This window comes from Uloborus diversus, chromosome 9 (assembly GCF_026930045.1).
Source record: "Uloborus diversus isolate 005 chromosome 9, Udiv.v.3.1, whole genome shotgun sequence".
Classification (NCBI taxonomy): Eukaryota; Metazoa; Arthropoda; class Arachnida; order Araneae; family Uloboridae; genus Uloborus; species Uloborus diversus.
In genome coordinates, this window is record NC_072739.1 from 24,879,536 (window position 1) to 25,023,714 (window position 144,179).

A 144,179-nucleotide genomic window follows, 5' to 3' on the forward strand; every position below is an offset into this window, starting at 1 on the left:
TGAAAGTGACAAGCGAATGCAGGAAAATAGTACCATTACGGTATGAGCAAACTAACTATCCTTCCACTGCAGCGCCCAAATGGGACAAAAAGAATAATTGCGCGTAAATTTTAGAGAAGCGCGTAATTTTAGAGAATTGCGCGTAAATTTCAACTCATTACTAATGAGTTGAAAAGAAGATTTAATCAAAACAGTTTTGATTCACTCATAAAGATAGAATCCATATTTACGGACACAGCTTTAACAGATCTGAAAGAAAAGCTTGAGGTTCATGTTGAAGATTTTGATTTAACAAAAATTTCTGCTCAATTGACACTTTTACCTACACTTATTCCGGATGGCAGAGACAGAAAAGCATTGTCTGTCGCTAGCAAAATCATGTCGTCGGATGAATTGGCGAAGAAACTATTTTCTGAAGTTTAGGTAACTTTCGGTCGAATTCATTTTGGCGATTCCGGTGTCAGTGCTGACAGCTGAAAGATCGTTTAGCACTCTTCGATGACGTAAAACACACCTTTGGACGACAATGAGCCAACAGAGATGGATTCTGCTGCATATTTCTAAAGAGGAAGCATTTAAAATTGATTTGGAGACATATGTGAGGAATTTGTAAGCAAAACAACAGAAAGAACTTGAATTTTTGAAAATGCAGGGTTCCTGCGAGTCGTTGAAAGTGCTTTATTTCAATGACATGTTACAAAGGGACCTTTTTAGCAAACTTTTTGGAGCAAAAAATTTTAATTACTTTGACAAGGAGAATTATTCTTACTTTTTTAAGTAAGTGCTTTAAAAAATGAAGCATTGTGCTTTTTAGCCTTTTTCACCCCCCCCCCCCCCCCAATCTCTCTCTTCTTGATTTCAAAGCCCATTTTTTATTTCTTTCACCCAAACTTTAAATTTCAAAGAAATACTAAGTAAAACTGACCATACAGCTCAATATTTTGAATTTTTTCTATTTTCCCAAAAATAATATTCATTAATGACTTTTAAAGATCTTCCCTTCTCCCGTTTTCTGCGCCTTTTTTTTTAACTTCCTAGAAATCATTATATACTTTACGTGTTCCAGAAAATCACTCTGACTTCGTTCATGTTTGAGTTTGATTGAACAATTATTTCGATAATTGCGCTCTCACCAGTTTTTACACATTAGCAAGCAAGCCAACTACTCCACATATTACATTTTCTCTAAAATAGCAGTAACTCTGCAAGGAATTGAGTTTGCTTCGCATTTCTCTCCAAAATTCATCACATGAGCATTTTCAAGCAATCAATGCAGATAAATACCCTAATTTTCTGATGTGATGTTTCTCTGTCACAATTTTTTCTGATGCACATATTCTTCTTTTTGGATCCCTTAAAATATTACAATTGAAAAAAAAAATTAAAAGTTTTAAAACTTTAACTAACTTCAAAACGTTTAATATTCCTCAGTCTTTTCTATTTTTATTAAATTTTCTTAATTAATCATTTTAATGACATATGTGTAGATATGGGAAATCAAAGTTGCACTCAGAGTTGTTTATACTTAGTTTCATTCATGTTTTATTAATTAAATACTAACAGTTACATCCATGCTAGTGTTTTCAGTTATTATCAAACCACAAACATAAAACTCAGGTAAATGGTTTTGGTTTTTTAAAATGATTTATATGCAGTGTTGAAAGCCATTCTGTAATATCATAAAATGCTCATCAAAAAAACGTAGATGGTTCTAAAATCACTTGTTTAAGGTTTGCAATCCAACGTTAAGCTTAAATTTTGTATTTTTGATCTTAATATGCGTTTATGCTGCAGCCCTAGTTTTTTTTTTTTTTTTTATTACAATTTATATTTTTGTTTTTTTTTTTGCCCCTTCGTTACTGGGATGGATCTCTAGGAATCAGGTATAATACGTTAAATATGAAAATCTTATGCTGTTCCATGAACCTTAAGAAAATAAAACAGTTGGAAAAAAAATGAAATGAGTGCTTTAAAGTATTTTATTTTGATATTTATTTTGAAGCGAGAACCTTTAAATTGGAGCAGGAGCAGCTTTTAAACTTTAATATTTAGTTTGAAATTGTCCACAAATCAAGTTTTTATGTGTCAAATCTATGTTTTATCTTCACGAGAGTAATTGATTCTCATTTAATATGATTCTATTTTAGATCATTGTTGATAAAATGTGAGGGAATTCTCTAAAATTAATGAAGTAACATTACAAATGAATGAGCACTCTTATTTTAGCAGTTTGCATATCCTACCTTGCTTTGTACTTTCTGCAAGTTTTGGTTAATTGCCATAATTCTTTTATGGTGGTGCAATTTTCACAAACATTAGCATATAATTAGAATCAAAACTTAGTTTAAATTTTATCAAAGATTTTTAAAGCTGTGTTCAGAAATTTTTAGAGACGGTCATTATTATAGATGATGTTTTGAATTTTTTAGAGACCCACCATGGGCTTTAGCCTTTTGATCCCAGACACTTTCTATGATGAGCCCCAGCTCCCCTGCTTTTATGAAGTTCCTACGCCTCTGTAGTAATATGATCTAAATCCTCCTGAAGCTGTTTTACTTGTTCCTCATTTTCTACAATCCCCATAACTTTGACGCCATCAGCAATACAATTCATGTTTCTGGAAATGTTTTCATGAATATTACTCATAAATATAATTAACAAAAGAGGTCCTAAAACTGATCACTGGGAAACCCCACGCCAAACATCACTCCTTTTAGAATGGTTTCCCCCTTCTCTGTTTCCTTCCAGTCTGCCAATTCCCTAACCCGAAGTAATATTTTCCCCCCTATTCTTATATCAGCTAATTTGTTGAGAAGAGCAACATGTGGTACCTTACTAAAAGTTTTTTGCAAATCAATATAAACAACATCTACAAACTTTTTGTTATAGAAAGCCATAGTAACTTAGTAGCACACGATTTACCTTTCCTGAAACCATACTGCAAACTGGTCAGTATCGACAAATATAAATAAACAACACAGAGACTAATCATTCAGAAACTATTAGTCTCCGAAAAATTCATTATCTTGAGATTTTGATTAAAGTTTTGAAAATTTTACAAACTACTGAAGTCAGACTTGCAGGTCTATAATTACCTGCATTTTACAGTTAGACCTTTTCTTGAAGAGTGGCTTTATGTTAGCCAGCTTCCAGTTCTCTGGCATTGTCCCTGAGTTGTAAGAAGCAATGAAAATATTTAAAATGGTATCCACTAATTCTTCTGCACATTCAACTAAAATTTTTGGATAAATATTATCAGGCTCCAGGAGCTTTAGCAGCTTATTTTTTTTTTTTTCAAATGAAATAAAACATTCTTCCTGGAAACACAAAAACTTCAAGCTGTATAATTGCATGTGTTTGCTAGTGTCAACTGTTGAAATACAGTTATCGTCAAAAACAATGGAAAAACGTGGCCTTGGTGGCCAAGCGGTATTGCTCAGCAACTGCTTGCAAGCAGAGAGGCATGGGTTCAATTCCCCCCTACTGCCCTGGGTGTTCTTCTGATTTCCTTGTAATTGTAATAAAGCTGATTTGTGGTTTCTGTCTTATGTGTCTGAGCAAAAGTCAGACTTCCACCTAAATGGGGCTTAGTCAAACGGAAGTCGCTAATATTAGCCTCAAAAAAATAGATTAACGCCTTCATTATTCATCACCTTGAATGCTCCAAGGGGTATCAGGAACAACAACAATAATGGAAAAACAGTTATTAAGAACATTTGCAATATTCCTATCCTTTTGAATTAAAGTTCCATGCTTATCCACCAAAGGCCCAATTTGATTATTTCGAACTTTTGCAGAATTAGCGTACGCAAAATATTCCTGTCAATGTAATCTGCTAGCCTATCCTACAATTCCCTATAGTGAATCTGTACCAATTACTTAAAATTACACCTCTCTTTACAATGCTGAAGCCCATCTGCACGCACCCCAGGTAACACCTGATAACATGTGTCGATTACAAAATATTAAGACTCCTTTTATAATTTCCACCATGCTTTACAAACAGCACATCAGATTTAATTTGACTTGTTTATTTGTATTAATTTGTATTTATTTATATATCCAAAATAAACCAAAACTTTTTTTATATCCAATCTTTATCATGTCTCACATGGCATATTTTCCTGTGATAAAGCAAAATTTTTATTTCTATGACTAAATTTACTCCATTACTTTAATAGTTGATATGAAAATATGTAAGCGCACCAAAATTCGTCATGATATTTTAATATTGGGTAGTTGAAGTGGAACAAAAAACTTGTGATTTGTCGTGTCTGTTATATAATGGAATTAGCCAAATACAGTCGGACCTCAATACTTGGTCACCTCCATATAAGGTCACTTTCCTAAAGTCTTAGCACAGAATTCATATTCGATGAGCTATGGGTTATTGGATATATGGTCAGGTCTCAAATATCGTAATTGCTAATAAGGTCATTTTTGTCTGACTCTCTTTGACTGATTCAATGCCTCACTGGTTCAGTTTCAAGAATTTTCCCTAGTACATGATCTTTTACCGATAAAATGCCATCTGCCCAATGAATGTAGGGAAAACTTTTCAATGAAATCCTTTATCCCCTCAAACTGTAGGGAAAAGACACATAGAGACACTGGAATACTGTAGATAAAAGACGACTTGAGTCAGTAAGAGGGATAATTCACCCCCCTTAACACAAGTAAAAAGAGAGATTTTTGTTTCCTCTGGCTGCTAACCATTCATCCCTATTCATGCTTTGAGGATTGAGGGTGACACCTTTTGGAAAAGGGACAGGTCAGTCGAGATGGTCGTTAGCCATGTGTACAAATTTCAAAGGCAGGTCTTGCATGGTGTCATGTGTCCGTCGTAAACACATGTCCATTTTGACCTGCAAGTCACTGAAAGTTATTTCATTCCAGCTGTTTTTTCCCTTCTACCTTGCACACAATGTCGAAAAGAAAAGGCTGTCTTTGTCAGAGAAACAGAAAATCTTCAAAGTTTTGGAAAATCTTATGCATGGAAAGCATGTTTTGCAAAAGAGCGAGGAATACCTCAAACAAACCTCAACAATATTTTGTCCACGCATACTGTTGTCGAAACAGCAGGTAATGGAAAGAGAAAAAGGCAAAGGTTGGGTATGTATGAAAAAGTTGAGGAAGCCCTTTTTCAATGGATAATATTGCGAAAGGGATCTCTCACAGGCAATTGCGCAATCGCAGGGTCAAGGCCAGACATGCTGTGGCACCAGTGGTGAATTTATGGAAAAAAAATTTTCAGAGAATCAAAAGCCGGGTTCGTGATTTTTTTGATTTAAATCAGATTTTTTTGATGATTATTGAATATATAATTATTTATTACTTTACATTTACGAACATAATATATTTCATACAGTAGATGAATCTATTCTGCTTACTTTTCAAACTAAGATGAGTTCTCTAACTACTCAATACATTTTTAAGATTTATAAATACATTATAATACTTTGATAAGAAGTGATTTTGTTTTATGCTTTGCTTAAAAATATGGTTTCCATCATCACACACACATCAAGAGGGATCTATGTTGTTTTGCCTGTTGAAGTTAAGATTGTATAATGCAGTGTAGTTAAATTTAAAGCAACACATTCTAAAAATGTAGAATTAATTTATAAAAATATAATGAACTGATTTTAATTAAGGATTTTGATTTAAAAAAAAAATCAATTGAATCAAATCAATTGATTTGCAGCTAAAGGACATTCCCTCGGCATTTGCCACTAATAACTTTCCTCCAGCTGGTAGCTCTCTTCGCCAAAGGGAGTGGAGGAGATGAAGAGAAGTAAGCGGGTTGTTTTACTTTGGACTCAGAAGCCCAAGGTGTTCGCTGGACCTGGCACGAGATTGTGATGCGATGTTGTATTACACTGCTTCGATGTTCTTGGTTGGCGATTAACCTTTAATCCGTTTACCTAAGTTATATGACATGTAATAGTAATTTATTAAATATATTTAAGTTCAAATTGTAATCCTTGGACTACAACTACAGCGTTTACCCGAGACGTGATGAATGAGCAACCTAAAACCAGACAAGAATCCATCTACATCAGCTTCTGAGTTCTACTTCCTCACTCGAAATCACACGGAAAGAGGTTAGTGCAGTGTTCATTTCTCAGTCGTTGTTTAGGATTGCACCAGAGCCCTTTTTTTCATATTTTGTAACAGAAATTTTTGTACTTGGAGAAAATGGCAAGCGTACAAATCCCAAATTTTTGGAGCAAAGAAGCAGAACTGTACTTCACTAATGTCGAAGTGGTAGTTTTCGTGAACAAAACAAAGTTGACAAGGTCAAATTCTAATTAGTTATCAGCTCGTTATGCCCAGATGAGTTAAATTAGTGAAACATTTGCTTGATCCTGCTAGCGATCAGACATAAGATAACATAAAAGCCTTGATAACTGAACTCTCCCAATTGAAACAACAAAAAGGTGAGGGCATTGCTTTCACAATTAAAGTTAGATAATCAGCAACCGATGACACTTTTAAGTAAAATTAGGGAACTAGCCGATGGAGCTATCACCGATGATTTTTTGAAAACAATGTTTTTAACTCAACTTCCGCCACATGTACAAAGCATTTCAGCCATTTCAAACGAAGCACTTGATTCATTGGCTAAACAAGCAGACTCAATATCGAGTTTTTCAGCCTCCCATTACGAATCAGATGCAGTTTCTAGGTATAATAATTCTCCCATCGTCGCTCTGACGAATAAGATTGACGAGCTAACTCTCAAAGTCGATAGGCTATCGCGGGACCCAGTCTGACGAAATGGAAGTCAAAACAGAAATAGACGCTCAGTTACCCTTCGTCGCAGACAAAATGACTCAAAACTTTGTTATTATCACGAAAGATTTCAAGAAAAAGTAAGGAGATGCAAAAGTCCCTGTAATTTTAATTCGAGCTACAATAATAAAAAAAAAAAACGAATAAGCAGAGCAGTGGATGAGACACACTCTGCTCATTTAAACAACACTAAGAGTCGTCTGTTTGTTAAGGATACCTTAACGGAAACTTACTTTCTTGTGGATAGTGGAAGCCAAATAAGCGTCTTGTCACACCTCAATACCAGTAAAATTGTGAAACAAAACGATTTTAATTTATTTGCCACTAATGGAGAATCTGTTCCGAATGCAGGGACCAGTGTAATATCTATTGATTTAGGCCTCAGGCGAAAGTTTACCTGAACTTACATCCTTGCTAACACAAAGCATGCGATTATCGGCTCTGCTTTTTTGAGCTATTTCAAATAGTTAGTTGATTTTAGGAATCTCTGTATCACAGACCCTCTAACTGGTTTAAACAGTTCCCGCAAGTTACGGGACTCAGAAATAAACGTCATTTTTTCAATAATTCACACTGATAATTTTCATGACATACTAAAAAGTTTCCCCATCCCTTACGCGGCCTTTCAATCCTAATTTAGATCCACCAAAACACGATGTACAACATTATATTGAAACAGCAGACCATGCTCCTGTTCATAGCAAATCCCGCAGGTTAAACCCAGAACATTACTCTTTTGTAAAAAAGGAAATTGAGAATTTACTGGAATTATGCATTCTTAAGCCTAGCAACTCTGCATACAGCCCGCCAATTCATATTGTAAAAAACAAAAGTGGTACCTTCCGCATGACTGTGATTACAGAATGCTAAACAAAATTACAAAGCCACAGCTGTACCCATTCCCCCACATTCAAGATGTAAACAACCAAATTTAGGGGTGCAAATTTTTTTCTAAATTTGACATGACTAGAGCATACTTCCAAATCCCAATCTATGAATCCCATCAGCATAAAACTGCCATTGTTTGTCCCCTAGACAAATATGAATTTACTAGACTAAATTTTAGTATGCAGGGGGCAGCATTGTCCTATCAAATGCTTATTGACACAGTTCTTAGAGGTTTACCTTTCGTGTTCTGCTACCTTGATGATTTGCTGATTTACAGTAAATCCCAAACGGAGCATCAAGAACACTTACGGATAGTTTTTGAAATACTTACACGGTACGGCCTGATACTAAATGTTGGGAAGTCAATGCTAGGTGTAACTGAATTGCCATTCCTAGGGTACAAAATCACAACTAAACGGATCCAACCTTTAGAACAAAAACGTTGAAGCAGTTAAATCTTTCCCACCTCCTTAAACACTCGGACAATTTAAAAGATTCTTGGGCCTCATAATTTTTTACCGACGTTTTATTCCCCATTGTGCAGCTTTGATATCCCCCTTAAAAGCCTTGCTCAAGGGTAAATATCAACCATCTAAAGAAATCAACCTCACAGATGACGAACTAAAAGCATTTGAGGAAGTAAAGACTGCTTTACAAAATGCCACTCTATTGCATCATCCTTGTCCTAATTCTCATTTAGTCTTGTTGACTGATGCCAGTGCAACTCATGCCGGGGCATCACTTTGTGAATTAACTAATTCCGCAGACAAGGACAATTTTTCCCAACAAGACCCTAAAGACATTTTGGATAAATTAAAACCTTTAGCTTTTTACAGTACTGCTTTCAAAAAATCCCAAACAATTAAAAGTACCTATAAAAGAGAACTTTTGGCTATTTATTTATCAATAAAGTATTTTAGGTATTTCACTCAGGGACGCCAATTGACTGTGATCACTGATCTCAAACCTATAGCTAAAGCTTTCGACCAAAAACTAGAAAAAGCTTCACCCATAATACAAAGACATTTGTGCTATATTAGTGAATATACAACTGGCATCAGATATCTCCCAGGAATTTTAAACACACCAGCTGACACTCTCTCTAGGATTTATTCTGACTCTATCAGCTCCCCTGAAATAGACTTTGAATCCCTTGCTAAACAGCAAATTGATGACCCAGAATTACAGGATATGATGAACCATTCTGAAAGTAACAATGTAAACATTAAATTTATTCTTATACCAGATTTCCAGCTGAAACTCTACGCAGACACATCTCAGTCCAAACCAAGAGTCTACATACCCAAACCATTTCTAAAACATACTTTTTGATTCCTTGCACTCTTTATGCCACCCAGGGGTAAAAGCATCTGTTAAACTGCTGATAGAAAGATTTTTTTGGAAAAGTATAAAAAAAGATGTCTCAGATTTTGCACGCAGTTGCATCAAATGTCAGAATTGTAAGGTACACAAGCATATGCATTCCCCAATAGGGAAAAATGAGACACCCTCTGACACGTTTGCTCATATCCATATTGACCTCGTTAGCCCACTAGCATACTCCCAAGGTTTCAGTTACATTCTAACCATCATAGACAGGTTTACTAGATGGTTTGAAGCCATCCCAATTCCTGATCAGACTGCAGAGACTTGTGCACAGGCTATTTACACTGATTGGAATTCTCGTTATGATGTCCCTATCAAATTAACTTCAGATCAAGGTCCACACTTTGAATCCAACCTTTTTCATGTTTTTAATGCATTTTTCGGTATTAAAAATATACACACAACAGCATTTAATTCAAAAGGTAACGGCTTAATCGAACGACAACACAGGCAATTAAAACAGGCTCTGTGTGCATGCTTGACCGACGACTGGGTACGAAGCATGCCAGCTATCTTATTAGGCCTCCGCAGCTATTTACGCGAGGATATCCAAGCCACCACTGCCGAGATGATGTATGGGCCGACCCTGCGCCTTCCAAACGAGATCCTGACCAGCTCAACCGAGGAACCGCCAGGCGTATATGTCTGATGGTTGCAAGCTACAATAGCAGCTGTTAAGCCTACATCCACTTCCAGCCACGGACTCCAGCAAAATGTTTTCATCCCGCAAGTTATTGCCACCTGTAGCCACGTTTTCTTGCGCCACGATGCTACACGGAAGCCTTTGTAGCCGGTTTTACGATGCCCCCTTCCAGGTTCTTCAATGGGACGACAAAGTGTTCACCATCAACTACAAAGGAAAGCGCAAGGCTGTGGGGATTGAACGGATCAAGTCAATATACCTCCTCAACACCCAGCTGTTACAAGTGCAGGAGTTCCCTCTGCCTGAACCAGCTACAGCTGTTTTTCCCGTCCTTCCCATTCCATAACAACAGAGAGTAACATTTCGTCAACCGCCTGTTCAACCTGGCTACAGCACCCGTTCCGGCCACTCTGTCAGACCCCCTAACAGATTAGATTTGTGAAAACGACTCTGTCTCTCAGAAGGGGAGCCATGCAGCTAAAGGACATAGGACATTCCCTCAGCATAAGCAGGTTGTTTTACTTCGGACTCGGAAGCCCAATGTGTTCGCTGGACCTGGCACGTGATTGTGATGCAACGTTGTATTACACTGCTTTGATGTTCTAGGTTTGAGATTTAGTACAGTAAAATTAGGCCAAAAAATGACCAAACCCAAACATCCAAAAAAGAAGTGAAACCTGTTGAAAATTATTTCTTACCCTTCCATCAAGAAGGGGTAAAAAGTCCCAGCACTTTGTGCGTCGGGTTTTGGGGGAAAGGGGGGGGGGACGAAAAACTCCTCTTTTTAAATAAAAATAATTTCTATTACTTAAAAAAATACTCAAAAGTCTCAGAAACCACACACTATAATAGTAAAATAATAAACTTTCATAGAAAAAAATGCTAATTAAAAGGGGTGCATAGGAGGGGGGGGGGGCTGGGGGGGGGGGTCCATGGTGCAGATTGCGTGATTGGAATTTTTAAGGCAGTTTTTTTTCATTTTTTCAAGGGGTATTTATTTCTTTTTTTTTGAGGGCTTTTACTCTGGATGCGTACTCCGTCACACTTCAGGGGTGCACCATCGCTTGGGGGGGGGAACCATGAATTTGCATTTTAAAATCAACGATTGCAGTGAAATTCATGAAAAAAATTTCACAGATTTAAAACTTTTCCGAAGTACAAAATGCCACACAATGATATAGTAATGTCAGAAAGATAATTCTAAAAGATCTAAGCAAGCTCAGTAGCCAATTTAGCTGTGACTGGAGTTATTAAACTGTTTAGAGCCCTGGGATGATATCTAAAACAAAATCCCTGTGCAGCATAAAAAATAGTCCAAATTGACTGCAGTTTACCTCCTTCTTCTTAATTAATTTACTTCAACTTTTCTTTAATTTTTTGCCATTACCGGCAGGGGGATAAACCGAAATTGCCAACAGTGAGACGGGCAATTCTGCACCCTCCAAGTCAGTGAGGGTTCCCGTTTGCAAACACCTAGCCACCTCTCTTTTACGCAGCCGGTTATGTGAATTATGCTAAACATGCGAACATATACTTGCAACACTATCTGAAACTTTCGAGTACATTATGCAATTTTTAAAAAAAAATGATAAATATGTCACATCAGCTACCAAGCGATCCTACGCAATGACAAATTTAGGTGGTCTAGAACCTGTAGTGATTCAACAATGGAAGAAGTCTTGATGATAGCAATGAGCAATACAACAGTAGAATGCTAAATACTGCTCTTCCCTCCGTACGGGTATTGACTCAAGTTGGTAGTGATGTTGCTCGCCGATACTGGTCGTGTCGCTGATAATAAGGAGAGTTGCGATGTGGCCTTTAACGTTGTGGTAGTAACATAAAAGGATATGGAAGGCAAAAAATCAAGTTGCATTCCTTTGTAAAAGAGGTATGCAGTTATGTCTCTAGCTTCTGTTATGAGTGTAATTATTATCTGTAGACATATGTAAGCCCAAACCATCTTTTACACCAAATAGTACGAACAGTAAAAAAGATAGAACAACAAATTGCTAAAAACTTCTAGTATGAGTTGTGCGCTGATCCTCCATCAGTATTTGATGAATCTGGTTTCAGAAGTAAAGAAAACCTGTATGGTTAAGTGTTATTATCTGAAGCAAAATATCCATCCAAGCCACCATCACAAAATAAACAGTTGGTGTCGTATATTTTATAGATGGAAGATACCTTCTCGATCATGTTTTTTTCTTTTTCTTTTGGTAATGATCTGCAAGCCTCAAGGAAATATGCCAGCAATGCAGTGTATATGTCACTTGTAAGTATGGAAAAGCTAGTGCCATTTTTGATGGGTACAGAGAAGGAGAAAGCACCACAGAAATATCTGTGTCCTATTACAACAGCCAAGCCTTCCGCTCTAGAAGACTTTCTTCGCCTCATATCTTGTGCTTGCTCTGAGGGATTATTGGAAAAATGAATGCTTGATACGTCTGAAAGTGGACTGAAGTGCTCAACTATATGCGCAAACTGTGTTAGACATAGCTGCAACAATAACGATTTTGCCAAGGATCTGGATTCCAAAAGAGATCTTAATAACAAAAACTTTTTGCTACAAGCTTTGAAAACTCCAATTCTGATGGAGCTTTTATCTCAATCTGATGACGTATTTGAGGCATGCATGTTATAACGCAAACTAAAAATTTTGCTTTTAAGTACTGCAAAAAAGCAGTATAATAAAAGGGTAACAAAACCAGTTCAGCATAATTTTTCTGACCATTTAATCAAATGTGCCATCAGAGGGAGGGGGGACAATCTTTAAGTATATTATTTCGTTTTAGGAGGTGAGCTACTGTTCTTGTGGGGTGGACAGTGATTTAATGCATTTTAAATTTACATGAAATAATACTTCTACTTGAAATGGAAAGGGGGGGGGGATTGGCGTATTATTTTTTCGAGGGGGGGGGGGGAGAGATGCTGTAGCTTTGGGAGGAGGGGCACCATCGCACTTGGAGGATGGACACACTTGATTACTAACTTTAACTTTGCATAAAATAATATTTCCACTTGAAATGTATGGAGGGGGAACGGGGGTACTGCTTCGTTTTACGGGGATAGGGTGCTCTAGGTGGGTTGTGTCATCCCTCATCGGGGTAAACGCCTTTCTTTTCATGCTTTAAAATTTAGTATGACATAATATTCCCTCCTGAAAATTACTTTAAAAATTCCGAAAAAATGCTCAAACCAGCAATTTTTTGATGCCCCCCATTCCGAAACCCGACGCACAATGGAGTGGGACTTTTTACCTGTTCTTATTGGGAGGGTAATAAACAATTTGCACCAGGTTTAGCTTTTTTTTTTTTTTGGATGTTTGGGTCCGACCCCTATTTTTACTGTACTAATTAGCCTTTAATCCGTTTACCTAAATTGTATGACATGTAATAGTAGTTTATTAAATATCTTTAAGCCCAACTTGTAATCTTTGGACTACAACCACAGACAACTACAGATTTCAATCAATGATTTTTTTAAAAACAATCAATTGATTTAAATCAATGAACCCTGATTAAAAGGAACGCTCTAGTGCAGCGGCAAAATGTCTTGTCTGTAATAATTGTTTAGTTAAGTGTTGTGATTTCATTTGTAGTTGTGTGTTAGTTTGTGTGTTAATAGAATAAATTACTTTGTTAATTGGAGGCATTAGTGATTTACCACTATTACATAGCTGACATTTGGATTACCAAGTGTTGTTACAGAACAGTTTCAAAGGAGTTTCAAGTGCCCCGGAAAAAAAAAGAAGTTGGACGCAGGAATGAAAATGTGAGCTTTTGAATTTGAATTTGGTCCAGCAAAATTATGGCATTCCTTCTGGGATATGCTTGAATAAAATTTGAAATATATGAAATAATAATATTTATTACAAAATTGAATGATATATTTGAGGAACATTATTGAAAAACATACTTGGTAATTGATTATAACTCTGAAACGCAACAATGGCAGAAGGACTAGCTACATAAAAAAGTAAGAGTGGTGTTCTAAGGGCATCGGTTACGAAGTGCATAAACAAATTAGAAGCAGATCTTCGTCACAAGGACAGTCAATGAAAATGAAATAGAACTGCTCGAACAGTTAAATGATAAATGGGACTCTCTAAAAACAATAGATAATGAATTAGAAACTGTTTTCAGGAGTGAGGATTTTTAAAAGGAATTTCCAACAACTGGAGAATATCGAGAAAAAGAGTTCTTGTGGAAATTTAGAGCAAATATGTTTTTGTGCAATCTAAACAGTAACTCTAAAAACATGTCAAAAACAGAAATAGCACCTGTACATAACGAAGAATTTAGAACAGATTTTCGCTATCATGAAACTGTTAAGCTACCAAAAATTACTATACCGAAATTTTTTGGTGACGTAAGTCAATGGCTAACGTTTTGGAACTCTTTCGAAACCGCAATTCACACGAATGAACATTAGGACGAAATAGACAAATTTAAATACTTAAAGACCCATCTTGGGGAAACAGCATTAGGAACTATTGAAGGATTCTCTATTTCAGCAGAAAATTACGGTAAAGCTGTAAAATTGTTAAGTGATCGCTTCGCGCGAAAAGATATTTTGATAAATGCGCACATGAACAATCTTATGAATTTACCGTCCTTGAAGCACACCGACAATATGAAAGCTTTTCGAAAGCTGTACGATGATTTTCAAATCCAAATAAGAAGTTTAGAACCACTGAGAATTATAGTGCCATGATGTGCCCAATGCTTTTGAAATTATTTCTGCATGACCTAGTTTTTGATTTCTAGAAAAAATTTACTAGTAGCGATTACAAGATCAAAGACTTAACTGAATTTTTGGGAGAACAATTATGTGCGTTAGAAAGTGCAAATGCAAGCATGAGTCAGCCTGAAGCATCCGCTAATAACTTGGGTCTCAAAAGGGACTCTTTTACTTCTCATAACTGTATCGCAGGGGAATGGAGCAATAAATTAAGACAAGAAAAACCCAGATTCTCAACAGCTGCAGAATTAATTAATTCAGAAATGAAAACCCAAAACAAGCCATTGATTTGTGTTTTTTGCAGTAAAGAGCACGACCCTAATGATTGCAAATATGCTTATAATTTAGATTTTTGTGACTGGAAACGTATTTCATTGAAAAGAGGGTGTTGTTTTAAATGTTTTAAAGGATCACAGTTATCAAGGTTTTGCAAAGAAAAAATTGTGTGTTCATTTTGTAAAAAGCGACATTCATCGGTTATGTGTATTTATAAGAAGGCTAACGATGAAGTTAAAACAAAACATAATGTTCCTGATAAAATGGTTGAAAATAGTATGTTAGCGAATAATTCATGGTCGAAAGAAGTATATTTGCAAACTATAATCGTATGTGTTAATAACAGTAATAAAAGGTATTTTGTGAGAGCTATCTACGACACTGGTAGCCAAGAGCTATATCAGTAAATTTGTAGCGGAGTTAATACAATTAAAATGCTTGGGAACAGAAACCATTAAATGGCCTTTTCGGAGGAATAGAAAAAAAGTGAAAATCATAACGGATACTTCATCAAGTTAAGCAACTTCGATAAAAGCTTTGTTTACAAACTCGATGCATTCGATCAAGAGAAAAATTTTTCTTATATTCCTAAACTATCAGATTCAAGGTGTATTGAAGTAATTAAAAGATAGGGAATTTTTCTAAGTGACTTTTCATTGAATGAAAACATTTGTTTATTTAAAAGGGATCCGAATAAAATTCACATGCTATTAGGGGCAGATGTTGTAGGAAAGTTACTTACAGGAGAGATTAAATATTTATCAAAGGGGATAGTAGCAATGAACTTCAAATTAGGATGAACAATTATGTTAAAAACTGGAAAAAGGGAAACAAACAGTTCAAATACGGTTTCAACCTTGCATATTAATAGTTCAGATATTTCAAATTTGTGGAAACTTGATACGATCAGAATTCAAGATTCTGGGCAAACAAACATAAAGAAGGAACTAGAAGATGCTGCAAAGGAACATTTTCTCAATATTGTCAAATGTAATGATGAAGGTAGATGTATCGTTAGCCTACCTTGGATAAGAGACCATCCACGCTTACTGGATGGTAGGAGAACAGCTGAAAAAAGATTAGTAAACTGAGAAATCTTTGGAACGGAGTGGGAAGATAAATAACTATCAAAACGTCTTCGAAGCATGGCTTAGGGAAGACATAATAGAAGAAATAACTCCCTCATTGGAGTCTGACACAAAAGTACACTTCTTACCTCATCACCCTGTTTTTAAAGAAAATTCTACAACTAAAGTTAGGCCGGTTTTTGACGGTTCAGCGAAAGAAAAGAATTCTCCTTCCATTAACGACTGTCTCGAAAAGGGTCAAAATATTATCGAACTTTTTCCTTTGATAATGAATAAGTTTCGCATTGGAAAATTAGGGGTTGTCTCCAACATAAGAAAAGCATTTAAGCAGATCGCTCTTCAAGAAAAGGATAGGCCGTTTTTACGATTTCTATGGCTAGAAGACGGGAAACAAGAAAAGCTGAAGATTTTCCAGCACAAATGAGTGGTCTTTGGGATTTCCGCAAGTTCCTTTTTATTAGAATCTGTTTTACAGTTGCACTTAGGTAACGCCCCGGAGCATCTACAGAAACGGCCCAGAAGCTCATGATTTCACGTGGACAATTGTGTATGTAGTGTTAACAGTAAAGAGGAACTGGAAAAATTCATTTCTGAGGCTCAAGCCTCTTTGAGCAATGCCAAATTTGAGTTAAGTGGGTGGGAGCATACTTCTGCTGAATCTGCAGTTAATGAATGGACAAAAGATGAAATTGCAAAGATGGTGCCAGTTTTGGGTTTAAATTGGAAACCTAAGATTGATACATTGTCCATAGATGTTAAAGAAGCTTCAGAGGGACAAGGTAAACCAGTCACGAAAAGGAAAATTCTATCTACAGTACACCGTGTCTTCGATCCTATTGGATTCTCTTCTCCAGTGACTTTGGGTTCAAAAGTTATGTTGCAAGACTGTTGGAAACTTGGAATATCTTGGGATTCGGAACTGCCAGAATTGATATTAAAGAAGTTTAAAAAGTGGCAAAATCATTTGCATCATTTAAAAAAATCTTGAAATTTCACGCTGCTTGTCTGAAGACCTCCCGTTGAGTTCTGAGCTATCATTACAGTTTCTGCAACAGATTTTACAATGTCCTGCGATGCAAATAAAGTAGCCTATGCAACATGCATATTCTTGCGGTGTCAGCATAATCGGATCACAAAAGGCCAACTCATACCGTATTTTCCAGCATATAATCCGCGGATTATCTGTTAAAAAAGATGCAACTCTCGGGATATGGATTGTCCGCCGCCGCGGATTATAAAAATTTTTTTCATTTGAGCGCAAGGACAAAACTTTCCTTGGGGAATCACAGATGGCAGCACAAGTCCGAAAATTTAAGACAGCTTTTTTCAGTCGTCTCGTATGCGCACGCGCCAGTGCCGAGTTGGAAAGAGAATATTCGTTCCTACCCCATCCATCCACTCGGCTTAACTACCTCTACTTGCAAATTTGCGAAACGTTCTTTAACAAAATGGCGACGAAACGTGCTAGTTACACGGCCGAGTTTAAACTTCAGGCAGTTCAAAAAGCCGAAGAAATTGGAAATGGAAAGGCGGCTAGCCTTTTTAAAGTTGCTGAATCAAATGTGCGGCTGTGGAGAAAAAATAAGGAGAAGCTTCTTTCTATCAATAAAGACGGAGGTCCGACCGGCATGGGAAAACCACATGGCTGCTACTGGAGGAGCGGCTAAACCATTACGTACTAGATGAGAGGGAGCAAGGCCATCCTGTTTCTACTGTCAAAATACGTGTGAAGGCGTGCAGCATCGCTCAGGAGACGGACATAGAAAATTTCAGCGGAGGAGAAACATGGTGTCACCGTTTTATGAAAAAGTATAACCTAACAATGCAACATCGCACAACGGTTGGGCAGAAACTCCCCACCGATTGGGAGACAAAATCGGTGAACTTTATCAAGTTTTGTGAAAAGGCTATTGCCGAAAACGAATTCAAACTGTCGGAGGTTATCAATATGGACGAAGTGCCACTCTCCTTCTACTGCCCGCCAAATAGGACTGTCGATTCTCGTGGCGTTGTCTAGTGTACACGTTGTTACAACTGGCCACAAAAAAATCCAATTTTACGGTTGTTCTGCCCTGCGCCGCTGATGGCACCAAGTTTCTGTCCATGCTCATTTTCAAAAGGAAGACTCTTCCAAAGGAGAACTTCCCTAAAGGAGTTGAAATTAGAGCTAATGGGAAGGGGTGGATGAACTCCGAGCTAATGATATCGTGGCTCAACACGATATGGAGACGGCGGCCTGGCGTTTTTTTTCAGCCTGCAGCTCTCTTGATTATAGATTCTTTGCGGGCGCACTTGAAGGACGACGTCAAGAGTGCGATAAAAGTTGTGTCGGCGAAACCGGCAATTATCCCCGGAGGTCCGACGAAGAAATTGCAACCTTTGGATCTCGGGGTTAATCGCTCTTTTAAAAGCAAAGTCCGGGGCCATTGGGAGGGATGGATTTCGTCAGAATGCCACACACTTACAGCGGCCGGCAACATGAAAAGAGCATCGTATGCTGAAATCGTCGAGTGGGTCAACTCATCGTGGAATGACGTCACCTAATCCACAATAAGGAATTCGTTCTGCAAAGCAGGACTATTATGTTCCAATGAAAGTGACTCAAATGTTACATCAAATTTGGACTTAATGTCTGTCGACATTTTAGGACTTTTCGATTCTGAGTCAGATGGATACAGTTTTGATGGCTTCATGTAAATAAATGGTTAAATGTAATATTTCTGTCTTTTTTACAAACCTTTTTTTACAGATGTTAGAAGTTAAAGGTAGGTTCTATTTTATGTATTTCTGCTGCATTGTTTCATATGCGTTTTTTTGTTCACATATTTGTCAATAAGAAACAAGTGGAAACTTGGGTTTCATTTTAAACTTTAGTAAAGTAAAGTGTTTTTAGACGTTATATTCACGAATCCTGAACATGATTTAATCTAGTCTAATTATACAAGCTTTATATTAGCTAATTCTCAATTTTGTATTGTAAATAAGCTTTTGAACGGATGCGGATTATACACCGCTGCGTATTATGTGCTGCGTATTTTCATTTGGGGGAAAAAATCGTGATGTGAATTATACGCTGAAAAATACTGTACAAGCAAGCAGCAGAGTTGCACTTCTAAAGGCAATTTCTATTCCTAGACTAGAGCTGTTAGCTTGTTTGATAGGTGCCAGGTTGGCCCATGTCACGAAGTAGGATTTGAAGTTAGAAGATTTGGAAACCTTCTACTGGACGGACTCAGTTGATGTACTATACTGGATTGAGAAGAACGAAAATTAGGGAACTTTTGTTCATATACATTACAGAGTCAAGGAAATTCGAAGCTTGACAAAGGTAGAAAGCAGGAGACACATAAAATCCATCTTAAATTCAGCAGACCTTCCCTCACGAGGCTGCAATCCAGAAGAATTAGTAAAGTCTCGATAGTGGGAGGGACCCGCCTGGTTAAAACTCTTATACGCAGAATGGCCTACTTCTAACGCTTTTCCAGATCCAGAAATAATAAAATAAGAAAGACGAAAAACAATCATCTCAGCAACTAACATTGAAACCGAGAGGTTCGGATTTTTTCCCGAGATTTCAACATACAAGAAAATAGTAAGAAGTAGCTTGGGTAATCTGTTTACTGAAAATACAAGAAAAAAGAAAAATGAAAGATCATTTTCTGTATTGGAAATTGAAGAACTAGACAAAGCAGAGAAGATAATCTTGAAAGAAAATCAAAGAGACTGTTTTGAAACAAAAAGAAAATTTGATTTTAAGATATATCTGGATGTGGATGGACTCCTTCATGTTAAATTGAAAATTTCTGAAAGGCAAGACTTAGAGAATTTAAAATATCCGATATTACTACCGGCAAAACATCATTTGGTAACGAAGCTCATCATTGACAAACACACAGATTTTTGTCATGCTGGTGTCCAAGTAGTAATGTCCAACTTGAGAGAAAATTTTGGCTCATAAAGAGCAGAACGACCGTATGTCAAGTAATTAGAAACTGCATCAAGTGTAAAAGGTTCGCTGCTCATCCCTCATCCCCTTCAAGTCCACCGCTCCCCGAAGATCGTGTTCAAGATGCTCAAGTTTTTGAGATCATTGGAATAGACTTGTTTGGGCCATTTTATTTGAAAAATGGCTCCAAGTGTTGGGGTGTACTTTTTACGTGTGCTGTTGGGCTATTCATATTGAGCTGGTAAATTCTCTGTCCGCAGATTCCTTTATTCTGGCCCTCAGAAGGTTCATATCAAGAAGAGGAAGACCTAGTATCATTTACTCAGACAATGGCCTCAATTTCAGGGGAACTTTCAACAAATTAAAAAAGGTAAACTAGGAAAAGATTCAAGAATATGCATCAGTGAAAAAAATAACTTGAAAATTTAACCCACCGTCTGCCCCATGGTGGGGCGGGTTTTGGGAAAGATTAATAGGAATGGTAAAACAATACTTAGAAACAGACTTAGATAAAATGAAAAGCTTTCTGCGAACAAAAATTCTAGCTGGAAAATTTTCTGCAAGTAATTATTTTCCCTAACTCACCCTTGAATAAAGAATAAAATTTATATTCAAATATGAAAAAGGCCAAAAAAAAGTGCTTTAAATCATTTAATTTTTTTACAATAACATATAGTTTGCTTTTTTTCACCAACTGAAACCAACCAAAACCATTTTCTTTTCACACATGTGCTTTAAAAGGCTTTTGAAAAAAAAAAAGCTTCAACAGAAGTAAACTGGGTTTTTTAAAAAATAATTCCCTTAAGAATAATAATAATTATTATTATTTTAATTAACGTTAGCAGTTCGAAAAAAATTTCTGCAGAAGCAAAAATTTATTGCGAACGCCGTTCGCGTGTTCGTCTATATTATGCAAGACTGCTTAGAAAAATAATCGGCAAAGCAAATCTAAATCAAGAAGAATTGTCTACAGTTATCTGTGATGCAGAAGGCATTATCAATTCTAGACCCATGACGTATCTACATATCTTTCAGACGATGTAGCAGATTTCCCAGCACTTAGGCCCGCTATGTTCCTGAAAGAGATCACAGAAGATGGAACTCCTGACTTGGATTCAATCGATGCAGAGAAAATGAACAAATGATTCGCTTACAGACAAAAACTTAGTAATGACCTGCCTAATCGCTTCAGGAGTGAATATCTTGGTCAGTTGAGAGAATTGTACAAATTTGAAGAGAAATATCTGATTAAAGAAGGGGATCTCGTTTTAGTGAGTGATACTAATTCAAGACGACTTGACTGGGCATTGGCCGAAGTTCTCAAGTTTACCCTGGCAAGGATGGTGAAACTCGTGTAGTTGAGGTAAAGACTAGCTCAGGCTGGTTTCTTCGGCCAATTCAAAGACTGTTTCCACTCGAAGTTTGGCTGTCAGAGTTCCTTTCAAAACTAAAGGAAACCATTCCAAAAGTAAAGGAAATTATGGATTTACCTGCCTCCAGAGTAACCAGGGCAGGAAAAACAGTTAGGCCACCGCGCTGATTGCACATGGGCTTGTTGAGTTATTCAAACCAGTGATAACTCAAGGTGGGAGTATATTGCAAAAGGGATCTCTCACAGGCAATTGTGCAATCGCGGGGTCAAGGCCAGACAAGCTGTGGCACCAGCCGTGAACTTATGGAAAAAGAACTTTTAGAGAATCAATAGGAACTCTGTAGTGTAGCAGAAAAATGTCTTGTCTGTAATAATTGTTTAGTTAAGTGTTGTGATTTCATTTGTAGTTGTGTGCTAGTTTGTGTGTTAATAGAATAAATTACTTAGTTAATTGAAGGCATTAGTGATTTACCACTATTACATAGCTGACATTTGGATTACCAAGTTTTGTTACAAAACGTTTTCAAATGAGTTTCAAGCGCTCCGGGAACAAAAGAAAGTTGGACGCAGGAATAAAAAGGTGAACTTTTGCTTTTCCTTTTGAATTCGATCCGACAGATAAAATTGTTAGAGCGAGAATTGTGCCACTCTCGAGCTTCATACTGAAAGAAGAAGATAAAAACAGTAAGTGAATTTCAAGAGAATGATTTTATGACAAGCAATGGAGGGATTCTGAGATTTAAATCAAATTATGACTTAGTTTTTAAAACAGATGCGGTGAAGCTGGTGAAGTGGATAAGAGTGTTTAAAGTGATTGCAAAAAATACGCACGAAATGACCTCTCGATGCAGTATAGACGCAGTGATGTATTTAACATTGAAAAATGTGGACTTTTTAATTGAGTCTTGCCCAACAAAACTCTTACTTTCAAAAATGAAAAAAAATGTTGGGGCCTGGGAGGGGGGGGGGGGAGTAAAGAGAGACTGAGACTTTGTTTAGGAGCGAATATGGATGACTCTGAAAAACTGAAACTACTAGTTATTGGAAAATTTCACAAGCTACATTGTTTTTAAATTGTGAAATCTTCACTTTTGGATTATAATGTGAATAATATAACTGAGCATTAATGAGAGTAAATATAAAGAAAACCATACAGATTTTCGATAAACATATCTTAAAAAACGAAAGAAAAAGGTTTTAATTGCAGACAAATGTGCTGTTCATAGAAGCATCTCTCAGTGAAAGCAGCCAAACTGGTTTAATTACCCCGAAATGCCACCAGTGTGTTGCAGCCTTTGGATCAAGGAGTGATTCAAAATTAGACTTTCATCTTTCTGTGCTAGATGCCACTTTTTATACTGATAAAAGTTGGAATTTGGTATCAAACACACACTTTTTAAATTGCTTCAGACATGCTGAATTTCAAGATTTTACGAATAGCATTAGATGAAGTAAGAAATGAAGATGAGGAAGACGATGTTTTTTTGAGTGTGTTGATGCAAGGTCTCACAAAACGCAATTGTATAATAGAAGGTGCAAGAGATTATGCAAACCTTGACCATAAAATTTTCTAAAGTTATTTCTTAAGTTCTAAACACTAATAAGGTTGAAAGTGAATACAACTGACAGCAATGCAGAAACTGAAGCAGTAACAAAAGCAGAAGTTCTTAGAGCACTAAATGCCCCAAGATATTTTTTTGTGAGTCATGAAGCAGCTGAAGAATGTTTTCAAAAGGTACAATACAAAGTTTAAAAAACATTGTACAAAAATAAATCCAAAATTGAGAAAATATAGTATTCAGGGTTATTTTAAACAAGATAAGTTGCAAATCAGTGATTAGAGTTGTACTATAGTGAGCATATTTGTATACAATTGTATTCCAAATTGAATTTTTAACAAATAATTCCTAGCTAATTGTTTTTATTTTAATTGATTCAACTCAATTGAAGCATCGTAATTTATTCAAGTGACATAGTTTTTAAAGTATTAAATTTTGGAATTAGTTTTTTGACAAAAGCATAAGAATTGGTTATAAGGCCACATTCTCAAAATCCTGAGGGGTTACCTTATATCGAGGTCCGAATGTATGTGACAACAATAACATAAGTTCAGAACATATTACTATTTTAGTGCTATACTTATAAAATAAAACAATAACACAAACCTACCTTTTAAAGTTTGATTCAAGTTGTGATCACTAGGATGGGAAGGTTTAGTACAGGTAGGGGTTGTTTTAGTAGGGTCATTTGGTTGAGATACAACAGGAGGCATGCCTGGTTAATAAAACAAAAACACTGGTTAAACCATATTTGTAGGACAATATAGGTTTCACAGTTTTTTAAATAAAACGTACTTCTAAAATGATAAATTATTCAATAAGACTTTTCTGGGATTTTTAAAATGCTTTTGGCGTGTACTTTTGTGCAGTAGAGAACTTTGTATTTGAGATTCAGAAAACCAGCAAAATAAAACCATTTAGTTTGAGTTAATAATAATCAAGCAATTTTTGAAAAATTTCAAAAATACCTAAAATATATATATATTTTAGTACTCTATATATTCAGTATGATTTGTGAAATTTAGTACAAAAATGAGCTTCAGAGCTGAAGGATTATCTTAAACAGAGGGAAAAATTATTCCCCAACAGAACTTGAAAAGAACACATGAAAATCTGAAATTTTATTCTATCTTTTTTTTTCAACTGAACACTTGAGAAATACATACTGACGCATTTTAAGGTGATTTCTTGTAGTAGGGCTCAGTGGCGGTGACCTGCGTCCTAGGTAGGCTTTCATTGATTTTTTTTCTAAATCATGCTGTACAGCAGCATCTACCAGGGCTACTAGTATTATCTCTTGCCCCAAGACAGAGGAGGGGTTGACCTACCATTAGTGTACTGGTTATCTCCAAATTTTTAATTTTGCCACTTACTGTCTGTTTTTCACGAGAAAAGCTCCTGCCGTCAAGTCTGAGCCTGCGTACTGCCATAGAAACGGACTTAATTCATTTTCTGCAAGGGTTAGCAGGAAGATTTTTTTGTCGCCATTTTGCCACTTGTTTGCTCACCTTTGTGCAGTTGTACGGGTTTTTCCAAAATTAAGCTTCCCTTGGAAAAATGAGACGCACCTTGTTACTATAGCAGTACACAGACGTACACATTTCGGCGGTGGCTTTTCTCGTGATTGTCGGACAGTACATCTCTGTGCTTCTCACTGCCTCAAATGCCAAATGAAGATGATATTTCTGAGCTACCGGGGGAATAAGAGTGAGCATTCCAATATTTTCTGATTCCCAATAGACTTTCTAATCCATTTGACTTGCCGTTACTGTAGAAAGGATGTGTAAAGTAAAAGTAACCACATTGTTTACAGAAAATTCTTTTGCCCATCCAGATCGTGATGGACAGGAAACAAGCGTCCTTTCTTTGATGTAAATCCCGGTTTGTGCAACAAGCACAAATCTTTTCTGTACTAAAAGAAAGGCTTATGTTCTCTTCTACATGGGCTAGTATGTCACGTGCTTGATGTCTTTCACTCATTTTTAAGGCAATGTATCAATACAAAAGATGTCATGTAGTTTACAGATTATCTTAAACTGAAATATACTGCACTGGTATGTACATTTGGATGATAGGAATTGCTGCTGCTTTTCCAGCGAATTCAGAAGAATAGCTTCTTTTTGTTCATTGACAAAATAAAGAAGAAAGATCTTCTCTGAGCAATACCTTATGTTTTCAGAAATGGTTTCAAACTTAAAGCAAAGTTTTTTTTCTTATTTTAGGCTTTAATATTTCGGGAGACAGAAGATAAAAGCGATATATCCGAATGAGCGATGTAACAAGGGGCGATATAACGAAGGGCTACTGTATTCCCAGATAACATTTAACGCATTTTTTGATAACTTTAATCTGCATTAATTGTCTCATGAATATTCAATAACTGATTTAAATAAAGTAATTGTGTAGTAATGGTGAATGCTTATTGCTGTTTTTAAATAAAGATGATTTTTCAATTAAAATCAATTTAATGTGTTATATTGATCTTTAAAATACTTTTCACTCGACACACAACAGAGAATCAAATAGTTACAAAGTCTGATAGTATTTATCACTAAAATTATAATAAATATTGTTTGAGGTATGCGGTCTAACTTGCCCCACCATACCCCACCCATGGGGCACATTGGTCCACTTTACGAGGTTCTATAAAAAAAATTAATACAAAAAAAGTTTTATCAATTCAACATTTCCAAAAAAATCTGTGGTGTTGAGAAGTGTTTAGTGAAGCTTAATGTAGAAGATGGAACTGCTTATTAAATTTTTTTATGAGATAAAAAATAAGTAAAAAAGAGGACCAACGTGCCCCACCTCCCCTTACACTTTCAGACTCAATGACAAAGTTACTACAGCCAAACTCAATGATAAATTTAGAAATTGAAACATCCGGCAATTTAAAGGGTTTTTTTTTTTTTTTTTTTGGTTTCATTTTAAATATTTTTTTAATTTAAAGGGGGCAGCCTTCCTCCCTTACCCCCCTCTGAATACACGCAGTATAAAACGTACACTCTACATCGAAGATTAATTTAGATTATATATGCTAATGCAGGCAGAAAAATTGAATCACAAGAAAAAAAAGTAGTAAACAAACAAAACAAATGCTAATTTGTCTTTTCTATTTGTTATACTTATTTGAAAACTAAGCTATTTTGTATCAGTTTTTGCAATTCATAACTTACCAGGTGGAGAACTAACAGATCTCATAGTTTTCACGTGCTTCTGCTACATAAACGATAAAAGAGGAATTAGTACGCAACTTTTAATTTAAAAAAATGCAAAAAATACAGAAAACATACGAGCTTTTTACAGGACAGATAAATTAGAATGATAGCTTCGAAATGGAACTAATATGTTCTAAGTAAAGGGAACAATTCGAAAGGAAGAAATTTCAAACATTTAAAAATATAAAACAATATTTGCTAGAAATTCAATCGAAATAATCTATAAATTAAGCATTTTCATTATTCAACACTTACAGAGAGTTCCATTGAGATATTTTACAAGACCGTTTAAAATTGACTTATGTGCAATATATCATCGCAATCAAAAAATTAAAAATTCTATACTAAATTTTAATATTCTAAAGAACTTAAAAAGCTTAATTAGACAACTAATTCAATGAAATTTTACAACTTTAATTATAATTAGCACCGAACATCGAAACTGTTCTGTTGACAAACACTTAATATGCTAAAAGTTGAGAAAAACAATTCCTGCTTTTAATGATTGATAAACAATGTCGTACTATTATTTTTGCTTGCTTTTTCTTGCGTTTGAATTACTACAAAAAAAAAAAACCTTCTTCGTGGAGGCAGAAAAAGGTCGCAACTTTTCTATTCACCTAAACTATTGCTTTCGATACATTACACGTTGGTTGCGTTCGACAAACCTCACCGGTCCGGCATCATTAAATGTCACGTGATCAACTAACCGGTCGCTACCGGTCGTGCTCGTGGAACGTAAGCTATGAAGTTTGATTGAATTAGCTGTGCTTTACATTAACTAATAGGCATTGACCTAGGACATCATATGAGACTGCTATACCTCAATGTTCGACTGTATCATGTTGTACATTCATGCTAGAGTTGGCTCAACAGGGTACTTTAACCTCCATTAATTTGAGATTTTTCCAGTAATAAATGTTCATTTTATTTTCATTTTGTAATCAATGTTGCCATCAAGTATAAAATTTTGTTTCATTCTGACTGCACCTTCTTGGTGTCGCATTTTATGTAGCCCACAGTGTATATAATAATACCAATAATGAAAGTCACTATTTAGCCAATATTGGCGCTCGGCATGCAATAATGGCTCGAGTGTGATAGCAATATTAGCCAATATTGTTAAAATGTATCCCCTACGAGCTTCAGCCAATATTGGGTGCAAATTGTACTCCAACAACAGCCTACCAAGTACAATATTGCGCCAAGATTCAATGCTACTTGGGATGTTAGCAATACTACTTAGGGAATTTTCTTAATAAATCAGGAAGGTGCTAAGCTATTACATTATATCCACCTAAGTTTACTCTCAAGTTCCAGGAACACGACTGGCTTCAAATGGGAAGATTTCTGAATTTTTCAGGAAACTTCCGGGATAATTTCAGGAAGGTTACTGAATTTTTGCGGAAAACGTTCCTGGTTTTTGTCCGGTATCTTACTAGCAGAAATTGGGCACATCAGCTGCCCATTATTTTCCAGGAACGTTTCTGAAACGTTTTTACAGTGTAGCCGGACAAGGCAGTTCACTATAATCCTCTTCCATAACGTTACAATAGCTTCCTTATTTGGAGGATATTGGCACAATAATCTGATTGATACCTAAAATGTTCATCTACGGGACATTCTCTGCTGCGCGGTACTTCATTGCAGTTATCGCTTCTTCTTTTATTTCTAAGTCATGCTCTATTCAAGGCGAATATTGGGGTAATGAGAAAATTTCGATGCCTAACAAACAAATGGAGATAAACCGAATCTGTTTTGTGCAAGTTTTACTCGCGTAAGACTTGCACCAGTCAGATTCATTTGAAACCTCGTTTCTTTCTTTCTTTTCTTTTCTTCTTTTTTTTTTTTTTTTTTTTGAACCTTTAATTAAAAGTAGTTTACAGAAATCGCTACAAAATACTTTTTTTTTTGTATCGAACTACTCGCTACTCTAATTTTTTTTTTTAAAGTAGTACGCTACACTACAAACTACTAAAAAATGTACCTACTACAGTAGCGTCGCTACTTGTAGCGCATTACTTTCAACCACTGAGCTTATGCGTCAGAATAACACATAAGGTAGTTTTCAACCCATTATGGGGGTATATCCGGGCAAATTGGGCCCAATGTTCCCGGCACTCAATATGCTCGGCGCCCAGTGTTCCCGGCGCCCAAAATTCCCGGCATCTAAAAGGCCCGGCGCTCAATGTTCCCGGCGCCCAAAGTGCTCAGCGCCCAATGGTCCCGGCGCCCAATTTTCCCATTTCGACTGTGCAGCCGGGGCGGATTTAGGTGGACAGTGCTGCTGGTGGAGACGGTGTTCGGGGCGAAGGTCAACGGCAGGGCTTCAGAGGGAGACGGGTTAAAAGTGCAATCAAAGTACAGACGGACAATGTTTAAAGAATTGGAAAGTAATTTGGGATTATTATTTCCGCTCAGTAGGTTAGTTAAAAACTACTCCTTTCGGAAAAGTTTAAATACTATTTCGATTTCGATTCCGAGTCACAAATGACTACAACTGTATTTATGTCGAGGACTGCATACTAAGTGCCTTGCCTCCATTATTTTTTTTATATCGATAGATGGCAGCTCCATCACCGGATCGAACAGTTAATGAGAATTTAGAATTAGACCAGGAGCTAATAGCTACCTGGTGCTAGCACCCCCAGAGGTATCGTTTCACTTGGATGACATTGAGATCACGAGCATATTTAACGTCGCCCAGTCTCCCTTTAATGACGATGGTGGATCTTCGACCATCGAGGTTCGAACTCAGGACCCTCCGGCCCCGAATCCGACACTCTACCGATCGGGCTACCACGGCCCGTTTAAATACCGTTTGTCCATTTATTTGTAGAAACCACTTATTTGTAGAACGAATCAAAATATTTTTAAAATTTTTAATACAGTAAAACCTGTAAAGTTGACCACCCTTGTAAGTTGACCACCTGTCTATGTTGACCACTTTTGTCGGGAACGGAATTAGTCATATCTCATATAATGAAGGAAAACCTCTGTAACTTGACCACCTCTCTATCTTGACCACCTGTCTATGTTGACCACTAATGTAACGCAAATTTGGTTTGGAGTATTGTAAAAAGCTCTTTGTAAGTCGACCATTTGGTTTATTTTTTAAAACTTTCTTCAGAAAATTACTTTATTATTTATTTATTATTATTATTATTTTTATTATTTGATAGCTTTCTAAGAATGTTTTTAATGTTTTGATGACAGACTAGCATTTTACTAACCAAACAGCAGCATAAAGCTTATGTTGCTCTTTATTCTCCAAACTTGTTTTTCATTTGTTGTTCTATTTGAGATAGCTTTTTGTATTCTGTTCAATAAAAATAGGTGTCAGTATAAAAGTTCAAAATCTTTTCTTTCAGTTTTAATATGTTATGGCAACACAGGAATTGTGCAAAAAGAGCTGACCCGGCTATATATATATTTTGCCCCCCCCCCTCCCTGCAACAAAATATGTAGAGCCCCTCCCTAGTGGCCAGCAGTGTCTATTTTTAAAGTGCATAAGTCTTAGAGCTAGTTTTTTTTCTATTTTTTCTTCAATTTCTAGGGCCGTTAGCCCCTTGCACTGCGGGTACACAGATCTGGGCCTGCTAATGAGTAAATTTACATGTTTCTGGTGCAAGGGATTAAGAGATAGGACATTTTCATTTTGCCTTTATGAACTGGGAGAGTCGTGCTTATTGCTCTTGGTGCTATAAGTTGTACAAAAAAGGCTTGAAAACGAAACTTAGTTGAACTTGAGATTAATAAAAAGTATGGAATATTAAAATTAATTGAAAATGGTGAAAAACAGAAAATTAGTTGGCATATGTGGAATTTCTAAACCTACAGTGTCTAATATAGTTAAAAACAAGGAAAAAATAACAAAATTATTTGAATAGTATTTTTAATTATTGTTTTACTTTCAATAATGTTAAACACTGAAAGTGAGTTGAACAGAAAGAGTAAGGATGAATTCCTCAAAAAATGAATACATGCTGCAAGAAATGACAAAAAAAAAAAAAATATTACCGCCCTTTATAAGTTGACCACCTGTCTAAGTTGACCGCCAAAGTGCTGCACCGCGAGTGGTCAACTTACACAGGTTTCACTATGTGTTGTTTATTTACGAAAGATGATGCTTTTGAATCATCACGCTTTTGAATCGAACTAAAAAGAATTAAAAAAAAAAAAAACTCTCTAAGCCTTGTGTAGATTTAAAGCCCCATATTAGAGATTCAACATGCCTCACAGATTGCCCGAAAAGTTTGTGATTGCGAATTTTAATAGCGATCAAAATACTTGCAATATTTAAAAGGAAAAACATGGGGTGTACGCACTACATGACTATAAGAAGTATAAAGAGTACATACACACATATTTCCACGAAAATAAAGCTATCGGTGATTTCACGTTTTGAATATTTTGTGAATTTATTATGAACAGAATCAAAATTTGATTATCTTTACTAATATTATAAAGAGAGAGGGCGGATTTTTCTGTGTTTATATGTTCGAGGTAATCTCCGGAACCACTGCACTTCAAAAATTCTTTCACTATATGAAAGGTGCTTTCTTACTGAGTAACATAGGCTATAATTCGAAAAAAATCCGATAAATAGTTCTTTTTTTATTCAAATTTAGGCCCAAATTTCACGTAAATTGCCTATTATTGGCTATTAAAAGGGAGAAAAATTACTTGCACATATTAATATTATATATCGTTAAAAAGGGTAAAATTTTCTGCGTTCTAAACAATTTATTTCAATGCTCTAACTTAATTACGGCGGGAGTAATTTGCGTTTTTAGCTCGAGCTTTTTTAGGCTTAGCTGAAATTTAGGCAATATTTTCTTCATTAAATCTATCAATAAAAAGTGAAGGAATTGTCCCACTGTTTTCTTTTTGACAGCATTGGAAAAAGCAAGATTTTTTACTCCAGATCTCTCTCGACCTTTGGTCGAAAAAATTAGCTTCTATCTTCAAAGGAAAAAAAAAAGTTACAAGCGTTTTTAAATCAATTTCGAAATATGTCATTTTGATTCAGGTTGTCAACCATTTTATTTTCGCGTTTCCATGGTTACGCTTTTTGAATCCTTTGCATCTGACTTCTTAAACTTATTTTATTTCATGTTTCCATGGTTACGCTTTTAAAATCCATCTTTCGCATTTTAATTTCTTTGAAGTATTTTAATATCTGTCGTCATTGTTTAGAAGGGTAATTTTGCATGGTGTTTTTGAGAAACCACGATTGCTTATTGTTCTCACTTGACTGTTTTGATGTCCTATCAGTTTATTTTCCCACCGCCACCCTCAGCACCATCACCGTCGACCGGGTCCCCACGATGCTGCTCTATAGCGAAAGCCGTCTCCGGGTTGCATCCATGTCCTACACACACGCGCATACATACACAACTATACACACACGCACACACACACACAAACACACACATACATAAACACATACACACAACTACCCACACATTCATGCCTGCACACAGATTCATGCCTGCACAACCGTCTCCGGGTTGCATCCATGTCCTACACACACGCGCATACATAGACAACTATACACACACGCACACACACACACAAGCACACACATACATAAACACATGCATACAACTACCCACACATTCATGCCGCACACAGACTCTCAAACACATATGTCTACACACACATACACATACCCCCCCACACACACATTCATACACACAACTACCCACACACTTATGCCAGCACACAGACACAAACACGCATACCCCCTACAAACAAACACACATACCCCTCACACACAAACACACATACTCCCCACACACAAACACACAGGCCTACATACACACACTCGTGATTGCGAAAAACATAATTTGAATTCAAGATGTCAAAATTCAAATTGATTATTTTTTTTATTGAAGTTTTTCTTTAAGTCATTAAGTTATTCTTTTAATTAATTGTTTAATATATGTCACTTGACACAATTTTTGTTCTCAAGGTAGACCGGGCAAAGCCGGGCAACGCAGCTCTTAATATATAAAGATTTGAAAGCTACTGTTAATGTGATTTTATACCTTTTTGTTTGTTTGGCGAAACATTTATTATTGCCAAAGAAAAAACATCCGCTTCACTCGCAAAAAGGCTGGGTTCCGGTAGCGTGGTCGCATTGCATGTTAGGCGCTGAGCGGTTCAGTCTAGGACTATTGTTTTAAGGCAACAGTTAATGTAATTCATTGTTTTGGCGATTTATTTTGAAAGAAAAGAAACTTTTGATTTGTTTTTTTCCGAGTGAAATGTACGACATTTTCTTCTTTTTTCTGACGATGATTTTTGAATGTTCCATGGGATGTTTTTTTTTTCGTTAGACGGATGGATTATGATAGATATTTGTTGCGGGGCAAGTTTGGCGATAAACAATTGAGCTGCGGAATTATTTTTACATTTGAAAGATATCATTTGATGTCTTTTTTTGTTTATTTGGCGAAATAGTTAAAATTGCAGTAAAAACCGCATCACTCGCTAAATCGAGTTTTAAAGCAGCTGTAAATCTAATTTAATGATTTGACGAAAAGTTTTAAATTCCAAAGAAACTTAAATAGTTTTTCTGAGCAATCACGATTGCTTATTGCTTTCATTTGACTGTTTTTGGCGTGCTATCATTTTTCCCACCGGCACGGCGCCACCCTCTGCCAGCACCACCCGTCTTGTCGGCCGGCCTCACGATGCTGCTCCTCTAGCGAAAACCGTCTCCAGGTTGCGTCCATATCCTACACACACACTCATACATACACGCACCAACACACACGCACACACAAACACATACACAAACACCACCATACACACACATACCCCTACACACATACACAAATACATACACACAAACACGTACACACACGCATGCATACAGACACCTACACATACACACAAATACACACAACTGCCCACACATTCATGCCTGCACACAGACACAAACACATATGCTTACACACACATACCCCGCCCCCACGCACACAAACACTCATACACACAACTACCCACACACTCATGACTGCACACAGACACAAACAAACATGCCTACACACATATACATACCCCCCCCCACACATACAAACACACACTCGTGATTGCGAAAAACATAATTTGAATTCAAGATGACAAAATTCAAATTTTTTTTTTTTTTTGAAAAGGTGTGTACGCATTTTATACAAAGAAAAACGATCATTTCTCATCAGAGGGGGAAGGGGCGGCAATTTTTTTTTATTCAACGGACTTCCATTAAATTTTTAGCACGGGCATCGCTGTGCGGGCACTGCTAGTAATATAGAAAGTTGAAATATTTCGCGAGTCTTAAACTTTCTCTATTGCGACAGGCTCGTGAAAATTAAATCCTTGTAAAAATAAGTGCTTTTCAGTATTTAAACTAATTTTGGATAAATCACTAAAGTGGAGGAGGGCGGCAGCTTTCAAATCTGCCTAGGGGCGGCATGAAGCTAAATGCGGCCCTGTACCAATTATTTTACACATGTGAAAACATCCCTCAAATTGTTTAACCCATTTCCTATCTTCCTACTACCGAATTTAAACATGGAGAATTGAAATGTTACCGTGGTCTGTGTATAAACATAATAAAAGTCAATTATTAAATATTGTAAGTTTTTGAGGTTATTCGGTGAAATTGAAAAATGCTTTAATATTTTATCTGTGGCGTAAGAAAGGAGATGGTGTTTAGGTCCAGACCCCTAACTTGAAGTTTAAAGTCAATTAATTAATTCCTGCAAAATATAAGTTCCTATAAAATTAACTGATATAATGAAAATCAAAGCTTTTCTCTTTTGTTTACAAGATGTTTTTCATCATCTAAATCAATTTTATGTGCTTGTATGTCTATATAAAATCAAATCAAATTATGACTGCATCTATTTACATTTTCAAGTAGCCGAGTTACACTTCTTGAACGAAATATTCACTTTTAAGAGAGGAGTGAAATTTTTGAGGTTGAAATCCTTCAACTTTTAAATCCTTCTTGCAGCGAATATTCGTAAAAATCGGAAAAAAAAAAATTTGTAATGACAAATTGGCTCAGTAAACGAAAGAAAAAATTCTTAGTAATATTCCATTTTTAAATAATTCAATTTCTTAATCTAAATCAGTTTTTAAATTTTTTTCGTTCAATAGGGAAGTTGCAACCTATTAAATGTTCATATTTTGGCTATTGGATATTGTTAATTGACCCTCAAAACTAAAAAATTCACCATCGCCGAATTTTAAAACACCGTGGTTGATTTTAAATGAATTTTTAAAAATCCGCGCGCAAAAGTGTGCGTTTCTGAAACGTCACGAGCCTACGTCACAGGGCGCGAATGGGCAGCCTACCGCCGGAGATCCCTTGTTTTCGCTAGGAACATTTTGAGCGCGCTGATATTTTTATTTTTTAGAAATTCAATAATCCTTTTGAACACACTATGGAGGCCGGATTCGTTAAAGCACAATCTGAATAATCTTCCTCAAGTAACACCAATGAGATATTCGAATATTTTCGAGAGGATGAGAGGTTTAATGTTCCAGAAACGCGAGGAGTTAAATGCGAGGAGAAAGCCTTTTACGTTTCGTCTTCGAAGTCGAATGCGTGACCTTCGCTTCTCCCCTATCGGAAGAGGGAATGACGTCACTTCCTATGTCATTTGACGTCACAGGAGCTTGAACTTTAAAAAATAATTTAAAAAATACTACTTATCGTATCGCAAAAATTTTTTCACCTATGATGTTCATACATGTTACTCTATCATATAAAAATAAAATTGAAAAATCGAAAACTTCCCTATTCTCAAACGGTGTGTATGCTTTTTATTTGCTTACTTTTTAAAAAGTAGCGAAGTAGCGACTATTTTTCAAAAGTAGTTTGTAGTTGCTACATTTTGAAAAACAGTAGTTCTAGTTGTAATTAACTACATTTGTAATAAAGTACTTGTAATTGGCTACAAAAAAAATGTAGTTTTTCGAACTGCATAAGCTATATTATTGTAAAGTTTCATCAAAATCTATTCAGTAGTTTTTGCGTGAAAGAGTAACAAACATCCATCCATACAAACTTTTGCATGTATAATAGTAGTAAGATTTTTATCATTTTATTTAAATTTATCTTAAGGAAAATATTCATTTGGTTACCCTGCATTAGTCTTAGTTGTACGAAGCGTCTGCAAATTGCCACTTATTTAAATTTTTTTGCTAGTTTAGGACTTTTGTGGTTTATAAAGTTCTTTCCACTGTAGCACAACACACATTTGCACTGTAAAACAATCTTGGGCCATTTTTTTCCCACCAGTAAGGTTGTTGACAAGACAAAAATAAATATTTATGACCTTGCAACAAACCAACTAGTTTTAATTTGAAACATTCATTCTTCACTGGAACCTGTAAAACCAGTGGAATTCACATGCTAAATAATATTTAGAGATCAAAATGAATTCGATTTGATTGATAAAATTCAACATATGTGTCACGCGAAATAATAATAACACGATCATGAATATTTGATGAGGAATTCTTTGCACATAATAAAGCGCGGGAGATTAATTCAAAAAAAGAGATTAATTCCGCAAAAATTTATTCCGAACTTATCAAAATCAGATGCAATGCATGATATGCCTCGGACATACATCTCCTCGGTACATGAAGTTAAAAAATTCCATTAATAAACAATTTACTTTCCTTTAATCCATTGAACACCAAAGAAATGCACTTCAAGCTAATGCATTGCAGAATAATTTTTCATCATTAAACTTTAATTTCCAAAGATTTGTAAAGGCGATTTTTTTTATGAAGCGTTCGCAGACCGCGGAAAATGTGCTACCGCTGGGCATCGAGCAATAAGAACTAAGTACGTCACGTGATTTCAGCTTGTTTTCATGCTCACCGTAGTTTTTAAGTACATCTCCTTTTCTTCTATTCTCCTAAGCTCCATTCTTTTGAGTGGAGTTGCCATGGTGCCGGTGAAATTTCGAACTGCGTGCGAAAAAGTGGCGAAAAATTAATCCAATTGTTTTCTTGTGTATTTAAAAATTTTTAATGTTTTGAAAGATGATAGCGGTAAGCTTCCTTCTTATATCAATTTCCCATTAAAATGTGTTTGTTGCTATCGAAAGATTATGGCCATTCAATTGTATTGCTTACTATTTCATTCTCCAGTGCTTTTGTCATTATGTTGTGAATCGAAAAACAAAAGTTCATGTGTGATTGTTGAATTTTACCTGACAGCTAAATTTTACTGCAACTTCCTTTCCGTTATTTTAACATTCGTAGTCAATGGCCAGTGCTAAGGAAATATTATTTTTGACTGAGTGAAGTCAGCTCAACCGATGTATGTGAAGATAGGCTACAATGATGGAATGAAGCAAACTTTTCTCTTTTTTTCTTATCCATAATTTTGCACTTATGATTATTATCAATCCTAATTCCCCTCCCCCTTTTAAATATTTTTAAAAATTTGATTCTTATTCAGGTGTTTAATTTGGTTCGTAACAATCTGAAATTTGTTTTTGTCTGTGCCAAGTAATCATAATTTTTAAACTGTCAGAAACCGATGAAAACCCAAAAACCAAAGTGATGAGGCTTAAAAAAATCATTGACGATTAATTTTATTCTTAAAGTAAATTTTCAGCATAATATAAATTCTCATTAAATTTCACATTGTGTCAAAAGTAATTTTTTGAAAAAGGTCCTTTTGTAATTGACTTCATTGATAGTAATTTGTTAAGTGCAACTTATGAAAGTTGTAAAGTATTAGAATATGAAAAAACTTAATAAAATGTTATAAATTATAGCACTCAACTCTACAGCAAACGTACCAGCACAGCAGCAAATTTAAACTATGCATAGCATGCGCATATGAGCCTATATTATCTAGGCTTGCCAGATTTCTGAAATTTCCAACCAGGACCCTGAAATCCCCCCCTCCATGGTTAGTATTGTTAGTATTCAAAAGGGTATTATTCACCTGTGGCTAATTTTTGGAGTGTAGTTCAGTTTATTCTCAATGCTATGAAAATGTTTTAAACACAGACATAAAACAGAGGTAACAAAAAAATGACACAACCAGATAAAATTTGAACATTTCACTTCTTAGATGTAGTATATTTACAATTCATTTTCAGCAGAAAAAACACTTTGAATGAGGATTAAAAAATGTAATACTATTTAAATATACTTTTCATTCTACAGGACTCTTTTAGAGTCTTGTTTGGTTTAAATCTTATAAAAATCCTCACTAACTAATCCGCTTTTAATTGTATAAGTTAACCCTGGAAAAGTCGCATTTCTTTTTGTTACGCTAGTGCTCGCGCTTCGGTCTTTTCCCAGCCATAGCGATCCGTGAGACGAAAGCAGAAGAAAGGAAGTGCCGGTGAGAAAATGACACCCAACTAGGGTGGCACGCTATTGGTCGAAATGACCAACATACATTTCTAAAAGTCATGCAACCTTGAAATATCGAAGAAAATTCTCAGAACTTAGTGTGGGGCTGGGGAGAGTCTGACCTTCAGCTACACAGATGGGCCCCATTATTAGAATAAGGGGTGGTGGGATAGAGCGAAATATCTGACAACGGGCGGGGAGTTGACCGAAGTGCGACTTCTTTAGGGTTAATGTTGCAAATGATCAATTAATTATCCAAAATAATCCTTCATGCTTAGTTATTTTTCAACCTTTTTGGTCATTTGTAATCAAATTCATCTTTTTTCGGGATGAAAGGTAGACCGGCCCGGGCATGGAGATTTTGTCTGAAAGCTGGGACTGTCCCGGTCAAAGTGGGACATCTGGCAAGTCTAATATTATCTACCTTTGCTGGAAATGCAGTATTTTAATACTTAAATTTTATATGCCAGCCCTGAAAATATTGGCACCTGATATTTGTTTAGAAAAGTATAAGTTCTCTCTATTCTGTTTAAAAATAGGATACTTCCACTAAAGTACAAGATTTCAGGGATGTCACCCGAATCGAAAGGATTGGAGCGCATTCACATATCCGTGGTTTGGGTCTTGAGGATACATTAGACCCTCGTGCGGTAAGTTATGATTTACTTTTTAATTTTTGGATGAATATATTTTAAAGCGTAAAATTTATATATTATATTCTACTTTAAATGTTATTATTCAACATTTGACTTTAGCATACATGGCAAATACTCCGGATTCTCTGAAGTATTATGGTAAAATCCAAAAAATATTAATTAACTGCAAATTAAAAAAAGGCTTATTTTTTTCCAGAGAAAATAAAATATGTTTGCGATGTAAATTTTAAACTTTGGTGTGATTAAAAAACAAAAAAAAAATCTTCGACAACTGCCAGAATAAGTGATTGCTTATAATTGTGGTAGCTATAACATTGGACAATGGTAGATGGAGAATTTCTCCACAAGGAACAATATTAGTACTTTGCAGCAATCCTGTACTTACCGCAGGAAATTTCTTCATATGGTTGCTCTTGTTTGTTTACCAACAATTATTTTTGAAATTCTTCTCATCTCTGCTTTAAAATTAAGTCAAATTTTAGTAATTTAAAATGGCTTATTTGGTATTACTAAAATAAGAACAGTAAAACCCCTCCTAACGGACACCCCTATTATATAGACATTTTTTAGTTCCCCGAATTCCAGTGCAAAAACATTAAACCCCTGTCCTGCGGACACCCCTCTATTACGGACAACAAAATTTGTCCCGTTAGTGTCCGCATTAGAGGGGTTTTACTGTAATACCCAATTTTATGTGTGTAATTGTGTTGTTAAAGGACTGTTACACTTCAAACCCTGCTGCACTGATTTGAAAATTTGAAATCATTTGAATCCAAGTTGATTCAAGAGACTTATAAAAATTATCATTAGTTTTCAGTGTCTTAAGTTAATGAAGATTTTTGAAAATAAAATTGGTCTGAAGAATTAACTAAAAGGACGTTTAGAAGATTGATAAAATACAGAAATCGGTGAATTTTCTTGTAAAAATTTTTTAAAAGTCCGAAAATTTGGGAATTTTTTCAAAATTAGTAGCTTATCCAGAAATTTCGGCTCCGATAATGTCTCGAAAGATAATTATTAAGTACTTTAATTTAATGTTGTATTTTTTTTCTGATTATTTCTTTTAATTTATTGTAAAGTTAATTTTAATTATTAATAAATTGTTTGTTGCAGATTTTATAAAAAAACTACCGGCTTTTACGAAATAAGATTTAGATTCTTTGTTTGTAAAGTAAAATATTTATTTAAAAAAATTCAAAAAAAGAAAAAAAGCTTAAATGTTTTGCTGTTCACCAGTAGTTTTAGGTAATGATTGCTGCATGTTTGAAGCTTCTTTTATTTTGAAAAATAATTTTGCAATTCAAACTTTTTTTCAGTCCTTTTAGTGATTGAAAAATTATTGTGTATCATATCAGATTTTTCAGTGGAAAAATTCACCAGTAGCTTTATATCATTATTGCTGCATGTTTGAAGCTTCTTTTATTTTGAAAAATAATTTTTCAATTCAAACTTTTTTCAGTATTTTTAGTGATTGAAAAATTATTGTGTGTCACATCAGGTTTTTGGGTGGAAAAATAATAATTGTTTATGTGTAAATAATTTTAATACCTCTATAGAAATTTTTTATAACATTTAGTGGAATCCAAGAAATATTTAAAAAAAAAAATAGATTTATAAATGTAGGTCCTTGATAGCAAAATATCTAAGTTCAAACTCTAATTACAGTTGACTCTGTTTAACGAATATCAAAGGACCACAAAAATCATCCTTAAGTATAACGCGTCCTTAAACAGAATGCTTCTAAAATTGCAGTGGAGCCTCCGGAACTATGAAAAGTGCTCTTTAAAAGGAGAAAATCATTAAACATAGCGTTGTTAAACAGAGAACCTACTGTATTTTCATGTGTATCACTAGTCCCTGTTGTATAAATTGTTTTTTCGTTATGATAGTAGCTCAGTTCGTTACATTTCAATTTGAGTTTTTAGAAACACATACCTATGTCCAAAGCATGTAACAGATGATTTCAATTTAATTTTCACAAAACACCAATTCAAATGTTCTTGTAAAAAATTATTGTTTTTCCCCGGGAAAAATTACATCCCGTGTGTCATGGAAAGCTAGGAGCAGAAGTCATGGAAAGTCGGAGAAAGATTGTGGATTTCAAGACTCGAAATGTAGCAGATACCCTGCAAGTAACAGTTTATTTTGAAAAAAATAATGAATTTCTTATGTCTTGATCATTTATTATGATAAATTCAATTTGTTTATTTTGAAACAAAAATTTGGAACATTACTAAACACAAAAGCAATATTTTGTAAATGATTTTATATATTTATTTATCAAAATGTGTGTTTTATTTATTTATTATTATTATTTTTTTGGGACTACAAAAAGAAAAAAAAATGTTTTGGACACAATTTCGTAACGTCTTAGTGTAAGGTTGTAATTCGTGGAAACTACGTTTTTTTCATAGCTGTTGGCAGCTCTGATATTATAATCAAATCCTTTTTTTTTGGGGGGGGGGAGGAGAGCAAATTCCCCCCTTCCCCAAGTAAAGTACATGTTTTAGCTGAATTCTTTTTCTTTTCGGTGGGGGTGGGGGACATGTTCTTTGTTCAGTAGTTTTAAGTAGATTTTAATTCAATTCTCTGTCTTTAATTTTCGCATTTGACCAAATTTCTAATGTGTATTTTGATTGAAGTATTTTTTCTTCTAAATAGAATTGGGATTTTTATCTTACTCTAATTGCAAGATCTATTTTATTTTTCTATTTGGGAGAGAGGGGGGGGGTGTAATTGTAATGCAGATTTTAAATTCTTTTTGCTTTGAATATTGAATAGTTGCATCTGCATTTCTCTGATTCACTACATGAAAGTGTTATGTTAGTTGCTACGTTAGTTTTTTGATGAAAAAATATATTATGAATTACTAAAGATTCTTCACCATTTCAGGTATGATAGGAATAAATTATTGAAAGTTAACGACATGCTGTTTAATTTTATTTTCAATGGCTGTGCTGCGATGTATGGCTTAAAAACATAAACAACCTCTAAAAAGTGAAATTTTGCAAGGTTTTTATGCTGTCAAAGTTCTGCATTTTGTATTATACATAGCGATTTTTCCCTTAAGCAACACCTGTTTATATATTATGTTCAATTTCTAAGCAAAAAAGTATAATATTTTAGTCAGGGCTTCATTTGCAACCAAACTGAGCACATGTACTTCCTATTTTTATGCCGACTTTTATGGTTATAAGGAAAAATTCGGGCTCATAATGAAGACATCTTTCAATATTTTTTTTTTCTTGCTGAAACCCCTGTAATCCATGAATTGCTCTTCTCCAGTTATGTCACGTTTTATCAACATTCATGCCCTTCTTTTTAGTTGTATGCAGGGTTGGCTTTCTGCCAGCAGAAACTAGTTTTTGCCGAGCCATTGGCAGAAATTGGCAAAAACTTAAAAATGTCTTTAATAACTCAAGTAATTAGTAAATGATATTTGTTTAAGTAAACTAAAAAATTAAACATCATTTCATCATTTTAAAAAATAAAATCCCATGCGAGTGCCCTTGATTTAGTTCAGAAAGGGAACTTTCCTATTGCAGAGGCTCGTAGTATTTGGATTAATTTAACAAAGGATAAAAAATCTTACAGGGGTGCTTAGGAAAGATTAGTGATCTACAGAATTAAACAGGCATTACTGATTGTAATTTGCTCACTTATATGCTTCCTCTAAATTGCTTGTGATTGAAATTGCTTCAAGAAGAAAGTGCCAGAATTTTACTTGCCTAAATTTTGTACCTAATGTCTCAGCTTTGGTACAAAATTTAGGCAAGTAAAATTCTGGCACTTTTCTCAAAACTTATTTTTCCAGTCAAATTTTTACCACACCCTCAGTTACTACATGGTGAACCAGTTATACAATAGATGAGAGTTTCACGAACATTGCTTGCTCCTTGATGCATTGTCTGCTAGCTCTTCTGTTTTAAGAATATTCTAAAATTTCTCATTTGTGCATAGTAAATTGAGAACCTGTTTAGATTTTTGAAACCACCTTTTCTAAGAGACAATTGCAATGTCCAAACAATGTAACATTTGATTTTGAACTGTGATAATTTTGTAATAAAATTATAGTACTTTGGTAAACAATTATTTTTTCCATGCATTTTCTATTGTATATCAAGAATTAATTTTCATTTTGTGAGTTTTTGCCAGTTTCTGCCATGCTGGTTTTAACTGGTTTCTACCAGTGGTTTTAACCACCTCGGCAGGAACTTGCCAACCCTGGTTGTATGTTAAAAACACTTTGTATTTATAGGTGTCCCAAGGTATGGTGGGTCAGTTGCCTGCTAGGAAAGCTGCAGGCTTGTTACTTGAAATGATAAAAGAAGCAAAAATTGCCGGGAGAGCTGTCTTAATTGCTGGACAGCCTGGAACTGGAAAAACAGCAATTGCTATGGGTAATTATTATGTATAATGTATGTTTGTGTTCTTAAAGATTGATCAGAAAGCATTTTTTCTCCGCGTGCCTTTATACAAAACGAAGTATGTTCGTAAAAGTAGGGTTAATGTATTAAAGTTCAAGTTTCAGTATGAAAGTCAATGTAACTTTAATTTCCAACTAATTAATTTGAACACTTGCTTCAAACTTGGTCCAAAACAGTGTTCTTAGAATATCAAGAAGAAAGATTTTGAAATTTTTTGTCTTACAGCTCTGTTAAATTATGAGAATTTCTCAACTGTACTTGATTTAGCTCAATAACAATCAAATTGCAGAGATTCATAAATTCTCATGAGTTGAAACTCCCCTAGATTACTGCTTAGTTCTTGAAAAATCCAAGGAAATAGCCCAGCATGACATTAAAATTCAAAGAGCCTTTTTCTTTCTTTTTTTTTGGGAATACTTCCTCTGAACTTAGTTCAGGCATTTGAATGTACTCTGCTCCTGTTGTATTTTATGAACGTTTATTAAAAGCACAACATAAACAGTTACAATCCTGAGCAAGAATCTGCAGTTAAACCATAGGAGACACTATTTATAGATTACACACAAGCATCAAGTTGCAGTTAAACCTGATATGCAAATCACATAAAACACTTTCCTTTTTTAGAATTTAAACATTAAAACTATATACACAAACAAACTCAAGTATTTACAGTTCAAACTATTTTACCAGTGCAACATACCTATCTGGTGGTCTAACAGTTCTTCCATATTTTGTTAAATAATATGTTGAGTTAATTCTGGAGCAATTGTTTAAATTTTTAACACCCGAATCGATATTTGAATCACTTGTTACATTTTCAGCATTAATAAAACCATCCATATCACAATCAAATCTATAACTGGGCTCATTATAGGAAGATCTTAAATGGCACCTATTTCACCTTACTACACAATTATTTTCTTGTTTCACCCAGTAACTCCCAGACTCTTTATCTGTTCTAATTATTTTATCTCTTTCCCATTCATTACCATTACGAATTAACACGTTTTGACCCTTATGAAGATCCTCAAGATTTTTAGAAGATTTATCACAATATAACTTACTTATTTGTTGCTTATTAATAATTTTATCCTGAACGTTACATTGTAATTCAGGTTTTAACAATTCTATACTTATTGGCAGTTTAGTACGATTTCTTTTACTTATTAGGGCTTGGGATGGGGAAAAATCTAAGCCTTTAATGGGTGTATTTCTGTATTCCATGAGCGGGACATATATACAGGGGCCAATCCAGGATTTTTATCTTACTACAGTAGAATACCTTTATAACGCCGACCTATACAACGCAATTCTCTATAAACTGCACAACTTTTCAGAAGTAAACAATAGGTTTTTAAGTTTAAAAAATCCCTTTGGTTTGCCTTGTTAACATAAAAATTGTTAGAAAAATTAAATTTTGAAACAGTTTTTAATCTTTCCAGCTTAATTCAAAGATTTTAAATGAAAATTAATATTCACAGTAAAGAAAAAATATCAGATGAGTCTTGAAAATGCAGTGGTTATGCAAACTATGAAGCTGGCAAAGGTGCAGGATAATTCACTTTCTTTTAATTGTAAAGCATATTTATTTGTGGAATGATTAGTTGTATAATTAGTGTTTTAATACTCATTGCAGATAGAACTAATTCTGAAGTGCTAATATATATATATATTCTGAATATTAGTTTGAAAATTTGTGAAATGACCTATATAATGCCAAAACCTGTATAACGCAAAAGGCTCGGGTCCCAAGGTATGCGTTATTACGGTCTTCTACTGTACCTATTTTTGTGAATATATTTAAAAGTCATCCTATTTTTGTGAATATATTTGATTCATTATACTTTTGGGAATATATTTAATCGTCATCCTATTTTAATGAACAATATTCACTGTTCTTTTTTTTAAACAGTAGAAGTTAAGTTACTTGATTCAAACAAAAAAATCATGCCATCTTTGTACTATTAAGACGTAAAAGAACTTATGTTGTCAACAATAATTATAAATTACTAAAAATATGTGAAAAGACTAATACTCAACAAAAAGGATGTAGAATCAACATACCTGAGAAAATGTGAAGACTATTTTTTTCCTTTCATAATTGCAAACAGCTTTAAATTTTCTACTCAATAAAAAAGATGAAAGAAGTGTTCTAGTTCGTTCTTGTATTTTTTTTTTTTCAATTTTGCACCACTGAATAGCTTGGATAGGACTACTTTTCAAATGAGACAGTTGAAAGAATAAAAATGTAGGTAAAATTAATCCAAATGCTATTTAAATGAGTTGGATAAAAAATTGGTTCATAAGGGCATGGAACTAAGGGTATCCTAGTATTAACCCTAGATTTTTTTTTCATTCTTTTTTAATGGTCTTGCCTTTTTTTTTTAAAGATTCAAATGATAAATAAAATTAATGTATGAAAAAAATAATTATGATAAAGCTGAGAGATAAATTTTTTAATCTGTCAACAGTCAAGCTAAAAATAATCACACTTGTAGCAATTAAAAAAAAAAAAAAAAAAACTTCTCACATATGCACAATTATTCGAGCCATGAAAAAATAATTTTATTCAAAAGAGGATCAAATCAGCTAAGTTCTGCAAATTTATAACTATGATATGGCTAAAAAAAAAAAAACTTTAAAAAATGATACTGCAATTTTCAGAACATTAAAAAACATTAAGTATTAGAGCAGTTTGCGCATAAGTTAATTTTTCTGGACCATTGAGTATGATATTCAAATGCCAGTTTAATGATTTTTGCAAAAGACTACTCCTTTGTTTTGTGCATATTAAATTCATCCTTGAAAACAATCTTTCTACACATGCTGTAGAAGAGGGAATGATTACACATAGGGTTAGCAACTTCATCATATTTGGAAATTCGTCCCAAATAGTCTATTTTTTCTCCAAAATAGATAATAAATCTGAAGGTGTAATTTTTTCCCCAAGGATTAGATTCACCTTTTCTTTTTCATTTTTTCTTATAAATAGCTTTGCATTCTCCCTATTTTCAATGGAAAAAGTCAGCCTAGCTTCTTCTATCTCTATTTCAAAGTTCTTCAATTCCTTTTTTGCTACTATTTCATCAATAAATGGTGCTGATTCTAATACTTGCCCTTGGAATTCAGCAATTTGCTTCTGTCCATAGTAAGAAATTAGATCAACCCATTTCTTTTCCATCAATTCTTTATGAAATAAATCATCTTTAGATTCTTCTGTGAAAACATCAAACGACAATAATAGTGATCCATTATTTATTTTTAATGCTTCTCTTACTTCTTTTTTAAAATCTTCAAAAAATGGATTAATAAAAGTTACCTTAAAGTCTAAAAGAACATCATCTGCAATGGAAAACTTCTGAGTTTTTCGTAGTTTGCGACTTAAGACTGTTCTTTCTTCTGCAAAAAGCAAAAACTCTTTGCTCTTACTAAAGAAAGTTGCTTTCTGCAAGTTGTTACAGAGATCCTCTGCCTCCTTTACAATTGTTTCAACTTTGCTTTGGATGCAGCTGAAGTTTATTCTGTCTTTTTTGGAGCCATAAATTTAATTTATCCACAATGCTTAAACGATCAGCCAAAAACAAAATTGTCAAAAAGACATCTGAGCACAACAACTGTTCTCTGACCCCTTTAACTTCTGGTTCTTTATTCTTCTCGAATATAGCATCGAGAGTTTCAACTATCTCTTTATACCTTATCCTCTTTATACCTGATGCTATCCTCTGACAGGCATGTCCATTAGGGTGGGCCGAAAAAACTTTTTTTGGAAATCTGGTTTTGGATAGTGCGGAAAAGTTGTTATATGGGCCCGTTATTACCCATAAAAAATTTCGCTAAATTTGTTTAATATTTAGCCGGCGCTATTTGACCTTGAAAAACTGAAAAAAAGGGCAAAAATGCACTTTTTTCAAAAAAAAAAAAAGAAAATGGGGGGAGGGGGGTTAAAAATAAAAACTTGAAGCTAGTTTCAGCAAACATTAGAAGTATCTGTCAGTGAATTAGTTGAAATCCTCAAAGACTTTTATACATTTCGTAGAATATTTAGCTACGCTCCTTTAAGACTGACACATGGGAAAAATGAAAAAAAAAATTTTTTTTAAAAGTAGTTTCAAAATAAGTAAATACTGAAATGTTACGCAATACGTCACTTAGAAAAAACAGTGAAAATTCAATCAATTTTATGCGACATTTGTTCGCCAATTTTAAAAAATGCATACACTTAAATAAAAAATAGTTACATAAGATGCTAATTTTTTAATCTTCGGTTCCAATTGTTTCTCCTGGATAATAAACGGCGCTCAACTGCTTCTATTATTGCTAAGATTATGTTATAACTATTTTATATATGTTTGACAAATAGAGCCCTTGAGTATTAAAAAAATGTGAATCCTCGGAAGTCTTTTAAACGGGAGCCTGACATTTCGAATGTCATTGCATTATTATCTTTGTTTTGGTATACAACACGACTGTTATGTAGAAACGCGCGAAAAAGAAAGTATTGCGAGCAAGCACAAGTAGTCTCTATTTGGACCTGGAAGAGATTTGTCTCCTCCCGATGCTTTATTTCTTCCAACATATGAGGACATTATCAGATGTTATCAAATCACTAAGATGCAAATAAAGGGAGAAGGAAGTAAGCAACCATCTTCAGCAAGTGTGGCCGCTGTAGTTGCAAAAAAAGTTATTGATATTTGCGGGCGTGCTTCCCTTCCCCTTGTTTTGATAAGAAGAGTGATTGCCATGATTTTATCTTATTATTCTAAATATAATAGCGCAACAAAAAATGCTAAAAATATAAAGACGCAACTTTTACAATCAAAGCTAGGCAAATTTAAAGCAGAGGAAACGACTTTGTTTGACATTTGTGCCTGCAAATGTGCAGATTTATATTCGTGTAATTGCAGAAAAAAAGCAAAAGTCCCTGATAGAGAAAAACAATTTATAATTGATCAAAGGACAGTAAGAAAAATGGCTATTGGAAAAGTGAATAAGGTAACAAATAATGCATATTTCGCTCATCCTGAACAGCTACTGTTGACAATGTTGTTTGACTCAAGAAAATGCATTCGGGAATTAGCTGTCGGGTGCATTCTGAACTCTAGAAATAAGAAGACGAAGAGCTCGGATGGTTACGATTTTTTAAGCGTCCTAAACTCAATTTTAAAGTTATTGATTATGCTGATTTAGTCCATTGGGCAAACTGTGTTGCAGCAGAGCCACCTCTTACAATGCATCTAAAAGACCAACAATTGAAAGAAATGTACAAAGAGCAGCCTACAGCTGTTTCGAGAAATTTCCCTGTTACACGGAAGCTGTGAAACGTTGTGTGAAACTAATAAACGAAGCTGCAATATAAGTTCGTGGTGAAACTGCACGAGATGGATACATTCCTGCCAAACTTCAAGCTAGGAAAGAGCTTCCATCATTTGATAACAAGAGACAATATTATTCCAAAAAATAATATTCATTATGCATGAGGTATTATAAATCAAATTTGGATATTTCTTTTTCAAAATTTTACTATCTTTATATGTAATTCTAGGAAATGTATGATATTATTGCGTGATAATAATTACTATGATTAATAGTGCTATTTAATTAATTAGTCTATGATTTAATTTTGAAAAATAATTTTCACAATGGTTTTTAAAAAAATTCAATATTTTTTCATTTTTCTCATATTTTTTGATGTCCGAAAGGAGCGGTTAAATGCTCATTAAAATTAATGAAACATTTTATGGGCTCGAACTGGCTCATTATATAACATTTTCGGTGCATTCCATCAAAATATTTGGAATTTAGTTTTTTAAAAAAAATTTCGACAAAAATGCATTTTTCTCATTTTTTTTCGGTTTTTTAGTGTCGAATAGCGCCGGCTAGATATTTTTTAATATCCAAGAAATTTTTTGTGAGTGCTAACTAGCTCATCACGCAACTTTTGCGCACTATCCAAAAGTTGATTTCGAAAAAAAAAATTTGCGGCTTATTTCGGCCCACCCTAATGTCCATGTGACAACCATCTGGTTGTTGATACTTTCAAGGATTCTAAGTTCTAAATATTTTCTTGGATATTCAGTAAATTACCGTCCATTAGCCAGGGCTAAAGCAGAAATACGTGAAATACACCGCCAGCTCAGTCATTTCCAGCCGAGGACTGCAGTTTCGTGCTTATTAGCACTCATCAGCCCGGCACAGGAAAGTGACTGAGCTGGAGATGGAAAACCTCATAAGGAAGCCAAGAGTGCATTCCATCTCCAGCTCAGTCACTTTCCTATGCCGGGCTGATGACTGCTAATAAGCACGAAACTGCAGTCTTCGGCTGGAAATGACTGAGCTGGCGGTGTATTTCACGTATTTTCTTGGATGTTTTTTATTATTATGTGATATTTTTGTGGACTGTAGTGGAACATTTTCCGCAATGAAATCAAGAGAACATCCATACACTTTAAATTAGAATACTTTTTAACAAATGTGTAAATATAAGAGCTAAACGATGGGTCCGACAATTAAAGTAAATGCAATGGGGTGAATATCACCTTATTCGACACTGTAAAGCAGCTATTTCACCACTTATGACATTAGCGTCATCTAAAGAAATAAACAGACACTTATTTAGGTCAATCCCTTTTGCAACCGTAAACTGCTCAATTGTCTGCATTGAAAGCAATTGTTTCAGATAAAGCTAGAACTCCAAGGCATATTTCTCTAATTTCACCATTTGGAATTTTGAGTTTGGCAATTAAGGCAAACACTCTCTCTGAGCTTTGTCTTTGCTCTCATCTGCAAATAATGCATATGCATCACTAGCTTTTAACATTGCCAGTGAGCTTTCTTCAACATATTATGATATAAAACCTAATAAATTCTGCACAGAAAAACGAGAAAGGTATGTTGCATTTTTTGTACATGTATCTAAGTGTAACTTTATGTCTGCATCTCCCAGATCACAGCCTAAAAATCTAACTTCACTTTCAAAATTATCTGAAAGGGCCCATTACTTGTGTACCATAAAATAAATAACTCTAATAAACTTCGTCATTATACTTCACAGCAGACTTTCTTGTCCATACTACGTCACGAGGCGCGGAAGAAAAGCTGAGTGAACAGCTCTATTCAGGGTTGCCGGGAGGAGAAAGTAAAGAGACATACAAGAAAGAGCCACATTTGGCGACATTTATCACTCCATTTGGCACGTACATGTGAATGAGATCTTTTCCCATAATAACGGTTGCACCTTCAAACTTTATTTTTTTATTTGTTCTTTTTAAACACCTATTCTGATTTTAAAAAGTAAAAACGTCTTTATTTAATTTTAAATATTTTAGCCAATGCATACTAATATTGGGGAATGGTTAAAAAAATATCAGGTCTCTATTAAGGCATATAAACTACTTATGATAAAAGATAAAGCATAATTTAAATTTTCCACATAATTTTGCATTTTTATAAGAAACATAAATTATTAAAGGTGGATCTTCTTACACTGCAAAAATGTATCCGCAACTCCAACGAACTGTAGGGGGCGAAGCAGCAATACCTCTTACAAACATCACCAGAAACATGTCAAAGTGTAAAGAATGTTTTTCTAAGATTTTTTTTTAACAGAATAATTGCTCTTAAATTTATTAAAAAATAAATTCACCAAAATAATTTAACACACATTAAAAAAAATTGTGTCCAGATAGTTGAAGCCATTATGGGAGCTTCTGCCATATACAGGAAAATACTTACATGACATGACGCCACACCAACCAACCAACTTTTGGAAAATAATGATTGTAAAGTTAGAATGAAACTTTTCCTATGCATTACCTTTCACACAAATTTAGGTTTCATTCAGATATTTATTTAAATATGGAAACGAAAATGTAAATCAAAAGATGATCATATTGTAGCTTTTAAAAAAGTAGGTTAACCAACAAAAAAATATTAAAACTATCTTTCAAATAGAAGATTGTTTTTTAATTGCAAAATGGATTAAGCTTTAATAATTTTTGGATAATTTCACGTAAAACTTAATTCCTAATGGTATGATTGATCAAGGGATCTAATCAATTTTAAATAATTTTTAGAATACTTTTTCCGTGTTGTGAATGCGGAAATTATTCAAAAAGGAATTTCAATCCATCCGAGAACACCCGGATGAGAAATTACTATAGGAACACCTGGATAGAAAAAGTTACCGGGAACACCGGAATATGATTGAAAAAGACACCTGGGATACCGGAATGATTGGTAAATGCTGAATATACAAAATTAGAAATGTATTTGGGGAACTTAAAAATCATTAATTCATACTCTGCACTTGTGCAAGGACGGGCATATCAGCTAGTTATAAAAGTATATCATAATATCAATAAATAGCTATTAAATAGCTTAAGAAGAAACACATTTTCTTCATGGTAGTTTTTTCTAAGGGGATATGTTGAATAAAATTACCAAGAATTTGGCAACTGTACTCCAGTCCAAAAAGTATAACCATAGAAATTAACTATTTATATTTACGTCAGTCACACTAAAAATTAAAAAAATACAAATGGGTTACTTAACTAATTAGGGAAATTCCATAAAACGCGATGTTAAATTATGATTCCATAATATGTTATACAAAATTTTTCAGTGAAAGTTAGAATTTCTAACAGTTAAAATATTTAAAATGTGACTATTTTATCTGTGCATGAGCAATAAATAAAAAAAATTCTGAATGAAAACACTTTTTAAAAATATATCTCAATGACTGACATAAGTGAAAGAGAAACTGAAGTTTGAACATGTATTACTGAAACCTAAAATTCACTGTTTAAAACTATTTTCACAACTTAAATACTTAATTGGAATGGTTAATTAACAATAACTTCTCTGTTTTTATCAAATTAATTTAGTAAAAACTGTCTAAATAATTATGTAAGACACAACAGTGTCAAACATAAGTAAAATTACTTCATTACTTCATCATATTATCTAAATAAGAAACTTAAACTTAGTATAAGGAACTTTCAGATGAAAACAGACCAGTCATGAAATGTATCAGTATTGTATTGAAACTAACAGTCGAAGCATTTTCTAACAAATTTAGTTTTTTTACATTCTATTATTCTTAAAAAAATATTAACATTTTAAAATTCGGCCAAATAAATATTTTGAGATAGATCATCATTAGAAAACACTTTATCAAACTGTTATTAAATTAAACAATTGGGTAATAAGTTCCAATGCTTTTTGAATTAATGGCGAGATATTAAATAGTAAAAACCTCGGTGTTGAGCATTATATCACCATTTATATGAAAGATAATGCAATATATATAAATGGGATTTAAAAGAAAGATTGCTTTTGGAACCCCGATTTAAAGACAAATTTTCTGTAAAAATATCAGGTCTATTTTCCAATAAATAAGCATTTAAATAAGTTGGTGACAGAGAATTTTTAACAAAATAAGCTGAACAAAGTTATTTTTAAAAATATAATCATTTTTATTCTTATCTGTTTAATAGGAAATAAACTGTTTTATAGCAGCAAACACATAAAATATCAGTTTAAAATTTAAACAAGTTTCATGCGTTGAGTAAAAAGAAGTAAAACCTGATTATGTAAACTTAATTAATTATTAAACTCTACAAACTGAAAATTAATTTTCCAGATGTTTTTTAATAAATTTTCTAATGTATTGGACAATTGAATTAACAATACAAAAACATGTTAAATAAACAGCATGTTTAAATAATCAAGAACAATAGAAAAAACAAACTATCAAAAATCAGGATACTTCCTAATTTTAAGTTCATTTTTATGTTATTCAAATTAATAATGTTTTAAAATTTCAACAGAAATATTTTGAGAAATTATAATTATTAGAGGCTATTATTTTAAATAGGTATGCTAAATGAGAGGATGAATTACATATTTCTCGACACAAAACAATAATTGATCTTTTACACAATATATTTCAATACTAAAATTTTCTGCAAATGCTGTTCCCACATTTATGTATATTATGTTATGGCGTTATAATCGTCATCTCCATCACTAGTGTCTTCTGAAGCTGTATCAGTAGACTCGGGATCAAAGTTTATAGTTAAGTTTTCCACTGTGTGATCACACATGTTATCTAATTCCCACATGCGCTGTTCTTCTTTAAGAACATGGTTAACACAGTTTTTCCAAGTATCGGGAGAAATGTTGCCTATGGCTTCTTGAGTGAGCAGTTCCACATCCTTTTGCTTAAAGGTTTTATTTTTGGCTGCTACTTCTCCCTTTACTACATTCCAGATATAATCACTCCACTCAATCACATCCACTCAATGGGATTGAGTTCACAGTGATATGGTGGTAATCGTAAGACTGTGTGTCCATGAAGTTGCGCTATATTATCAACTCAATACTCCTGGTACTTGTGCCGTACATTGGACACAAGGCATAAAAGTTCTGCTTTTATCTTGTCCCCTGAGAAATTAATGTTTTTCGAAGTTAACCATTGTTGGATTGCTTCTTTTTTTGTTGAAGAGTTGAGAATGTTTTCAACAAAAACACTGTGGTAAGAAGCGGTGTCCATTACTATAATGCTGTTTCTTTCGAGGTTAGGTAGGAGCTTCTCGGTGAACCACTTTTCACAATGGTCACCGTTCATCTCATTGTGGTAGTCACCACTACCTTTCTTTCCGGTGAACACGTCTGCAGCACCTTCAACAAATCCTTTCTCCGATCCAGCATGGGTGATGATCAATCTGGATCCCTTACCTGAAGGGACTTTTAATCCAGTCGTGAGACCTGACATGAAGACATCTTTTGGCCACTTTATGAAAGTGTCTTGCCACACTGATTCTTTAGTGTGGCCAAAATTTATCCACGTCTCATCAGTGTAGTAAATTGGCCTTTCCTCCTTTCAGTAGTGCCGAATCTGTCGCAGAAACTTTCTTCTCCACACTTGAATATCATCTCTTTCAATAAGCATGGAATCACGGGATCTTTTCCTAAACACAAATCCCAGATCCTTCATAATTCGTCTGGTTGAATCCACGGACATATTTGGAAGATAATTGTCTTCATTGATGGTATGCATTATCTTAGCAACCGTGGGAATTTCATTTCTTTTGAAGAACATGTGGACTTTTCTTCTAATAGCAGACAAGGTAAATTCATCAAATTTCTGGAGTCGGGTCTCCCTTTACCTATTCTTGAAGGTCGCTTTTTCCCTGGCGTTGAGAAAGATCCAGCAACACGATATTCCTTCATCATACGGATGACACTTTTTGAAGAAACGCCGGTTAGGTCAGAAGTTTTACGAAGAACTTCATTGACGGAATCGCTGGGCATCCACTCCTTCAACTTGTGAAATACATTCATGATAATCACCTTTTGGGAGCTTTTTCAAAGCACTGCCTTGCTTGTGAGGCTGAAAGACAAAGTTCGAGTCCAACTTAGGTGTAGATTGCATGGTTCTCCGAAGCTAATGCAGAAAAGCGTACTATTATAAAGCAAAGATTGACTTCATGATTCAAGTACTAAACGATATTTAAACAAATTTTAAGATTAAATACAGTATATATAACAGAAGATCAGATAGAAGTAAGAATGAGTCGCAAATCGCATGTAAACAAAACGATTCTGAATTCGCTAAATGGCGCCAAACATCAATTCCCCAAAACGCCAACTGTTTGTGAGCTCTCATTGGCTGGTGCTTTCGATTCCGAAGTGTGATAATACTCCTCGTTATGCATTCGTAAAATTTAAAATTAACAACATTATTTGAAAATTAGGACTAGTTAAAGCTACAAGTGATTGGATAGAGGTATCCTATATAGCACTTTTTTAATGAAAATCAGTCTTTAATCTCGAAATTCAGGCACCGCACTGGGAACTACTTCCTCTCTATACTCACAGCATATTTCTCCATGGACAAGAAACATTGCCGTTGAGTATAGTATAGCATTCTGTTTTTTTTTTCTTTTTCTTTGCACTCTTTTTCTTTTAAATTCTGAAAAACAGACACCTTAGAAACTTTCATCAAACTCACTGAATTTTGGTGCATTCTGCTTTTTTTGTGGGATTTCATAGATCGAGTAAGATGCCCTTTAAAATTTACACCAACTGTTGCCCAAGGTCCTTCCTTTGCAGAAATAACGGAGCAAATTTTGCACAAAAATCCTCCAGCTGAAGGGCTATAATATTTCCAACTTTTAGTTTTCTCATATTTTAAGACATTTGTCATAACAGTTTCGTAAGAATTGGTTGTTTTTTGCTTATTGCTACTTTGATCATTTGGGATAGTCGCATCATCAACAACATCACATTCATTGATGGCATTTGCACATTTTTCTATGATTTCAGTATGAGCCCCATTGTCAATACTCTCTCCATTATTTTCAAAGGGTCTTGAATTTTATTCACTTGAAGTAGCATTAATATCATTGTCAATAGACTTTTCTTCATTGTTTTCCAAGGGTTTTGAATTTCCTTCACTTAAAGTAGCCTTGATAGCAGCGTCAATAGTATCTCCTTCATTAAAGGGTCTTGAATATTCTTCAGTTGACGTGGCACCAACTAAAGCTACTCCGTCAGCAGAATAGCTGTTATTAAAGCTAGCTGCACTTTCAGCGGTGTAAGTAGAAAAACTGTGATCAATTGCTGCTGCATTTGTTTTAACTGATTTAGTACTAACATCTATTTTATCAGTCTGGAAAAAGCTCTTGATTGAAATTATCTGTTGTCTGTCTTGCAGTCTCGAACGCTTTATGTAGTAATCTTTATTTCGGAGGTTTCCTGATCCAGTCACGAGTCGTCCTCTTTTCATAGTTATTACTCAATTATCAAAAATTTAGTTAAAAACAAGCTCGTATAACTCCAATTCAAAAATGAAATGCACGTGCTCCCTGGAAGGTAAACAATCCAACAATGGACGCTTTGGGCCTCACTTCATTTCAGTTCGTTCGACCTCTTCTTGAGAAATGACTTCACCTTCATTTCAACATTGGCTGCTTTCGCCGACCTCGACTGGCAGCTACAGGTCGCATGCTAAAGCATTCGAGCTGACGTCATTATTTGTCATGTGATCAACTGATTGGTAGCTACTGGTTGATAAACAAACGCAAGCTTCGCTAAAGCAGAAATGCCACTGGCAATGGTGGAAAGAAAAAGCAATCAAAGGGGAAATGCTCGGGAATAAATGAATTTTCGTCAAAATGCTTTTCTTTCCGTAAATTCCCCAGTTTATTTTTTTGAATGTTTTTGAAAGCGGCAATTTTTTTTAGTGCCTGTGAGACACCGATTTTTTTACATTAATTTTGTGAAGGTACCGATATACGGTAGTAAAATTGTCTCCACTTTCCGCTTGGCCATTAGATTTAGGATGACTTGGACTGCTATTGATTATTTCAAAATCCCAATCTAATGCAAATTTTTTAAATTCCGCAGAACCAAAATGCATATTGTCTGCAACAACGAATCTAGGAATGCCATGAGTACTAAATATAACTTTTAAGCTATTAATTACTTCAGTTGCTTGTTTATTAGTAATTGGAACAATTTCTAACCATTTTGTTAGATAATCCATTAGCACTAAGTAATCTTTTTTGCCAAATCCACAAAAGTCACGCCCTACTTTTTCAAAAGGTAATGACAAAATCTCATGAGATATGAGTGTTTCTTTACAATTACTTGACCTATATTTTTCACAAATAGAACATTTAGCAACTAAGTTTTCAATATCATTACTCATTCCTGGCTAATAAAAAATTTGTCTTGCTCTGGACTTACTTTTATTTATACCAAAATGTCCTTTGTGTATTTTCCTAAGCATTCCTTTTCAAAGCTCATTCGGAACAATAATTTTATTATTTAAAAGCACTATCCCGTCCTCCTCAAAAAGATCCTGCCTCAATTTGAAATAAAATCTAACTGCAAATGTCTAGTAGCTTTAACACAATGTACTATCTCTTTTATGAACTCATCATTATCAACAGGGTTAGAAATAAGAAATGTGTAGTCACTGGTCCATGGGACCAGTAACTAAAATATTTGACTGGTCCGAGCAAACTTTCACTGGTCCATTTACACATCCCAATTAAAAATTTGAAATTACAAAAAATTTAATGCCTATAATTTTGCATATTCTAATTGAAAAATATAATTTAAGCATCATTTAATTCAAAAATTTATTCCGAGATGTGTTAAAACATTTTTACATCATCATAAATAGAGAATCACAATAAAAAAAATTATGAAAATCAAATTGAATGAGGTATTAAAGACAAAATTTTAACAAAATGCAAGGAAGCAAGCTATTGGACAGCAGAAGCATACATTTTTCTTCTTTGTCCACTTTCTAGCCATAATGTCACTGCTGGTATTGGATTAAATAACTTAATGTCTACAGTATCCAAATTTATTCTCATTAAATCATTGAGATAGTCTGTAGACAAAGAGCTACGCCAGTCGGTTTTTATTTCCTTCATTACACTAAACCCTCTTTCACATTCTGACGATGTACTTGGAATACTTAGCAGCAGTCTAGCATAATATAGACGAACTTGCGAACGGCGTTCGCAGAAAATTTTTGACTCTGCAGAAATTTTTTTCAAACTGCTAACATTAATTTATAAAAAAAAAGGGAATTTTTTTAAAAAATCCCTTTTATTTCTGTTAAAGCCTTTTAAAGCACATGTGTGAAAAAAATAATTGTTTTTGCAGTTTTCTTCAGTTGCTTAAAAAAAAGCCCAAACTATGTTATTGTAAAATAAAAATTAAATGATTTAAAGCTTTTTTTTTTGGCCTCTTTCATATTTGAATATAAATTTAATTCTTTATTCAAGGGTGAGAAAGCAAAATAATTATTTGCAGGAAATTTTCAGTTAGGATTAGTGTTTGTAGAAAGCTTTCCATTTTATCTAAGTCTGCTTAGCAGTATATCAACTACTGCTAAGACTTGAGTATGCCCAATAATGATGTTGAACGTTAACTTCCTTTCAAGTTAGGGTATTTGGCTCCTCATTTCGAGAGTATAGCGCCTTTTTTAACGTCTTCCATTCCAGTAAGACCTCGGCTATCGGGATATCAAATTTTTTGAGAATTTCCTCAAAATTCCTTAATACAGCTTCAATTTCGGAATCCCCGAAATCTTTGGGGCAAGGCTTCAATGGCCATTCACTTAACGAGAGAAGTTTGCTCATTGAAAGCAAACTATTGTCAATGTCAACAAACCATTCTTTTAGCTGTTGAATGATAACCATTATGAAATGTTGGAAGTTGGAATTTCCTTCGACTTGTAGATTTCTCTTCTTCTTTTCTGAACATACTCATCTTGTGTTAAATTCCCTCAGCTTTGTGTTTAAGATCTTCCAAGGAATCTTCAACTACATCAACACATGCATATGCATGGAATAACGTTGAGTTACGATTTTGGAGTGTTAGTGACACTTTTGGTAACAAAGAAACAACTTCACTAAGTTCCTATGCTGCATAGACTAATGACGATGTAGTCAGCAACTTGAAAAGCCCGAGGGCTACAGCAGCTGTGTCAGTCTTTGATCTTAAAGAGCAATTTTCATTGCAGTTTTAATGTATCATATATTTCCCAAAAATTGTTAAGAGCCGTATTTAGATGGAAGACCCAACGTGTTCCTCCAACTCTGGTGGGAACCAGTTGTTTAACCCCCAGTGATATGCAGGCTTCCTTGAGCTCTATTCTGTTCAATGGACCAGGGGCGTAGCTAAGGGGGGGGTTTTGGGGACAAAACCCCCCCCGAAAAGTTAGTCTCAAAAAAAAAAGAGAAAAAGAAGAGAGAAGAGAAAGAAAAAAAAGGAAGAAGAGGAAAAAATTCCAAGCGATTATACATACATATATATATATATATATATATATATATATATATATATATATATATATATATATATATATATATATATATATATATATATATACACATATATATGTATATATATTTATATTTATATTTATATTATATATATATATATATATATATATATATATATATATATAAGAAGTAACCCCCCCCCCCGAAAGTCGGGTCTAGCTACGCCACTGCAATGGACTATTGTGGTAAACTTTATAGACTTTGAAATGCAAGGTTACCACATTCTGATATATTTTAAAATTCTTGAGAGTAACTATAAAAGCTAGCTCTAATCTATGTGCCATGTAGTGAAGTGTAATTACATCAGGATATTCATTTGTAATTCTGGTACTCACTCCCTTTCTACATCCCTGCATTAGAGCAGCACCATCTGCAACAAAGCGTAACAGCTTGTTAAATGGGTCTTCAGTAGTTGGAAATAATTCTTTGCAGGAATTTTGGAGAGCCAAAAGAATCGATTCAGCATCTGCTTTCTGCAGTGATACTATTTTCAAAAATTTTGTATGGGTTGTCCCCTTTTTGCAAAACACAACATCAATTAGAAGCTGTTCTATGACAGCACTGTCCGTAGACTCGTCACACATTAATGAAAAACATTTCACATCTTGTAGGTCATGAGATAGCTGCTGAAAACTAGCCTTTGATATATACTTCACAAACTCCCTACAAGTTTTATCATTTTGGTAGCTTTCACCAATATCAACATTTTTCATAACATCTAGCTTGCATTGCCACATCAGTAAACAGCCGTGCATGTTTTGCCAAGGCATGAGCAGTATGAAAAAGAAAGATAAGTCTGTCCTTTTGGCCCTTTTGTAAAGCTAGTAAAGCTCTGCTAGCTGGGGATGCACGTGGTGCTTCTTAGGACTTTTCTAACATGTCAGATATTTCGACATGCTGAATGCTAAAGGAATGAGACTTCAATGAATCTATCTTAAAGTTTGAACTCCCTGAAAAAAATGCAGATTCTTTATCAGCATATGTTGAGTTGCTGCAAATTTTGCAGAACATTTCATTTTTTTCACCATCAAACTCCAACGAAGGAAACATTTTCTACCAATGTTCTTGAAACTTTCTTTTTCTTCGGTCTTTGTTGCTTCCATCCTGATCGCTATTGACTGTAGTCTTTTTCTTTTTTGGAGGTGGTTCGTTGCCAATGCCGTAGCGCCACATTTTCAGTCACTATTTCATTTGAAATATGTTTTTTCAAAACTTCATTTGGTGCGGTAAAAAAAATTAAAATATTGGAGATCACAAGCAAAGAATTGATAAAAGTAAAAGATCTCTTGCAAAAAAAATAAATAATCACGAACGCTACTTCGATGAGTGCTACAATCCGGTTTTCTTTTGTTTTCTTTCCCTCCCCAGCTAGTCTGCTCCCACACCACAGAAAGCACACTTGTCAGTGTGGCTCAGTTTGCCTTTCCCATTGTGTGTGTTTGTTTCACCTCCCCTTATCATTCTCCTTTGCTAGATAACTCCTTGCCTGACGCATGCGCAGAAAGGGGAAGAAACAAATTTTCTCCCTCGTGAGGATCGAATCGTCCCGATCGCGATGGCAAGGGCCGGTGGACCAGTGATAATTATTTCTTGTAAATTTTGAGCCCTGATTATCAATCTCATTAATGTAGGATCTGGATAATAAATCGGCTACGTATAGATTTTTGCCTGGTACATATTTTGCATTAAGATGGAACCTAAGCAGTTTCAGTTTCATTCGTTGCAGTCTACATGATAATACATTAACAATATTTTTATTATGAATTGATACAAGAGGTTTATGATCATTATGCACAATTATTTTCCTACCATGTATAAAATTATTCAACTTTTTAGTCGCAAATGCTACTTAAGTACTCTTTTTCAATTTGAGCATAATTTTGTTCAGCGGTAGGCAAAGCCCTAGATGAAAAGCCAACAGGTTGACCATCCTGCATTAAAAAACACCCTAACCCACTTTTTGAACTGTCACACTGCAATACAATTGGTTTGGTAGAATCAAAATTTGGCAAGACAGGTTTCTTTACTAACTTTATTTTTCAGCTCATTAAGAGCTCTAGTGTGTATTGGTAACCAATCAAAATGTACATATGTTTTTAATAATTCTCTTAAAGGGGCAGTAGTTTCAGACATATTAGGAATAAATTTTCTTAAATAATTAATCATACCTAAAATTCACTGTAACTCTTTTATTAGTGGGTATTTGCAAATTCGATACAGCTTTTACCTGGTCGGGATCAGGTTTCATACCAGACTTATTAAACACATGTCCAAGGTATTTAATCTCATTTACTTTAAATTGCAATTTATTTTTATTAAATTTAATATTAAACTTTCTAGCTTTTTCAATAACTTTACTCAAAATCTCATCATGTTCTTTGTCATTTTCTGCATAAATTAACAAATCATCGAAATATATTCATACACCTTGAATGTCACCAAAGTTAATTTCATTTCACTTTTGAAACAGCTCGAGGGCTATGGAAATCCCGAAGGGTAATTGATTATATTTATAAACAACCAAGTGGAGCATTAAACTGACAAAGTTTACTAGATGTGCTTTCAAGTTTTATTTGATAAAACCCATCTTTTAAATCAAGTACACTATAAACAGCTTTGTTACACAACTTAGGTATTAATTCATCAACAGTCGGTATTAAATGATAATCTTTTTATTACTTTATTTAAGTCCTGAGGATTTAAACATACCCTAATAGTACCATCTGGTTTTTTGACAATTACTAAATTATTTACCCAACCATCTGGATTTTTTACTTTACTTATTGTACCATCTTTTTCAAGCATATTTAACTTATCTTTTAGCTTTAACTTAACTGATTCTGGAACTCTTCTTGGTGGTCTAGCTACAGGTTGTGCATTTTCATCTATTTTTATTGCACATGTTAAGTTAAATTTTCCTAAACCTTCAAAAACATCTTTATTTTTTTCAATAAAGGAATTTTTCCCCCCTTAATTCAATGGTACTAATATTATGTCTTTTAACAAAACCAAATTCCTCACAGCTGGACAACCCAAGTATTGTTCCAGAACTTCTTTCACAATTCACAATAGCAAACTCTAAACATTTAACAATATTTCCTACTTTACATTCTAAATTATTAATGCCTATTGGCGTAATTTGACTTCCACCAAATGCCTCAAACATTAAATTAGTAGGTCTAACATAATTAGTACAATTCAAGGAGTTAAAAACATTATTGTGGATGACGTTTACACTAGAACCTGTATCTAACTTACATATCAAAATTTTATTTCCTACCTCTATTTTATACATCCATCATGAATTACGAGCACCAACATTAAAATCAGCATCAACAATGAAATTCTCTTGAGTCAAATTCATAGCTTTTGACTTATATTTACAGCATATCGCAAAATGATTTAGTCCTTTACATAAATTGCACTGCTTCCCGTACGCAAAGCACTGTTCTTTTGAATGTTGCTTGCCACATTTCTTGCACAAATAACTAGAGTCACTCTTTTTACACAACAAGTGAGATTTTGCCGATTCGTTTATTTCGCAAGGCACTGAGGATTGAAATTTCGTATTTCTTCCTTTTTTTTCTGTACAGTCTTTTCTCATTAGGAGATTAATTTCTTCTTTCCGTTGTATAATATCAGACTGCTACTTGCTCAGTTCTGCATATCTCTATGGCTTTTTGCAGGGATAAATCAGTTTCTCGCAGCAATCTTTCCTGAATACTTCTATCAGCTATTCCCAAAACAATACGGTCGCGTAATGTACTGTCTGCTAAAGTTCGATATTTACAATGCTTGATTAATTTTCAGAAATCTGTTATAAATTCATCATATTACTCATCACGTTCTTGTTTATAACAATTGAAAATGTATCTTTCCACTGCAATGTTCTGTCTGGGGTTTGCATAATTCTCGAAGGCAGCTTAAAACATATTCATATTGTTACAAATCCTGTAAATAGTAATTATTGTAGTAACGTAACCTGTAAATAGTTTCCCGTAATGAATATACAACCCCTTTTCATATGGCTAAAGTATACGATCCCCCTATTTTCTTTTTGTTCATTGATAAAATTTGATAACGGTCTACTATTTTCCAGAAGCGTGTGGAATATTTGAGAGATTTCTTTTCGGTATGTATGTAAACCGTTACGCTGGATAAAGAGGGGAGTTTCAATTGAGATTTCGAACTGAGAGCGTATTTGCTCTGTTTATTGCGAGGCATTTCGCTGTGTTGTTTTCGTATTTGGAAGTAAATACGTGTGTAAACGTTGAGTTTACGGTGTTGTGTGATAATTGCTTAATTGCTGATAAATAATTCAGCAGTTGTTGACGATCTCTCTTGTACATAGTGTCAATAAAGCTCCTGTGTTTTTATCAAGAACTGTGTCTTCATTTCAAGAAAGTGGAAGTCACACCGAATCCGTTACAATATTTACTTTGTTGGGCGTCAGTAAGCTGAAATGTATTGAACAAGTCCACTGCTTCCTCACCAACGCAATTCATTAATATTGTGACTTTAACATCGTCACTTTTTTTCTCAGTATAGCCTGCGGCTTTCAGAAAAAATTCTAAGTTCTGACGAAACCTGTTCCATTCTTCGGCCAAGTTTCCAGTTAAGTATAAGCTTGGTGGTTTTATGGAAGACTCCATTGCTTCAATTTAAACAAATTAATTTGTTCTATGCTCGTAAGTTCAAATACAACTGCCCCATGTTGTGTTTCATGAACGTTTATTAAAAGCACAACATAAACAGTTACAAGCCTAAGCAAGAGTCTGCAGCATGGTTGCCACACTTCCGTCCAATGGACGGAATTCCGTCTTTTCAAAAATTTCGGCCATTGGATTTTTTTCTTTTTTTTCCATGTTCAAAATGATTTTTATAGATGAAAGAAATCTTTACTTTTGAATTTCTCACTCTCAAAAAAGGTCTTATTCTGAGGATAAAAAACTGGCCCATCTGCTAAAGTTAAAAAGATAAGCTGTTTTTTCTTCCCCCAAAAAATAATTAAATAAGTCACTCAATCTGTTGATTTCAACCATTCTTATCTTAATCTGGAATAATTTTATTAAAGTTTTTATCACAATGCATCTTATAGCCAAGAATCTCATACCTGATTTTTTTTTTTTTTTAATTACTATTTTTTTGTATGAAATGTGAACTATTTATGTAACATGAACTATAAAATCTGAAGCTTTTTTTCTGCAGTAGCAAATAGTAAGTTTTTTTTATTGTATTTTATTATTATTTTCTTTTTCTACTTTTACCTCCTAAAACTCTTAGACAATGATATGTTATTTTTTATTTAGGTTTTAATTTTTAATTTATTTTACACAATTTGGTTTAACTGTATAGTTACAGCATCAAAAATTAGCATTATATATATATATATGTCTAACATCAAACAAACTAAGCGCTAACATTTTGGTGCCGCGAAATGGAGCCACGCGCTTTTCAGTCCTGGCAAATTTTTAGAGTGGCACCCATGGTCTGCAGTTAAACCATAGGAGACACTATTTATAGATTATACACAAGCATCAAGTTGCAATTTCCTGATATGCAAATCACATAGAACAGCTCACCTGTGTATTTGATATAAAGATTTTTCATTTGATGTGTTTATGAATATCAAATGAAATGATGAATTAAATGGAAACTTTCATCTAGTTCTAGTGTCTGCTTTTACTTCAACTTGCAAAAAAAGGAATAAATTACAATTTTCGTTCCATTGTGCAATCAATATATCTGCCTTAATTTGTCTTTTTTTTAAAAAAAATATTTGTTAGTTAAAATCTGTTACTTTTTTTTGGATTGAAGTTTATTTGAAGATAATTTTTAAACGTTCAATCTATTATCTATTTTCAGGAATGGCACAAGCACTAGGTACTGATACGCCTTTTACTGTGATATCCGGAAGTGAAATATTTTCTTTAGAAATGTCCAAAACGGAAGCTCTAACACAAGCTTTCAGAAAATCAATTGGAGTTAGAATTCAGTATGTATGAAAAATTTACTTTTAGTTGTGTCAGTGTTCACCGATATATATCCGTTGATTTTCTTCCAATATTTATTTTGATAGTTTCATGATGTTTTCGATATTTATTTTTTGAAGTTCAACATTTGCAATATATATGTATTGATCCTATACATATTATTTAATTATTATTAAAGATAATCAAAAGTGATATGAGTCATTCTGAGAACTCTCAGATTTCCATTTTTTTTGTTATTTTTTTTTTTTAAAATCTTAAATATTGCTTTATATTAATTTATAAGGTTTCAACTTTAGGAAATAGATACTAGCTGAGCTTAATGTTTTGTAGTTAAAACAGAAAATATGTTTAAAATAACATAAGTGCGAGAATTTGTCTCTCTGGCACTGGACAAAATGTTGAATTTTATTATTTATAAAAGCAAGTGACAAGCGAAACCTTTTAATTTCTGAGTTAAAGTGATGTCCTAAACTAAATTAAAACTAAAAATTTATTTAAATATATTAAAGGAGGAGAGAAAAAAATAGAACTAAATAGTTCAAATTGCTAAGATGCTGTTTTAGACAGTAACTTTTCCACTAAATTAAAAATAGGAATAATATTCTAAAAATAATATTTACTCCTTGTCAAGACATTGATTAGGAATATAAATAATTTTATAGAATGCATAATAATCAATATGTTAATTTTTTAGAATTTTTTTTCTTCATGGTAACAGAGGTTACATGAGGTTACAAGAAGTAACAAATTACACTAGAACTGAATCTATTTTTTTTTCTTATTTTTTAAAAAGATTATCTAAGCACTATAGGGGGAAAAAACCCTTTTATTTCAAACTTAAACATATCTTTATCAAATTATTTTTCAAAAACATCAATTGCTTGAGGAAACTAGTGCATTATCTGATCACCTTTTTGCAAAAGAAAAGGTGTATGCAAATTTTTTTTTTTTTAATTTGGCTTAAACGATAATGTCTGAAACGTCATTTTCATCCAATTTGTACTAAGTTCCAGAATTGTCATTCACTTTTAAATACATGACCTGAACAAAGCCATCATCTAAATCTTCTTGTGCTATACCCACATATCTATGACAGTACGTTTTACAAGCTCCTCCCAAGAACTCCACTAATAAAAATTTTCGTTTTTAATTTCTAATGCTGTCACTTCAACGCGTATTGGCACATCTTCATACAAGGAATTTTTGGCCCTTGTCATTTCACCTTCCAATTCATCTTGCAAATCTCTTCAGTATCCACATCATCAATTTTAGAAACTGAGATGAATGCTTGTTTTCTTTTGTTGCTTTTACCTTTGAGAAATATATTCTCGTGCTTTAGGAAAAAGTCAGAATATAGAAAACAGTTGCAGAGTCCTCTTTTTGGAGGGCAAAAGCAACTTACATCACGGTATTTCAGTTGCCCTGAAAATTCAGTAAATAGCGGATGGACTTGCAGAGTTCCTTTTAAATCAGGTATTTTTTGAGCCAAGTGCAGACTCATCTTGTCGATTTCTTCTGTCGTAATGTAGAACATCTTTACTTTTGAACCGTCGGTCTTTAATGACTTGTATAACTGTTTTGCATTCATCAAGTCATTGTCACGAGTAATTAGCTTATCTGCTTTCCTTTACATTGCTGCCCCCATTGCATCTGCTGTTCCCTTTCCATGGCCAGCCTCAAAAAAGGACAGGTTCCTTGTTTATTTTCATAATCAAGCAAGCACTTGTTATGGGTTACAGGTTCATCTGAGAAAAAAATGTTGAGTATTAATTGCTCGCATTTTCTCTTTTATTAATCTTAACATAGGATCCAAATGTGCCCATATGGCTGCTGGGTTATGTCACTTGTTGGAAGAAACCAAGCAGAAGGAAATAGGTACTTTATTGTAAGCACTATAAGCTACACCTGTGTGAAGTGTCACTTGGTTCTGGAGCCGCCGAAGTGAAAACTTTGAATTTCGGCACTCATCTTCCACAAGTAGTTTTCCGAAAAATCTACCTGGAGTAACACTTTATTTTTCTTTAGATTATCACAACAATCTTTATAAGCATGATACTGTTGATGTATATTAAAAATGTGCTTGAACAGCATCTTCATTTCTTTCTGAAAGCTATTTACGAGTTCTTCTCTTGTACTTTCTTTTTGTACCTTCACAGTTTTCTTGCAGTTCCTGGTCTCTTGCTTTTCATTAACAATGATAATTTTCGTCGTCGAAGTTGTTGTCCACTCCCACCAAGTTGTTTGGGTGTCAGTGCTCTGTAGTAGTACACTGCAAGAGCTTACTGGGACTGCCATGTTCTTGCATTGCATGCATTTTCCATACATGCAATTTATGTTCTTTGCATCACAAACACAGGAATTTGCTAAATCAGTCAGGTTGCTGGAACCAGTTAATTTTATACTGTTTCAATTTATCAGCTTTAAATTGGACATTGGAATAAAGTTCACACATGCAGGTTTGTCTGTCCTTAACAGTAGGAATTACAACATGGATTGGTCAGCAAGGTACAAATGAAGAGTACAATATAGTGTTACCTTCATTTACATATTTTTTGTACAAGTTTTTCATGGAATTGCAAAGAAATAGTTTCTGTTACTTGATTTTACTTTTCGTGATAGTCTCTTTCTTTCCTGCTGTTAAGCGGCTATTATCATCCTTAAGATAAAATGGTTTCACTGAATTTTTTTTATTAATCTCGCTTAAATTTTTCACAAGCGGAACATATTTTCTTACTCCAGTTTCAATACCTAAAAATGATGCTAATGCAGAATGACCAATTCGATACTTTTTTCAACAAAGGGACAAGTGCTTTTTTGAGGGACTGTCAATGAATCTTAGATGCACAATGTTTCTTCATATTTGCTGCAGTAGTATTGTGTAAGAAAAAGCTACCTTGCAATTTTCTTTCTCATTGGCGTAAGTTTTCCAGGAAGGCATTCTTGAAATGCTTGGTTAACGATTTAGGAGGCATTTCTCTTTTAGGAACATTATTGAAAGATTCAGATCTTTTTTTTCATTAAACGCTCAGTGTTTCCTATACTTGCTTGCAGCTTTTAAAGCATCATCACGCTGTTTGCTTAGCCTAAGATTATCTTGATATAATTTTGACCTATCCCTTCTCACTTTGTCTTGAAACAGGTGCGATTGTTGAATAATTCGAGTTCGTTGTAGAAGGTGTTGATGGACTGTCTTCTGACTTTAACATATGCTGTTGCTATACTGCCTCCAGCTAATCAAGATATAAATATAACTTCTGTTGCCATTCTGTAACTTCCGTTACTATTCTATAACCCCTGTTACCATTGCATGGTAACAGAGGTTACATTTTTTCTCAAAATTTAAAATTTTGAGAAAAAATTTATTTTATTCATTTAACACCATATTTATCAGATAGTAGTACAAAATATATCTCATTTCAATCAGTCTTATTTATAAAAACTGTTTTAATGGTGTTTTAAAGTGGAAACATGTTAGAGAAAAAAATCTCGCCTCCAAAAAATGTAAGAAAGTTCACTACTGCTGATGTTTCTCTCTAACTTTCCAAAATGGCTTTTGAGACTTCTTCACTTACTAACTATGCTTTAATGAGGTGTTTCCATCTTTTGACAAGTAAAAAAAAAATGTTATACTTAGGAACAGAGGTTACAAAAACCCCGGACAACCTTTTTTTTTGCATATAATAACAGGGTTCTTATGGGTCATGGAAAATTGAAATTTTCGTTCGAAGTCATGGAAAATTATTTAAAGTCATGAAAAATTGTCCTGGGCACAGAGAAAGTAACAGTTGCTAAAAGAGCATCAGAAATATTGAATGATTTAACAGTCTTACATATTAAAACTGAAAAATTGAATGATTGCAAAAACAATTCTGAATTTTGAAATCTCATTACATCCACTTCTGTAGCAGCCGCTCATCTTTTTTTGGAATGTGATTTTACTGCTTGGACATCACTCGTTTTGCATTTACCATTATTTCCAAGACTTTTTATATTCTGTAGTAGCGAACTTGCACATTCTTGATTTTTGCCACGCCCACTTAAAAAATGCAATTCAATTGCATCCGAGTTTGTTTCCATCACTCGTAAAAACTTTATTACTAAATTTATCAGAGTTTATTTCAATTTGTTGAAAGTTTTAGAAAATGTAGATCTTTAGTTAGGTGATAAAACACAGAAATAGGAGAATTCTAATACTCTAAAACAGTACTGCCCAACATACGGCCCGCAGAACTAATCCATGCGAACCACTGCTACGTTCAATGTCGGGAATCAAACCCTATGTTCAGGAATTTCTGAACCTATTAATTTATATGCATTTGAAAATGTGCAAATAAGTAAACAAGTACATTTGAATAAGAAGATTTATTCGCTACTGAATGTTTTTCTTTCTTTTTTTAAATATAAATATTTGGTTTAGAAACGTGAATTAACTGAAGAATGGCTTTTCTTTAAGGAACCAAAGTACTGTCAAGCTATGTGAATGCTTAAATGCACTGCTGATGCTAAAAGGCAACCTTTGAAGCAAATTTATTAAAACTTAGTTTTAATGACTCATTCAACCTTTGTCCCATTCATTATCATTTTACCTGTTTATGAAGATTATTAGACATTTAAGCACCATTATATTCATTCACTGTAGTTTTACTTACTTTACTAAAAGTTATATGATGAAGACAAATAAGAATAGAGTTTAGTTTTTAGGTGTACACTGATATTTTTTCAATCTCAAGTAAGTTTTGATGAGGTAGAAGCATTCATGTAGAAGTTTCGCTAATGCTCATTTCCAAAAAATTTCCAGTTTGAAATTAAAGAGTACTATTCAGGGGTGATTGTGTTCCGGTATTTTACCGAATTTCCGGTATTTTCGGACGTATTTCCGGTATTTTTATGTCCGAAAATACCGGAATTATGTTTTTTTTTGTTATGCTTTTATCTTCCTACTTCCGCATTTTTTTTTTAAACTATATAATACTCATCAAATATACCTGCAAGAGCCTTAAGATGGACAAATGTCAGGATAATTTGTATAACACCACTCAAAAGTAACTTTGTAACTCATTAAAAATTTAATTAAATGTCCACACAATATTTTGACTCAGAACTATTTAATACTATAGCAAAGGTGCACTTAAGTAATAAGGGCCAAAGATTACACCCCCCCCCCTGTTCTAGCTTTGAAACTTTCAGGTATTTTTTGATGAACTCACAATCACCCCTGGTACTATTCTCATCATGTAACAAGGTCATGAAATTTTTTTATGAAGTCATGAAAAAGTCTTGGAAAAGTCATGGAATTTTTTAATCCGAATAGGGTATGAACCCTGTAATAATTAAAAACATTTTTTAAAAATATAAATTCAAGCTGTATTGTACAAAAAACTGATTTACTATCCCAAAGCAATTTTATGTGGTAGTAAAATTATTAGATAGCTACAAGAAAAGCAACTATTAAAGAAACTTCATTCCGGACAGCCAATAAATGCAGTTTTAACTTGTATAATAATTTCTTCTACCATTAGTTTTTTTGAAACTAAGGTTAAATATAGTTTCTTTATGAGCAAATAAGTCATATTAAAGCTCAGTAAAGTCACCAAGTCCAAACACTAATTACTTTTTCATCACTTTCCGGCTGCAAATCTGCGAGTAAATTTTGAAGACCCATATGCTACATTAAAATAGCATATTAATGTATCATTAATGTAACGTAAATAATATAATATTCCTTCTTTATTTCATATTCATAAAATTGTTTGTAACGTTTTATTATACAGTGGGTGTAATGTATATTTTAATATATTGGATTCGAAAGAAAAAATATATTTATAACATGTGCTAAACTAAGCCTAAAATAGTACTAATCAAAATATAAATATAATAAATAATGCAAATTTTAATATACAGTGGTAGTTAGCCCCTCAGTTTCGTTTAACACGAAACTGAGGGGACCAAAATATTTTTTCGTGCTAAAAGAATTTCGTGTTAAAAGATTTCTTATAAAAAAAAAATACTTACAAATAGTTTCAATGCCATTAAATTTTATTTGGAATTCCATTCAAACAACTAGTAGGTGACCTGCATTGGAACAAAATGCAAGTAAAAAATTATTGTGTTTTGGGGAACATGTTGGTTATCTTTTTTTGAATTGTCTTTTTCAGCGCCATATTCTCCACAAACTGCTCGATATCATCCATTGCCTTAGCCATCTCTCCATTTGAGTGCACATCTAAAAAACTGTGCACTTTTTATCATTTTTTGCTTTCTGAAGAAGAAGGAACAGGAACTGGATCGTTGGTTCTGTCAGATTTGTCGTCGGAATCTAGATTAGATCCAATACATTAATGGAAAAATCTTCCTTTGCTTCGATTGCGACTAAATATTTTAGAAGCAGTTGCTTTTGATAATTGAATTTCTGGTTCTGTATGATACCTTGATTACATGGTTGTAAAACACTTGTGGTGTTAGGTGGCAAAAATATAAGCTTCATAGCTTTAAATTCGGTATTATCAGAGTGCTGGACAGTTATCGATGATAAGTGCGATTATTCGCTTTTCTTGTAAAAATCGTGTTAGCTTTAAAAGCTATGCGCAGTATTTTTCCGTGGATCTTACGTCTAATAAGTAATAGACATGAACCAATTTTTTGAGTCAAGAGACGACCTCTATTTTATTTCAACATATATATAAAAAGGTAATTTACATAAAATTTAAATTAAGAGTAAAATAGTGTTGCCACTCTTTGGCTATATAACAAATGTAAATTAAATTAGGATGGAGCTGTGAAAATAGTTAGTGGTCTAACATATCCCCCTCATTTTCACAGATCCATACAAGAAAATGATAATTTTTAAACACCAAAACAAAACACTCTTTTACAGAAGTCCATTAACTGTTGCACAGTTAAACATTTTGTCAAGCAATCGGCTAAATTGTTCTTTCCATTAACATGAATTAACTCAAATTTCCCATCTTTTAAATTTTCTTTAACGAAAAAATATTTAATGTCTATATGTTTAGTTCTTTTATTTTCCACAAAATTCTTAGAAAAATAAGTAGCACTTTTGCTATCGCAATAAACTGTCGGCTTTTGAAAAATAACTCCTAAATTTCTACAATCTTTTAAGATTCGTGAAAGCCAGATTATTTCTTTTACTACATCTGAAATAGCAATAAATTCAGATTCCATGCTGGAAAGAGCAACTGTGGCTTGTTTTGACGATAACCAAGATATTGGAACTCCGTCTAACGTAACTAAAAACCCACTTACTGATTTTCGATCATCTCGATCTGAAGACCAACTTGCATCTACGTATGCTTCAACATTAGAATTACTAGCTTTAGATAAGTCCAAGCAATACTCTTAATTTAAAACTTGACACAACATTTTCCAGTGAATTTTGGAAGGAGATTTACAATACTTAGATAGTAAAGATACATGAAACATAATATCAGGCCTAGTTCTCGTGGCTAAAAACAAAAGACTACCAACTAAAGATCTATAAGGCACATTTTGAATTTCTTCCCCCTCTGCACATTTTTGTACAATTACACCGGGGTTTAACGGAACTTTTACATTTTCCTTTCGAAACTGATTGAAAACAGAATCTAACTTTTCAATGTAAGATTTCTGATGAATCAGTAAATGACCATCATCCATACATTCGAATTCAACCCCTAAGAATTTTGAAACTGCCCCTAAATTTTTTATATCAAACTTTGATTTTATTAAATCAATTGCACGATTCAATAAATCGTCATTTAAAGCAAATACCGCTAAATCATCGACATACAACAAAATTATAACTTTCCAATTTAAATGAAAAACACAATTACAACTCGACAGCTTTTCGAAATGTAATTCCGAAAATACTCTATTTAATTCATGAAACCACTCGCGCCCTGATTGATGTAGGCCATACAATGCCTTTTTAAGTTTCATAACATGATTTTCTTTACCCCTCGTTACAAAACCTTTTGGTTGTTCCAAATATATGGTTTCTGTTAAATTTCCGTACAGATACGCACATTTAATGTCCAGATGAGCATGTCTCCAACTTTTTAAGGCGACCAGAATTGTAAAGAAAAATCTAACTAATGTAAAGCTAATTACTGGTGAAAAAGTATCAAAAAAATTTATTCCTTCTGTTTGCCTAAAACCGAGTGCAACCAACCTTGAACGATATATCCTAATTGATTTATTAGTATCTGTTTTTAAATTGTACACCCATTTACAACCCAAAACTTTTGTGGCTTCCTTTCTCGGAACCAACTCGTAAACACCGCGAGATTTTAACATATTTATCTCTTCAATCATAGCTTTGAGCCATTCATTTCTTTCTGAACAGTTTTGAGATTCTTCAAATGTTAAAGGAAGTTTAACTTCCGCACAATGAATTTCAACCTCGCTATCACTCGAATGTTCAGCATTATCACTACTAAGAATTTCTTCATTTAAATCTTTCTTTGAAAAATCAAAATCTTTGGAATTAAAGGGAATGTCATTATTTTTGCAATAATTTTCGACTGCTTTTAGACTTCTAAGTCTAATTTTAGGCTCAGGATAGTAATAAATGTCTTTTCGACCTTCAGATTTACCTCTATTTCTAGTTTTTACTTTCCTTTCCCAGTTTATTCTTTTTATCCCACTAGTTTCACCTTTATCTGGAATATCCAAGGAAATTTGAGTTTCCTCATCCGAGAAATCACTTTCTGAATTTAAAATTGACGCTGTAATAACAGTTTCTTTTCGCTTAGATTCAGTTTCATATCTATGTTTACTTTCGTCAAATTTTACATGCTTAGTTTCAAATACATTTCGCGTACCTGGTTCCCATATCCTATATCCATATGTTTTTACTGCATAACCTACCAATACACCGATTCCAGCATTTGGTTCGAATTTACTTCGTTGTTCTTTTGGAATATGGTAATACGCGGTACTTCCTATAGTTTTCAAGTGTCTTACCGAGAACTTTTTATTGCCCCAAATGTTTAGTGGTGCTACATTTCCTAAACTTTTATGCGGAAACCTATTTTTCAAATAGTTTTGCGTATGAGCTAATTCAGCCCACAATGATTTTGGTAAATTAGTTTCACTTAACACTGCTCTAACACCTTCAATAATTGACCTGTTCAGACGTTCCGCTGTCCCGTTCATTTCTGCGGAATAAATATTAGTACGTTCAATTTTAATACCTTCCGACTTTAAATGATCTTCAAAATATTTAGCACAAAACTCAAGCCCATTATCAGTACTAATGCGCTTAATCCTTTTGTCAAACTGTCTTTCCGCTTCTGCTTGAAATATTTTAAAATATTTAAACGCTTCATTTTTATGCTTAAGGAAATAAATATTGGCATATCGAGAATAATCATCTACAATACTTAAAAAATAACGCGAACCTGCTAAAGATTTTACCGCAGTTGGGCCAAATAAATCTAAATGAAGTAGTTCCAAAACACTATTAGTAGTAATTTTATTTATACTTTTAAAACTAGCTCTAGTGGACTTTGAAATTTGACAAGTGTCACAAATTTCAATCTTACCACTTAAGTTTTCTAAACCATAAACATTTTCAGATTTACTGAAGCTCTTTAAAGCTTGAGCATTTTGATGCCCATATTTCTTATGCATTAACATAATTGAGTTTTTCTCAGTAATACAAATTTCAGAAGTTTTTACACTTGAATTTGCTTTTAAAATGTAAAAATTGTTTACCAAAGGTGCTTCTACGAAAAATTGACCGTTCGCTTTTCTTATTACAGCTTTACTGTTTTTAATTTTTAATGAAAAACCAGCTTTGTCAATTAATCTACCAGAAATCAAGTTTCGCGACATATTTGGAGTGTACATTACATTTTTCAGTAAAAGAGTTTTATTACCTGACTTTTGTATAATCTCCAAAGAAATGTCACCCGAACCACAAATATGTGTTGTTCCTTCCGCAATTATAGCTTTTGAGTTAGGAAAACTTTTAAAGTCTTGAAATAGTTCTAAATCAGCACAGAAATGTTCTGTTGCGGCAGAATCTACCGCGAATTCAACAGTTTTTGTATTTGCTGTCATTGCTCCGGCGAGAAAAGAACTTGCATCTCCGTCCTTCTTTCGGAAATTGGAATTTTGGACTTTCTTTAGTTTTCCGTGATTTTCCGTAACCATATCTTGTTGACCTTTACGTTGTTCACGCTTCCAGTTGTTGTAGTTAGAATTATTTTTCCTTTTCGGACAGTTCCTAGAGTAGTGCCCTTCTTCTCCGCAAGCGAAACACACATTTTTTCTGTGTCTGTCGAAAACAAATGCAGTTTGCGGGAATGTTGAAGTTTCTTTTGGATTCTCCCTATGCTGAAGTCTATCAAATTCAGATATTAAGGCTTTTCGCACATTTTCAGAGGTAAAACTTTCATCCCTCAGTTGATACAGTTGAATTACAACATTGTCATACTTCGGAGATAAATTACACAGCATCTGATACGCTATTTCGTCATCTTCCACTTTTCTTCCGGCAGATTCCAAGTCTTTTGCAGCTCGAAAAATGCGGCCGATAAAAACAGAAATATTTTCGTCTTCTTTTAAATTTAGTTTCGTGAATTCCGAACGCAAAGCGGCAATTCTAGCTCGAGTTGTAGGTTCGAACACTTTGCATAACGAGTCCCATGCTTCTTTTGCACTAGTCGAGTCTATGACCAAATTTTTCAGTTCCTCGTCCACAAGCAGGCAAATTGTTGACATTGCTTTAGAATCGCGTCTTTTCCAAGATTTCGTTTCTTTTTCGTCAGCACCTTTTGCCAGAGTCTCCGTACCGTCTACTACGCTAAACACATCATAGTTCGTTAATAACATCTTAACATTGAACTTCAAACTTTTATAGTTGTCTCTGTTTAGCTTCTGAAACTTAAATACGCCACTTTCCTCAGCGTGCGCCATTGTTACCCAGTAATGAATAGAAGTTATTTCTCACTGCGCTATTTCCAAACTCAAACATTTTAGGTTTAAACCACGCTCTGCTGCCATTTTGTTAGCTTTAAAAGCTATGCGCAGTATTTTTCCGTGGATCTTACGTCTAATAAGTAATAGACATGAACCAATTTTTTGAGTCAAGAGACGACCTCTATTTTATTTCAACATATACAGTAATTTCCGGAAGAAACGCCGCATCGCCGGAAGCGCCGCACCCCGCAAAAATCGCTTCGAAAAAAAAAGAAATGCTCAGAAGCGCCGCATCATCGTAAACGCCGCATACTAAAAATTGAATTTTCAATGGACTTACCTTTATACAAGCAAAAAAACAGCATAAATGATCAAGTAAATAAAATGCAGGGATTGAAAGAATTAAATTATATTTAGAAAAACAGAAAACACAATACAAGCAAATATATACATTTTGATGAAAATAACATTTTAACAAATTTTGATACGTGAACAAAATATATTACGGCAAAAATTCCAACTTAAAATCCATCAAAATCAGATTCTTCAGTGTGTGAAGTAAACAATTTTAACATGTCCTCATCAACGCAAGTGATGCGAGGTTCTGGCTCATCAAGATCATCAACCTCGTCGTTTTCATAGGAACAAATGCCGGATTGTTTGAATCCTGACACTATTGTTTTTTTTTGTTACACAGTTCCACGCAGTTGACACCCATTTAGCGACTTCTTCGTACGTGGCTCGGCGCATTTTCCCTCCTTTGGTGAAGGAATGCAGACCCTCAGTCATCCATTCCTCCCACTGTCGTCGCATTTCCGCCTTGAACGCCTTGTTTACGGATAAGTCCAACGGCTGTAAAACTTTTGTCATGCCGCCAGGAATTACGGCCAATGTGGCCGATAGAGCTTTGCACTTTAGTTTCACACTATCTAGCAGGTGGGAACGCATACTGTCCATCACAAGAAGTCCTTTGGGCTGGAAAAAGGCTCCTTTCCGGCGCCGCCAAACAGTCTCTAGCCACTCCATCATCACCGCCTCGTTCATCCATCCTTTCTCGTTCGCGGAGATGATTACGTCACTCGGGAAATTCCCTTTCGGAAGCGTTTTTCTTTTGAAGATCAGCAGAGGATTTAGCTTCGTTCCGTCCGCGGCGCAAGCCAACACGCAGGTGAACGATGTTTTCTCATGGCCGGTCGTGGTGATGGATACACTTTTCACGCCGGTCTGGTCCACGGTTCGGTTTGCCGGGCAGTCAAAGGTGAGCGGTGTTTCATCCATGTTGATGATTTGGGAATGGTTGAACTTCCCAGCCGCGATTGCTTCCTTAACAAAGTCCAGGAAGGCAGTTTTTTTTTCTTCCCAGTCCTTAGGCAACTGTTGGCTTATAGTCGTTTTGCAACGAACCGAGATTTTGTGACGGGCCATGAAGCGATAACACCAGCATGGCCCGCCTTTGAAGTCGTCAAAGCTCATCAACTGAGCCATTTTCTTGGCTTGCAGCCGAATTTTAATGGTGGACACTGGCACGCCTTTTTCCCGCTGTTCCTTTATCCACGCCGCAAGTTGGGTCTCAAGCTGGGGCCATTTCACCGTGCCACTTCGTCTAGCACGCTTCGTCTTACGCATGTTTTCCAAATTGTCCTTTTCGGAACGCCAGCGACGAACACATCTTTCGTCGACTTCGAATTCTCTTCCAGCCGCCCGATTACCAATTTCTGCAGCTCTATTTATCACTGTCAATTTGAAGCCGGCAGTGTAGCTGCGATTTCGCTTAGGAGCCATCGTTAAGAAAAAAATCGAACGAACGAGAGCAAAGAAAGATCGAAGATTTAGCGCAACAAGTAACGAGAAAGAACGAATGCAAATGACGTCGCGCGCTTTCTCCTAGCACGCCACCGCCGAAACAGGTGTGGATGAATCCATTTCGTTGAACAGGTGGGGTGTGGACAGGTCTATTTCACGGAATGAGTTGGAGGAGAACATTAAAAGTGGAGAGTGGAGGAAACCTTTTCCCTTCGCACGGAGGAAATCTTTTTTTTTTTCCCTCCCGTGCTTGCTTGTTCGGACTCGCGGCTCGAAAAATTTGTTTTCGCTCGTAAAGGCCGCATCGCTACAAGCGCCGCAGCTGAATAAAATTTTACTTTTAAACACGTATGCGCCGCGGCGTTTCTTCCGGAAATTACTGTATATAAAAAGGTAATTTACATAAAATTTAAATTAAGAGTAAAATAGTGTTGCCACTCTTTGGCTATATAACAAATGTAAATTAAATTAGGATGGAACTGTGAAAATAATTAGTGGTCTAACAAATCGTTTATCCAACTTGATAATCCAGTCATTGAATAAGGTGGCCACCATCCACGCTTTTTTATTGGGCGTGTATTCAACTGGCAAAGTCCTTACGTTCTTAAAACACCAGGGTTTTAAACTCTTCCCTATTACAAATAACGGTAATTTTCCAGAACCATCTGAATTACAGGAAACCAATACCGTGATTCTGTCTTTAGAAATTTTCCCTCCAGAACATGACTGTCCTTTAAATGCTAAAGTTTTGTTGGGTAAGCATCTATAAAATAACCCAGTTTCATCGGCGTTGAAGATATCTTTCGGGTCGTAGTCTTGAATTATGGAGGGAAACGTGGATTTCAACCATTCGTCGGTCATAGTGGGTAAAACATTGGTTCCCCGCAAACATTTTTCAGAACAATGCTCTTCCTTTTCTTAAAGCGCTCCAACCAGCCTGGATTTGCCGAGAACTCGATTTGCATTCCTTTCGCCATTTCATCAGCCTTTTCCAACAACAAAGGACCTGATATCGGAGCATTCTGTGACCTAGCTTGCTTGAACCAAATCAGCAAACCTTTTTCCAAATCTTCGTGTTTTGCAGTCCTCATCCGTTTTCTCGCCGTCTCAAACATACTGCACTCAAACATTGCCGAAATTTGATCCCTGTTCTTTATTATTGTTGATAGAGTAGAATTGGCTATGCCAAACTCTTTGCAAATTTCTGTATTACTCCTAAGTTTTTCATCCTCTGCATTAATTAAATCCATCTTCATTTTTAAAGAAATGGCCGTTTGCTTCCGTTTCTCAGCCATTGTGCCCGTAAAACACGAAAACAGAGTTCAGACAAGAACCACAGAGTTTAGATCTTTGCCAAAATTAATGTGAAATTTAAGTTTCAACAACCAACCTAACGAAAAAAAGAACAGTGCTAAATGCGTGTTAAAATGCTTGGGAATTTCTTATCCTCGAACTCTTGACATTTCTTTCTCTGTAGAAGATAAGGATTCTATTCATTAGAGAGGGAGTGAAAGATCCCTGTTGAATGGGGACAAAAGCATGGTCAAAAAAGGGGCTGTAAATGAAGAGGAACCGGCCCCAAAGCAGAATACTTTGTGATGTTCTGCAACGCAAAGTGATTTGCCCAAAATTGTTCTGCAAGTTAAATTCGTACTTTATGTATTTCCTTCAGAATGTTATCAAATACCGTTTTCTCATTTTTGCGCATAATCCATTGCAATTTAGAATTCAGTAAAATACAACCAAATTTTAAAACATAGAAACAAAGTTTAATGTATACTTGAGTACTTATATGTTGTCTTCCTTAAGTACATCAGCTTAATTTCTTCTGGATTGGAATGGAGAAACGTAAAATATTGCACTCCTACTAGCCTTTGACAAAAGGCTTAAATATCAGCAGAACAGAACAAGTTGTAATAGCCCCTCATCGTATAAAGGTCATGCCAGATTTACCCATAGACATTGGTTTGGCCCTGAACCAGCTCCTCGTAGCAACATATGTAAAATCAATCAGACAGTGTTGTATACCCTATCCATGCGTCCTCTCCGATTGTCCAAATTTCAATCGTATTTGTTTCAAATTCTTTAATCAATTTCATTCTTTGAAGGAATTGTTAGGGGGCACATCCCATTGAAAATTTCTCCTTTCCGTCAGGAGATTGGATTTCTGCTTTTAACTTAGTATTTACCTTCTGTTTTTGTTTTCATCTCTTATTTGTTTTGTTCTTCATGGTTTTCCTTTTTTTTTCAAAGGTGGTTTTTCTGTTTATTTTTCTGGTCTATTATTCAAAATTTGAAACTTCGTTCATGTGTTGATTTCGGCAAAAGTTTTCAAAATTTCAGATGCATGTTTCTTAAATTCCAATTTTTGACTTTTAAACAATCGTTTGGTGCAGCATAGCCTATTAAGGCTCTTGCATCCTGAAAACTCCATCAGTCAACTTAATTTTACTTAATACCATGGCAAAGGCATGGAATTCATTGTTTTGTGAATTACTTTTGATGTTAAGTATGTAGACATATTTCCTCTATGAACAAAATGCTTATGGAAAAATGGTCCATACATAGATATTAGTCCAGCTTTTAAAAGTTTTCTTAAAGAATTATGCCCAGTGGAGGGCCATTACATGAAATGAACATCCTTTGGTCTGTTGTACCAACATTAATTTCATTCCCATCATTTGTATTGGGTCGTTTAAAAAAAATTGTCGATTTTAGACCCCCATGTTTCACAGATAGCTTCTGAAATAGGAACAGAAAATGTATGAATAAAAAAATTAAGAAAGTTTGGGATCTGTAATTTCAGTTCCAATATTGACCTTTTTAAAATCATCTTTTCTTGAAAAATATCTCCATTTTCTTTGCATTGATTAATGTTGTCTAGCATCCAGTCAAAAAAGATTTTGTATTCAAAAAAAAAGTTGATTTTTTTCTTCATCAGGAGGAGGAACACATGGAAAAGATTTTATTGTTTCGACAAAATTGAAAAGATCCATAACTTTATTTTCAGTGTTTGAACTAGGGAAGATCAAATGGGAAAAATGAAAAAGGGATTTAGCTGCAGAAGTTATTATGTCTATTTGTTCTTTCTTTTCAAAGTACAAACAGCATTGGTGTAGTAGTGAATCAATGTATTTTATTATTTCTTTGAGATCATGGCAAAATTTAAAAATAAAAGAACAATCATGAGTTGATCGCAACTTTTTTGAGCTTATTGGGAGGTCTGGCATTGGAAAACCCTGAAATGTGCTCTCTTCTGAAAACATTGATGAGGAAAGCCTTGTATATTTAAAAAATGCATTAGGTAAGGATTCTATATATTTCTTAACTTTCAGGATCTAAGCAATCACAAAGGTTTGATAAATGATACTTAATTATGAGTAAATATTCTTTTAAATTATTTATGAAATTTATGTAATCCCAAGGAAGATGGTCACTCTGTTGGATGCATTTGGAAGTATCTGCTAATGTGCAAATAATGTCAGCAATAATCAATATGCTAAAAATATTTTTTTTTGAGATGAGTTTATCCCTTAAACTTTCATCTTCAATCCCTTCACTGGCTGAAACTAGTGCCTTATAGTCTTTCACAAAAGTTTTAATAACATTTGAAGAATGAGAAACAAATTTCATTGTTTTAAAGATCTTTGGTTTATAAAAAACATATCCAGTTCTTGAGCACACTTACTTGTTCAGGCATTCATAGGATGTGCCCCACATGAATTCCTTCATGCATGAATTTATAAATGACAAACAATCATGCATTAACCTATTACTAGAATGTACCTGCACTAATTCGAGTCTGTGCATGGGATCCCAAGATACTGAAATATCTTGACGAACTAGGACTTCTTTAAGATGATCTATCACACCTAATTGAATATATTGCCCGTCTACAGCAAGTCCCACTAAATGATCTCTACACTTCCGCGATTCTCTTGCGCAGAAACGTTGATTGTTTTCAACATGATTTTAATTACTGTAATTTGTACTGCAAGTTTCTTCCCTGAAGTTCTGCGGCCGAAATGTGGGGGAGGGGGGGGGACAGAACTTCTAGTAACGCCCGCTCTTCCGTGATTCTCTCCTGCAAAAACGAAAATTGTTTTCATCATGATTTTAATTACTGTAATTTGTACTGCAAGTTTCTTCCCTGAAGTTCTGCGGCCGAAAGGGGGGGGGGGGGCGCAGAACTTCTAGTGACGCCCGCTCTTCCGCGATCCTCTCCCGCAGAAATGTTAATTGTTTTCATCATGATTTTAATTACTGTAATTTGTACTTGCAGTACACTGCAAGTTTCTTCCCTGAAGTTCTGGGGCCCCTCAGAACTTCTAGTGAAGCTCGTGCATCCGCGATCTTCATTTTGTCTCTTCTATCCGAGGTGAACACAATCTCTTATGCGAGGCACTTACGCAGGTGCGATCGACATACCGCACTCCCGGCGCCTAAAAGCGTTGTCTAAGGCTCCCAGACATCGAAGCGATTCGGCGTAGCTTCGATCGGTCGGTTCACCTAAAAATAAAAACGGCAACCTTTTTTTTTTTTTTTTTGGTTCTCACTTTTTGAACAGAATTGTTCTGCAGCCTGGCTTTCTGTTCTGCGACGTACGTCGCAAATTTAGCAGTATTCTGCTTTGGGGGGAACTGGTTCCCGGAAATTCCACGAAACTGTTCCATGAAAAACTCTTCAGTGACTTGTAGCAAACTGGCCACTGAAGATCGAAAATGTAAAAAAAATTTTGTGTTAAGCGAATTTTGTTTCATGTTAAAAGAAAAGAAATGTATTAAATTGCTATGTACTCTGTCCGGACCGCGATATCATTTCGTATTAACCGATTTTTCATGTGAAGCGTTTTCGTGTTAAAAGTATTTCACGGTAGATTAAAAATGCCTAGTTGAAAGTTAAAAGTTGATCAGAAATAACAGAATTTTTAAAAAAATACTAAGCACTTTTCATGACGCACTCAAACGGACAAAATAACCTTTCTGGGTCAGAAAGGACAATTTAAGCATACCTGTTGTTTTCGAAAATTCCGAGAAAATGACATCACAAACGAAGGAAAGTGCGGCTCAAGTCATGAAAAGAATTTCTTTTCATTATCTGTGTTCAAATATGCATATTTTTCTTATTGGGAAAGTTTGTTTTAAAATGACTAGAACCGCACTTTTCTTCGTTTGTGGTGTCATTTTCTTGGAATGCAATGTATTGTGCTTTATTTCACTTGGCAACCCTGCAGCGGGCTGAGTAATAATTTTAAATTTGTGCAACAATTTATGAAATTTAGAACTGCCAGAGAAATAGTTTTTATTGCCGGTATCGAAGATTTTAAAGTACGACCATTTGAGGTTAGCGAGGTAAGTGGGTCAATAAGAGATTTTCGTTTAATGTCAGCAATTAGGCCATAGTTTTCCAAAAAATCAGCACCAATTATTGGTTTACTGACATCTACAACTATAAAATGCCATGTGAATTCCCTTCGTAACCCAAAATCTACCGCTAGCAATTTTGTGCTGTAAGTCTTAATATTTGAATTATTCACAGCGGAAAAAACAAGATTGCTTACTTTATGATTTTTAAAATGAAATCTAGGCATGCAGCTGACATCACTACCCGTATCGATTAGAAAACTTGAACCTGTATTTACGTCATTAATGAAAAGTCGGCGATTTAAATATTTCTGTACGGTTGACGCCGCATCAACTGACATCTTTACTTATTTTTTTCTGGTTATAACTACATGGGGGTCTACACTTTGTTGCATTCTCCAAAAAAGTCCTATGGTACCAGCAACAATTTTCAGAACTACCTGAGTTATAATTAAAACTTTTACTTCTTGACTGCAATTTAGAAAACCTCCCAATTTTGCTCCGGGATCTGCGAACAGATAATTTCTGAACCTGCTCAGTTAAACCCTCAATTAGGCTTTCCAAAAGAGAAATTCTAGAATTTTCAGCTTGAGAGGAGGGAGAATTCACTACGGATACTGACGGAAGAGTCACTACCTCAGAAATTTTATCAGCCATAAGAGCTAACTGCGATAAACTTTCAGCACTAATTGCGAGAATAGACTGCATATTTGAAGGAAGGTGACTTAACCGTAAATTTTTCAAAAAACTATCATCTAGTTTATGGTTACTTAATTCCCGTATATCATGCAATAGCTGTGAAGGTTTTTTATCCCCTAGAGTTAAGTCTTGTAACAAGGTTTTAATTTTCTTATTTTCAGAATGCTCAAACTGTTCAATTAATTTTTCTTTTAACTTAGTATACGGATTTTCCGCTGGCGGTGAATAAACTATTTCCGAAACATAAGTTAAATATTCAGAATCAATGGAAGCAATTAAATAACTATATTTCGTTTGCTCAGTCGTTATGCTTGCTATCGAAAAATTTGCTTCTAATTGAGCAAAATACAGTTTCACATTCAAAGGCGAAAAAATAGGCATTTTCATACCAATCCTATCAATGCTAGTCTCTACTTTGGATTCAGTCATTTTACTACTAGTAACCAAGACAAACAAAATGTAAAATCACTCACGTTGGTTGTCCGCATTCAGTCCTATAATAGGTCACCACTGTCGCGAGGTCCAATTGGCCGTGAACATGAGAACATATGAAAAATACTTGCATATTAAATAAAATTCTTTTATTTACAATTTAAAAATATAGACGTCGTACATCCTGCCACCAGTAGGCATGCAAGTGGGAGACAGAATCTAGCAAATAAGCGACTCACTTTATAAATAAATGTTTTAGCTGTTGCCACTCACTCGGTGGCTAAACTGTTCAGTATAAAGTAAAATTACATGCAAATTCAACTGAATATGCAAAAATAATAAGTCCTCCACAATTATATTTTATATTTATGATGTTTATATTTTTTTATGATGTTTTCCTGTGATTTTTAAAGGGCACATGTATATGTGATCAGAGCACATGAATATGAAAGTCAATATCCAATATAATAGCCTAGTTAGTACTGATATCTTTTTAAAAAATTTTCCTGAAATATATTGTTATTAAAATAATTAATTAACCAACGTTTTGAAGCACAAAAATTTTAAATTAATGCAGACACTTGTTTCGGTGTTACAAGGAACACCTTTTTCAATGCAAAGAAGTGTGCATCTTTTCTCGGGCGACTTTTCATCCAGAAGCTTACACTTTGCATTGAAAAAGGTGTTCCTTGTAACCCGAAACACCTGTCTGCAGTAATTTGCAATTTTTGTGCTTCAAAACGTTGGTTAACTGATTATTTTAATTTTCAGCACAAAGGTATTTATTCGTTATTATATTGGTCTTAATTTATTTTCTATAGGGAAGAAACAGAAATCATTGAAGGAGAGGTAGTAGAAATACAGATTGATCGACCAGTTTCTGGAACAGTAAGTAGTGAATTATTCTCTTTTGTCATTTTATTAGTATATAGTGATACTCATAATCTATTATAAGTTATTTCTTTTCAACATTATTGTCAGTGTAGTATAATTTTGTATGCAGTGTATATATATCACACAAAACTCAAAAATTAAGGTTTTCCTCGAACAATTGGAGATCTGGAAATGGTTTATCGACCAAAATCAAACTATACAAAGGTTATGAGGGTATAAACTGTTAAACTGTTATGTGCCCCCCCCCCCTCAAGGAAGAAAAAAAATAAGAAAGAAAAGGGAAGAACAGAAAAAAACAAAACTGTTTTCTAAAAATCAGTTAACTTTATTTTAAGTGCCACAACAGTAAATAAAAAAAGAGTAAATTTTACTTAATCTATGCATTTTCCCTTATTCAGACTTAATCTATGCATTTTCCCTTATGCTTTTCCCTTCTTTCTCCCCCCTCCCCCCAAGGCCCGAGCCCCTAGTTTCCGACTAGGCTGACATGGCCTCTCGTCGGGCCTGGGTAGACTGCTGCTGAGCTTGCAGGTTTTAATATTTGAGTTTTTTACAGTTTAAGCCATAGTACCATATAACTACCGAAAACCTTCTAGTCAAATGTGACAATAACTATCACAAACCTATTTTTGTATGAAAAGTTTTATTCATGAGCAACATTTAATTGTTAATTATAAAGGCTTGCATTTCTAAATATATGCTGGAAAGGAAGAAATATGATCTGTTTGGTGACTTTAAACTTGCTTAAGAAAATATGCTAAACCTCAAATCACCATTACACTGTTAACAAACTGCAAATCATAAGTGAGAGTGTTAGGTCACTAGAGAGGTCATAGGTAGAGTGAAAATTTCTCCAAAAGTCAAGGTCATGGACCAAAGAATATTGCCGGACTTAAGGCCACTGGAATTATGTATAAATGTTCTGCTTTCTATGACCAAAAATGCTAATGTTTCTTTTAGAAAACTTATTTGCAATGGTTAAAAATCATTTTTCTCCATACAAAATCATTCCTATTCATTTGAAATTTTGATTATCTTTTGTATCCATTTAAAAGTATTGTTTTTCAACTTAGTTTCTTATCCTTATTATAGGGCTCTAAAGTTGGTAAACTAACTTTAAAAAGTACAGATATGGAAACAACATATGACTTGGGACAGAAAATGATTGAAAGCTTGACGAAGGAGAAAGTTCAAGCTGGGTAAGAAAATAAAAAAATATCTATAATTGAGGTAAACTTGGCAGCAATGTGAAGACAACACAGATCCTAATACCAGCATCATGCAGGTGCCATGTTAGGTTTGCCCCAACTATAGCAGATTTTCTTCAAATTTTTACAAACAGGTTTAATTATGCTTCTATTAAAGGAATGTTTTAAGGCAAAACCTATAACTTAGCACTCAATACTGCAGACTTAAAGTACGCAAATTTTTTTTACAATTTTGGCATGGCTGGGTATTTTCATGATCCCTGCATCAGATTAAAGAGCGCTTATTAGAAGGGAGGAAATCTATTTTTGTAACATGCAGCACTGGGCAAAATCAGAAGGAAAAAGAGTGATTTCTTCAGGTACATGACATTGAACAATACGTTACGTTTGCTGTAGCAAAAAATTGGCGCACACATTTATGTACATCAATGTGTAAGTAACTTACACATTTTTTTGGTCAAATAATGTAGTTTATTAATTAAGAACATTAGTGCTTGCTCAAAGAAATAGAAAGGTACTTTCTTGTCCTTCCACTTCAATAATTTTCAAAACTAATCAAACTAAATGTTCATAATAGTTTTCGTCATCTTAGTAGCAATCATCGAAATTTAGTTTTTTAAAACCTGTAAGCCGGGGCTTATCTTTCAGAAAATACTGTAGTAATAACTTATTCTATGCTTGGCATGTTTTTTTTTTTTTTTTTTTTTTGTGAAGCAGGTACTTTTCCAAGAATATCACACTTTACAAACAGGAACTCCAAGTTAAAAAAAGGGGGAAAAAATGACGCAAGAAATTTTTTTTTTTTTAAATCCAGGTTTTGAGAAATCTTTTTAAAATCTTTAGCAGGTGAAATTTTTCCGCTCAAACTGTTTTTAAGAAGCCAACTTGAAAATTTTTGGCAGGAATATCATCATCACCAGGGTTGGCAAAAACCTGGGTTTTTTTTAAAAAGCCCATGGACCCAGGATTTTTTGGGTTTTTTAAATAAAACCCAAAAAAAAACCAAATAAAGCTGGGTTTTTTAAAAGAAATGTGGTTTTTTTTGTCTTTTTTTAGGGAAAATGTGGGTACCTGTTGCATATTGTAGCGTTAGAATATGAACAAAGCACAAAAATTGTCTTGGGGTAAAAAAAAGCTAGAAAATTCAGCGTTTTCTGAAGAAAAGTATAAAAGACGACGAAACCCAAGAATGGTGGACTTTTTGTTTCCATGATTACCAACAGTTAAGGCGAAAAGTTACTTCGCGAGTGATAAAATCTATTGTTCGTTTTTAATTACTACTTTTTTTTTAAATTTTACTTTATTGTTTTTCATTTTGTTACACAAAACTACTGTAAAACCTCAAGTAGTTTCAATCCTTTTTTACTAAATTCCAGCTTAATCAAGACATTTCTTTGAATTTTATGTTGCCTGTTTTTCTATTTCTGTGTACAGAGTAAAAAATATTAAACTGTTTCATAAGATAATGAAAATACTGTACATCCTATTCTGTTTTCTGTCCGACCATTTGTAACACCTGTTAATTTCGAAAAAATACACCTTGTTTATTCGAGATTTGTGACGTGTTGGTTCGCAGAAAATAATTCACATGAAAGCCTTTTAGCTAGAGTAGTTTCCTCTGTACAATCTACAAATATTGAGAAAATCAGACATGGCAGGACTTAGTCAAGATAATTCGAGTTATTTATTGACCAGTCAAAGAAAACAGTTAAATATATTTATTTAAAATCTTTGAAGTATTTTTTAAATGTCGTTAAAAGTTAAGAAATACTATTAAAGTTCAAAATTTATTTTTTATGTCCATTGTCTGTGGTGAAGAACAAATAAAAAAGAAGTTAAAATTGTGAAAATATTTAAATTAATTTTTTAAGAAACTTCTCAGAAAATTTAAAAAAAACCCAAAAGTGGGCTAAATAATGGGTTTTTTAAAATGGGTTTTTTCAAAATAACCCAGTTGGGTCCAATCCGGCCAACCCTGATCATCACACCTAAACAATCAGCCTTGGTCTGTTTTTGTTTGTCAGACCTATTGACTACAGTGTCATTTTGTAAGATAAAAGTTTTTTGGATTCAGATTTTTTTTTTCATTAAATTAAATGAAGTATTCATGTCATCTTCATCTGTTCATATACTGCATTGTGAGTTTTATCTTGTTAAACAATTCTTGGGGATTTTTCTTTCATATAATGTTTTTTTTTAAATTTTTTATTTAGAGACATAATTTGTATTGATAAAGCTACAGGAAAAATCACTAAACTTGGGCGATCATTTACAAGAGCCCGGGACTATGATGCAACTGGTCCTCAAACTAAATTTGTGCAATGTCCTGAAGGAGAACTTCAGAAAAGAAAAGAAGTTACACATACGGTGACTCTACATGAAATTGATGTTATGAACAGCCGGACTCAAGGGTTTTTAGCTTTGTTTTCAGGTATGTCATGTACATTTTTAATGCTGTATTTCAATTATAATAAATTACTTTTCTGTATAAAATAGTCCAGCACAAAAAATCTTGTTGTTCTTCAGGGATTTCAATGTATTTATTACATTAAAATTCCAACTTTTTTTTTTTGAGCAATCACAATTGCTTATTGCTTTCATTTGACTGTTTTGATGTGCTATCATTTTATTTTCCCACCAGCACCCTCTGCAGCATCACCGTCGACCGGCTCCTCACGATGCTGCTCCTATAGCGAAAGCCGTATCCAGGTTGCATCAATATCCTACACACATGCGCATACACACACACACATATACACACAGAAACACATACACACACATACATACAGACACCTACAAAACACATACACACACGCATACATACAGACACCTATACATACACACACACAAACATACACACAACTACCCACACATTCATGCCTGCATACAGACACAAACACATATGCCTACACACTTACACATACCCCCCCACACACATTCATACACACAACTACCTACACACTTATGCCAGACACAGACACACTCGTGATTACGAAAAACATAATTTGAATTCAAGATGTCAAAGTTCAAATTAATTTTTCTTTTCTTTTTTTTTAACAATCAAGTAAACATTATTAAAATTTCAAATTTGTAGTATATAATTTGATATTGCAGAAAATGTGTACTATAACCTGGACCGACGAGAGGCCATGTCAGCGTAGTCAGGAACTAGCGGCTCGGCCCCCGTTTTGAATTGGTGTAGGATAAAATTTTCTACTATCCTAAAGTTTTGTGAAGGGGGGTGGGGGGGGGGGTGATAAATCTGACAAGAGGCCCACCGTTGCTCTCGGTGGCCCTGACTATAACTTTTTTGCATTATCTTGGCATTTTCCACGTTCTCCCCTTGGGGAGTTCTATAAATAGTTAAGTGCCTTAAAGTCAAGCTCAGGTAAAAGTGTTGTATGTATGAAAAAAAAAAAAAAAAAAAAAAGAGGAAAACTTACAATTGTGAAAACAAACCTTTTGCTGTAATTGTGATTGCAAAAATGGACTGCTCTCGTATGTGATAAAAAAAGTGCATTTTTGATATTGAATTGTTCACTACATTTTATTTTCATTCTTTTCAATGTTTGTTTCCAATTTTAGTATCTATGTAGCAGAAATTAAAAGATTTTAATCTTGATTTTTCTTTTAAAAGATTAGTTGATGTCTCTAAAATATTGATGGTAAATAAATGGAAAGTTATTGTTCAATACAGTGATAATTTACAAGTTTGGGAGCTCATTGCAATGCACAATTGAGGCAGTAAGAAGCAAAGGGATGTAAGTGAACATTTTCAAGTTTTGAATAAAGCGACTTTAAAGATAACATCCTAGGTAGGCCTTCATGGATTTTTTTTCTTCTAAATCAGGCTTCACAGCAGCACTTACCAGGGCTACTAGTACAATCTCTTGCCCCAAGACAGAGGAGCGGTTCCCCCTACTATTTGTACTGGTTATCTCCATATTTTTAATTTTGCCATTTACATCTAGTGACGTAAAATCCCCGGGTATTTATTTTTTAGGGGTAATTACCCAGGATATACACCCGGGTAAGTATCCAAAATGGGTATGTGCCGGGTATTTATTCAAAAATTTATATTCAACTAAAATACTTTTCTGTATGTATTCCACTATGTATATATAGATATATAACCAACCGTATACAAAACATAAAAATTTGCCCAAAAATTGTATTTTGATCACATTTTTAAAGAATTAATGTGTGAAACAACTTGCTATCTAATATAATATTCACATTAAATGTGTTGGATATGCCTAATCAATGTTCATAGCCAAATTTCAGATATAAAAAGTCATTTTACAAAAAGTAAAAAGCTTAACTGGTTACAAAAAAAAAAAAAAAAAAAAAAGCAAACATCAATTTTTTAAGGTCCTAGTCTTTTATACTCAGTATTATGTCCCTGCATGACATCAAAATGTAACGAAATGTCGCTCAATTTATATCTACTTATATCTTTTGCATAATGTTTATGTGAAAACTGTTTCTATATTTGCCACGTTATCACTTAAACAGCAATAAAATATATAAATAACATCTTATAGTCTTAATAACTTCTTAGTTTATTCTTCCAAACATCCCTCATGCTTTTTTTTTCCATTTTGGATATGATTAATCAGATTGTGATTTTGAAATCCTGAAGTTCATCATTGAATTGCTTATACTTCTCAAATTATGTCATTGTCTTTGGTGCGACGATATGTTTTTTCATAATTTCATCAAGTGTTTCAATAAAAATATTATAAACTGTGTAATACTTATGTACAGTAAAACCTTGTTAAGTTGTCACTTGAGGGACCACAACATTTTGGCCAGGTTATGCAGAGTGACTACTTATGTGGAGTGGGAAATTAAGGAAGAAAAAAATGTCTTACAAATACTTTCATGAAAAGCTGAAGAATTCAGTGAGAAAAACCAAAAGCTTGTGTAATACATGTCTATAAATTAGTGGAAACTTAAAAAGAAGGGAAAAACACTCATAATACAGTGCAGAACCTTTTATCCGGGAACCAATAAACCGGGAAACCAGAAAACCGGCAACTTTTTCCCTACTTTCCCGTTATTTTTTTTTAAATAAGCAATTTTTGAAAAATTAAGCTTTTTTTTTTCTTTTTTTTGAAATACCAAAAAGAATATGAACGATTTCTTAATAAACAACATATTACACACGCATAACCCGAGAAAATGTTTGCAAACACTAACTTAAAATGGTTATCCTTTATGCGGGTCAAAATTTCCGAAATATTTTCTTGAACTAAAAAGTACATTCGTAAGTTTTGAAATTTTCGTGTTTTATTCTAATTGATAGCTAAGGAAATGAATATTGTCGCATAGAAAGCGAATTTTTTTTATACACCTAGTAGAAATTTGCAGATTTAGGTTCAAAAACTTATTTTTTGCCCTTCCCTTCATTTTCTTTCGTTTTAAAACATCGAAAAGTGGTGGATTTTTTTTTCTTTTCCAAACAGAATGTGAGGGTCTCATGTATTATGAATAACTTAAGTTTTTTAGTGTTTAAATTATTCTCACAATAATAGTTTTTTATATTTCGATATTCATAAGCATTTTTGAACTGTTTTTCTTCTTATTTTAATATGCTTAATTATTTATTATATAGTAATTTAAATTTTACAAACAATCGGCCAATAGCGCTTTTTAGCAATCCAGAAAACCGGGGAAATTCAGATATCCGGGATAGCGATGGTCCCGAACTTCCCGGATAATTGGTTCTCTACTGTAGTTACCTAGTTTTATTTTCTTTTACTTATACATTATTTATTAATAACTTATTTTGATGTACTTACTGTACATTAAAACTGTCCATCAATGTTGACTGATGAAGTTGTTGCTTACTGAAAATAACTCATCTTCTAACATACTTCAAACTTTAAATTCTGCTTCTGTTGTACCTTGAACGAATGTTAAATACTGACAAATGTTCTCCAGATATTAAATTCTGTCTGTCTTGCTGGATGGAGTTTGATTCATATGCTTGGTACTAGACAGAGTTGCAGCAAGAAGTATGCTTTGAATGACCAAAAGTGAGGAGCGAGATTTCAAGGAAAAATGACTATCACACAGCATTTCAACTAAGTCTAGCACTATTTTTGGTGACCAGTAAAAGAGGTATCACTTTACATTACTGTGAATTAGAGACGTACCGAGTAGCACTTTGGCCGAGTAGACGAGTACCGAGTACTCGGCCTTTCACTACTCGGCCGAGTTACCAAGTACCAATTATGTTTTAAGAAGAACCACCGACACATGTGATGAATTTTGAACTTATTGGAATAGTAGTATAGACCTCCTTGCCCATATAATAGTTTTTAAAACTAAATTCCTCCTGAAATTTAATTACGCATTATATAAACAATTTTGTTTGTGTCAAAAATTTTACAAAAAATGATTTTTAAAATTAAAAATAAATAAATAAAAGGTGATGATTAATCAAGTTGGAATTAAAACAAATTACAGTAAAATCCCTCTAATGCGGACACTAACAGGACAATATTTTTTGTCCGCAATAGAGAGGTGTCCGTAGGACAGGGGTTTAATAATGTTATTAGCTCTGGAACTGGGGAATTAAAAATTGTCCGCATAAGAGGGGTGTCCGCCTTTGACGGGTGTCCGTTTGGAGGAGTTTCACTGTATACCAATCAATTATAGTTCTAGTCCGCCAAACATAAATAATTTTTAAAAGCAGATAAAACAAATGTGCAGGAACACTGCAGACACGTGTTTCTGCCCCCCCCCCCCCCCCCCCCCCCCCCCCCGTTACAAAGAACATCTTTTTCAGTGCATAACATGTGAGCTAAAGAATGTAAAGACGTTTGACAAAAAAATCCGACTTTTGTCGGATGCTTTTAAATCCACGAGCTCCATTTTGTGCATTGAAAAAGGAATTCCTTGTAACGCCAAAAACACGTGCCTGCAGGGTTCCTGCACTTTGCTTTTAACGTTGTTTTATTTCCTTTTATTTTTTAAGCAAAGGTATTTTTTATATTTCTTATAACTAATTTTTGTTTGTAGCAACCACTTAAACGTTTGACTACTTATTGAGGGAGTGACCACTTAAACAGTTGACTACTTATTGAGGTTTTACTATATATCAGTTTTACCAATTATTTCATATTTAGCTTAAAAAAAAATTCCTGTTCACTTTTAGGATTTTTTTTGGAAAATACCCAGTTTTTGGGTATTTATCCAGGCCTTAGGTATTTACCCGATCCACATCACTATTTACATACCTTTGTTTCTCACTGATTCAATTGAGGAAAACATTGCCTATCACAGAACTATGTAAAACATTTATCATGCACATATTTGAACTCCAGTTAGGGCCTCCTATGGTCATGGGTGCCTCTCGCAACTGCGAATTTTGTTAAATTGTAAATCTGTCAATGTTTGGGGATTAGGCTCATCAGTTAAGTGCCATGCAAATTCTTTGTTCAAATAAATATTTATCAAAAATGTCCAAACAATAGGTTTATTGCATAAAAAAAAAAAAAAAAAATAGGTTAAAAGAAAAGGAAACCACTCCCACTTCAATTTGAATTTCTGTTGAAATTTTTTGTTATACTTACTGACTAGTATATGTTCAACTGAGCAGAAAACTTACGTAATGTATGTATGTTTATACTGGTATGTATTTGACTTGTGGGTTAACTTTAGTAATATTTTTTTAAATAGGTGATACTGGAGAAATAAAAGTTGAAGTCAGAGAGCAAATTAATTCTAAAGTAGCAGAGTGGAGAGAAGAAGGAAAAGCCCAGATCATACCAGGTGTTTTATTCATAGATGAAGTTCATATGTTAGATGTCGAATGTTTTTCCTTCCTAAACAGAGCACTTGAAACTGAACTCGCTCCAGTCCTCATCATGGCTTCCAATAGAGGCATTACTAAAATAAGAGGAACTCGATACCCTAGTCCGCACGGTGTGCCTCTCGATTTGCTGGATCGTTGTGTCATAATCTCAACTACACCCTACAAGGATGATGAAATAATGAAAATTTTAAAAATTAGGTAATGTAATATTTTACGTAATGTGTATGGTTAGCCTAGATTTTGTTCATTCAAACTTACTCTTTCAGAAGAGAGCCAGAAGTTTAGTAGTCAATAAAATCATTTTAGGGTTGCCACTGGCTACTAAAAACGCAACTTTTTTGACTATTTCTGGCCGTTGGCGATTATAACGACTTTTTTGATCAAAAAAGACCTAAAAGCGATTTTAAAATTTGGAGACTTGAAAAAATTTTAATCGACTTTTTTCATATTTTGTGATATTCTTTGGAAAAAAAAAAAAAAAACTGATGCACTTAACATGTGCATCGAGAAAAATAACTTTCTCTGTTTTAGATTTCAGTCCTTTTGCATCTTGTAAATGTATTGACAATTTGAAATTGTTTTGCCAAATGCTATCTTTGATTAACTTATTTTGTATTTTATTTTTATAAGTAATAAATAAATTTTTGGAAGCATGCCAAAATTCAAAACATACGTTGCAGATTATTCTTCCCATATTTGAGATTTCAACCCTTTTGCATCTTGTAAATATTTTTATATTTTTGACAATCAGGTGTTAATCTAAATCCAGCTATGCGTACACCCACGATTTTTTTTTTTTTTTTTTTTTTAAATTTGCGCTCATTGGTTGTTGAGATTTTTTGGGCTTAAGGGGAGGGGGGGGGGGGTCAAAAATGCTTAAAAAGAAATACATTATTTTTTAATGGATTTTTTTTTCCATTTTGTAATTTTTGCAAGCCAAAGGCAGGTTTCAACCTGCAGGAAGTTGGTTGGAGACCCCTGTAGCACATAATTATCCCTCTCCATTATTCAGAAGCTCTAACATTTTAAAGTTTTGTATTTGTTTGCAACCAGCACAGGTTCCCAGAGATAGCAGTCGAAAGTCTGGTGAGCTGTTGGTAAAGGCTTTAAACTTCTCTGATGTGGATTCTGCATCTGTAAAAGATGGAGAATACAGTAAAACCTGTAAAGTTGACCACCTTTGTAAGTTGACCACCTGTCTATGTTGACCTCTTTTGTCAGGAACGGAATTAGTCCTATGTTATATAATGAAGGAAAACCTCTGTAACTTGACCACCTCTCTATCTTGACCACCTGTCTATCTTGACCACTAATGGACACCAAATTTGGTTTGGAGCATTGTAAAAAACCCTTTGTAAGTTGACCACTTGGTTAATTTTTTAAATTTTTACTTAGCAAATTATTTTATTTCATTATTTTTTTTATAGCTTTCCAAGAACATTTTTGATACCAAACCAGCGTTTTACTAACTAAATGAAACAGTAGCATAACTAAACCTCCTATTGAGTTTAACCACATGGGAAAACTATTAAGAACCCTTTTATTCCCCAAACTTGTTTTTCTTTATGAAAACATGTGTCAATAGAAAAGTACAAAGTATTTTTTTCCAGTTGTAAAATTTTGTGACAACAATGGAATTGTGCTAAAGAGTAAAGTTACTTGCATTGCAGTATTTCTGGTGCAAGGGATTAAGAGATACGACATTTTCATTCTCAACTGCTTTTTTAGCCTACTTTCCCAGTAAAAATCAGAGAAAGAAGAAAAAAGCATGAAAGAAGGCTTAATACATCTTAAAAATATCCCGAAAAACAAAAAAAAGTCAAAAATAAATAAAATAGTTAGATAAATATTGAAAAATTAAAAATTGGAAAGTAGGGTATTGAGATGGGGGGAAATGTCTGTCGGTCTGTCTGTCTGTCTGTCGGAATGTCTGTCTGTCCCCCCCTAATAACTTTTGAATGAATAGTCCGATTCGAACAAATTTTTTTTGTTAGAAAGATCTCGGCGAGGACATCTCATTCCCATAATTCATTTTTTGATTTGAACAATTTTTCGTTCAATTTTGAACAGTTCAAAAAAACTTAACATTAGCGCCTACGGGGAAATTCAAATCAAAAATAAATCTTGAACTTAGAAGCGAAGTGGCTTCAAACAAACTTTGTAGGGAAAAACTTTAAATAAAAAACATGTATCGAAAATATCTTTTTGATTTGAACAAGTTTTCGTTCAATTTTGAACAGTTCATATCTCTTAACATTAGCGCCTAAGGGGAAACTGAAAGTCAATGTAGATTCCGAACTTGAAGGCAGATTTACTTCAAACAAACTTTGTTGGAAATAGCTCTTGACGACCTACTCCAGACTCCGAGAATTTAGGGGCACCTGACACCGACTCTGACTCCTGTTCCCGACAATTAATCGGACTCCGACTCCCCGACTTCGACTCTGACTTGGTAGCTTTGGCAAACATTTATACACGGAGGACAAATGACTGACTCCGATTCTTGGATATTCGACTCTGACTCTTTTATCCCAAAATGAGATTTACTCCGACTCCGCTGCTGTGGTTTTAACTGGGAAATAATTATTGTTGATATGATTTGTTTTTATTTTCACGCTAAAGTTTCAATTTAGGTATTTAGTTTTCGGTGAATAAACTCGAAAAATATGCGCAGACGATTATTTTATTTTATTTTTTTTGACAATGAAAATTATTTCTTTAAGTTGACATTTTATTGTTTTTTTTTTATTTTGGTAAGTGCATTAATTCGTTTAAAAAATTATTTTTGGCGACAGGGGAAAAAGAAACGATTTTTTTTATATGATGTATTTATTTTAATGAACTTATTATTATTATTTTTTCATTTTGAAAGCTGTTAAAAAATTTTTTTAATGGAAAGAAGTGTATTAGCTGCTTTGTTTAAAAGGTGCTGCTATTTCATTTGTTCGTTTTTTTGAAGAAAAGTAAGGAATATTTTATTCCTAGAAATCAGCTTAAAATATTAAAAAATATATGTTTGAAAAAATTTGCGATTTTAGCTATTTTTGAGAATATTGATCAGGTACTAGAAAGTAGTATGGGTATACGGGAAAGTAGGCTCGTCTAGTTCTAGACGGAACTTCTTGTTGAACTATGAGAGTCGAGCTTGTTGCTCTTTGTGGTATAGTTTTACATAAAATGGCTTCAAAAAGAAAATTAGTTGAACTTGAGATTGATAAAGTATGAAATATTAAAACTAATTGAAAAGAGAGAAAGCTAGAGAAAATTAGCTGACACATATGGAATTTCTAAAACTAGTGTCTAATAAGTGCGCCAAATTCAATAAGGAGTTATTTTGTTGAAAAATAGATCATCATGGGGTTATAAATGTATATGAAAAAAAATTTGCAATTTTTGAGAAGCTATGAATTTTTAGGAACTATTAATATCAAATGAGTAACTTTTCATAAACAATAAGTTTTTTTTTTTTGATCAATTTACTGAAATTTTAAATTTGCATGACACATTATACGTCATTCTGGGAAAATAATCTCTAAAAATATTTGAATAACATTTTAATTATTGTTTCAAAGTAATACTAAACAATGAAAGTGAGTTAAACAGAAAGAGTAAGTGTCACTCAATCAAAAAATGAATACATGGTGCAAGAAATGACAAAAAAAAAAAAAAAAATCATTACCTCCTCCATAAGTTGACCACCTGTCTAAGTTGACCACCAAAGGACAGCACCGCAAGTGGTCAACTTACACAGGTTTCACTGTACTACCAATCGGAAATTTCTTCTCCTTCTAATAATGGTCATCATGAAAGAATTGGTCATTTTTGGAAAGACGCACTGAAGAAAAAACTCTTCTGTCACAACTACAAAATCCTCTACTTAATAAGATTATCAAATTTAACAAATGTTTGTGTTATAGAAAAAGTTGTGGAAAGAGAATTCTCTTCATTTCTAAAGTAATCCTAGCTGTCTTAAATGTCTAAGCAAATGCTAAATGAAGACTAATTATGAGATACTTTTTAGCAAAATAACATGTTAGAAAGGTAAAAATAATAAAGGAACAATAAGAAATGTCATATGAGGCATACAAGTCATGTAAGAATTATCTGGAAGTACTAAAAAGGTTGATAGAACATAGTTTGAGGGAACACAAGAAATGTAAAAAGATGATTGTGAAAAAAAGAGAGAACATCAAATGTAAAACAATATCAACTGAACAACTCATAAGACAAGGCAAAGGTGATTGAGCAGAAAAGAAACCCCATCAGGAGACCCCATCAGGAGGCTCCAGATACTCTATTAAAATTCGCAAACCAATGACAAAAATAAATTCAGCTTTTGAGAAAAGTGATTTGTCCGAAATTATCGTAGCAAAAGGGATGATGGAAGGTGCAGAAAAGTTATGAGAAAGGGGAAGAACAGTAGAACAGAAAGAAGCAAAAGAAACTTATTGTTAACAAAAGAAAAACCAAGTTCCAAGACAGGTCTTAAGTTATAAGTTTTCCATTAAATGTTTAAAAATTTTAACTGTGCAGTAATTATATGTTTGTTTTAATCACATACAAACTCAATTTATAACTCCTTTATGTTTTTAAAAGACGTTATGTGAAAAGTAACTTACATTTTTAAAACAGTAATTCCATTGAAAAATGCTAAAAATGAACTAAGTAAATGTTGAAACAAATGTTAAGTCTGAAATGAAGTTTTGATTTTCTTGTGTTTACTAAATGTAGTTTTGTTTTAAGATGTTGTATTGTGTGGTTGTGTCCCGCAATGTAGTTTTTGAGTTAGCAAATTTAAAAAAAAATATCGTTAAAAGCAACTTCACAGATTCAAAACGCAACTCCACTGTTCCTTGGAGGAAACTATTTAGGCAACGATTTTTTAAAATTTCAGGCTACTAAAGCAACTATTTTCATGTCAAATTTTGATGGCACCCCAAATTGCATACAATTATTTGTTTTTAGATGTGAAGAAGAAGATGTCATGATGAGCAATGATGCGCTAATTGTGTTGACGAAAATAGGAACTGAATCGTCTCTTCGCTATGCCATTCAGCTTATCACAGCTGCAAACCTTGTTGCTCTGAAGCGTAAGGTAATTAATCACTGTATTTAATATCAGTTTGTCTTTTGGAAATTCAATCTCTAATGAGTAAAATATTCTCTTAAGTAAAATGGCTGCTACTGGATCAAATAAGAAAATTCCTTAAACTTTTCTTTCTAACCTTATTTATAAAAATCAACATGGAAAGTTGCACTCTAATGAGATAAAAACTAAGCTTATCAAAAAGAATATATATATACAGGGTGAGTTCGATCGGATCTGCCATACGAAAGGGGGTGATAGATGAGCCCAGGCGGAGCATAGAACCAACCATTATCGTGTCCAATCCTTAACCATAACAGAGTTATGGTAAATTTAAGTAAAATGAGTAAAAAAACAAAATTCTGTGAAAACGACCGATTTCTGAAATTCCTGTAAGACCTTCAAGGAAAATAAGTACATATTTAGAAATAGCAGACTAAATCCTATAAAATGTTACCTTTCGTATTAAGATAGTCGCATTTTACCAAGAACTACAAGCTTTGAAACATTGGACATACTCATAATTAAAATGGTGCCAACATTTTTAATCGACATTTTCAAAAACAACTGTAAGAGCTACAATCAGGCAAATCTACCAAAAACTAGCTGAAGCAGTAGGGAAACTAAGGAATTTAATTTCTCTAAGAGCAACGGTTGTTTCCGTTCGCAAAAAGGCAAGAGCGTGTATCAGGTGTGGCGGCGACCAATTTCAGCAGCTATTGTAAATTTTGAAGGTTTATTAAATGTACTAATTGAAGTTGGTGTAACATTTTTTGTTCTTGATTTTCCCTTCGTGAAAAGCATGGGAAAGTAATGCTTCTTTTATTTCTACGAATCGTTATCTCATGTGTTTTTTCTCTTTATTAAATTATTAAAACTATTATTTTTATATAAAAATATCATTTTCTCAAACAAAGAAAGCAATATGCTATCGTAACAGAAAATTCAAAACAGAAAAGTGCGACTCTTTGCTGGTTTTCCTTTTTTAATGAATGCGGATTTTTACACTGTTTCAAACAAAAGCCTGACTTTCAGCTGAACTTGAAGCCCGATATGATTTGTTGTTGTATCATCTGAAAGCTAATAAAATGGGCCAGTTTTTGGTAGATTTGCCCAATTGTAGCTCTTACGGTTGTTTTTGAAAATGCCGATTAAAAACGTTGGCACCATTTTAATTCTGAGTGGGTCCAATGTTTCAAAGTTTGCAGCTCTCGGTAAAATGTGATTATCTTAATGTGAAAGGTATCATTTTGTAAGATTTAGACTGCTCTTTCCAAATATGTACTTATTTTCCTTGTAGGTCTTACAGGAATTTCAGAAATTGGTCGTTTTCACAGAATTTTGTTTTTTACTCATTTTACTTAAATTTACCATAACTCGGTTACGGTTAAGGATTGGACAGATAATGGGTGGTTCTATGCTCCGCTTGGGCTCTTCTATCACCCCCTTTTGTATGGCAGATTCGATCGAACTCACCCTGTATATATACAGGGTCTATTATGAAAGTAATGAGCATTTACTGGCAAAATATATTTATTGATCGTAATTTGTACAAATGTTCAATATTCTTCAAAATACATTCCTCCTGCATCAATACACTTGCGGAGACGTGTTTGCTACGCCTGAAAGGCACCCTGAAACTCTTCCAAGGGAATGCCTCTCAGGAACGTTGTAACATGGTGTTGGATGTTTCCCAAGGTTCCCCAATGTTTTCCTTTCTTCTGTCTCTCTCTCTCTCTTGAGTCGCGGAAACAAAAAGAAGTCACATGAAGCTAAGTAGGGACTGTAAGGTGGTGAGGGATCACCGGGGGGGGGGGGGACATCCATAACGGGATTCGTCGGCGACCTCCTCCTGGCTCTCTTTGAATGCCTTGTGCCACTTCCCAGACTGTGATCTTGAAATGCAATCATCCTTGAAGGCTTCTTGCAGCATCTGGAATGTTTCGGTTGCATTTTTTCCAAACCTCACGCAAAACTTTATGGCGTATCATTGTTCAAGCGAACGCTCCATTGCGTTATGTTACAAAAGTTGAAAACATGCTTCAAGCGGAGGCACTTATCTCCGCTCACACTGCTCGAAAGCAACTGACGACTGGATGCATTGAAAGGGCATATCCCGCACCACATTTCCCAGCCGGTTTTACCGTGCTGCTATCTATCGTCGCGTCACAATAACATTATGCTCATTACTTTTATGATGGACCCTGTATATACAGTGAAACCTCGCTTAACGGACACCCCTTTAAAGCGGACACCTCTCTTTACGGACAGCTTCTTTTTTTCCCGTCGCTTTTCTATGGTTAAGCCATTAAAATTCCCCTCATTAAAGCGGACACTCACTTAACTGGACACGGACATAACATTTCTTGGAAAAAAGCTCTTTCTTCTCTCATTAAAGCTGACACCGACGGACAATTTCAGCAAATCTGACTCTTTCTCCTTGAAAGAAAAAAGAGAGAGATTTATTGAACATCCTAGATTGGGATTCACTTCCAATACAGGACTTGCTCAATAATTGACACAAAGAGAATCCGAGATAACAATGAGCAACACCTTTCCTCTTTCCACAATAAACCATAAAAGTTATTTACCCCATTGCGAAAATGCACAACCGGTTCAGAATCTGCCAGAAAAAAATCTGCTGAGGTGGAAAACGAATGTAGAACCCATTGTTTGGGGGTAGGGAGTACATTTTAGGCTCCTGGGGACAGCTCGGATTCCCATAAAGGCAATTGTTGGTTATTGAGTGCCGCTTAAGTGAACTAAACACATGGTACACTGGCCGAACACCTTATCTTTCCCAAGAGTCATTAAACTGTCCGCCATGTGGTCTTCAGAGTTTACAAAAGAATTGGTGATTCGTTTATATCTTTTTAAGTTTTATTACTGCGGCCTTTGCTGTTCTTCATCGGGGCCTTTTAATGGACGGGGCCGATGGTTGAGAAGTGATGCGTTCTTAATTCCAGTTATTGAGTTTATTTTAAAGGGAAAAAGAAAGCTGAAAATTTATGGATTGGAATAATGGGGGATCATTGTCAGAGAAAGGGGAGGTGGAGCAGCTTCCTTGGAAGGATTATTTCATTTTAAGAGTTTTTGGAATAAGTTTTGCGTTTGACCCTGTAGTCGAGTGTGTCCTTATTCGAATCGACGTTGGAAAAAATGCCTCGCAAAGCTTTGACTTTAAAAAATAAAATTGAGGTGCTCGAATATCACAAAAGTGAAAAATGGGGTGTAAGAAAATTAGCAAAGCTTTTTAACGTAGGGAAAACACAAGCGGCAGAAATTGTAAAAAATAGAGAAAAGTTAATGAAAGCTTGGTGCGAGAATGGAAACAGCAAGCAGTACAGAATGTCATCTGAAAAAGGACCTTCATATCAAATTGATAAATGCGTGTTCGAATGGTTTTGCCAAGTGCAAAGCAATCAAGTTCCCGTGTCAGGACCAATGCTGCAAACAAAAGCACTAGAAGCTGCGCAGAGCCTTGGAGTGAGGGATTTTAAAGTCTCAAATGGATGGCTTGAAAGATTTCAGAAGAGACATTCTGTTTCTTTTAATGCAATAAGTGGAGAGTCCGCTACTATAAATCCAGAAACGGTAAATGAATGGGTCGAGAAACTGTCATCCATAATTAAAGACTATGATCCCGAAAATATTTTAAATGCCGATGAAACAGGGCTTTTTTACCGTGCATTACCTGAAAAAACCACGTGCTTTAAAGGTGAAAAATGTCATGGTGGCAAAATGTCAAAAAAGCGTTTAACGGTCTTATTATGCTCTAGTATGGATGGTGTTAAAGAACAACCCTCAATTATAGGAAAAGCGGCAAAGCCAAGGTGCTTTAAAGGTATGAATCCGCAAAAACTTGGCTTTCAATGGAAAGCGAACAGAAAAGCCTGGATGAACATGGATTTAATGACTGAATGGCTAATGGAACTAAATAAAAAAATGAAACGTCAGAAGCGTAAAGTTTTTCTTTTTTCTGGACAATGCGACCTCTCATCCAAATGTGAAACTGAGCAATGTAAATATTGTTTTTTTCCCTCCAAATGTTACGTCTGTCTGCCAACCTTTGGATCAAGGTGTCATAAAAAACTTCAAAGTGTTTTATCAACAACTAATTTTAAAGCACATCGTTTCAGGTTTAGATGGAGGAAAATGTAGTGCAAGCTCGGTAAAAATCGATGTCTTACAGGCATCTTCATAGATAAATGCAGCGTGGCAAAAAGTCAAGGCGACTACAATTACCAGCTGTTTTCTAAAAGCTGGGTTCAAAAAAGGTCTACCTGTTGCTGAAGAAGGAACAGTAAATGACGAAGAACTCGTTAATGATTTAACAAAATTAATACACCTCAGTGGTGGAAATGTTTTGATTGGCAATGAATTTGCTGAAATTGATGGTGATGTTGAATGTGAAATCAATTCCTTAGAAATGGAGGAGATAGTTGAAAGCATAACACATAACGAAACCGAAAGTGAAGGAGAAGACGACGATCCTCAGATAGTGGTGGAAGTATCTTCTGAAGAGACGAAAATTAGAAGCTTACGTGATGCTCAAATATACATTGATTAACTAAGACATTTTTACACCGAAAGAAATGATGAAGTAGGGGTAAAATTAATGCAAGAACTTAAAATTTATCATGAAGATATGATGAGCAAAAACTACTCAAAACAAACTTCAATTACATCTTTTTTCACGAAAATGACATAGGTATGTTTTTGTATTTTCTCTGGGCGTGTTTTAAAGTAGTTTATTTCTTGAAAACCTTGAATTGAAGCATATGTAACACTTATTACATTTTGTTACTTTTCTGTAATTACAAGCATATAACTTTTGATCTCAGAATAAGTTTTCTTTTAAGAAGTGTTATTAATTATTTTGTAATAAGTAGGTTATTTAAAAACTTGTTTTTTTTTTTTACGTGTCCTTCGGGAAAGCGGACACCCCTTTAAACCGGACAATATTTATGTCCCCGTAGGTGTCCGTAATAGAGAGGTTTTACTGTATATATATAAAATATATTCATAGATCCTCATCCTTTGCCGAAATTGTAGCTTCACTGTCCCATGTATTTTCGCTTTCTTTAATATCTGTTAATAAAATTAGCAGAGACTCATGTATTTCTTCTACTACAGAGTGTTTCCCATGATTTCAGTTCAAATTTTTGAAGGAGCTTGCCACCTAATGCTGCATATTTTACTTGTGGCATTTTCTGTTTCTCTGAGCAGTTTATCCATGAAATACACCGCCAGCTCAGTCATTTCCAGCCGAGGACTGCAGTTTCGTGCTTATTAGCACTCATCAGCCCGGCATAGGAAAGTGACTGAGCTGGAGATGGAAAACCTCTCATGGAAGCCAAGAGGGCCAAACAAACTGGTAGCTAATGTAGAATTAGCACAGACCAGCCGAGTGACCGAAGCAATGGTTCGGTTCAACTGGCTGGAATGTATTTCTGCTTTAGCCCTGGCTAATGGGCGGTAATTTACTGAATTTATCCATGTTCAAGTCACTCTTAGGATTCAGGGTCGGGTTTTGGACTGTTCAAAATTGTTCTAGGACAGGAGAAGTTGTTTTTACCTTCCAAAGTTGTCTGAAAGCCGTGTTGCCAGATTGGGGGAAATTTCCCCATTTTGGGGAAGTCTGGTGCTCTCTGGGGAAATGGGTTTTGAGGGGAATTCTTTGGGGAAACATTTTTTTCTTGGGGAAAAGCTGGGGGGAAAAAAACCTCGGGGGAAAAATATTTTTTTTTCGTATTTAAATTCGCGTCAAGAAGTTGTTTGTATCAAACAGCGTTGGTTTAGCTTTGCTCAACTTAATGGAATTCGCATTTCGCATTATGTGGAATATTATGCTACGGAATTCGCATTAATGTTCTGCATGAGTAACTAGTTTTGATATGTGAATTAGTTAAAAATAAGTGATGAAGAACGTTCTTGGATAAATGTATACGAAAATCATAGTTTTTAAATGTACATACAGAAGCAGAGTAGTCAATGCAAGTAGAAAAAAAAAATATTTGGTTGTTTCTTGTCTTTCGGTCAGGCGCTTGTATTTATGACTAGTGGCACCTGCAAGGCTTTGCCCGTAGTAGAAAATTAAAAGGTCTTTTGTTTCCCCTGTATACTTACAAATAATGCGTGATGAATGTCTCGTCAATTGACTTGTCCACGTTACGGTTCCACGCTGTGATAACTTGGTAATTTACTCGTCCATTTTATCATAATTTTGCTCGGAAAAATGTTGTTAAAATTGGAATAGAAAAGAAACAAAATCGAATTTTCGAAAAATCGCTTAAAGGTGCACACCCCCATGCTACAAATTAATTCTTTGGCAAATTTCATGAAAATCGGCCGAACGGTCTAGGCACTATGCGCGTCACAGAGATTTTGACAGACATAGAGAGATCCAGACAGAGAGACTTTCAGCTTTATTATTAGTAAAGAAAGATAAAGATAAAGACAAAAAAAAAAAAAAAAAAAAGCAAAAATGTTAAAAAAAAAAAGTTGGGGAATTTTGTAAGGAAATTTAGCTATTTGGGGGAATTCTTTTTTTTTCAAGAGATGAAAATATTAGAGGAAGTCGATTCATTTTATGAAAACATTAGTGGAAAAATAATTTTTGAATTTGGGGAATTTTCATAGAAAACATCGCTTTTTGGGGAAAAGTTGGAAGGGAATTGGGGAAATCTGGATTTGACCGTCTGGCAACACTGTCTGAAAGTGTCTTAAACTGTCCAAAAGTATGCTAAAGCTAAAGGGGTGTAATCTAATCAATTCATATTTACTGTAATATTTCTTAATACAGAAATATAAGTATTAATAAGTTTTAATTAATGAGTATTTGATAATATTTTTCTCCGAAATGTTCTGTTTAAAAATATTTTACCCAAAAAAATTGTCAATAACTCTTCTACATAAAAACTTCTTTATGTGACAAATAGTAGAGTTATGTAAGGAATATCATAACACTACCAAGATAACTAATTTTAGTTCCATTTATAGGTGAAAGGAATGTTATTAAATTTGTAATATTCTAGTGCAAAAAAAAAAAAAAATATAATGGTTTTTGCATGTAAGTTTTACATGATGTTTTAACATTTTTAAAAAAATCATAGATTCAAGAAAAATAAATTGATTGAATTTGGGCACTTGGACTTTAAAACTTGTTTTTTTTTCTTTTTAATTTATATATTTTTTAAAAATTTACGTTTTAATACATAATATCTTCTTTAACTATAACAAATGGTCATTGCATTTAAGTCAAATATTGCATTATATTTTGAACACTTTCTTTCCACACATGCATGAATGTCAAAAAATTTGATTACTATTATGAGGGGGAGGGGGGAGCTCATGCGTACAAATTTAAATTTTTAATGAACACTTCAACTTCCAAGTAACTATTCTTTTAAGTTAATGTTTTCCTTACTTCATGTGCTTGAATAAGCACATTTATGTCCTTTGATATTTCAACCTCATCAGCCAAGTGACATGCTTGTGTATTTGTTCCCATTATGTTTTTGAGCAATCACGATTGCTTACTGTTCTCATTTGACTGTTTTGATGTGCTATCATTTTATTTTCCCACCAGCACCCTCTGCAGCATCACCGTCGACCGGTTCCTCACGATGCTGCTCCTATAGCGAAAGTCGTCTCCAGGTTGCATCCATATCCTAAACACATGCGCATACATACACAACTACACACACAAACACATCACACACGCATACGTACAGACACCTACACATACACGCACAAACACATACACACAACTACCCACACATTCATGCCTGCACACAGACACAATGCCTACCCCATACACTTCCCCCCCCACACACATTCATATACACAAGTACCCACACATTTATGCCTGCACACAGACACAAACACACATGCCTACACACATACACATACCCCCTACACACAAACACACACACTCGTGATTGCGAAAATCATAATTTGATTTCAAGATGTCAAAATTCAAATTAATTTTTTTTTCAAAGGAACATTTTCTTTAAAAAAAAACAAACAATCTTAACTTCTTCTCTAGAGCTTTTGTTTCACTTGTTTGGTTTTATTCCTTTACTTTCATTTTTTAAAGGCAGTGCATACTTTCCAACTATACTGGTTTTTCTACTAATTTTCTAGATTTTGAGCATTTCTCCCCTCTTCTGGATTTCTTAAATTTTTGAGAAAATACTTTTAGTTTTGAAATTTTGTGAAAAAAGAAATGTAAAATTGTATGTAAAAATTCTTCTGACATATGTACTCCTTGGTTTGAAAGCTCCCTGCAAAAATTCAACGTTATCAATGCTTATTAAGCTTGATCAGAAATTCATTTTGATTTTATATTAAGCATGATTTTAGCTTTTATTCTTTTGTTTAATGTTTCAATAAATTAATTTGCGTGTATATAGACCTACCAGCTCTCCCAATATTTGCCCATTTATCCCGGTTTTACTAGAGTTAATATAATTTTGTTGCTTACAATTATTACATTTATCCATTTTGTCCTGCAGGCAACTGAAGTAAGCATTGAGGATGTGAGAAGGGTGTATTCTCTATTTTTTGATGAAATTCGGTCAAGCCGATATTTAATGGAGTCTGAAGATGAATACATGTTCAATGAAGGTATGTAGTAATAATTTTCTAATTTAGTAAAATCGTTAAAAAGAAGGTTAAGGAAATAAACACCAATACTACCTTCTGGTAAATTATGTGTAAGAGGGAAGAGAAATTAAATGCAGGAGTTTAATAATTAAAGCTCTAGACTAGGATTTCTGAATGGTAGCCACCAGGACTGGGCGATATCAGAATTTTAATACTGCAATATATCGCTCTCCAAATATCGATATTTTCGATATATCGATATATTCTTGGAGGGGGGGGGGGTGCAAAGGATCGAAAAACAACAAAAAGCATTTCCAAATATATTATTTCTCTAATTCAAAACTTTCCTGGGAGGGGAGGGCGTACTCAATGGTATAACTCAATGCATGACAAAAGTGCTTTGCAACGAAAAAGTTTTAAATGTTAAATTCAATATTTTGTTTAAATCTTGCAATTTGAGCAGTCTTAATAATTTGAATGTACTTTGAACTATATTTCGTATTGATGTTTTCAATAGTTTGTTTTTAGTCATTTAATAGCTTTTGCTTTAAGACTTTTTACTTTTTAGTTGAGTAAGATTAAGTAAAATACTAATAATAAATCGTTAAAGAATGCAGCTATAAATGCACTGCAATTTGATATGTAACTTATATATTTTCAAGGGGAAAAAATTAAAATTAAAAAAATTATTTATTTTTAAAACTCTGAATATTATCAAAAAATGCAGTAAATTTCTTTTTTTGGCGTTTTTAAATAAATTTTAAGACATTTTTTTATTTCAATGAAATTGTTCATATTTTTTTAAAATGCACAAATTATGTATATTATTCATTTATGTTACATTAGTAAATAAAAAAAATGCTTAAATATTGTACTTTTTATCTTCATCCGACGGTCTTACAGAATCTTGGTAAACCATCTGATAAATGTCATCAATCGACAAGCTCAGCTTTTTCAATCATGGTACTTGTTACTCTTCCGAAAATGCGTAGAACTTTCACAAAGAACCCATCCCTGTGCATGGTAGAACTCAATTCTATCTTCATTAATGCGTACAACTTTCACAAACAACACTATGTCATCGCATTAACGTTAATGCGTACAAATTTCACGAAAAACACTATGTCAGCGCATTAACGGTGATGTCAGGGTTGCCGGCGATAAGGCTTTAAAATTGGATTACCAGTTCAGATTGTGCATCGTGTTATGAACGGAATAAAAATTTTCCCTCTTATTATCGAAGATAAAGCTATTTCCATTCAGCTGAAGATAAATCTATTTGCATTCAGCTATGAGTTGAGCTCCTTTTAGTGATACGACAGCTCGGATGGAAAATGATTGAGCTGGTTTATCATTAGGTTTTTTCGTTTTTCATTTCTTTTTTAATACAAACATTTCTGTTCAGTATATTTCGCAAACCTTTTATTCAGCGTAATGTCAATTGTTTACGTTTAATTAGAATTATGAACCGTGTTGATATCTCCACTGGTTAATTTTTATTTGTTGCATTAAGATGCTTTTTTACCATCACGCATTCACTTTTCAGGGCCCACAAGAGGCCATATCAGTTTTGTCAGAAACTAGGGGGGCGATCCTTAGAAGGGGCCCCTCTCTGGAAAACTTTTTAGAGGGATGGGATCTGGAGACCAATCTGACAATGGGTCCACCTTGACTTTCGGCGGCCCTGTTAATTTTCCCTTGTACTATAATTAAAAATAAAATAGCTGATTGAAGAATGCAGTCAATTTCTTGAAAGTACAAGCACTCATCCATCATACAGAACTATAAAAAGTTATGTATTTTTGAGTCAGTATTTCAATTTCTCCGTAATTATGTCCCATATTTCCGTTTCAACTGATATATCGGACAGATAGAAATCTAAATATTGTTACTGTGGTAATAGTTATATATCGATATATGATGATATATCGGTATATCACCCAGCCCTAGTAACCACTGGTGAACAAAGTTGCAAAAAATGGTAGCTGCTTTTGCACTTTTGAAAGCCATTTTTTATAAAGTAAGTCCAAAGCGTAAAAGGTGAATAACTCATTTGCTGTTCTTAATATTAATGTCGAATTTAGTGATTCGATTATAATACTCTACATTCCACAAAAACAACAAAATTTTTATGAATTTATTTTTTAACATAAAGATATAAACATCCAATGAAAAATAATGTTTTGCATATTTTTAAATAAAATACAAATTTAGGTCAGAACATTAATGGGCTTTTAGTCAGAAAATTTGTCTTTGTAAAATAAATAGCTAAGATGGGATTGGAAGGGTAGTTTTGTAGAGCGATATTGCTTTTTTTCAAGTAAACCAAAACATGATCACCCCTTTTGCGACTAGGACTTGATTTTTGTTAGCCATTTTCAATGAAATTGTCGCCAATTGGCGACTGGCAACTGCTAATCTAGAACTTTATCAACAATGTTAATATGATTTCTTCCATCATTGCTTTGGATAAACTTCACATATTTCTCAAAAATATCTCATGTATGAAAGACAATGCTTACCAGTACTTTTGAATTTGATAAAGGTTGAGTTATAGTTCACTGGTGTTGCGATTTATTGTATCACAGTTTTGCTTTACCTATGGAACTACGGAGTGCCTATTTTTGTAAAAAGTCTTTCGTTAAAATTAATAAATGTAGTTACTGAAAATTTTCTCTTAAAGATACGATAGCGATATCACCAAGTGTCGTGTTGCTTTGTTTTTTCCCAATATTGCCTTTGGCTGAATGCACTATAGGTACTGTAGAACCTTTTTAATCTGCACTGCTTAGGACAGTGGGAAAGGGGAGTCCAGACTATCAAATTGTTCAGATTATAGAATATATTAGGCTCTTCACATATCCTGTACATAACAATAGCTACATAAATAAATTGGATCATAAATATTACAGAAAAAAGAGAAATGCTTTGCAGTGTAAAATGTTAATTAATTAATAGTAACCTTAGAATATAAACAGTATTGCAGTTGAAAATATGTCAATTAACGTTTAATACACTACAGTACTATACTGCCATGTGCAGATAAAAGGCAGTAACTGCCAATTTTTCCTTATAACTTTTTTTTAAAAATTTTTGTCATCTATTGTACGTTAGCTTTAATGTACAAGCTCACTTATTTGGTTTCCGCTAAAAATGTCTAATTTTAACGTTTCCCTATTGTTAGTATTAAATCCACTTCACATTTCTTCAGATATCTCGAAAAATCATTTCAGCAGATACTGCCGTTTACCTGCACACAGCAGTATACTACAGTAGCCCCTCGTTATATCGCTCCTTGATATATCGTTCATTCGGGTATATCTGTTGGGCTTTTCTTCTGTCTCATGAAATAAAATATGCTTTAAACTTGAACTTTCATAAAAACATATGGCATTACGCAGAAAAGGTCTATTTCTTTATTTTGTCTATGAACAAGACAAAGATTCTTCTATATACTATGAATATCTTGCTAATTAGTCAAATTTTAAAACTATTTGCTTCAAACGCTCTCGTTGAGCAACTTTACTTGATTTACAATTTATATGTTTCATCTGGGCAGCATTCAGATTCGTGGATATATATATATATATATATACCCGGGGTCCAGAATAAAAAGTTTCTATTGTATTAATATTTTCTCTAATATTGATGCTCTTTATAAAGGGGGGGGGGGAGAATGGATCTCAGTCAATCTTTAGAGGGGAAGGAGGGTGATAAGAAAAAACTGGGACTATTGGTAACGAAATCAAGAGTAGTTATTTTGTGTATATGCTAAATAAATTTTTTCAGCTTCATGCAGTATAAATTAATTTTTTTTTTGACTTTTCTTTCAGGTAAAGAAAAGGCGACGATGGATACGTCTTAAATGTTATTGTTCCTGTAAATGTAATTTCAAATAGATTTTAAATAAACAATTTCAAAACAGTTTTTCAAAGATGTATTTTGTGAAGTAATCTTCTATTACTATTTTCTGTAGTTATAAATGAATTTAACTTTATTTATATTGAATTATTATTTAGTAAAAATTATGCCAATGTAATCTAAATATTTGAAATCTATAAAATCATTGCAAAATGGATACCGGATATTCTATGTAGAATGCAGTTCATTTAAAAAAAAATTGACAGTTTTACAGTTTGATAAAATTAATGCCATCTATATCTAGTAAATAAAAACCCCTGTGTAAAAATGTTACTTAGGTTTAGAGTAACGAAGAACCCTTTTTTCCGTGCAAAAAAATGTCAGCTTATTCATATCCTGTCAGAACACTGATGAGATCGAAAGAATTCCGACCATCCTGTTTACAGGCCGAAATGAACACATCTCCTCCCACAAACACAGTCGCATGAAAGAAGTTAAACACGCACATCAAATATTTACTTTTCTCCCTTATTCAATGCAAGTATGCGATGGGAGGAGGATTATTTATTTCCATGGCATCCTTTCGGCAGTTGTTCCAAGTTTAACAACTCGTCTTTACTGGATGTTTGCCAATTCCATAGTAACCGTGGGAAGAGTAAGCACATGGGACAGAACCATAAAGTTTAAGCAGTTTTTTTTTTTGCAAACAACCAAGAAGGATGCAAACTATGTTGAGAACATAAGTTATTCCAACTTTTGCTCTTGTTTTGCATTATTTCTGTGAAAAAACTTCTGCTCCTATTTTGTTCGATATTCTTATTGGTTTCTATTTTTCTAAGTAGTTTTTTGGTTAATTTTTATTTATTTAACTAGTGAATAGTTCCTCTTCATTGCTTTTGTCAGATGTATTTCTATCTGTAAGCTCACCTCTTTTTTGCATTGAAAAATGGATTTCTTGTAAGCTTGAAACACCTGTTTGTAGTTTTTGGTTAAGGCAATAGCAGGGTTTATATGGGAAATCTGTCCTTGGGACTTTTACAACTCAAGCTTGCAGGATAATTTTGGTGTCGAATAAAGAATTAGCCAAAATTTCAGTTCTCAAATGTGCAGAATGATCAGGTAAAGGATCACTGGGTAAAGTAGACAAAAATGCGTTTACTGAAATTGTTTCATATTGTGGCGCTTCTAAATACTTAAACTTGTTTTCTGTAACTGGCTTAAAATGATGCTTGATAGTCATGGTTTCGTTATTTGCTGAAACTATTTGGTCTAGCCAGCAATGTTTATCAAAAGTACAGCTATTCATTGTCCTTCTTCCAAAGAAATTTTGGGATTGGAGCCTGAAGAAGCCACCTGAGGTGATTTAAGGTTGCGTTCATACTTTGTTTGTGTTTTGGTAAGTAATGTGGCTTGATGTATTTTTTTAAAACTTGAAAATGGAGAATGAATGAAATCATTTTACCACTAGAGATCGCTACTGGTAAAAATCATGTGATGAGCTTGTTTATCTTTCTTTCTTCAATGATCATGAATGCTGATTTCAACGTGTTTTTTTTCTTAATGGCTGATTCAAGTTATTCAATTGTTGATCAACCACTATATTTAATTAATTTCAGTATGATGGATATTTTAAATTGCGGAGAAAAAAATTCTCAAGGTTATGGGGATGTGAAAAAGTGTTTCTGGCCACCTGTATGTGTGGATACCAACAAAAAAGGCATTGTGTTGTATTAAAAAAATTGTTTCGACAATTTGGTTTAAAAATCCTACTAAAGAAATTAATTTTTTTTAAATTGTAAATGCAGAAGTAAAAGTTGAAGTGCGGAAACAAGTGAACTACAATGTTGAAGTAAAATTTTTTCAAAATCTGGGAGAATTTTTTCTCCTTAACCCTTTTAGGACCGGTGAAGGAGATATGAAACTTTTCCCTCGGCCTGCATGCTTGGAAGGTATACGCCGAGAGATTTTCCCCACTAAGCCTAATTTCATATAAAATCTTTACTTTGTTTAAATTTGCTGAAATTTTCAGTGAATTGTTATTGAGAGCATCCACATATACTGCATTAAAATTTTAGAGATACATTGAAAAGCAATTACGAATTTGAAGGAAAATGTGTTCATTTTAAAATGTTATATATGTATATATAAAAGACAAAAAAGATTTCTTAGCATGGCAAACTGGTATTCAAAATGAAGATAAATTATTATAAAATCAATATAAAATGCTTAAGTGTATGAAACTAAATAATGTTTAAAATTTTTGTAGATTATGATACATTTCAAAACATTGCTCGGGACCAACCTTACATTGCATGTTTTGCGTTGGTAGTATGGTATCTTGCATTTCTTTTCTTTCAAAAAACTTTTTTTGCTCACTACACATTGTCGTCTTGACTTTTTACTGTTACTGTCGATATATAAACTTGGAAAATGGCACCAAGAGAGTCGTAAAGGATTGCCGACATGTGATGCAATTTGTGCTCTAACTGGTCTTACATCATTATATCTTTCGACCATTTGATGAACAACTTTTCTTCTTAATTTCAAAACTGAACTTTTCATGCCTTTTTGTTTACCAAATAAAATATTTGCATTTAATAGCGCAATGTCCAAAAAATCAAAAAATAATTTTTTGTACCATTTTTCTGTTTTTCTGAAAACCGGGTAGTGATGCTTGACAGAGCCTCCAGTATCAATACCACCCATATATTTACTGTAGTCCACTACACAATGTGTTCTTATTTCCTCTCCTGTTTTTCAGCTTTTTCTTTCCGGTATTAATTTGTTCGTTTCCGTGAAATCTTGAGATAACATGAGAACATCTTTCTTTCTGTCTTAGAATCCAAACACATTGATGTTCTTTTCGAAATGCAGTACAATTGTGCTGAAAATGACTGGGTAAGTCCTTTGGCATACCTTTTCTGTTTTTCTGCATCATTCCACAAACATTCATTTTTTTCCTGCAGAAGATGAGTGGCCAGCTCAGGAGAAAAAAACCTGTCAATGTATAGGTTGTAGCTCTTTCCTTGTAAATCGGCCAATAGAGTTTTCTTAACACATTCTCCATACAAAGCACCTGATTTCGCAAGCTCATTGTTCTTGCCTGTATAAACAAGGCAATTCCAGATATATCCAGATTTAGAGTCACAGAGTTTGTTCATTTTAATACGATACCGAGCTTGTTTAGAGGTGATATATTGGCGAAAACCAAGTCTTCCTTTCCAAGGAAAAAGACTTTCATCTACAGATACTTCTCTTTCTGGAACAAAAAGAGTTCTTAAATTTTCTATCAGTTTTTCTAAGACGGGACTAATTTTGTCAAGTTTCTTTGCATCTGTTTTGACGTAAAATGTAGGCATCTCATAATGTCTACGAACCTGTCCATTGGAGCCTGCAAAGAGTTTTTTTTCCCTAGCATAGAATAGTACATTGCTCTGTATTTTTATGTGACACTTTTTTTGAAAAATAATTAAAAACAAGAAGAGCTACAGAGATAAATTTACAAAAATATGTATACAGGGTGATTCTGAATTCATCATCAATATTTGGTGGGGAGGTAGGGAATAGGAAAAGAACACTATTTCACATAGGAAAGCATGGGCGCAGACGTCATGTAGTAGGGCAATATGAATCCGGTTAAATAATGGAAAGAAAACATAACAAGAAAGTGGTAAGAGAAAAAACATTTATTTGTGCATCTTTTGTACAGACTTACAAGAGGTGCTCGAAATTCTGACCATTTGCTAGATTACATGCCTCACAACGACGTTACATGGACAACCGAACTTTCTGGAATATGCCTGGCGTTTCCCGGATGTTTGCGGCGGCAACCGATATGCGTGCTACAAGGTCCATATCACTGGCAACAGGGGTCTCGTACACCATGGTTTTCATGGCATCCATACAAAGAAGTCTATTGGAGATAAATCCGGTGACCGTGGTGGCCAACAAACCGGTCCACCGCGACCAATCCATTGAGCTCCAAATTTTCTGGTCAGGTAACAACGCACATCATTTGCGAAATGTGCTGGAGCGCCGTCATGCTGGAACCACATTCGCCGGAGAATAACAGCAGGAACCTCGTTCATAAGACCCGGTAACACAGTCTGAAGAAATATGAGGTAGTTTGCGCAATCTAAACGGGATGGTAGTAAATACGGTCCCAGCAAACAGTCGCCGACGATCCCAGTCCACACATTGACGGCAAAGCGTTGTTGCGCAGCTCGAACTCTCGTACCGTGTGGATTCTGATTAGCCCACACATGCGAATTGTGTGTGTTGAAGACACCTTCACGAGTGAAGGACGCTTCATCTGTGAAAAGAACATACGTTGGGAAATTGGGATCAACGGCTGTTCTCTGCATGAACCACTGACAAAAAGTAACACGCTTGGGATAGTCCTCTGCTTCCAGTAACTGCACTGTGTGCAAATGAAAAGGATGTAAACGTTCCTCGTGTAGTATCCGCCACACTGACGATTGTGAAACTCCAAACTGGCGAGCAATACCTCGTGTGCTAGAACTTGGCTGTTCTTCGATAGACTGTAGGACAGCTTCCTCGACTGAAACTGTCCGTGTTGATCGGCGCCTGCCTCGATCAACATTAATACCAGCAAATGATCCAGTTTCGCACAGTTGTCGATGCACACGTGAAAACATTTGATGCTGTGGCACGCGCCGGTTGGGGTAGCGCTCTGCATACATTTGCCTAGCTCTAAGACAGCTTTCTCCTGCGGCACCGTAAGTTAGATGCATATCTGCAAGTTCTTGAAACGTGTACCGGTTCATGTTACTTCTGCGAAGTCACCTTGTCGAATGACGACTGGCTGCACACGGCAGACAACTATGCGCGTTCATGGGAGATGCGGACACACACCGCCCTCTACACCGTCATGCGTTCGTTTGTGCCCATGCTTTCCTATGTGAAATAGTGTTCTTTTCCTATTCCCTACCTCCCCACCAAATATTGATGATGAATTCAGAATCACCCTGTATATCGTCGGAATAGATGCCTTTTTTAGTTGTCACATGTTTGTGAAAGGTTGAAATTCAAAACAATCTGTCTCAAAGTGGACCATTCAGAATCTAGAATTTTCATTCGGTACAAATCTAAGCCTTGATTTTCCCAAGCTTTTAAAAGAATAGAATCTTTAAGAGGAAATTGAATTGCTGCATCCAACAGCAGCACAATGTTTTCCCACTTGGACCTTTAAAAAGGAATTCATAACAGCATAATGTCACTTTTAGTGCTTGGAAAATGAATGCTTCTGAAGGTAAACAAGTCCTTCAGATTACCCGTCACGTTGTTTGCATTGACTCCATTTAAGGAATATTCTACTGAGCTAGAAGTTATTGTTCAAACAAATGTAACAATCTTGTATTAGGTAGGGAGTTGCTTAAACTGAACAATTATTTTAACTTTAGTACCTCTCCCTCAATGGTTTCTTTGCTAATGAAAATTATCTCTATTGTACGCTCGCAAATTTTACAAGCCATATCATAAAAAGATTTAGCGTCAATTATGACTTCTTCTCCCTCGTGTACAGCTCTCCAAACTTTATTTTTTACAGAACCTCCTATGCCGTCAACAGCACCTATTCCATGTGCTGTTTTGAAAAATGACCGGTTGACCTCAATATTAAGTTCTTTATTATGATTAAAGTGAAAAATGACCGGTCGACCTCAATATTAAGTTCTTTATTATGATTAAAGAAATTAGCAAACATAAATCAGTTTTTAAATTGACTGGTGGTACCATCTGACCAGTATTTACCTTTTTTTTTTGGCTTTTCTTTTTCAATTGTGACAAATTTTCTTCATTAAAAATTTTACTGAATCCTTACTATGGGATAAATCATCTAAGATAATAGCATAAGACTGATGACTTAAAGAGTTATTTTGATCCTTAAAATATGTAATGCATGTATAGATTGTTACACTTTTAGATACCCAGTGAGAGCTCGGTATCTCCCGATCATGCTTTATAGCATAATTTTTAGCAAAATCTATATGCAATATACCTTCATTACTTGGAAGATTTCCTGACATTCACATAGAATTCCTCACATTTACATAGAATATCACATTCAAAATGCTGTTTTAAAACATTGTAAGTGTGCCTTGTAAATGGATGTAATTGAGCTCCAATTTCTTCTTTAGCACTTCCCAAATCTGTAACTATTTCTCTTTTAACTGCAAAGTTGAATTCATTCTGCGACCATTGATAATGTTTGACAGTGTATCTAACTTTTTTGTTGGTATTTTGTCATTTAGGTACTGTTCTAAACCACACACATGCAGTAAGTTCTAACTATGCAGCTAATATGGTTCTCATCAAAACCACAAACACTTAGCAATTGTTTCTGCATTTTTTGAGAGAATACTGCTATCCCCGAAAGAATCATTTCTATATTCTCATGGTATATACACATACAAACTTCTTGGTCTTTTTCTCTGCTGAGAAAACATATTTAGGACGAAGTTCGTGAAACCTGCTCTTACCAATGTTTAACTCGGGATTTTCACTTAAGAACTGCTCCATGTGCTTCTATATTGCTCAACACTAAGTAATGCTTTAAGATGTATTTAAACCTTCCTGTTAGTGTTTTTATGCATGTTACTTCTTTTTTACCCGGGCACAGGGCCGGATTTAGGGGAGGGCAGGTGGGGCTACAGCCCCGGGGCCACCACAACAAAGGGGCCCACCCACAATAAAATTTTTACAAAATATCCTAGTTTTCACGGTTCAAAAATATTGGATATATACATATATATCAAAATATTTGGATAAACATCAAAGTATCGGATATCTCCGAAAATTTGATCTTTTCGAACCCTGATGAGGGGCCTCCACACTTCCAAATCCGGCCCTGTTGGACACATATGACTAACATCATCTCTAATAAAAAAATTTGCTTTACTTTTGATTCCATTTCATCTGTTAATTTATTACTCCTCAACTTCTGATTAGTTTTTGAATCCATTCGTAAAACATGTGCTTCTTGTCTTTTATATTTGATTGAATCTTGTGTGGTGTTAATTCATTCAGAGCTCACACTTCGCAACTCTTCAGAGAATTTTGAAATATTTAAACCTCTAATATTACCTTCATCACTTTAGTCCATTAAATATTTAAAATTAAGATAACGCACTCGCTTATGCCCATTATGAATATCAACTATTTTGCTATTAGTGGTGTTATAGGATGGTGATCGTCATTTCTATCAGCAATTAAAACAACATTTTTGTTTGAATTCTTGATAATCTCACAGTTATTCTTGAAAGTCGCATAATAACCTCGATCACATAATCTTGAAACCGGTAATAAATTCATCTTCAATTTTGGAACCAACATTGTGTGTGACAGTTCTACATATTGAAATTTCTTGTTTACTTCTACTTTTATTGGTACTTATGCATTACCAGATACTTCTGTAGTCCCATGGTTTGCAAGGCTGACAGACTTAATTTCAGCGTCTTTTTAAGTTCAAAAAGTTTTAATTATTTTTTATGTCTCGTACAACCACTATCGAGACACCACCAATTTTCCATAATTTCGGTCAAAATTGTAAGTGCTTGAGTAGTACCAATAACACTTGTTAACACTAATCCAAAACTATTTTTCATATTATTCAGAGTGTCTTTTGTAACTTTCACACTGATTTTGACTTTAATTAGTAAAAGCCATTGATCTGGCTTGCCGTCTTAAAATATGTTCATAGTCATTTTTTGTACCTTTCCTCAAAGTTCTGCTGTTGCCATTTTTTGGTTTTAAACCAGACACAACTGCCTAAATGCCATCTAATATCATTCTATGTTTGGTTAAATTTCCATCACCACCGCTAGTTGTACATCTCATAAGATCTCGGAAGTTGCCATAGTTAAACTCAGGCTCTGTATTTACATCCAATGGCCGTGAGTCTGTGGCTACAAAGTGACAATCCCTGTCTGCCATATAAACTTACAGTTCCGATAATTGATTTTTTCCAATTTTCTGGCAATTTTCCTGTATTTTCTTTTTAGCAGCTGAATCTAGTAAAAAATGTATTGTCTACGCTTTCATTCTTGTAACATCTAATAAGTGTTCATCTTGCAGCACGTAATTTTTGTGGCAAGTGATGCTGTCATGATCCTTAAATACTTCAACAGCATTTTTGTACTTACTAACTGGAGTCTTTACCAGTTTCTGAAATGTCTGACTTCCGACTCCAGCTCCGTCAGGAGCAAACTGCACAAACTTTACAAAATGCTCCATTCTGAACTTTGCTATAAACTAACCATTTCCAACAAAGTATCCATTTGTGCTGAAATTAAAGGTTTCGTTTTCCTTGAGGAGAGAATACTTAATCTGGACTCAGCATCCACATTTCTTTTATCACTGTGAAAACCATCTACGTACAGGATTATTTAAAACGGAATGCATTGTTTAATAAATAAGTACATCATTAGATAAAGCACTTTGCAAAACTGATGTGAAAAAAAATTAACATGTCATGATGCGCGTGATTAATTTTGCAAAGTTATTCGAAAACCAAAAAGATAACGATTTTAGGCCGTGGAAGTGGAAGCATCGCAGCCGCGCATAACCTCAGATCAACGACTGCCTTGAATGCCAAAGAACAAAATTTAAAAGACTTACCCTGGGTTGCGTGTTTGTCGACAATAGTAAGGACAAAATTCATTACCGTACATTCTTTATTTTATGTTAAACTTCAGAGCAGACACGAAGACAAGAATTTTGCATGGTGATCACCAGAAAAACATTTCTCACTTGGTAAAAAAAAAAAAAAAATGCGAGGAATACAGACTTAAGAGTTCAAAAAAGTGGAGCTGGGGTTTGCAAAGTTCGTTAAAGATCAAAAAAACGGAGAGTTCATTCGGATGGTGGTGAAAAATTCAAATTAAAATGGACGGAGGACGGACAGTTCACTATGAAGATGGTGGGGTGTAATTCAGGGATAGATCATGATCAAAGATGTCAGTTGCAGACTGTAAAAAACTCGGTTAAAATTGGTGAGAAATAATGTAAAAAATTTGAAAAAAAAAAATGTTTAACTTGGATATTCCATTTGTTTACCATTTAACTTCATATTATTATCATTTGCGTTGTGAAGGTGACTACAAAATGATTGATAAATGTGTGACGAGCCATTTATTATAAATATTAAAAAAAACAATAAAATATCATAAAATGATAATTATTAACCTTCATTTAAAACACAATTTTAATGAAGGATAAGATCTTAAATCTCGAGACTAAATATAATTTCATAAAATATAAATCAATTACCATCAGTGAGCACATATTGACCGATAAACAGTTCCACCAATGTAGAGATGAATTTAAACTGAAAAAATACAAAGGGATGCGACGATCCCAACGTAATGAGCAATAAATTTCACTAAATTTCCTTTTTTATTATTACCCTAATGGGTTTTTACTTTGAGAAGATCAACGCTCCACTGACATGTAGGCTCGCTGGTAGAACCAACGTATTTCTCTGGGACGGTCAGTTCACGATTCGGTCGGAGATTATTCACAGGCACATCCAACACATTTTGCTGGGGCGGTCGGTTTATAGTTGATCATCTCACTAGGAGCGTCCAACACAATTTCTCAGGGGCGGTAGGTTCGCAGTTGATCATCTCACTAGGAGCTTTCAACACATTTCGCTGGGGCGGTTGGTTTGCAGTTGATTGTCACATACAGTTCAGGTAAAAGGATGACCCTTCCAAAGGATGACATTTCGTCTCACGTTTTCTCATGATGGCATTTATATATGGGGGTTATAATATACGATAATCACAATATTAAATTTGTTTCTAATTCTTTACCATTTTCAGATGTAAAGGGATATAAGCTTTTTTACGTTTTTTTCTAAAGGGCAAAAATAGCCCGCCAACTAACTCGCATCGACACATCATTGCAGCTTGAAGAGCACACACCAACTCACAAGATAAATCACGAAACGAAGATTGCAAAATGGCAAAGGACGCTGTCCTCTTTTGACGAATCCTAATCCTGGGATTTAAACTTGTGCAGGAATTCCGTCAAGGCCTAAGCATCACAAAAAAGTGTAAATTTGATTCCGTATAAAATTTCCCTAAAATGTTTAATAGACGAATAAATTGCAAAAAAATTCACGCCGTACGGAAGAATATTTTGACTCAGAAGGTGACAACTGCTTAGAAAAAAATACTATTGGAAAAAAATGGTCGTTGATTTTTTGCATAAGTATAGCTGAAATGGCAATTTTGCTAGCATCAGTAACTAAATACAAAGGAGCATCCTTCACAAAATTTTTTAGTGTTGACTTATTTAAAATTGCATCCTGTAATTTTTCAAAAGCATCCTGACACTCGTTTGACCATAGGAATGGTGTGTTCTTTTTAGTCAAATTAACAATAGGAGCAACAATTTCAGCATACTCAAACACAAGATGTCGGAAGTAATTAGTCATCCCTAAGAATGATTGTACTTCTTTGGTGTCTTTTGGGATGGGAAATTTATTTACCTTATTTATGTTATTCTCAGAAGGAGAATAGCCATTATGGTCAATGTTGAATCCTAAATAGGTTATTGAAGATTTACACAGCTGAAGTTTAGATGGGTCAAGAGTCAGGTTAAAAAGTTTCAGTCTATCAAAAACCTGTTGTAGAAGATTTGACAACTGGGACATGTCATCAGCTGCCAGAACTATATCATCAAGGAACCATTGTAAGTTAGGTCCTTTTAATCCCTTTAAACAATGTGATAAAAGAGCACAAAAGTAGCTTCCACTATTTCTAGCTCCAAAAGGAAGTCGTTTAGGCTGAAAATTTCCTAATTCAGAGCAAAAGGCCAACTTTTCCCTATCCTCGGGTCTTAATAAAATTTGGAAAAAAGCAGATTTTAAATCGAGCACACAATATAAATTTCTACCAGAAATATTCTGCACTATCTCTGAAATTTTTGGTAAACAAATTTTGAATGGTTCAGTAATGGCGTTTAAAAGGCGATAGTCAACTACCATTCTGAAATTTGGTTTTGCATTGGGATCATTTGATTTTGATGGTTTTTTTACAAAAATGCAAGGGAAAGAATAACTACTAGTGGAATGTTCAATAATTTCGGCCTCTAAAAGCTTATTAATCTCCTTTTCAGCAAATTGCTTAGCTATTCGAGGTAAAGGGTATGGTTTAGTGGATAGAGGAAAGTTGTGAAAAAGTTTAAACTCTGGTACAATGAAATCAGTAGAGCCAAGTGTTAAATAATTCTTTGAAAAACCTCATAGTTGTCCATTAACAATTTTGTCATTTTGATTTTGTCATTGTCATTAAGGTGATCTAAGCAAAAATCATTAGGAGAAAGTTCTTTCTTTCTTAACTCCTTAATTTCCTGCATTGTTAAATTGTTTAGATGAGCGGTTTGAGAATCAGAAGGTTGTTCAAAATCATCTTCAGAAATTTCCTGAACAGTACCTAAGCATTGATTTTTTTGAATGATAAATTCAGTGTTCGAATTGTTGTCAACAATGATGTACATTCCCTCAGCATTTTTGGCAGAATGTAGAGAAAAATTGATGTTACATTTATCCTGAATCTTGCCAGGTGAAAAAAGCAATAGGTTGGAATCTCTAAGTTCCTTAGGAATACACATTTTTACGATTTCAAAAGAATTAGGAGAAATTTTAACATTAAGAGCAGATTTCACTTTGAAATAATTAGTTGAAAGTTCCTGAACATCATTACTAATGGTATCATTGGTTGCAGTAATAGCATTAGCCTGCTTAATTTGCTCATTAGGCGAAATGATAATGAAGTCTAATTTAGTTTTGTCAGTGATTATTCTCTTATTTACAGTGTCGAGAATAATTTTGTTACGTTGGAAAAAATCATATCCCAAAATAAATTGATAATTAGTATTCCAAGAAAAATTTGTGGTGAAAAAAAGATTTGAAAACCATTTTCCCTGAATTTTGAATTTTAAATCTACAGCTGACCTACAACTTATACTTTCGTTATTCACGGTTTTAATTTTCACTCCCCTTGACACATAGTTTAATTTTGAGATCTCTTTAATCTTTTCTAAAACAGAACCTTGACAGATTGAGATGTTCGCACCGGTGTCCATGAGTGCATAGCATTTAAAATCCTTAAAAGTAATTTCAATGACAGGTAATGCATTATCAGAGTTGGTGCAAGACATTAGTACCTTATTAGTAAAATTCTGTAATTCATTATCATTTTGATTGTGAGTATCAAATTTTTGTAAGGTTCCCATCTCCTGCACATGTTTCACATCATCCCTATAAAAAATATCATTGATCTCATTTGAAATTTTTTTATCTCCTTTAAGGTTTGGATCCTGCCATCCTTCAGTCACTTTGACATGATTATGGGGTTCCGAATTCTGATGGCTAGCATAACCTCGAATACCCCCTTCTAGTTTAAATTTCCTCTATTTGCATTTCCTCTATTGTATGGCCTGAAATTCCTAGCTCTCTGCCGGTTGTGATAACCTCTATGGCCTGAGCGGTTCCTTTGGGAAAAATTGTTTTGATTGTGACCCCTGGAATTACCTGGAAAGTACCAACATTTAGTGGTCCAGTGATTACGGCCACAAATATGACATTGAACATTTTCAAAATAGGTTTGATTTTGTGAAGTTGATGGACCCTGATTAAAATTTTTATCTTGAAAATTATTTGGTCTATTCACCTGAAGAGAATTTACATCATAATTAAAAGTTGCAGCATTCTCATTTATTCCTTTTGAACTTTTTAAATTGTTAACAGACTCTGTCAAAATGGAAATTTTTCGATTAGTTTCCTCCTGGCTTTGTAACAAAATATTAATTTCCAGTTGGGGGTTACTGAAATTCCCAGAACTGTTAAGGGCATTTTCTACATGCTTCGCAATTTTAAGTGCCTGTTTGAAAGTGTTGGGACCCTGCTTCTGAACCTCAATTCTGATGTCGGGCCTTAGAGCATCAATAAATTTGGAAAATTTTGATTTATCCACTAAATCCAAAAGATCCTTCTCTGCGTTGTTATTTGGGTTTAAAAATCTATCAGCGGCTTTAACAACACATTCACTTAAATCCGTTACGGATTGCCCCTGCTTCTGTGATATACCCCAGAAATCTTTTTGAGCAGATTCAAAAGAAATTGTGTAAGAATATTTTCTCTTTAACTCTTGAGAAAGCTCGGAAAATGTAGCATCGGCATTTCTTTTTAAGATTTCGGAAATAAATTCCTGTGCTTTGTCTCGTAATCTCAATTTTAAGATTATTATTTTCTTTGCAGCTGACCATTTTTCGAGTTCAGCAATTTCACAAATGTTATCCAGAAATGCATGCACATTCTCGGAATTTTCTCCAGAAAATGTTGGGATGAGGGGTAACAATGAATTTGCCATGATATAAATTTTAGTACTTATTCAAAATATATGTATGCAACTCAAAAAAAATATATGCATTCATGAAAAAATGACACATAAATATTCAACATAATAATAAAAATCATCAAATACAATAAATTATATAATGCAATCCAGAGTGGTCCCCAAATTTTCATTGAAAATCAATAACCCCTGTTCGGCACACACGGCACCATAAAATGTAAAAAACTCGGTTAAAATTGGTGAGACATAATGTAAAAAATTTAAAAAAAAAATGTTAAACTTGGATACTCCATTTGTTTACCATTTAACTTCATATTATTATCATTTGCGTTGTGAAGGTGACTACAAAATGATTGATAAATGTGTGACGAGCCATTTATTATAAATATAAAAAAAAAACAATAAAATATCATAAAATGATAATTATTAACCTTCATTTAAAACACAATTTTAATGAAGGATAAGATCTTAAATCTCGAGACTAAATATAATTTCATAAAATATAAATTAATTACCATCAGTGAGCACATATTGACCGATAAACAGTTCCACCAATGTAGAGATGAATTTAAACTGAAAAAATACGAAGGGATGCGACGATCCCAACGTAATGAGCAATAAATTTCACTAAATTTCCTTTTTTATTATTACCCTAATGGGTTTTTACTTTGAGAAGATCAACGCTCCACTGACATGTAGGCTCGCTGGTAGAACCAACGTATTTCTCTGGGACGGTCAGTTCACGATTCGGTCGGAGATTATTCACAGGCACATCCAACACATTTTGCTGGGGCGGTCGGTTTATAGTTGATCATCTCACTAGGAGCGTCCAACACAATTTCTCTGGGGCGGTCGGTTCGCAGTTGATCATCTCACTAGGAGCTTTCAACACATTTCGCTGGGGCGGTCGGTTTGCAGTTGATTGTCACATACAGTTCAGGTAAAAGGATGACCCTTCCAAAGGATGACATTTCGTCTCACGTTTTCTCATGATGGCATTTGAAAAAAAATAATTGACTGATGGTTTTCTGGGTTATAATATACGATAATCACAATATTAAATTTGTTTCTAATTCTTTACCATTTTCAGATGTAAAGGGATATAAGCTTTTTTACGTTTTTTTCTAAAGGGCAAAAATAGCCCGCCAACTAACTCGCATCGACACATCATTGCAGCTTGAAGAGCACACACCAACTCACAAGATAAATCACGAAACGAAGATTGCAAAATGGCAAAGGACGCTGTCCTCTTTTGACGAATCCTAATCCTGGGATTTAAACTTGACGTTTACCACGCCTTTGAATTTGACGTCATTATGTAACAGGTTCGGAAAAACTTTCGTCGAATATAAGTAATGCCCTCTTGCGTGTGATCATGTTGTTAAAGTGAATAAAAAATACAATTCAACAATGAACTTTAACACAGACCAGTGTACGTTGAAAAAAAAATGGCGCGTATGTTGGTAATCTCCATGGTGACAATGTTGAGATCATCACACGATTAAAAATGAATCAGGGTAATTTTCGGGGTAATCGCGGCTCCATATCATCACCCCATGCTATGTTGATCATCAAAAAGGGTAGGGTCTGGTGGGGTAAAGTGGTCATAAAATCGTAGGTTTTCAACTTAGGTGGATAATAAATACAATAAATTCTTTAAATATTTCAACTTTGTTTGTTATTATTTTACATTGCATTATTAAAGAACACATACATTGAATTTCAGGAAAAAAAATATTGATTTAAGTAGTTTTATAACATTTTCATTTCACTTTGTATTTATGACCACTTTACCCCATGGGGTGGGGGAAAGTGGTCATAGCATGGGGTAAAGTGGTCATAGTTAAAAACAGCTGCAAAACTGTTACAAATAACCCTATTATTTGTATATTTCGGTTATTTTTATAGTTACATGTATATGTACGAGTATATGCGGTATGCACGAGTATATACGTGTCGTGTAAACAATAGTAAACATGTTCATATATGAATAAATACATGTATACATCACATACATGCATTCATGTGACTACTCAAGTATATTCGTGTATACATGAGCATATTAGCATGTATACGTGATTGCCTACAGGAGTGTATACGTGTCTACACGAGTATATACAAGTCACGTGTATATGCGAGTATATACGCGCAAAACGAACATCATTTGCGTGTTTGCACATGTATCTCGAGCATATACGTTCATACCTGAGTTTCTGAGTATATACGTGTATAGTCGACGTATATACGCATATATAAGTGTAGATAGATACACTACTGGCCATTAAAATTGCTACACAAAGAAGAAATTGCCAGAATGAAGCTAAATTTTACACACGTGATAATAAAATTGACATTAGAAAGTGATTACAAAATTAAAGCAAATTGATCATTTATGGTTGGAAAAATCTCGAATTAATGGAGGTTTAAGTACCCTGTTAAGCCACCTCTAGTGTGAATGTACGATATACTTGAAGCGAAACAATCGGGCATTGAGAGATAACAGTCTCCTACGATATCCTGCGTCATCTCGTACCACAGTTGCTGTAAACGTGCCACTCATTCGATCAAACTCATATCTGTTAGCACTCACTACGGGGCTCCCAGGAACCATTTTTTAACATGACAATGCTCGGTCACACACAGCAAGGGTGTAAAGGGATTTCCTCTTCCGCATTATCACTTTCTCTGGTCTGCATGATGCTCTGGTCTGCGATTTGTGACTTGTCACAAATTGAGCATATCTGGGATCACTTGAGACGGTAAATTGGACAGCCTGTATGTTTGATCAAATTAGTGGCGCGTTTACAGCAACTGTGGTACGAGAAGACGTAAGACATCGTACGAAACTGCTGTACCTCAATGCTCGACCGTATCGGTTTTTACATTCCAGCTAGAGGTGGCGCAACAGGGTACTTAAACCTCCATTCATGTGAGATTTTTCCAGTAATAAATGATCATTTTGCTTTCATTTTGTAATCGTTTTCTAGTGTCAATGTTGTCATCACGTGTGCAAAATTTTGTTTTATTCAGACTATTCCTTCTTGGTGTAGCAATTTTAACGGCCAGTTGTGTACTTACATACATATACGGGTATACACGAGTTAATTCGTGGATATATCCAGTGCGTGTTTGGTACGTGTCTACTCACGTATATATATGTGGAAGCAAGAGTATATACGTATGCTTACGTGTAAACACGATTCTATACTTGTTAGACGTATATACGTACATTTACGTATAAACACCAGTACATGTATCCACATATATCTACGAGTATATCCGCTAATATACATGTATGCTTACATAGTGAATCCAGGATCTTGGGCAAAATCTAAGTGGTGTGAAAGAGTAGGATAAGAAGTAAAGAATTATAAGGAACTTATGGTCATTGACGTCATACATGCACACAAAGCCAGAAATCGATGGAATGAAAACAGGTCACAAATTTGTTACACAAAGATGATTTTACCCGACATTTTAGTACTTAAGAAATATTTAGAGCACTTGTTAAAAGTTACGGCCCGTAGTAGTTCTAATACACGCATCGCAACAAAGGCTCGCAACAACCCTCCTCTCTAACACCTTTTAAAAATTTCCCCGAGAGCTTAAACTCACACTGCATACATGTATATCATATCCTAGTATGTGAGTGTCAGCTCGAGTACGTACGCGTATATACGTCGTGTCTACCTGAGTATATAAGTGTTCGTATTTGTACGAGTATAAGCGGGTATATACGTGTATAGTCGAATGTATATCTGTATAGATAAAAAATACTACGAGATACCCAAATACGTGTTTATTGGTGCATTTATGTGAATACGTATATATACGTGCCTACACGAGTATATGCGTATGCACTCGCATATACTCATATATTTAACCTTGTTTACTGTAAAAACAATACATATTAAGTTAAAATAATATTTAATTTATATCTGCCTTATACTTAAAGATTAAGTGATTTTAAAAGAACAATATTCGTTAAGCCTAATATTATGACCACTTTACCCCATCTTACTAAAATTGTTCTAAAAAATTATTCAAAATAGATTCAGCTAACTTCTAATGAGTATGAGTTCTTGAGACATGTAGGAAGCTTTCTGTGCAGTCAATCTGTTCATAATTCTAACAAACAAAGTTTGCCAAGGAAGTTAAAATAGGTGTTTATATTTTTGAAAAAATTCATAATCACACAAAATATTTTTTTTTACCAAATAAAATTTTGCCAGTTGTAAAATTTTGTATTCAAAATGTAGTTTCTAACTGCACTACTCTAAAATAAAATTTTCACATTCATTCGAACATTTATTTCTAAGGTAAAGCCATTTATTTGAATTATGACCACTTTACCCCATTGACCACTTTCCCCCACCAGACCCTAGTTAATTAAGGGCACGATTCCGGTACATTCTGCGTGCCGCCATCGGACGCCTTCATACCCACAGGTGATGCATTTCCTATGCTCTCATCTTCAGCTGCGACGAAGTATAACGATCTTGATTACATGATTACGTAACAGAAATAAAAAATAAGAAACTTTCACCTCATTTTGAGGTCTTAACCATATTGCGGAGAGCCACGGCCGTCCCATGACGCCGCGCCCTGATGCTTCTTCATCGCCATCGTTGGATAGCAACGGAGCCGCGCGAAGCACGTCCGATTGCACTGGAAGCAGCAAGCAGAGTGAAGTGGGGTGGAAAAATGAATCGGCAAATGAGCGATCAGATCCGGGTACGCGGCGATGTGCGGGAACCAATGAGTGCGTTTGGCGCCCAAACTACGAAGGGAAGGGGACGCTACACCATTTTAATAGCCGACAAGAAGATGCAAAAAAAATCGGATTGACGCTTGAAAAAAATGTCAACAAGCTAAACGATGGGAAAAGTGAATAAGTCACATATTTGATATCATAAAGTGCGCGAAATTCAACGGGGAACGCGGGGAAAACGTGGAATGCACAAGAAAATAAAGAAACAACAAAATGGGGAAGAAAACGATTAAAATGACCGAAAACATGGGAAAAATATAAATGGGTAAAAAATGTGATATGCATTATCACATGCACTGGCAAAGCAAAAGAGAAAAAAAAAGAATTTTAAGTCCAGCTCCAATTAACCAAAACTTTACACAACAAATTCATACATCATATATATTCAAATGCATAAAGAGTTGTAACATCCAAAAAAACATGAGATACAGTTTTATACTATCGTCAAGGTAGAAAATGGGTAAGTCAAAGAAAATGAACTGTTTGCATTTTCTTTTTGCATGTCATGATTGCACCCTGCTCACAAAACAATTTTCCACACATGACCAACCAAAAGGACAAAAAAAGTACACCCAGTTGTGATTACATGCACAACACATAGCATACCAAGAGTTAAAAAAATAAACATTCAAAAAAAAAAAAAAAAAAAAACTACACAACTACCCAACACATGTAGAAGGTATGAATACAAAAAATGCAATAACCCTCAAATATGACCATTCTCGATATGCATTAAATTATACAGAAACACCTTAATTAAAAAAAGGCGAAAAAAAAAAACATTACAATCATTATCTTGACTATCTACGTCAAGTGTTACACATTAGGGTAACATAAGTAAAAAAATTTCAGGCAGAATTTTTTTTTTTATAAACAGTTCATATTCATAAAGAGTTCCACAGCGTAGTGCACCAGATTACCAAGAGCACACTCAGTAGTAAATTTGTATTTTTTTTTTTTTTTTTTTGAAAAAAAAATTTTGAATGTTGAAGACACATTAAGATTGAGACGGACAAATTAATAAGCATGAAGAGTAAGACATAATAAGGAAAACCGGTTGTAGATATTAGGACATAATCGAGAGATTGACATTATTTTGTGGAGGAAAAATTGTTACGCACATGTTGACATACATATGTTGGTACCAACAGCAAAAAATATGACAGCGTCCTGTCATACGTAAAAATCAAAAAAACACACATAAGAATACATTTCCAAAAAATAGAAAAAATGAGATCGACTTGCCGTGTATCTTACTAATATTATATATGCGAAAGTTTGTCTGTATGGATGTATGGATGGATGTATGGATGTTTGTTACTCTTTCACGCAAAAACTACTGAACGGATTTTGATGAAACTTTACAATAATATAGCTTATGCATCAGAATAACACATAGAGTAGTTTTTGTCCCGTTATGGGGGGCAAAACCCCCTTAGGGGGGCAATAAAACACAATTTTTGTATAAATTCTCTAATATTGGGATGAAAAAATACTTGCACATATTTACATTAGATGTCCATCGAAAGCTCTGATTTTTCTGCTGAAGATGGCACCTGTTCGAAATTTCTAAGTAGAATAAAAAACGAGTTATGAGCTTTTTAGATCCATGTTCGAAGGCTTTCCTCAACTCAATACAGTATTTAGTGTATCATCTCAACTCCCTGTCGATAGCGACAATTGTTGTATTGTTGATTTTCTTTGCTTTTCGTGATTGTTCAAGGCTTTTCTCAAGTCAAATCTTGAAGTAAGATTTTTGCACAAGATTGACAATTAATACATGATTTGGCTGATGATTTTCCATTTAAACGGAACTTTAATGTAATTAATGGTTTTTATTATTATTTATGCTGATTGAACACTTACTCATTATCCAAACAACCAGCAGATCGGCAAAATTTTTGCAGAAAGATTTCCGTAGCTGATGCATTTGGCAGTTTTTTCAACGTTGCTGTTTTTGAAGCCGAAGACTACGTCATAATGTTTCTTAGCTTTCACCATGTAAACAAAATATCGCCAATCAAAGAATTTTCAAAAGACTTTTTTTACTGTGTTAAATAATCCTGCAACTAAATTAGGCAAATCCATAAACAGCACAAAAACTTCCATTAATTTTCCTTTTTGCACAATTTCAAACAATCACCAAATTTTATTACTTATTTTGGTAACATTTCGGATGAAACTGTTTAGCGCCATTTTATGGCAGACTTGCCAACCTAGACAAATGAAAAATCCTGCAATTTTATTTATCAACGTACCGACATATCAAAATCGCAATAATATCTTACTTTCAGAACAGAAAAGTTTTAATCATAATATGCTAAGATTAAAATGATGGCATTGTGTTATAAACGAATTTTTTTACACAGAAAATATGGATTTTATACACAGAAATAAAACAATTTGAAGTTTAATTATTCTTTTATTAATAGAACTAGTAATTAACTGTTGAGGTATAATAGCAAAATGAATACTATTAATCTAAAGCATTTCTAAACAATTAATAAGCATATACTTGTCAAGATATTACATTTGATAAGAAAATTTTGCTTTAAAAAAAATATTTTATGATTTTAAAGAATTAAAAGTGCAAGATTTTGCCTTTTTTAAAAATAAATCATCAAACTTTTTTTCGAAGCAAGGAGCTTTCATTTTGGACTTGACTGTCAGCAAGCTTTCTAAATTTTCATTTGATAACTGAGAACGAAACTGAGTGTGGGTTTTGGTTACCATGCTAAAAATTCTCTCGCATTCTGCATTACTGTGTGGTAAAGTAAGCAGAGAGAGCATAAATTTACATAGCAGATCATATTTTTTTTCAGTATAATTACTCAGTTTCGCCCACTTCACATCCATTCTTTTTTCAGTTACAATATCCTCAGGCAAAGCTTCTACTTGGAGAGAGCAAAACTGAACTTGCAGTTCATCTAGTAATGCATCAGAACTTTGATATTTTAGAAGCTTTGTCAACACTGGAAATTTTTGGCAGAAGAACTGTACACTAGAAAATGAAGATGTCTCTAACTTATTCAAGTTCAATACTTGAGCATTAATTAATACTTCATCATTAAATGGGAACTTACGATACATATAATCACAGACAGTAGTGAAATAAATCCTAACTGACTTAAAAAACTCTTTTTTTTTACTTGGTTTTAAGGATTCCACCACTTTTGAACATGTTTGTCCAATCACAAGATCTGAATCTAACCTCTGATTTTCCACACTATGATATTTTACATCTAACAATGAAGTACTGGTTTTAATTGCTGAAGGAACAATAAATCTGGATAAAACATTCCTAAAAGTTGTAATTAAAATTTCATGAAGAATATGTATTTGTGGAGATCCTGACTGCAACTTGACATTGGGTTCTTCAAAAAGTGGTATAGTATGAGTTAAAAATAAGCAATAGGCTTTACTTAAATCAGAAGTTAGAAACATAAAGATTCTTTCTTCTCTCGAAAGAATATTTTTGGACAGTTTATGATCACCAACATCAGGATCTAATTTCTGTCTTTTAACAGCGCTAGATTGAAAATTAGCTCTAGATGATGTTGACTCTACTACTTGCATGTTAAAACGGCTGCTTGTTTCAGAGGCCTTTACTTTTGGAATTTTGTAATCTTTTAAAGTATTATTTGAATTAGGCTTGCTTTTCAGTTCTTCTTTGAAAAAAGATACCAACGGATCCCACTGCTCCAACAGGCGTTTTAGAGAACGCCCTAATGAAAGCCATCTAGTTGATACATGTTTTATTATTTTTCTTGTCTCTGTATCATGCAATGCCTGAAATTGCTTTAATTTTTGTTTTCTTTTGGAACTTTTATCTAAATAGTAATATATGTCAATAACATATTCCTCGACATTTACAGGGAGCATAGCTGCACCTTTTTCAGCTGCGAGATTTAAAAGATGGCAAGGGCAGCCAATAACACATAAATTGGAAATGCTTTTACTCATAATGCCAGCAGCACCAATTTTTTTTCCTATCATCACAGGGGCATTATCAGCCCCGAAAGCTAGGCAATTGTCCAGATCAATTTGGTTTTCATTCAATGCGCTTAATAAAAGATGAGATATGTTTACCCCAGTTCCATCTGATTCTAAAACAGGTGAACACAGCAAAGAAGACTCAATTTGCAATGAAGATTCATTATAATATGTGACACAAATTGGATATAATTTACAATCAGTTTTGTTACTACCATCAGTAGCAATTGAAAAAGGACTTTTCTTCAGTATTTCCACAATACTTTCTTTTTCAAACTTTGCCATCTCTTTAATGACTGCAGTAGTTTTGGTCCTTGCGCACCCATATTTTTTTGCGATATCGCTATCGGGGAACATCCTTCGGAACAACGCTCCAACGTGATCACTAGCATGAATTGCGACATTATGCTCCACAATAAACGTAGTAAAAAGAGCTTCCGCACGGATAACATTCAAGTCTTGATTAGACTTAAGGGCATCAAGTTTTTTATTATTTTTTAAGCTAGCCGAGTTTCGTGTATGTTTCTCTGTGCTTATATGTTTTTCTATGTCAGCTTTACCTCGATGCAAAATGGAGAAGTCACAGGCACAGGTGGAGCAAAACGCAAAGTGTTCGCCTTTTCTTGACGATTTGATTGACGGAAATTGTTCAGTGTAGCTTTTGCTGAATGCTGTGCGATATTTTTTTGACATCGTTTCGCACTTTACAATTTATATTACTCAACACGCAACACAACATACATGTACATTTACAATTTACATTACACAATTCGCACTCGCACCGGCCGACACAAACAACAAACAAGTTCTGACCACGTGAGCTAGCAGGAAAACCGTCAAAGTTAAAGTTATTTTAGTTCACCTGTTTCTTCCAATGAGACACGCTACGTGATCAACGACGTACTCCGTAGAAACAAGCGAGTCCCATGTCGTAGCCTACGAAAATTCTGTCCGTTAACCTCTGTGCTGCATTGCATTTTCGTAGGCTACACCTGCGTTTCGGCAGTTTGGCAAAACGCCAAAAAACTGTTTGAGAGCTTTGCGGGCGGTTTTTTTTTTTCTCTTTTCAATCAAAATGAATATTTTTTTGAAGAAATGTATTAATTTTTGGTGCTGTTAAGTTTTTGAACAAAAATCCGGAGATATCAGCGCTAAATCCAGATGTGTCGAAAATAACGTAAAGTACGGAGACTCAGGCCTAAATCCGGAGGGTTGGCAAGTCTGTTATGGTGACCAAAAATATCTCAGTATCTGGCGACGATATCTCTGTAACGAAAATTAATATCATATCGTTTTACAAAGTAAGGAAAGAATGGGGGAGCATCATCGAAGGTACCCCGAAACGACTTTCGCAAATTCGGTAAAATCGCACCAAGAGCCACAATGATTGAAATTTCCCGAAATAACTAAAGCAAGTATAAGGGGATTACGAGCGCAGCTACTTTTTTTTAATCACTTCGTACTTCATTAGCCATACAGAGAAGGTTTTAGACTCAATGTTAAAAAAAAAAGTATCAACAGATTAATCTTTTTAAACATGAGAAGATTAATTTCATGTTTTTTAAATTTGTATATGCTTAAATATAGTGCTTTCGTTTCTAAATCAATACTACTTTGTTCTTTATACTTATTGCTATTTTAGTTTTATGGGTAAGGAAGAAACTAGATTTTTAATCACGTCAAAAAGTTGTGTTTTAAATTCTTTCACTTAAAACAGAAAACAAAAGCAAGTAACGATTTTTTCTAATAATTATTACTGACCCAGGCAACGCCGGGTATTTTTGCTAGTTAACAATAAATTCTCATCACTGTGCCCCTCAATGAAAACAAACATGGGGGAGAAAAAATTTACATTCACAAAAGACCTAGAGAGTCACACGCTAAATGATACGGATTCCGGAATTACAATCACGACCAGCACGACTGCCCGTACATAACAGCAAGTTGCACGCCCTATGACTAAATTACTTACGACTATGGAGAAAGTAACGGGTTTTTTGATTGGCATGCTGAGGTTGGTGGGACACATTGTTATCAGTGTTAACAGACATTAAATTGCTTTTGCGAGGTGGGGCTAAACGTAAACGATTGATATGAATTACAAAAGGTTGCGCAGAGTCATCGCCTAAGAGTTTAATTTTACAATACATCCCCTACTTTGCTTACAACAGTATAAGGACCATCAAATCTAGGTTTAAAAGTGTCAGCCGACTTCATGTATACAATATCATTCTGTTTAAAATTTCAACTGTGAGAAGCAGGCCATTGCCTATTGTTTTGATTGATCTGTTTGAGTTGTAAAGAAGAGTACGCCTCCTCATAGATTAGGCGAAGATCCTGCAGAACATTTTGTATATAATGTGAGGTGTTAAGAAATCGAGGTTGCACGTCATTATCAAAAGTGTCAAAAAACAAGGATAGTTCCCTTCCCAAGTGCAACATGTTAGGAGTGAAACCAGTAGATGAATGAATTGTCCCATTATATATAGACATGTGAACCATAACAGCAACCTCTAAAGACACATTCTGCTCAAGTAAAGACAGTAAACTAGACTTGATTTGACTGTTAATTCTCTCAGAAATCGAATTAGACTGGGGATGAGCACGAGAAGAATGCTGAATTGTAACACCTAAGGCCTTGTTCAGAGAGTGAAATACATCACTGTCAAACTGACGGCCTAAATCAGACAGAAGATACGACATTCTACCATATAGAGAAATGTAATTCAACATGTGCTTAACTATTGTGTTAGCAGTAATAACTTTACAAGGATAAAGGACAACGTGACGAGAAAAATGATCAGTAACCGTTAAAATATATCCATATTGGCGAATTGGGCCTACCAGGTCGATTGAACAGAACTCACCAGGTCTCCTCGGAATCCAAATATTTTGCAATGGGGCGGGTTTAATGGAATAAGGCTTCAGTCAAATACAAAAATCACAAGATAAAACAAAATTCGACACATCTCGATACATTCCTACCCAAAAATATTTACTAACAACTACCTCATACGTTTTCTTTATTCCCGTATGAGAAATGTGACAAATCTGCAAAACTTTATCTTTCAATGTGTCGGGAACAACAATAGTAGGTAAACAAGTTTTGTTGCGAACATGCATTAATAGGTTTGTAGTTGGACAAATGAAAAAATCCTTAAGCTTGTGCGCATGATGCAGATTAGGCTTTTGCAAAAAGGAAACAGCTTCTTTAATGTACGGATCATTAAGTTACTCACATAAAAAGGTATTAATAGATATTTCATTATGTGCATCACTTTGAGCATACACAAATGAATGAGAGTTTAAATTATGACCAGACTGAGGTTCATTTAGGGAAGTAGGGTGCTGTCTTAAATAATTAACCACGTTAGCGGATTCAACACAAGGAGTATTAGAGGGTATATCCCACTGCATATTGTCCGGGATAGAAATATCGGTAAAGGGAAGGATCAACTCCTTATCTGCATTGGGTTGAAGAGCTGATTCATGCAGACCCCGAAGAGTTCCTATTTTTCCTACTTTTTAGAGCTCTCTCCTTATTTTCCTACTTTTTCCTTTTTTTTCCTACTTTTTTTCTTTCTTTAGTATAGCACTTCTAATTGTGCATTGATTCTTATTTTTACAATGCCGCACCGATAATTTTCTTCATGTTTCAATTTTGAAAAGCAAAAGAAGCAAGCAGATCCTGAGCTTTTCATTGACTGACTACATTAATTTCTGAAACGAACGCCCCGGCGTTTGCGTGTATAAAAGTTAAATTTTCCTAAGTGACTTTTTTTGCCGTTGCGGCGTTTATGATCGACTTTTCTTTTTATTGCTCCGACTTCAGTCCTACTGTATTAAGGAAACTAAAAAAAAAAAAAAAAGATACTGGCACATTCTGATGCAGTTATGTATTATTTAGCCGTCAATTAGAAGCTTTAATTAAAAGTAAACGGTGATTGTTCAAAAAATGCGAGAAAAACCGAATTTTCTATTCGCCAATTTTTTGTATGATTACAAGTGAAATGGAGCTCTATTTAAACAGAAAGGCAATGTAAAACCTTAAAAGGAACATAAGGAAGCAAAACAAATGAAAAACCTGTACAATGTGCATATTTCATTGATGTTAGTCTTTACTAATACTAAAGCTCAAAGTTTCTCTGTCTGGATATCTCGATGTCTGTGACGCGCATAGCGCCTAGACCCTTCGGCCGATTTTTATGAAATTAGGCACAAAGTTAGTTTGTAACATGAAGCACCTCGAAACGATTTTTAGAAAATTCGATTTTGTTCTCTTTCTATTTCAATTTTAAGAACACTTTCCGGAACAAAATTATCATAAGATGGACAAGTAAATCACGAAATTATCGTGACGTGGAATGGGAGAGCGAATGAACATAGCCAATTGGCGAGAAATTTGTCATCCATTATTTGTAAATATACAAGGCGAACCGAATGACCTTTTAATTTTCAACTACAGGCAAAGCCGTGCGGGTACCACTACTACAACGTAAAAGCGACATATAACAGAAATTCGCAAAAATGGATCACTTCAAAAATAATCGCGGAAACTATTTTTTTTTTTCGTACATAAATATGATTATTGTTCATTCTAAATCGTAAACATGATTATAAAATGTATAAAATTTCATTTTCTTTCCTTGCAAACAGTGTATTTGCAAAAAAAAAAAAAAAAAAAAAACAAAAAGCGGCAAAACTTGGATGGGCAAAACGTTCCCAATTTTTGGAGAGAAATCGGAAATCAATTTAAATGCGATATTTCGTTTCTATTTCTTCACATTTTTTAATGTTGGGGGATAGAGCCACAAACAAATATGATTTTTTTTCTTTTTAATGGATATTTTCTACTCTGATATATCATCAATTTCGAGGAGTTGCTCATCATTTTTATATGCTGTGTTTATGACAATGTGACATTTCTGACATTTAAAATTTTTTTGAGAATGTTACACTTTTTGGGGTGCGGCAATTACACCGATGCGGCGTATCTACTAAAAGTTATTGTACTTAGTGCGCCTGATCAAAGGGAGGGAGGAGAAAGAGATATATGCACGCATTTTATGCCAGGTGCTCCCCCCTCACTCTCAAATTCGTGAACAATTTCCGAATGAATATTTTTGCTGTATGGTGAGGATTGAGAGAAACTACATGCCTTCCCTTTTATGCACAAAGAAACATTAGTAACTACTCTTTGTCTTTGATAAAAATGTTATGTTTACCATGCATGGATGTTTCCTTTTTTTTTTCGTGAAAAAAATTTTGGAACAAGAAGAAGGTAAAAATCATCAAACCATTAAAACAATATTCATTTTTATTGCATGATGAAAATTAGAACTGGCCCGTCACTTGAACCCCCTCCCCCGGAGGTGACTAGTGAAGGATGTATACTGAATGCAAATTTTATCTGAAAACAAACAAAAACCGCACAAACTTGTGTAGCTAAGCATTAATTTTCCAAAGCCAGGGAGGGGAGAAATTGACCCCCATAAATGACGTGCTTAAAACAAAAATGTGTGTTGAATGCTAAAAATACATAACATAGTACAAACCCTTTAGTTGACTTATTTCGTTATTTATTTAGTTTAATTATTTTATTATAAACTAGCCCCCTGCGGCGACCAGCTGGTCCGCCTTTTTACGCCAAGGTTGCCGCCTTCGGCGGCTGCTTAAAGAAATTTCGTGGCGGTATCAATCAATCTATATCTATACTATTATTAATTTGAATGGAATAATTTCTAGACCTTACCGATTTTCCGGTAAGCGCGTCACACACACACACAAACATCTTATTTCATCATAGCCGCCTGCGACGACCAGCTGGTTCGCCTTCTTACGCCATTCGCCATTCTATGCAGGCAGCCACCTACGGCGGCTGTTTGCCAACATGTCATTTACCTTTTTATTTAAGTTTGCCGCCTTCGGCAGCTGTTTCAATAAATTTGGCAGCAGTATTAATCAATCCATCTCTATCTTTTTTTTTTGTGCCATTCACATTTTTACGCAAAGATTGCCGCCTTCGGCGGCTATCTACCTTTACGATCTATCTCTAAATTTTCTTATCCATCTCTATTTATTTTAACCTTCCCGCCCATTTCCTATCAAAAACAAAGATCACTCAAAAAACCGCTTTTTTATTTATATAGGGTAAAAAAATATTATCTCAAATTCCCCGTAGTGTGCAAAAAGTGTAGCGTTTGACAAAGAAAACAAATCTCGCTGTTTTTATTGAAATAAATGCGCACAACTATGCAATGTAACCTAATATAGATACAGCAAAACGTCCAGTTTGGCGGGTGGGGGGGGGGGGGAATGGAAAAAGAAATAAATGCAGTCCCTAAATAAAACAAAAAAAAAAAAAAGAAAAAAGAAAAAAGCAAGCGCTGCCGAAAAACACGTGGTCATCACTTCATAAAATGTAGAAGTAAGCTATAAAAAAAGATTAACATTTGTTTGCGATTAAGATTCCATCCTAAATATCGAATCGAAATCCAAATAGTGACGTCAGAGACATAAAAGATTGAAGAACGCTTTTTTTCGACCGATGCGTAGAAAGACATGATGTGTTCAGCATTAAAAAAATTGTAAAAAAAAAACTATTGCGTATTTTTTAAGAACTTTTTTCTTCTGAAGAGGGCGAAATGTTTTTACTATTACCAACTTAAATTTTAGAAATGACGCTTTGATACTTCTCGCAGGATGATATTAGAAAAAAATAAAACCCAGGAAAAAATGCAAATTAAAGGTTTTTCCAAAAATTCATAAAAAATACAAAAACTGCTCTATCTTCAAAATTTTTTCATTCATCATATTTAAAATTAAATTTCCTACACTAAAGTACAAAAAATATTTGTGTGGTGCGATTGGTTCGGGGTCTGTGAGGTAAAACGTATTAAAAAGTGCAAAAAAAACACATAAAACATTAAATAACTTTTTTTCTAATTAAAATTTCAAAAATCGAAGCCCGAGGTGCACATCTTCGGCAAAAACTGCAGCTGTATACCAAATTTCATCTTTTTAGGCCTTACCGTTTTCCCGGGAAGCGCGCCACACACACACACACACATACAAACATCTTATTTTATTATATGTATAGATTTTATGTCCGACATTTAAGAACACATTTATTTTAGTTCTGCATTTTTAGTCTGTTTCCTTTTTTTTTTTCAAATTTAAACATTTGCCTCTGTTTATGCAAGAATGCATGTCAGCTGCTGATTATTTTAAACTAAAATTAAGTTAATATTTGTTTTGCTTTTGTATCATAGTTAATGAGGAGTTGAAAGTGTTAGTATTTTTAAATGATAAATGGATGCTCTCGTAGGAATGTTTCCGCTTTTGACTAAACACATCTTTAACAAATATGGTTTTATTGCACCAAAATAGGAGTTTCTTTCTTTCTTTTTTTTTCTTTTTTTTTGCGATCGCTATATTGCATTTTATTCTTTCACATTTAAATTTTTTTATTACTGTATTATTGAAAGGTGTTTCTTTGTTTGGATTTTATTTTCATATTTTTGTAATTAATATCTTTGTTTCCACCAGTTTATTTTTCATACTAATGATTGTCAGTCGTCTTGACGTGTGTGTAGTCCTATCTCTTCCTATTTTTTCCTACTTTTTTAATTTTTGATTCCTTATTTCCTACTTTTTCCCCTCAAAAAACCACTTCGGGGTCTGTTCATGTAAATTGGGGTCAGGGCTCCGAGAACAGAAATCCGCTAAATTATTCTGAGGGCCAGGGATATATGAAAAAGTATAGGAATATTGACCAATTTCTAACAACCAACGAGTAACAACATCGGCTGGCGAGGTTACATTGCTGTAACGCTCTAAGGGCTTACTGTCAGACATGAGAATAAATCTTCTATTAAAGAGGTACGTCTTGAATGCTGTCATCCCCTTATATATAGCATACAACTCGAGTTTAATTGGAGGATAATTACGTTCAGACTTTGACAAAGCTTTACTAAAATAAGACACGGGTTTCAGAATACCATCTCTCTTTTGCATCAATACAGCAGCAATTCCCTGAAGTGAAGCATCGGTATTTAAATAGAAGTCATCATTCCAATTTGGAAGAATCACAAAAGGCTGCTTAAAAAAGGTAGACTGGAGATCATCAAAAGGTTTATTTTTTGCGGTTAATTGTGTCAAAGCATGGGTGCGTTCAGCATACTTGTGAATTAAATGCCTATAAAATCCACATAACCCCAAGAATTTCTTGACCTGTCGCACAGTGCGAGGTGGGGCAAATTTGGTAATTTTGGCAATATTAGAAGTAATAGGTTGAATACAGTTGTGTGATATGTGAAATCCCAAATAATCAATTTCGGTCTGGAAAAAAAACACATTTAGATGGCGATAATGTTAGGTTATGTTTGGAAAGAACAGAAAAGACAGCCTCGAGCTTAGATACCATCTGGTCAAAGTTTTCGTCACAAACCAAAAAGTCATCTTGAAATGCATGAATTCCGTGAATTCCTAGCAATTTTAATTCATCAATTAACTGATCCACGGCAGATTGGAAAATGTTGCTACTCACCTTAAGGCCAAAGGGCAAACGGTTATGAGCGAAAGAGCCAAATTCGGTCGAGAAAGTCACAATATCTTGGAGATGATCGGGAAGGAGAATTTGCCAATAGGCCGAATGCAGATCTAAAACGGTATAGTACTTATAGGATGAGACGGCATTGATTAACGTAGAAATTTTGGGAAGTGGGTATGTGGAACTTTCGATGACGGAATTTAACAATCTTAAATCTAATGCCATACGGTAGTTAGGTGGTTCACTAGGCCCAGATATCTTACGTACCATTATCATAGGACTCGCATAGTGACTCACATTTCTAGAAATAATTCCCGCCTCAATTAATTCATCTAATTCTTCCTGAACCTGTCCTTTTAACGCCTGAGGAATTTCAAAAGGTAAGGCCTTAATCGGATTATTGTTACGCAAAATGACCGAAGGAGTGACAATGTCAGAACACCCTAAGGCTTTGACAGATTTACTAAACACAGAAAAATTTTTCATCAAAATGTTTAATAAAATATCTTGTTGTGAAGTATTTAAGTGATCTAATTTAAAATCCGAAGGACTAAGTTCCTCTTTCCTGATTTTTAATACTTCGTCGGATGCAATAATTTGGTGACAAAATTGGGATTGATTGTTTGAGAATGTAGTTTCATTGAAAGAATCAGTTAAAATCTCAAACTATTCCGTGACATGACCCATTACCATACCTTTATTTAAATGAAGTGGATTGTTGCCAATATTTCTGGTAATAGAGAAGAAATTCTGTTTCTCGACTAAGTGCAGGATGAATTTCACAAGTTATGTCATTAATAGTAGGAATAAAATAAATTTCAGATGATTTCACCGGTATGTCAGATAACGAAAAATTAGCAATGGCAGTTTCCCCTGGTTGGATAATTAATTTGTTTTGAAGAGCAACGGAAAAAGCCTTGTCACTATGCAGATAATTAATTTTGGCCAAATGTTGTGAGATATCAGTTTGAGGCATTAAAGGAGCTTTAAAATTATCAAAAGTGGCACTGCCGGTCTTAGTGTCAATTAACACATTGAAACGGGTTAAAAAATCATACCCTAATATCCCATAAAAAGAGGAAGGTGCAAAATCAGCAACAAAAAATGGGTGCTTGAAGAAATTTTTACCAATTTTAAATTAAACCTCAGCGCACGCAGAAAATGATAAATTAGAATTTACAGTCCTGATTGTGACTGTGCGTGAGAGAAATCGGCATTTTGTCAAAGACTTAATCTGTTCAAAAACAGCTTTTGAAAATAAGCTGACCGAAGATCCTGAATCCAAAAGCATTGGGAACATCTCATGACCAATTGAAATATTGAGAATAGGTAAGTCGCTAAACTTGTTATCAGAATGAACATTAAAAATGGATTCGGATTGTTTGCATTGAGAATCATCGGGCTTTGAAAATTTAGACAAAAACTCCCCAACGGTATCTTTACCAATGGAGCTATTTAAAAAGGTATGTAAATCTGGATATGTATTATGTTTATAACATTGAACAGATTCAGTCTCCTGTACACTAATATTTTGAGGGACCAGAGATGAGAAATCAGTTACCGAGGCCAAGCCGTCCCTCATGGATGACCCCTCGCCTGCTTAAATTGTCTCCGCTTTGTGCTGGAGTATTAGGTCTTACTTCCGGCGATGGAAATCTGTTTTGCGACGGAAATTGTTGGGATGGAACAAAATGGTTGGGGAAATTAAAGTTACCTCGTGGCCTAAATGGAATACGAGGGGCAAAAAATTTTTGACTTTGTGGCCTATTTTGACCTTGATTGGAGAAATTGTTAAGGGGTTGACCCCCATTGTAAATCCGACAATTAATCATTAAGTGGTTTGTTCTACCACAAAAAACACAAGAAGTGTTATTATAATTTTGAGAGACTTTTTGCTCGGGTTTGGGCAAAACAGTTTTCTCATTAACGGAAGAGACGCGGATGTATAACGGACATTCAACAAGTGGGTGTGGACTCTCCCCACAAAGACGACAATTTGACATTAATTTAGTGACACATGTTGTTAAAGATCGTAAATTTTCGGCCAAGGCATCTATTTGCGCTTGAGCAATAGACACAGCATTCACAGCGTTTGTCAATTTTGGTTGACCTGTTACATGTAAACAGTGTAACTTATTAGCCTTGTCGACTAAATCGGTAAACTTTGACGTGTCGACATCAAGTAGTTTGTCCTTGATATTCAATGGTAAAGCCGCCAAAAATTGGTATGATTTTATTTGTGTGAGAGCAGCACTATACGTAATAAAAGGATATGCTGAGTGAGCCGCACGTTCAACACGATGTGCTAAACTCTGAATACTCTCATGAGTTTCAAATTTGATGTTTTGAAATTCTGAAAGGGACACAGAAGAAGGGGTATGCATTTTGAAAAATGCACGTAATTTGTCACAAGCCTGGTTAAAAGTCCTAGACTCCAAGCAACTGGGATTGGTCGCAAAAAAATACAAGGCAGAGCCAGAAAGTTTTGACTTCAAAAACATAAGAGTCGTGGGATCATCCCAACCGTTTAA

At 34.3% G+C, this 144,179-nt stretch overlaps 1 protein-coding gene and 1 pseudogene across 1 annotated transcript; one reads left to right on the top strand and one right to left on the bottom strand.

Moving 5' to 3' along the window:
* The first annotated feature begins 35,855 nt into the window (after nt 1–35,855).
* Nucleotides 35,856–111,015, top strand: LOC129229385 (ruvB-like 2). The gene is made up of 11 exons (XM_054863681.1): nt 35,856–35,979; nt 37,842–37,952; nt 42,217–42,358; nt 64,120–64,249; nt 84,289–84,355; nt 85,454–85,560; nt 87,783–88,000; nt 93,259–93,592; nt 98,360–98,489; nt 107,000–107,111; nt 110,924–111,015. Exons 1-11 carry the CDS (start codon nt 35,971–35,973, stop codon nt 110,953–110,955), a joined length of 1,392 nt encoding a protein of 463 aa, XP_054719656.1. The 5' UTR covers nt 35,856–35,970; the 3' UTR covers nt 110,956–111,015.
* Nucleotides 111,016–112,253: 1,238 nt separating this feature from the next.
* LOC129229811 (uncharacterized) lies at nt 112,254–117,491 on the bottom strand (annotated as a pseudogene).
* Nucleotides 117,492–144,179: the final 26,688 nt, after the last annotated feature.

Coding starts and splice junctions, on each gene's coding strand:
- LOC129229385 (XM_054863681.1), top strand. Junction 42,359..64,119: donor AAAAACAGCAATTGCTATGG/GTAATTATTATG, acceptor ATCTATTTTCAG/GAATGGCACAAGCACTAGGT. Junction 98,490..106,999: donor TTGTTGCTCTGAAGCGTAAG/GTAATTAATCAC, acceptor TTTGTCCTGCAG/GCAACTGAAGTAAGCATTGA.